The sequence below is a fragment of the Antennarius striatus genome, chromosome 4, assembly GCF_040054535.1.
Source record: "Antennarius striatus isolate MH-2024 chromosome 4, ASM4005453v1, whole genome shotgun sequence".
NCBI classification, from domain to species: domain Eukaryota; kingdom Metazoa; phylum Chordata; class Actinopteri; order Lophiiformes; family Antennariidae; genus Antennarius; species Antennarius striatus.
In genome coordinates, this window is record NC_090779.1 from 17,104,296 (window position 1) to 17,217,505 (window position 113,210).

Sequence of the window (113,210 nt, forward strand, 5' to 3'; positions counted from 1 at the left end):
TCAACCCTGTCTCTGAGGAGGAGCTCACAGGCAGAGGTAGAAATGCTACAAGGCTACAACCTTTGCCTTCAGCTGCGTGTCTGCCTCATTCTTATTGAAGTGAATGGATTCAGTCAATTATTTATTAAGTAGCACCATGCTTGCTAACGCGCCTCGTTGCTCAAAAAAAAAAAATCTCACTGGTGATTTTTTTTTTTTTGTACTGTAATGCCTTGTAGCTTTTAGTTATCTTGCTGGAGAAGCAGGATGATCTTTGATGATTTTTCTTTTTTTTTGTACTCTGAATAGCTTTGTTGATTTTATGTGGTGTACACTGGTGTTTCATCTCAGTAGAAAACTGCTGCAACCTGCAAGTAAACTATCTCTTACACTCTGGCCTGGCCCCCTTATGATTAAATTAGCCTTTACCACGGCTATCTCCCGTGCTGGCAGCCATGGCATATTTTACCATGTGATACAACATGATAAAAGGCAGGATTTGATTTGTATTCATGAGGCACTTAGGACGTTCAAAGAGACGTTACAATGTAGGATAGATAGTGCAGGGGGCTTTTCAAACAATGTCTGTTTTAGATAACACAATTCCACCTGAAGTTATAGGAGAGGTCATCAATAGGCCTCGTGGCATATTATAGTCTGGAGGCCATTCAGATGCTCATAATTTGAAAAGCCTCCCACCTCCCTCCAGTAAGACATTGTAAAAACACCAGTGATTGTGGCACGGCTCGTGTGACAGCCCGGAGCTTGTACCGCACACGTAAAGGAATATCAACCGATATGAGTTTTGTGCTCCAGCTGCAGGCTGTGTTTCACAATTGTCTGGGGGCTTTGCTGCCAGTTAGCAGAGTTATTGCCTGAAAAAGTACAGTTCACTGCTGAGGGTGAATTGGACCAAATTTACAATGATGGATTATGATTTCAAACAGATAAGGATCCTTCAGCTGTAACTCTGGTGAATTTTCCAACTGAATATGAGCAGAGCAACACCAATTACAGACCCAACGTAGCATCACCCCCCCCCCCCTCCCCCGTTCAGTGCATTTGAATATATTGATCCATGTGCATCTGAAGTAAAGGTTAACATGACATGAGAGACGAACTCAACAGGCCTCCTCAGTCCGTTATATGTTTGACAGTTCAGAGTCTTGCCATCCATGTAATTTTTTTTAGCCCTCTGCCTTGTGGCTAGGGGTGGGCGTGGTGGTGGGGGGGGGGAGTGAGGAGAATTGGAAGTGTGTGAATCTGAGAGAACTAGGAGTAGAAACATGCAGGGGTAGGCGTAGGCTGCTACTTGGAATACTAAGACAGTGAGGAGAGAAAAGAGGAGCCGTCTGGGTGACAGTGGAACAAAAGAAGTGCATGCAGACCAGGCTGAACGCACAGATGTGCGGGGCTGAACAGACCAGGCTGAACGCACAGATGTGCGGGGCTGAACAGACCAGGCTGAACGCACAGATGTGCGGGGCTGACCAGACCAGGCTGAACGCACAGATGTGCGGGGCTGACCACAGCAGCCTGTCTGAAATCATATTTGCGAATCGGAGCATTTGCATATATAATATATTGATGTACTTTTCCAACATTTTTTTTCTGGTCTAAATCAGGCGTAATCATATTGACACGTGATTGCAGAAACGCAGGGTTTTGTTTTTTGTTTTTTTTTTGGGGGGGGGGGCACTAAACGTTTACAGAAGGTGTGTGAGTTCAGTTCCCCAGGCAGGTAGGGAGATGAATAGTGCACCACATGAATCAGAAGTGCTGCTGGGCAAGGCAGCCCCCCCCCCCGTCCCCCATTGATGGGGGGAAAAAAGTGCATTCCCTCCACTTCCTCCGGCGTGGGGGGTGCGGGATTTGGTCTCCATCGCCACTTCTTTTCGCTGAGCTCGGATTTGCGGCGGACCGTGTCACACAGCTGGGGGGGAGCCTCCTGCTTGCGTCCGCACAGGCTCAGCCGGCGTGGAGAGCTGACAGGCGGACACCCCCCGGACTATCACACGGGGGTGGGGTTTCGACAAGAGAGTCTCCGTCCCCGTGCGCCGCCCCCGCCCCCGCGTTTGGCGCTCTCCGGTCCTCTGGTGCTGAACGCAGCTGACGGAATACATCCAAACTGCCTTCTGCACGCTCTGCTGCATTGGAGCCAACAGACGGATATCCCATAATGACAGTTCTTTAGGAGTGACTCGGAAGGATCACACGGATTGACCGCAAAAGGGAAAAATGTCTCCTTTGTTTGCGTCCTTTTTTTAAATGGTTTTCTCCCGACCGACCTGAGTCCCTTGGAGGTTCAGAACTTGCCACCAACATGATTTGTGGCTTTCTGTTGTGCTGCCTTCTGTCTCTGGCTGGTGGCGTTAAGACGCAGGAGCGACTGCCTTTCTTTCACGGGCATGTTTTTGAGAACTCCCCAACAGCCTCTAAAGTAAACGGACTCAGCATTCCGTTGAGGCGAGTCAACGCGCAAAAATGGTGCCCAGTCTCCGGGATGCACTTCAGACTCTATGGAAACGGCAGCGAAGATTTCCGCGCCTTCGCCCACCACAAGAGGGGGAATATATTGCTCAAAACTTCCAGGGTTTTGGACAGAGAGGCTCTCTCAGAGTACCTGCTGTCGGTGGGTTGGTGCTGCCAGACGTGCGCGTCCGAGGCTGCCGTTTTCCAGATTGCGTGCGTAAAAGTGGACGTTCTGGACACCAACGACCACGAACCGACTTTTGGCGGCGCAGACGCGGTTCACATAACTTTAGATGACACCACCGCTCTTCGGAGTGTGGTTTACAAACTGGAGGCTCTCGACGCAGACAGCGGCAATAACGCAGAGTTGACATACGTCTCCACCCCCCAAAATGGCAGTTTTTATGTCGTCCCGAAAACAGGCGAAGTTTTGTTGGTCGACTCAATTCTGGGTCTTCCTTCTCAAGTCAGATTTCATGTATTCGCTAGAGACCACGGATGGCCCCCCCTGACCAGTAAAGGTGTCGTGGTCACCGTTGCGCCGCAGCGGTGGGCGACGCGTTTTGGTGAATTATCGGGGTCAGGGAGGGCAGGACGGTCGCCCAGGGCTTTGCTCGACCCTGGCTCGGTAGTATCCCTCAATGTGTCCGAAGATGCCAGTATCGGTTCGGTCATAACGCGCCTGAGTCCCTCCAGGTTTCAATCGGCCGCCTACGAGCTGATTTCCCCGGAGCCAGCGAGCTCTGCGGTCATCGTGGGGCGCGACAGTGGAGATATCGTGATAACCAGGAGGCTGGATAGAGAAACAGAGCCTGTCGTGGAGCTCACGGTTAAGATTCAGGATAAAAGAGGTGTGTAGAATATTCCTCCATTAATCTGCACTTAAACTGAGTCACCCCCCCACCCCACCCCCGCTCAGCCTTCCCTGGGAATTATTTATATTGTGGTTGTGGTGGTGTCCTATTTTAGCAAAATGCTCTACATTAAACGCACATGGGGGAAACACCTCGCTGCCATCTGGAACCTTCACCAGTGAAACCCCCTCAGCAGGCTTGATGTACACAATTCATCCATCACACCCCCACAAGGCTGTCAGCATAGCATCATTCCACAGGTGTGCCTCATTCTCATCTATTTGTCCCCATACCTGAAATATTGTCGAACGTTACAGGTCTCATTGTAGAAGATGATTCCCTCACCCCCATGAAGTGCTGTCTAATTATGCTCATGATTGACACACCATAGTTTGTGACTATGAGGTTATTTTCACAGCTAATCCATACAGTGTCAAACCACTTTCACCCCCCCCCCCCTTCTTTTGGAATTACCTCTCAAATCCTCCTCACATTCTCTCTCTAGTCCCAGGGATTTGAGGTAGCACTGCCTCTCTCAGTCAACCATTCCAATTCCTTGGAGACAGGCAGAACTGGTGTATGTCAATTGTTATGAATTTTGTTTTGCACAAAAAAAGTTAAATTTCAGGCTTGAAAACACAACAACAAGTATTCAAAATAACATGTTGTGTAGTAGAGTCACACCATGTGTAGAACATGGTGTGCAGTGTTTTAGTTTGAGTTGCCTGCTGCTCATATTTTGCACAGCATGTTCTAGGCTGTAATTGCTTGCCTGATTGGGGCACATTCTTTTAAACGGGAGTCTGGAGGTTTTTCAGAGTGAGTAAAAATAGTACGTATTCTGACTTTTTTTTTTTTTTTTGCACAGAATTGTAATGAAAATACATTGCATTCATCTGACAGATATTCAGATATCTTTCTCCATTTTACCTCTCTCACCTGTGAAACTCTCTTCTCCTGATCAAAGACCTGTCTTGTCCTTTATCCTGAAACCACAGCTTTGCAGACAGAATCCTGACAGGAGACTGGGCAGACAGGCCTTTATTTGGCTTGTCTCCTTCCCAATCTTTGCACATATATACCTGCCTGACTCAAAGGGTCCATTTGAGCTGTTACTTAAAAAAAATGGTTTTCAGAGATTTAACCCTAATCTCCCGTGTGTATTTTCTCACTTGTTTAGTATGCAGGATTCCTTTTTTGTTGCAATATGTTAGATATCGAAGAGAAAAAAACAAACAAACAGAAACGCATTGTATTCCTGCACCTGTCTTCTGATTTGCATGTAAGAGTATGAGTGCAAAGTCACGTAAAACTGACCACAGCCACATTGAAAACAGATTTAATGAGTCCCCATGTGTTGCACTGCCTCTGAGTGGTTTAGCATGGTGAACTTTCTATAGCATAGATCTGTCTGTGGCGCTGACAGTCACCTGCTGAATGTCAAACAGGAAGCGTTTTCATGTGGAAGTCTCGCCACGGTTCAAAGAATGTTCAAGTCAGCAGCATTCAGTGGTAACCTTAAAAATATTTTTTACATTATTCACATGCAAAGATAGACTTTAATGCAATTTGGTGCCACAGCATGACAAGCCATGGCCTCAAATCCCCACACCAGAGAAGAAATAGCTGCACAGCGACTGCTTTGAATGTTTGAATATTTCCTCCTCTTTCCCCAACAAAACTAATAATACAGCTTGACATACCTTTATGACAACCATGATTCCTCTTACCACCGTTACTGAGAATCCATCTTTTTCTAGCTCACATGTAAATGTTTACCTTCACTTATTCATTTTCTTTGAACTGCCTTAGTTTCTCCATCCTGGGTAACAATAGAAACAAGAACACACACATGTTCATTATAATCTGTGTGGGAGAATTCCCTAGTTAATTAGCACTTTCACTCTACCTGTGCTTATTAACTGGTGAATGCAGATTTAATACATTTGTTGTGGATGTGTTCGTTAAGAGGTTCATTTGGGTAGAAGATGCTAATCACATTGAAGCGAGGCCTTCTTTCGTTAATAGGTTTGCAGTGGGTACAAGCTATTAGAGGAACTATTTTTTTGCTGTTGAAATGGAGATTGTAAAGTGTAATTTGTCACAAAGTACATGTCAGATGAATTATTCTTCCACACTGCAGATAAAGGGGTGGGGCTGGAGCAGCAGTGCGGGACAGCTCTCAGTATGGGGTCTATCCTTGCTGCTATACTTAACTGAAGTAAGCTGCCCCCCCCCCACTGCGACCAGATGTGACATGTTTGACCATTGAGCTGTTTTTAAAGCCAGATGCATTAATCAAAAACAGAGGTAAATAATTTCCGTTTTTAAAAAAATAGATAAATTAAATAGTGTTTTAATGTGCAAATTATTCCATCATGTGGTTTTATCAGGACATTAGGGCAGACTATGTTTTCTCAGCAATTTGCATCCACTTTAACCAAGGATTTGAAAAGTGTGTCCTCATTTATTTAATATGTACAAGGTAACATAACATGGTGGCTTAACATAGTCTTGAATACATTTGAGGTAATTAACCAAAAGGGCCACAACTGCTGATGCTATCCGTATCTAACACAATTAGTCAATGTTGTAATCGTTTAAAGCAATCGTGCATCATCTTGTCATAATGTAAGACTGTGAAAAACATTGTTTAACCATATGGAGATGTAGGGAATTAGGGATTATTCGTTGCTTAGTTCTGAAATAATATTCTTTAATTATGTATTACCATAGCAGTTCTGTGATTCTTTATACCAATCAATATTTAATTATTTCCTCTTCAGCAGAATCAAATCAAACATTTTCAATGAAATTTCTGAACTTTTAATTATATTTCACCCAACAAACATCTTTAACATAATGAGAAAATTAGACTCTATTAGTGTATGTGTTTCAGAAGTATCTCATGCTTCAGATTGGCTGGCTGTTTCGCTTCAGAAGTGTATTCCTGAAAACATCTCGTATTTCTCCTGCTAGAGCCCCTGCTGATGTTGGAGAATTATTTTCCTTCCTCAATTATGTGTAGATTTTACAGAAATTCAAAGAAGAGAGATATTTTCTGACATGGCTTGTGCGTATTAAACCTACAATCTAAGAACAAACAAGACAGAGACAGTGGAAGTAGGCCGTGACTCACAGAAACTGGTTACATGGTGTTCTGAGGAGAGGCATTTAGAGACCTCTATAGCGCTTCCTGTAAAGGATTTTGTTGCCAGCTCACAAAGGATGTCAGGTTAGATTTGTATTGGTGGGAAACCTTAGCTTTTGGATGTCCCGCTCAAAGAACACTTGTCTCTGCATCTGTCTGTTAATGATATTTGACAGGCTAGGAGGCGTATTGAACAAGTCGTACTGTCCTTTGTGAGCAGGAGTCAGGGATATTGGAGTGGTTTGTTCCCCTCCTTTGGGTAACTGTGGGCAGAGGTGGCATGCAGCTCGCGGCAATCACCTCTTAGCCTGTTTTGCCAAAGAATCTTCTTCAGCTCTCTTCTTCTTCCATTCTCCCCCCTCTTTCCGTTTCTGTCTCACAGCGAACATCTCGCTTGCCTTGTGCCGTCTTTAATCCAATTTCCCCTTTCATACTTGTTTTTCCGCTCATTATATTTGCATATTACCTTAGTGATGGGAAATGAATTGAGGATCTAGTTTGTAATTTGTCACTGTGGAGCTGTTTGTTAAAGTAAAAGAAAACAATTCCATAAAAAGCTGTCTGCATTTATTTAGTTTAAAAAAAAAAAGTGCCTTTGGTCATTTTATGCTTTTATTTCTGTGCGTTTGTGAGCACGCTTCTGGGAGGACACGAGGATTTTCTTTCATTCACATGGCTAATTGAGTAAATTAGTTTGTGTATCAGTCTGTGTCTGTCTTATGATTGCCCGTTCAGATACCCTGCAGTGGAGATTCTCAGATCTGCTGTTTCTGTTGATGTGCTGTGGAGCTGTGACATGCCTGCAGCATTTGATTTCTACTCCGTGGTCTCTTGGATATCAAATGAATGTGTCTGAGCAGCATCCCTGCAGTCCTCTCTTTTCTGTAGTCTTAGTATCTGATGCCATGTAGGACGGATGGAGAGAATGTTTGCCACAGTTTTTTTAACAGTGGGATTAAGAAGCAAGAACAAAAATGGAGAGATGAAGGAGTTTGTCTGCTGTAGATATAGATGGATTGGAAGACAGGACGGTCAGGGATCCAGAAAGGTCATTGTGAGCTGTAGTGCTGGGGTCACGGTCCAAGAGTGAGACTTTAAGGTGAAGAAGAAGGTAAACTGAGGCAAATATGAGAGACCTGAGGAGGGCTGAGACGGAAAGGATGACGGATGGATGGTGGCACAAAAAAATTGGGAGTTGAGTGTAAACCTTTTACTTTTAACCACTGTTTTTCCTGCTCTGTGTGCCTAGAGGCTACTGAATAAATAAAGGGCAGCCAGATCTGAGGCCATGTTGTGCTGCACACTGCAGATGAGGTCAGCTTGGTGAAACATAATTGTCAAATGGTTAGAGGGCAAAAGTGAGGAACTATTGGGGTTTGAGGGGATTGAGGTGTGCATGTACTCTGGACTGTAGTGTGGATCGGATAACTACAAAGCACTTGGGGTGGTGGGAAATATATAGTTTTATACAGCTGGGAAAAGGCCAATGTGTGATTGTATTTGTCTGAAGGTTGTTTGCAGGGCAATTGTAGGAAGATGAGAAGAAAAGTATGACCTGCTCAAGCAAAACAGACAGAGACAGAAGGAAAAGTGTGTGTTTTCTTTGGGTTTGAGTTTCAGATGAGGAATGAGTTCTCGGCTCATGTTCATGTCGGGTATAAACTAGAAAAAAGAAAAAAACAGTTTGTTTCTGCCCTCCAGAAAGGCTCACTGGTCTGCCCCCATCTGAAAGATGATGGTCATTTAACTCCAATCCATCCTGAATAACCACTTCTCCTTTCCAGAGTTGAGGGTGGGTAAAGAAATGCTTTATTAAAGTTAGGGACAAGTAATGATATACATGAGATGTTTTACTAAAGTTAGATTATAAAATAATAATACTGACTATTATAGGTAGGAAATGGGAGGCAAATATTACATCAGTGTCTGACACACCGGTGACGGCTCATCAGCCTGACCTCCTCACCAGCCATGGTGTGTGACTGACGAGTAGCACAATACTACTCCAGAGGTCTCACCCACTGGAATGTAAACATATGCTGTTAATGGCCATTAGGTACAATGACTGAGGCTTTCCTGTCTCTTTAGAGAACACTTTACAGAAATTGCCTTAGCACTAAAACCTGAGTTGGTGGACTGCCATGGCTTAGCAAATGTGACGGATCGCAAAAACACCGAATATGATCAGGCTGAGGAACCATCGGTCACGTCTCATCTTCTTAATGAGGTTGGTATCAACCCTGACACCAGATCAAACTGGTAGATCTCTACTTTTGGAAAGCAAATAAGGAGATCTCAGTGTCTATGCAACCACAGAAAGGATATTAAGAGAGATTAATCATATAGAAATACAATAAGTATATAAATTAGGGCAAGAATTGTATTCTGAATTCTCTGATTCAATAAGGCGGATGAAAGAATTCTGTCTCTTATGGCTGAAGGTAAAATGACGCTGCCTGGCTGTTCAGTGTAGCTTCACTGATAAGAGCGACTTGACTCTGACAGAGAAACCAAAGTTGAATATTTTTACTCTGCTGCAGATTCTACAGAATACCTGGGACGGTTCCATTTTAGAATGCACTATATGTGAGCAGAAAAGGCCTTAATGTGCTTGGGTGAGATATATTGTATATTGATATCAGGGTTCAGGTATCTAATAGAAGAAGCACAAAAGTCGGTTGCATCCCTAATGCCAGATGTACGAATCCTTTTCCGGAAGGTAGTTAAGACTGGGAGATGACAGAAGACTTTCACTTGTTAATGATTGCGCTCATGATCAATTCCCCTTCATGCATGAAGCTGCAGTAACTCTTTCTGCTTCAGACGTCATCTGTCTCCTGATGCCTCACTGTGTCGCCTCACTAGATTTGTGTCACAGATTAATGGAAGATATTAATTTTGAAACTGTTAAAATTGCATCCACATGTGGTTTTTACTAAATATTATTCTGTGTTGCCATATGGTGTTGGTATGGGTGTAGGAGCTTCCTGTGGTTATTTGGTGAAAGAAATTAGCCAGAGGACCTTTCCCCAACACACACATAAACCCACACGCACGCACGCGTGCACCCCCCCCCCACACACACACACTTCTTTACAATGTTCTCTGGGAGACAATGAACAGTGAATTAAACTAAAAGAGGGAAAAAAACTTTATTAAGCATTATCATAACTATTGATTTTATCCAAATATCCAATTACTTTCTTGTAACAAGACAATCACAATAATTTTGTCTAAAGCCACTTGTCCACCTTCTGGGTCACGGGAGAGGCGGGGTACACCCCGGATGAGGTGCCAACTCATCGCAGGGCCACATGAAGACAAACAACCACTCACGCTCACACTCACACTCACACCTTTGCGCAATTTGACGGAAACAATTCAACTGCATGTTTTTGGAGGTGGAATACTTTTTCAGGTTGGAATAAATTCTTTTTTGAAAGGTCTTAAATTTGCTGAAATTACTTGTTATGTGTGTGTGTTAGTACACACGTTTAACACACAAGTCTTTGCTGGGATTCTGAAATATTACTTTTCATTTGAGCTACACTATTCTAGGCTAAATTGTCTTTGTGTGGCTGTACTGCTACCGACTGTTTGTTTTTTGTTCTGGCTGCCGACTGCAGGAAAAAGACAGCCAGGCACAGCTAGACTAAAAACAGCTTCTATGCTTGACTCAAACTGTTACCTCATAGAGGACCTTTCCTCTGGCATTTCAGTCCTTCAGAATTAATGCTTCCCATTACCCAACACTCTGATAATCAAGGCCAGCCTGTTGAGCTGGTTCTCTGTAGATATACACTTATCACACATGCACAAATTCATCAAAATGTGGCAATGAATTAATCAAAAGCTGAGAATGGATTAATCAGAATGAGAGAAGTAATTGTGTCCTGTGAGCTTGTAATTAGATTACGAGCACTAGCTGTAGTAAAAACGTTGCTTTTGCTCTTTGACTTCTACGACCATTCAGTTGATGTCAACTCAGGAAAACAAATAACTATAGAAAATCAGGACTTGAAAATCAGGACAAATATGTACCTACCAACCTAGCTATGATTCTACCTCCCTACTTTTCTACCTACCTGCCTGCCTGCTTGCCTGCTTATCTACCTATCCACCCACCTATCTACTCACCTACCTACCTACCTACCTACCTTCCTATTCATCTACTGTATCTATTATTACGACAGAGAGTTAAAATATTGAACCCACATAAATTATGCGTATCTCATTCGACATGGAGATGTGATTGCTGCGTACGACGCAGTGCCGTGTGGACAGGGTGTTTTTATCTTGTAAAAGGTTTGCATTATTGATGCACATTACCTCAGACATTGCCAACTCCAGAGAATGCACAGAAGCAGGCGCTGCCAGGTAAATGTCTTGCTGACCTCCAATGGAACGGGTTCCCAGAATGCCTCTGTGCAACCTGGTGTCCACCTGTGTGATAAATGAACCCAACTTGCACATTAGACAAAGGAACTTATCACCAGCTGAGAAGGATTTGTTTTATTAAATCTGTCCTATGATGCACGGACACCGTCTTTGTGGGAGACAAATGTTTGAATTTCCAAATTCTGTTAATTTGATTTCATTTTGTGCTTTTGTGTTTGATGCGATTGCCAACATGAACACAGTCACAGTTTATTTCTCTGCCTGAATGCCTCCTACACACCTGTCACCCCCCCCCCCCCCGTCGATTTAATAGTTTTGTCTTAGCTTCAAATTTACATGCCGTCTAGCCTTCCCGCAGTGTTTCCCCAGAGGAATGAATTGATTTTGTGCTATTGATTAACTAGAAGCTGTTTTGCTCCCAGTCACAAAACATCACTTTAAACCACAATTTATATGTCACAGAATAGGTTTTGACAGATCGTTGCTGATAGTTTACAAACTTGCAGAGAAGCAGGTGTGTGTGAAAGACTGAAAGGGCGGATATGTGTCCTAGCCGGGAGCTCTAATGAATCTGCTTCTCAGACAAGCCTACCTATAGAATAGAATGGACAAGGGAGAATTTGAGCTAGCACTGGGATACGTCATGGGAATTCAATGCCTGTGCTTATTTATCTATTTGGTCTTGAATTTCTCAACCATTTGTACCCAAAGGTCCAATTAACTGTGCACAACAATCTTTGCAGTTCTGCTCTCGGTAGTCCAAAGAGGCACTGATAAACACACATGACACAAACAAGTTTGAAAGCTTTGCTGAATGAACTGCGAACAAGGAGATTTTTAATGTAGGGAAAATGATCACATGGTTGGCCAAGTTGCCTGGTGAGATGTTTTGACATGCTATGAACTCAGCTTTGTAGTATGGTGCAAAAATTGTAGTAATTGTGAAATTCCGATAAGCGCAGTGTGCGTTAGTTTGAATAAAGATGGCTGCTGTGCAACAAACCGCACTACAATGAAGCAAAATGCATTTTCTTTGTATTCAAGCAGACTGTGAAGGCCAGTGGAACTGGCTGTTATTTCAAAGTACGTTTGAAGATTATGTCCATCTCATGGTTGAGTTATTTAATCATTTTCAGGAAAAAGGGAGACTAAAAAAATCTACAATTCCATCACAGCCAAAGGATGGCTGATTACAATAGCAGGTGTCTTTTGATGCAGAGATGATGTAGGGCCTCTCAGAGCTGATGAGCTTCCAAGAGAGCGTGGGCTCCACTGGCTGTTTGTATATGTTGCGTGCATTTTTGAATGTGAAAGAAGAGGACACATCAAAGATAATTTTTAGTCTTGTTACAGGGTTATTGTATGCTATTGTTGTGTTGTTTCCATCTGTCTTGGCCTTTTTTGTTATTCCAGCTCCATGCACCCTGTGCATGGAACATGTGTGGAAGGGTTTTATTTCTCTGTGTTCCAGCTACCAATTTCAGCCTGTTCTCAGTGGAACCAGCGAATGTGCACGGCTTTCTTTCTATCTTTTTTCTCTGCCTCAACTGTGCAGGACTTAATTCTGTGAACTAATCAGACCATATGGTCTCTACAGTCTTATGATGTGCTGAGAAGGATGGGATGAGAATGGTGCTGTATGGTTAGTTGCGCCAGCTTTGCTGTGTGAAAATATAGACACTCCACCGCCGCACAGTACGGATGAGGACTGTAAACTTTGTGCACAAAGTTCAAGAGAAAGAATTAAAAAAAACATGGGGTTGGGGAAAGTGAGAATTGAATGTTTTCCTCTGTGAGTCTGTCATGGCACCAGCTGGATATCTGTTTTTTGGATTGCACAATTTTGGATGTCGTTTTTCCAAGTTATCTCCTAATTATCGTTGCCCTTTATGCTACAAAATTACAGTCTCTATTTAGTCATATCATTTCAATAATTAATTGTTTGAATGTGTGGTAACTTGACTTTGATGGATTTCTCTGACTGAGAAATGACTGCACGTGTCAAACACTAAATTGACAATCTGTCCCAAAATGCTCTGTCGGCCACATCAATAATCACCCAATGAAAGTTAAAAATGATCACTTAGCTTGTCTTAATTCTTGGATTGAATTCAAGATCACTATATATTTAAAGCAAATCCCACAGATGGGGCATTGCTTTCAAAAATATTAACATAGGATCATGTTCATCCAATGTTAATGTGTGAACATTATCATGGATTTGGTGCATTAGAATTGGTTAATATTGGTCTTTATTCAACATAATCTTAGCTTTCTGTTGTTATCGTAGCCTCGATAGTAAATATTGTGATAAATCATGATGAGGCGGGGGAGTTTAACGCTTGCTTTCTCTCGCTCACAGTAGGTGATAAACATTGATCTTGTTTAATCTTGCTGGCCTGCTGTTAATGACGGGGAGATGATGGTCCACACAGGACAGACTGCTCACTGGATTAGATATCTAAATGAGGACTTTATCCTCATCCTCTCTTCCTCTTCGCCTGCCACCAATAAGCCAGAACGCAGTCACATGCTGAGTTACAGTTTAATGCATGCGACTAGGGTGGGGCATATGTGTGTGTGTGTGTGAGAGAGAGAGTGTGTGTGTGTGTGTGTGGGTAGTGTGTACCATTAACAGAGAATGTTTTTATTGAGTGTGAATCCACGCAAGAGTAGAATGCTTAAATTGGAGGAACACTGTCGGCGTCTGGATCCACTCAAAAACTGTTGCTGCATAATAATCCTCTGTCCTTTCACAGGAATGCATTTGCAATGTTAAACGCATTATTATACCTCTGCACAATAACGAACAGTGATAGAGTGTTTCCAGAATGGCTCCCTCTCCAGTGTGCTAAACAAACATGGACCCGGGTTCTGGTTTCTGTTGATAGATTAATGTTGTCTCACCCGTACGCTGTGGCTTGTTTTCCTATTAAACCTGCGTGGCTTCCCCTGTAGCTTCTGCCTGGCCCCTGGTCTTGGCTGGAAGAAAGTGTTTGTGAGTCTCTGTGCCTCTGACCGTGCATAGGCGGGGCGTGTTTGTGTTTTTTTTCCCCCCACCATATATGTGTTTGGAAAGATACTGAAAGGTCTCCAAGGACAACCCCAATCAATCACTAACTCAGAAGGAAAATAAAGTGAGGGATGGAGGATGGAAAGAGAGATGGGGGTCAAAGTAGGAGGCAGCAACTGGAGAAAAGGAGAGAGAGAGAGAGACAAATGTAGAAGGGGAAAAGTGGATGGATGAATGAATGGAACAGTCCCTGATGGAGCTGACTCTGACTGGGAAGGGCTAGTGGAGTTTATATCCTTTAGAGATAAGGTTGGGGAGCAGTGCTCAGCAGCTTCCTTCTCCTGTAGCTCGAACTGAGCGTGATAAGAAGAAAGCGTGAATGGGGCAAATTGAATTAATGCCGCGGCACACCATAAAAGCCCTAACTATAATGCATTTTAAAATCCTATAATGAGCAGAGAGCTAAAATAATTTCACACTCCAGTGAAGAAGATGGCCTGCTAACAAATTTTGGGCCTAGCTGACACTGCCGGGGCTTTTGTCATTTAATGTGAATCTTGGTGCTCAGTCGAAATGATACTTACTCTTAGTTCCTGGGGTACAGTAGTGTGAGGCAAACTTAGGGAACAGCCATTCACATTCCTGCAACACATGCAGAGCTAATATCAGAGCTGGGAGAGCGGGTGCCTGTCTGCTAATGTCTCGCCTGGGCCAGTTTCACCATCTTGGGGTAAAGCAGTTTCAGAGGGAGCACATCTGCCATCAAACTACTCCCTCATTTCTCTCCATTAGCCCCCCCCCCCACACCATTCAATGGTAGGAAGTTGGACCTTGTCCCGCTTGCGTGTGGACACATGCAAGCTTATAAGCATGTGCACACACACACGCACGCACACGCACGCACGCACGCACGCACGCACACACACACACACACACACACACACACACACACACACACACACACACACACACACACACACACACTGCTCCCCACAGTAGTATTAAATGACACACAGATGTGCGTTTTTGTGTGTGTATACACAAAACATGAAAAGCATTATTTTCTGTTTGCCGCCCTCGTGTGCTCTCAGCTCTCCCTTCCTCCTCATTAGAGGCATACAGTCATATAACTGAAATTACCCCTCATCGTCAAACCAGAGGAGAAGAGTAAGATAGCTCTCTGACACACACTAACACTAACAGACAGGAGCTGATGGAGACTAATGACCAAATGTAAGCCTCTGATATGGGTGGAATGAAAGAACAACATGATATTAATCATTATTTCCTCTTGTCTTCTCTAGTCTTCTCTGGTCTTCTCTAGTCTTCTCTGGTCTTCTCTAGTCTTCTCTTCTTTTCTCTTCTCTTCTCTTGTCTTCTCAGTTTTTTAGGGGGGTAGGGGGTGGTTTCTTGGAATTTCGTGCACTTTCTACCGTATTTAACCCTGGGTGAGTGTGTTGGCTGGTCCGTCTCACCTGTCTAGTTTCTCCTGGAAAGACACATGTAAACACAAGTGAAAACAGCTATTCTTACGCATCAGTGCACAAACAACACAGGCAGAAGTACAATATGTTCCACATCCATACATACATCTACAATGCATGCTCAAGATGCTATTCAGTCAAGCCTCAGTACCTTGATATCAATAAATAGACATTTGTGTGGATTGTACTGGCGGCGTCTGGTAAAAAAAAGCTTGAAAAACATACATTTCACATGTCTCCTGCTAAAAGCAAGAAAATGAAAGCCCAAAACGAGGCTTGACTCGTTTTGGGCGCCAAACAGTAATTTATATCCGTACAGCTCAGATCTGTCTGAGAGACTGCACTGGAATATTCCATCCTGCAATATAATTTAAATGAGCTCTTCCTTACAACCTCTCCAAATGATTGATCCCCACTGTGTATTCTGTGCCAGGGTATGCATATGTGCCACTGCACATCCAAGTCATTTGTAGTGCAGTGGGTCAGTGGAAGCATGGGTGAGCACACCAGACACCGTACTGTATGCTTGACTATATATGATTTCCTCCCCATCTGTCCTTTTGGACAGCAACAGCCCTGTTCCCTCACAGCTTGGAGAAGAGCATATTTCACTGCCAGATCTAATTACGAATCACTGATACTGTGAGTAAACATCACTTGACTACTAATGTAATGCTTATGCAAATGTAACCTAATATCTGTACCTAATATCTGTACAGTTGCTTCACTCCAGTTTAATTTGAGAAGAAGCAAGGAATCCCTTGCAATCACATTAATCTAATCTCAATATATCCTCCAGAACGCTTGATTTTTCTATTTGTCTTTAACCTTTTTATTTTTCGTGCCTCACATCATCTGCTCTTCGAAGAGAGGAAACTGTGGAGCATCTATAGAGCTGAGAAAAGAGGTCATGTTGTAGAACTGTTGCTTCAGCCCCTTAATGTTGCCTTTCAATGTTTAGCCTTAAGATCTTACTTTTTACACAACAAGTGGGCAGCTTCTGTTAGAAAGCTTTTAATTCCCAATCTGCTCCAATCTTAAAGAATGCTAAGTGTCTTAACAACTCTTCTGTTTGGTTCAGTTGGGAAACAAAAGGCGATCAGGCATTTTCAATCAGGGCCATCTAAACGTTGAAGCCGCCGATCTTAAGAAGTGCAGACAGCATCACTGTATCTTCTTTTAAGACAGAATTTAAAACCTCATTATCCTGCATCAACAATCTCCCTGATACTGCTCCCATTATGCTGTAGGACTAATATTGATTTTTTTGGGGTACTGGGTCCTGTTGACTTTGATGTTGCATTTAGTGTTTGCTGAAATGGTGAATTGACTTTATCGGGGATTGTAAGCGTCTTATGCATATTGGTGGTTGCTATTCTACTTTGGTAAGTCTTGAAGGGAAACCGTGTGCTTCATTCTTAGTCCTGTTGTTGATTTATGAACAGCCGCATTGTCCATTCTGGGCGCGATTTGAAAGAACGCTGCAACAGTTGGGGACACAATGAGTTTATTACTCCCAGGAATCAGAGGCAGATAACAATATCAATTTAATTAAAGTTTTGTGCATCACAAGCACACACATTGTTGTTTACAGAAATGTTAGATTTAGTGCAGAGGCTCTGGAAAATATTGGCTGAGCTATTCTAGAAAATCTATAGAGGCTGAGTCAGACTCCCTCTATCAGAGGTGAAGCGAATCATTCCTCAAAAACAGTACAGCTGTACAAATAAGAAACTAGGCGTTCTGGTTTAAGGAGCTGTTATTTTCACAGTCCTCCTTCCTATCGAATTTGCCTGCTTTTAGGCTGTCACACAACAAACACAGCTCACGTTGAACGTATTGACTGTTTTCCCTTGTTCCCACCTAGGGCAAATTTCCGAGATCAATCAGTAGAGACGGAGGATTAAATTGTCGTCACTCTTCTCATCTAACGGTATAATGAGGTTACAAGCATCCCTCAGAAGTTCTAATGTTTGTCATGAAACTGCAGTCAATATGATTTCACCTCAAAATCCAGATTATTCTCACTATTCTCATTCCTATTTTATAGCTAAAGGATTTCTAGTCATGAATTTTAACAATTATTACTGTTTTACAAAATCTCTGACAAGGTCTGTACTATGAATTTGTTGATTGATTAAAGCAGATATATTTGGTGTTTTTGTTCAGTCTCATCTTAATTGAAGTCAAAATGTCCCCTGAGAAAGGACGCAGTGATGTTTTCAGGTGTATAGGCTCCTCCAGTAGAGACCTACTTGTTGGCTATGTTTGTAGCCGTCCCATCCGGGCAGCTTTAGAAACACACTAGTTTTTTTAGTGACCACGGATTAACATTGGAGAGATGGGACTGAACACAATAACCTTTTCTTAAGGTCAGCTCATGATTGCAGATGTTGGGGAAAGTAATTATCAAGTTAAGCATCGCTGGCAAGGTAAAGTCGATAAGAAGCTATAAATGTCAATTATCAGCCCGAAGTTAAATATTAGCCTACCTTGGGGAGCATTAAGACGTGACCTGTACATCGTCTTAACATGCAACCCGAGAGCCTGAAGCTGTTTTTTTTCCTTTACAAATTAAACATATGGACAGTTATTCTTATGTATTGTAAGAGCACAACGATGCTGTTATGTTTTTTTTGTTGTTGTTTTTTTAAAAAAATCTAGTCTGTTATAAGATAAGGTATGCAGATTCACATGGAAAAAATGGGCTTTGAAAGACTCTTGTCAACTTTAACATTTTCAGTTTGCTGTTTGTGCTGATAGTTGACAATTCAGGCTCGATTTAAGAGAAAGCTTGAATGTTTTCACAGGTGTTCAAGCTGGCGCCTGTATCAAAGTATAGATTTTCAGTGTTGAATTATATAAAGCATTTTCATATACACTGTATTAAGCTATTACAGTTGTGTCATAATACTTCAAGGACATACTTTTGTTGGCTTTTCACTCCATTACACCTACAGCCTTTTAATATTATAGGCCTCCAACCTACACAACGTGTTCATACAAAGTTATGGATTCACATCAATTCAACATTGTTTCACTATTGTAGAAGGAAGAAATAGAAGAAAGAAGAAACACACACTTATTGTCCCTCTTTAGGGAAATAATATTTTCACTCTTTTACTGATGAACATGCATTTTTACAGTATTTGTTAGTGCAGGCCCTTGAAACAAACACACAACAAACACCAGGGGCTTGTAAGCATGCGGTTAATACACAGTGGGAGGCAGAGTGATTGGGTAGCGACTGAAGGGAGCAGCTTGTAGGGGGGACGGCGCCTTGCTCAGGGGCATCTCAGCAGTGCTCGGGAGGTGAGCTGACACCTCCTACTGTCAACTCACATTCTGAAGATGGCTGGTTGGGAGCGGAAATTGAACTGCTGATGTCTGATCATTGGACGCCCGCTCTCCCGACTGAGCTACTGCCGCTGCATACAAATTATATTACACAATATTAGCAATGTTATTTGAGTGGGAAATTAATTCTCTCATGAGCCACAATGCAGTTAAAAAGGCAGTGTCCATGGCAAGAATCCCACCATCCATAAGTATCTGAGTTCCTGATTAACTGCTCATTATATGCTAAAAACCATTTATTGTCTCTAATGTAGGGAAAAGTGAGGAAGAAGTATAGACATAGCTTTGGATTATTTGCAAAACCTCGTTACCAGTTTTTCAACATTGTGTTTAGTTAATTTGACAGAACTGAAGAGGTAGAGTGATGTCATTGTTTACATTAAAGATTTAAAATTAGACAGACGAGATTAGAAAAAAAAATTACACTGTGGGATTTGTTTTCCCTCCAAGATTAAACTGGATTTCAGACACAATCACACAACCTGTTTTTTCAGCTACAAATTGATTATCTAGTCAATGGGAAGGATCAATGATGTGTACTTTGTTTATGAGGGACATTGGGAGGATTTGAAGTAGACGCTTTCCTTTATGACAGAGCAGGAATAAAGGATGTGTCCCACGTTGCACTATAAAATAACGAGCTTTTAAAACGTAGGCTGTATTTCACAGAGACTATTTTTCCTGTTAGACAGTGACCAACCTCAACACACGCAACTCTTCACACAACAATGAGTTGTTTGTTGTGTTTGCTGTGTGATGAATCTACTAAAATGACTAAGACGATCCATGCCAGCATGACTCATGTTCATTTAAGAGTGTGCCAAAAAATTTAGTAGGACAGAAATTGGAACTGGTTTCATTGAAGGCTATTAACTTGAACGTTATCTCTCCTTTACTTGTGTTTAAATGAGGTATGTGAAGATTGATCGAAAAACTGGACACATTTTGAAGAAATGTAATGACATTTTAAATTAAGTGCTACAAAATGCAAGTTCTTATTTTCTTGGAAGGGGTTTTGAAACGTGTGTTTCCCAGAACACATTTTCAGTCTGCGCTCTCTGACAACCCTGCTTGCTAACTGATCTGTTGCCTATGCTCCATTTTCCTTCATTAGGATGGAGCCCTCAACTAAAAGCAAATCACCAGTCACACAAATATCTGAGATACACAGATATAATATTAAAATATGCAATGAATACAATTCCTCACAAATTTTCAAATTAATTGAAAAGTGCAATCTTGTTATTTGGTTATTAGTTTTGAGGTTTCTTTCACAGTTGTCTGTATATTCATTTTACTCAGATTACTTGGCTGAAACACGGTGGATGAATCAGTTTAATCAGTTTAGTTATTATATATATATATATATGTATATATATACAATATATATATATATTTTGTTACTCTGATACAATGACCCAGGCCACGGTAGAATAGCATCAGTACTTACTGAGAGAACACATTCATCTTCACGTTCTACAAAAGAAATACACAGTGAAAGATTGCTGCAGGCAATATATGTAAAGTTTTATCTTCTTCTATTTTAAAGTTCACAGTTCTTAGAATGTGTAAGAATGTATCTAAAAGCCTCATTAATATCAAATTTCCTCCAAAATACCATTTACCTTTAGTGCTGTAGTATTTTACCAAATGAAGCTGCACGACGCAAAATATTTAGAGCCACCTCTCAGTCTGCATAGGTCAGTGCTTAAAAACCATATGTTTTGTGGGTATTTACTTCATGGCTACTTTTTTAATTGACTGACTCCAGAGACAGCACATTATATTACTAGTGATTGATAAACGTTGGACTGAGGGGATATTTTCTACCCTGCTCAACATGGCACACTCCAGAATTCTTTTTTCGTTGTGTCTGTAATGTATGCATGAATCTATTTATATCACATGACTATTGAAGAACAGGAATCCGTGTGTCAAGAGTGCTGTTTAGTTCGAGGTCACAGAACTCCAAACTGTGTACAGTAAGTTAAAATCATGTAGTGAATATTGATTTAAACAAACATGCTTTCTGTAGTGATGATATGTTAAAAAAAACCCTGAATTTGTATCTAAGGAGGTCCTTCATGTCCCCTTGTTTACTCTGAGATGTGATAATCTAATAGATCTTCCTGATTGAGTTTTCCACAATACAAAGGCCACTTGCTGTCTTCTCCATCGACGTTGAAGTAAATGGGACAGTGTTGTAACAAATGCAAAGCCAATCTCTTTCTGCAAAAGTGTCAACCTCCACTTTGTTTTTCCCATATGTTTTCTTTGTAACTGTGATAATTATTCCTCCTGATAAAATAAACCCTCAAAAAATGATACATTGGACCCATGTGGATGCAGAAAATGCATTATCCACATTTGTGCACACTTCTATGTTTGATATGATTTGAAACACAGCCTTTTTAATAGAACTGTAGAATATTTACATATGCAGTTAAGTCATTCATCTACACCATATTGAACACCTTCAAGTGACTTTTCTGTATAGATGCAGATTTAGACTGAAAATTGTGCAATCCTTGAAGGTGCCTACCATTTGTAATTGTTCTGGGATGAAAAAGTGCGTTTATGCAGTTTGTGTGTCAGCGCTGCTGAGCCTCAGATTCCAGGGAGCATGGTGCAGGGAAAACGGAGTTAATAGATTTCTGTCCCCAGTGCTTTTAGCTTGCTGATCTCTTCACACTCTGCTTTAAGCACAGAAACTGAGGGTGGGCAGCGCCGAGTAAAGCCTCCTTAACACTGTAAACATTTGGTCAATTCACCCTATTACTCCCTCATTGAGTTAATTTTCACTTTCCATTCACTCTCTTAGATATAAAAAACACCTTTGAAATTCCAAGTCTCGCATGGGTCATTGATATTTGTGCTTGCTGATGCAATTTTTTATAGTCCACCCAGAAATATTTGTATCATAATTTCCTCTCTCACTGGATGGAGAAGGAAAAGGGGGATCCATAAGAAGAGACCCTCTGATACTAATTATAGTGTATGCTTTATCTTAATTTCCTCTCACTGTGTGGTCTGTGCCCTGCTGCTGTATGTTTTCTTCACAAATATGGATGCTCCCAGTGTCTTTCATTAAGCTACGCTCTGCTGAGCTTCCCTTGTGCTATTGTGTCTGTAATGTTATTCCACCTTCTCTGCTAAACATCACACACATTTCTTTCAATGCTTCCTGCCTCATTCTCCTCTCTGCCTCTTTGTCCCTCTGTAGATATTTGTGTTTCTGTATCTGTGCCCCTCTCCTTTGCTCCTCTCATCCCCTTCCCACACACACTCAGCGTCCTTGTGTTGTGGGCAGTGTACTGTATATGAGCACAGAAGCACTTGAGACAACTTTTTTTTCTCCCCATAACAGCAAGCCACTTAACAGCTTTATATAGCAACTACCCAAGGAGAGGATTAACAGCAGGAAACATCAACACGATAGCTTGCAGTAATATTGAACACATCTTTGTCCACAGCGCACGCACACTCATGCAAACACACCACCCTCGCTGGAGTCTTTGAGCCTTGGCAAACCACAGCGTACCCGCTTCATCCACCTTTGTCACAAAACATTATTATGGTAGTCTCTTGGCGGATGCTCTTATCCTTATAGGATTTCAGAGTACAGTATAGCTTAAGCTACTACAGCCTTTCATCACACCGAGTGAACACAAAGCATATTTGACTTAGAAAAATCCAGTGACCCATGAGCCTCTGGCTTTCCTGGCTATTTCTTCTTCTTTTTCTCGGTCAGGTGAGGCAGAATGTGTCGGTTTGGTGCTCACAGGGGATTTTTCAGTGCCGTTCTGTGTGCTTATCTCTATAGATCCGAGAGACAACGCACACGCCTGCTGCCCCGAAAAATAGGTAGCGTTAACATTATCTCACTTCATAAACACACGTACAAACACTAGTACATCTTTCATTATCATTCCAGAGCTGATAGACTGTAATTATATGCCTTGCCTCTGATTAGTCTCTCTGTACAAGCTAATTAGAAGGAGCTGTGTAAAATCATCCCCACCATTACCACAGAGACATAGTTGGGAAAGACACCAACAACCAGGTTAGCATGGAATGTGTTTTGCACTGCTCCCTGCAAAGATTTGATAGTCAACTCAATGTTAAGTGCTGGAGCTCTGATTTTCCCTTGATTAAACGCCTTTTAAACCCTTCTGCTTTGCAAAAGAAGCTTTATCCTCTCTCATTATTCATCATGAAGGGATTGTTCCATCTCACGGGGTGGGGTGATCGGGCTTAAACTGCATAAACTGCCACTGCCGACATTTTGGAAGATAGTATCTTAACATTGATTAGTTTCTCTGCCTCGGTGATACAGTGGCTATTTATTCCAAAACCAACTATCGTCAGAACTTTTCTCTGCACAGTGCCTGAGCAGAAAGCAAGATTATTTTTTTCCTCTATCTACTTCTTCCCTCTATTATCCCTCTTTTAGGAGGTGTCACACACTTCATAGTTATAATGTTTCAGTTCCAGTTTGTATTGCAACACAATGTTTTTTTTCCATCAAAATTAATATTCGAGAGTTGTGATGTCTGAAACTATTGTCAGCTGTCCAGTGAGTTTCAGTGAACACCAGGTGTGAAGGATTTGTGATAAAAATTCTTACAGATTGAAAAGTACATAGCATTCATTTTATATTTGTATCTTTCATTGTGATTGCATAGATTTTAACTATGAATAATAATCAACTTTGGAAAGATATTATTTTCCACAATTTGACAGAAACCATCAGGGTAGAAATGTTTTTGTGCAGCAGCTGGACACCTGTTGACTCAGCCCTCAGCTAGTGGAAAGATGCATCACAAACTCCTGCTGCTTTTGTCTTGGATTAAAAAGTACATATATAGCCTGTGGTCACACTGAGGACAGCTTTCACATAATGGGATTTAAAACACAGATACTTTTAGCCTGTGGGTAACTCACCTCTATCGGTGAGTGTGCACTAGGTGTGTTTTTTTTCTGTGTGTGTATTTTGTGACAGACACAAAAATGTGTCTGGTTGTGATAGGATGACTTGCCTGTATGTCAGATCTTTGTGACGGTGCTCATGTCTGTGTTTGTCTGGCAAGGGGGTGCTGCCTTTCTAGGGTGAGCCAGATGGCCTTTGTGGGCTGCAGCCTACTGAACTGGTTGGCAGCTCTTCTGACATTCCTTCACACTATACTGAGAGATCACAGCCAGTATTAGAAGAAATAGGGCCTTAGCTCACAATTATGTTATTTATAGGAGAAGCTTTTTAAAAAATCCCCTCGATCTAGTCTGGGACAGTGTCAAATGCCTTTTTTTGTGTACATTGTCTCCATGCTGACATAATATTAAATGTAGATAACTATCTCCTACTATCTCGACGATCATTCCTGTCTCAGACACCAGTTCTACATTGTCTTTCTGTGGGTGTTGCTGTGCACTCTTGCTGTCTGCCCAGGTCCAGGGTTAGCAAGTTGGTAATTGGATTCCTGGAATCTTCTTATTCACTCCTGTGATGCAGTGTGCAGGTGACAAAATGCCTGCAGCCACGAGGCATCATCCATGGGGCCCCGGTGGGAAGATCAAGGCAACTTTACACAGACTGCAGATGAAACTGTGTCTGAGTCTTACTCCAACAAAAACCTTGGTGCCTAGAAATCTTGATATGAGACGTGATAGACAATGATTTGGATGTTATGTTGTGTAAAGAATAAACAAGTGTACATCGATGTCAAACATCACATTCAGAAGCTTCCACCATGGGCCCAAGCAGACCTTCTGACATCCGCTTACAACTTGGCAGCAATTCTGAAGCAGTCATGGAGCAAAAAGGAAGAAGAAAGATAGAGGCTAAATAGCTGTGTTAAAGACTTTAAGCAAAACTAAGCTAAAAAGTAACTGTATTAGGATCAGTTTCCCACCGCCGATGCACGAATCACTGAGGTTTAATCTAATCCTGCGGCATTATGGTTTTCCATCTGCTGAAGAATGTTCATGTCTCAAATACCTGTAGCCTCAGCTGACTTGTTGTTGCATGTCAACCCCCCCTGGCAGCTAGTCTCTCTTCTGTGCGCACAATTACATGACAGCTGTCACTTTCTGTAACCACAGTTTCATCACTGTCTCTATACCATCCCTCCCAGGCCCAGACTGGTACCTGAACAAGGTGAAGCTGAAGATCAACGATGTCAATGACAACGTTCCAGAGTGGAATATGAAGCCGTACCCCTACCTGGCTGTAGTATCTCCAGAGGCCCCCTTGGGAACATTAGTCTACCAGCTCCAGGCTCTCGATGGAGACGAGGGCAAAAGTGGAGAGGTCGAATACTTTTTGTCCGATGGTAAGCTTTTTCGATGTTCATACACACATGAGAACACACAACATATAGGAGGGGAAATAAGATTAAAATAGGCTGTGCTGTTATTAAAATGGGTTGGTAGGCTATAAAGAGGAAATAAATACCAGTGAGACACCAGCACCGTGCTCAGACAGAGCCAGAGGCATTCACACATTCATTCATGCATTCAAACACTCTTTCTCTGTCCATTAGTTTCTCTTCCTTTCTGTCACTCTGTCTCTCTCTGCCTCTGTATCTCACACACACATGCACACACAATCCCACACACCACCAGAGGCCTTTTCACGTTTGTTTATTCACTTATCATGAACTCTTGTCTATCTGTCTGTTTCTCTCTGTTTCATACACATGCAGGATCACACTACCATCCACTCACAGACACAAAAAGAGAATGTACACAGTGGGATGTTAGAGGTTTGCCAGACTGATAGACCCCTGGTGGAAGAGGGCATAGAGGTTTACTGGCATGTCGGAGATGGAGGATGTGCTAATCTTGCTAACGGGGCTTTACAAAACACTACAGACTTCCCTTTGACTCACATTTGTCTATTGCAGAGCTCCCTGATGTGAAGTAAACCACAGCTAGCACATGGTATTCATGGCTTGTATGACCATGCTAGGATCTCTTTTAGCAGTGAGGTCTACTTCTAAAATCTTGAGCAAAACATAGCATCCTTGGAAAGTAATGTCGACACAGTTCAGGATTTATTTGGTCTTTGTGTTCTGTGCCTAACCTGTATCACCTATAGAGAACGAGCAGATTTTTTATTTAAAGAAACCTTGTGAAAGTTGGGTTTTGAAAAAGAGATTCACTAGTGATGTTCAGTGTCTCGCTATGAAGCATAGTCTGAGTAGTTGGAGTGTCACTAATGAACTGAATGTTGTTATATTCTCATAAACATCAATTTCTCTGAATCTCTGCTCTGTACTTCATTGACTATGGTGTACAGATTTATCCATCTGTCTGTCTGTCTGTCTGTCTGTCTGTCTGTCTGTCTGTCTGTCTGTCTGTCTGTCTGTCTGTCTGTCTGTCTGTCTGTCTGTCTGTCTGTCTGTCTGTCTGTCTGTTCCAGCGTAGAACTTATTTATGTGACTACCTCCCTCTTTAGAGTTCATGAAGCTTCTCATTTACAAATAACACCTTGACCTAAAGTCAAATTAATCATGAAGCTGATTTCAAATTCTAGGGGGAGGTTTTCATGGCCAAGGAGTCATATTCTGAGGGTCCATCTGTTATGGCGCTATTGCTTTTAAATAAGATGACATGATGAGCAGTCTTGGTGGAGTTTTTTTCTCTCTTAGTGCTGCCTAGTTAGATAGATGGTTTATTCATGTCCACACTAATACGATTTTGAATAAATAAAGGAACTAGGTTGAAAAATTCATGATAATTTGATCTGGAGTTGGAACTGATCTGGCTCAGAATCTGATGTCATTTACTTTTCGAATATCAAACATTTGTCAAGAATGTCTCCATCTATGTTTCATGGTATGCTGTTCAATGTTCCTCCTGGAAGAAAGAGCGGACCTTCGGCTGGAGGAACTCTGTATTATGTGCCTAAATATGAGAAAATAACTGTGTGAAAATGAAATGATGAAATCATGACATCATTTGATAATTAGCTGTTAGATTATTTCAGGTGCTACTCCACAAAATGATGTCCCTGTGTTCCTTCATAGGTGGTAACGGTTGCTTTGCTGTGAATAAGAAGACAGGCCAGGTGGTGACCACAGGCCTGGTACTCCAGAGGGACAGAGAGTACTTGTTAAGCGTTGTGGCCCTGGATGGCCTGGGCGGCCGAAGTGCCCCGGCCATGCTGTCAGTGGTGGCGGGAAGCAGGGCACCACAGTTCACCAACGCCAGCTATTCCATTTCCATCCCAGAGAATACACCTGAAGGACAGCCGTGAGTAGGGCATTATGGTTATAGTCAGGCAAATGTGATCGGGACGAAGTAGGGTTGGGTGATATGGGAAAACATAATTTTCATTTATTTTCTTTTGCAGTTGCAAACAATGTATGACACAATTTTGTCTAATTGGTAAAAATGATAGCAGTTTCATATCTTCCCAAAGTCTTTCCTTGCAGTTAAACAGCTGCAGTCGTAAATAATGAACTCTATCCCTCTAATGGTCTGCCAGATTCTTCATTGTTGACCTGCTAGTCAAAAGCATATTGAAGCATAACTGCCAATGTGGGGAGAAACAATATGGAGATGCATTGTCAACATATTTTATAGCTGTAAAGTACCATGCACTTATATGTCTTACAATGACTAATATAAATATAACAAAATACACATGCTTCAATAGGTGTTGATGTCAAATGCTACCTGTTAAGATTTATACTATTGATTGTTCAACTAATCACACTAGTGCACTCAACCGTGAATGAACATATCATTCATTGCACAGTATTAAGGGAAGGCACATTCTCTTAACCATAATAGCAATCTTCATAATAGTAAGACGTTATTATACAGACGTAAGTGACAAGTACTGATTGACTGGGTTTGCAGCATGCAGCCAATGAGCCATAAGGTTATTGAATTCAATAAGCTAGTGCTGATGTAGGAAAAGAGGATTTCAATATTTAGATGTGTGCAACTAAAATCAAATGGCAAAGAATTTTTTTAATCACCGTCTCTCCCTTTGTTTTTGCTCTGTAGGTTCCTGGTGGTGTTTGCCATTTCCTTCCAGAAGCAGCCAGTCAGCTACAGCCTGCTGATCAATCCCAGCAGCCTTTTCAGCATCCAGCAGGATACGGGCCAGATCAGTCTGACCAGGACTCTGGATTATGAGAGTGACCAGCGACGCTACCTATTGATGGTGAGAGCCAGCGAGGAGCCGGGCAGTCGCAGCACTGCCACTGAGGTTAGTTTGATAAGTGAGTGATACAAGCAGCAAGTCATGTAAGAGTTAATGTGCTCAGTTCAACTAAACCCTAACCCACTGTGATGTTCTACTATTGAATCTGTTGCACAGACATTCAGATTTATACTACTGAATTAAAATGAAAAAGACAAAACTCAGAAAAGTTCTTAAATTGAACAGTTTTCGCAATCTTATGGGGCTCATATCGGCTGACTAAGCAGCATTCATGGCAATGATAAATCCTACTGCTGACCTATTGACACCACACTATAATACTTGGCACAAATCGTAGAGGAGAGTTAGCTGCTGTCTACAGAATGACATGGCTGAACGGATCAGAAATGCTAAAAGCTGACCAGCTGACCCATGTAATTTTTTTATTTCACCTTTTAAGACATTTTATTTGCATGGGATTTACAGATGAACTGCATAAATTAGAGAACATATTCACAAAAACTTAAAATCAGAAAACTTTGTTCTGAACTAAAATATGTCTAAATTAATTATCTGGTATCCTTTCGATAAAAAAAAAAAACTTCAAATGTGTTGATATGTCAGAATTACATGAGGCTGTCTTTTCCACGGATTTAGCAGGGAAAACCTGCTTTAGCTCAGCTGCGTATTGCTGACTTGGTGATGGAGACTGGAAAACCTCTCCTAGTTATTTCAGGACTCAGCTGTCACTTTACACTTTACACACAGTGGTGACATGAAGCTCACAGGGCGGAGGGCAGAAGAGCCTTTGTCGAAAGTATACACATGCTAAGAACATTTCTATTTTTGACTTAGGAAAATCAAATAGTTTAAAATAAAGGATGTGTTGAGCCGAACAACTTGGAAAAACTATAAAGTAAAATGTAATTCTATAAAATAAAATGTAATAAAACTATAAAATAAAATGTAATTCAGATTAAGTATTGGGGTCAGCTTCCTCTGCAGAGTATTTCACATGGTTGTCTTATAGAGAAGCTACTTTAACTTGTCTGTTTTCTCCACTCCAACCCTTCCTCTGTTCCCCTCTCATTCCATATCACTGATGCTAATCAGGTTCAGGTGCTGGTAACAGATGAAAATGATTGTATACCAGAGTTCCTTCAATCCATCTACAGTGTGGATGGAATCCCTGAGACTGTAACCACAGCAACATCCCTACTGCAGGGTAAGAATGGCCTAACTTCCCACTTTCAATGTATCTATTTCATTTAGATGTGGAGGGAGGAATTATTCAAAAAGGCACTGTCTAACAGAAAATCCAAAGATTTAACCAGGGAAACAGTGAAGGCTGAATTTCAGAGCCTTTGTTTCTTTGTTGGTAATTCTATTTTGCGTGTCGAAAAAAAAAACTTAAATAGATCTTTCAGATCTGTGATCATAATCTCAATTATATTAAACTAAATCAGTTGCTACGAAAAAGCTACACGTTTGCTTTGATTTATTATGTATGGTAAGAATAACGGCATACGAATTTATCTTTTACTCAGGCAGGTGTGACTTGGGAAGTAGAGCAATCATCCCCTTATTGGAGGGATGTTGACTCGATTCCAGGCCTCTGTCAAAGTTACGCAATACTGAAATGACTCCCAATGGCCGTTCCATTGCTCTGTTGATGTTTATGAGAATGGATTTCACTCCTGATAAGCATATGTTGGCGCAACACCAAAGCTTAGGAAAGGTGTTTTGAAAAAGAAATTCCTTGATCAATACCATGTTCCAGAGAAGCATTAAATTAATTGCATTTAAAGTTGCCATTGATGGTCGGAGAATGATATAATCACCTTAATAAAAAACAACAAAAAAACCCAAATAAAAATACAAATGCAGTATGCACTCACTAGTATTGAATGTTTGGCTGTTAAAATCTAATAATTTTAAAATTCTGTTTACATGAGTTTGATATTGGATTGGCTTGACTGAACTAAAGCTGACTTATGTTTAGGTGGAGGTATGTAACCGATGAATATCTTTCTGGTATTCATTCTAAAGCTACCTTGAAAAAAATTTTTTTTTTCTTACAGCTGTGCTTAAAAATATATATATTGTATTTGATTTCACTGATGAAATTGTGTTGTTTTTAGATATTATGTGTTGAAGACAATTTTATAATTATTACCTACAACCTTAAATAGCAAAGTACTACTAGACAATTATATAATTTTATGTGGTTTCTTATTTTTTATAACTGGATAGGAGTCTTTTCTTTTTAATGGGGAGTGTTTTTTTTCCCTTTCACCTTTTTCACTGTTGAGTTGTTGTCCAATGTTTCTACACCTGTGGGATTTCTGTCCCCCTGTGGGCAGCCGTAGACAATTCTCTGGAAGTTTCTGGCTGGGAGATTGATTCTACAGAATTCTATGTAAGAAAAATTGAACAATTTAATTTGAAAACACTTGTATATATGCAGCCCGGAGCAGTGGAAATTGTTGTCACAGCAGAACCAACAGGAGGAAAGAAATGGTACCCAATACAAATAAAGTCATCTAGAAAACATACAACAACCAGTACGATAGAAAGAACCCAGTGGTGGCGAGATCAAAGTTGGGGAAAGAGAAGATAGGATGTCTTCTCAAAGAGCCTCCAATAGGAAAGCTACATTTTTTCTGCTTTCACATACAGGCTGGTAAAGTTGCTAGCAAAGGTAATTAACAAATCAGAAGATAAGAAAATATTCTTGGATGGAAAGGCAGTGCATGAAACAAGTGAAGTCGACTTAACAGCACACTTTGACTTATATTATCTGTGCGGTGCAGCTGGGGATGTCAATACTAGTGGTGGCTTATTTATAGTTTCTCTGTGTCACTACCACAGAGTCAAACAATTTCTAAGTATTTATTTTCATTTCTTGGGGTCTTTTTGCTAACTTCCAACTCATATATTTGAAAAATGATGGTTGTAATAATGATGAGAGCGGAATGTAGTTCATTCACTTATAATTGGGGCTGTCAAGCACTTATGATCTATTACATGTATAGCAAGGCCATAAAGAGATAATGACCTACACAGATGTCAACATATTCATCAGTCGATGCCATCTCATCAACTCACTTTCAATTAGCTGTAAATTGATGGTCCACTGTGATTCCATTTCCCCTGCAGTATTGGCTACAGACTGTGACTCTGGGTTAAATGCTGAGCTCACCTATTATACCCTGAGCTCAGACTTCACCATTTCACCCCATGGGACCATCTTCCCTGCGGGCCGGCTGGACTATGAGAGACCCAACCATCTGTATGAATTTGTGGTGATGGCAATGGATGGTGGTGACGAACCTCACTCTGGCACAGCCACGGTTCGCGTGAGGATGTTGAATATCAATGATGAAGCCCCTGAATTCTCCCAGCCTGTGTGAGTACCACTTTCACTTATACTTTATACCTATTCAAACGTATTTTACTTTATATTCTTTAGACAACAGTAAAGTAAAAAAGATGTAAACTTTAGTAAAAAGCTGACATTAATGTTGCTTTTAGTGGAATAAAAAAAGTAGAATACATCAACTGCTATGAGTAGATAAATAAGGTATTCAGTGGATATACTGTATACCTCAGCACATCAATGTTATGACTTTACTAGAAAGGCACCTTCCACACAGAAATGCAGCTCCAGGTGGACATGCTTTACTTTGTTACTGCAGATCATATCAAAGAGATAAGGTTTTATATTTCATGACATCAAAGTCAGCTCTTTGGGCAAAGAGTTGTACGACAGATATACAGAATATTACATCACATATCACAGACCTGCCTTCCTTCAGGCTGTCCATCTCAATAATGTTGGATTCTGCGAGTTCTGCCATGAATGGTTGCCAACTTGGATCAACAATTTTGTAGTTATCCCACTAAGAGTAAGAAGAACACAATATTTTTATGTGGGCTGTTAATCTTGGAAATCTGGCATCCAACCAATTTCTTACTAACCCCTCACACAAATTCAACCACAAATTCAGAAGCATTGCGATGTTCATCGGATGTTATGCTGAAAATGTGTCTTGTTCAGAATTGTTTTAAAATTGAGCCTTGACACATTATTTAATAGGTTTATTTGCTAATTTGGAAAAGGTCTCCCAAACCTGTTGCAGTAGACTGACATATGGAAGCAAGCCAGCGTATCCTCAGTTGTCTTTTTGGCAAAGCTGTGGGTGGTAGCAAAGAGTGGGTGGGTAGCTACTGTTACTGTGGTTCTGATGCATTTATTTCCCCAAGCGAGTAAGCTGGTTGTCCTGTCAGTCATGCTCCAGTGACCTTCACAGAAGACTGTTCCATACCTCTGTTACTCACTCTTGTTCCATTGTCAGGTGTCAGTCTCAGTGGGTGGCAAGTCATAGAGACCAACAAATATGCAGGCAGGCAGTTGGAGATGTTGGCAGACAAACATAAATCAGAGAAGAAAAATACTCAGGGAATTCATAGGAGGAGAAGATTAGAATGCCAAGACACACAGGAAGGAGACAGGTAGGCAGATAAACAAAGAAGACTGTCAGCAATTAGACAAATATTCCTACAAGACCTGCAGACAGACACTAGGGAAGATGCGATGGGTGCTTCATCATACTGTTGCTTATGTAGCCGCAAGAAGGCACAAGCCAGTATCTTATTGTGCCGGTCCCAAGCCTGGATAAATACAGAGGGTTGCGTCAGGAAGGGCATCCAATGTAAAACTTTTGCCAAATCAAACATGCGAATCAAATCTATGACTTCCATACCAGATCGGTCGAGGCCCAGGTTAACAATGGCCGCCATTCCACCTACAGGGTGCCGGGGGAAACTGGACAGTGTTGATCAAAAAAGGAGAGCAGGAAAGTGTAATCGTAGGAAGAGAGAGAAGAGGAACGCCAAGAATATGGGACTGAAAGTACGGACGTTGAATGTTGGAGAACAGATGGTGGTTGACTTTTCAAAAAGGATGGAAACAGCTATAGTGAATACTTTCTTCCAGAAGAGGCAGAAACATAGGGTGACCTATAACAGTGGAGGTAGGAGCACACAGGTAGACTACATCTTGTGTAGACAGTGTAATCTGAGGGAGGTCAGTATGTTAGAGTGGTGCAGGACATGTATGAGGACTGTAAGACAGTGGTGAGGTGTGCTGTAGGTGTGACAGAGGAGTTCAAGGTGGAGGTGGGACTGCATCAGGGATCAGCTCTGAGCCCCTTCTTGTTCGCTATGGTGATGGACAGGCTGACAGACGAGGTTAGACAGGAATCTCCATGGACTATGATGTTTGCAGATGACATTGTGATCTGTAGTGAGAGCAGGGAACAGGTGGAGGAGAAGCTAGAGAGGTGGAGGTTTGTCCTGGAAAGGAGAGGAATGAAGGTTAGCCGCAGTAAGACAGAGTACGTGTGTGTGAATGAGAGGGACCCAAGTGGAAGAGTGAGGTTACAGGGAGAAGAGATCAAGAAGGTGGAGGATTTTAAGTACTTAGGGTCAACAGTCCAGAGCAATGGAGAGTGTGGAAGAGTTTCAGCTAAAATGAAAGGAAAGGTGTACAAAACTGTGGTGAGACCGCGATGTTGTTTGGTCTAGAGACAGTGTCCCTGAGGAAAAGACAGGAAACATAGCTTGAGGTAGCAGAGATGAAGATGCTGAGGTTCTCTCTGGGAGTGACCAGGATGGATAGGATCAGGAATGAATGCATCAGAGGGACAACACATGTTAAAGGTTTTAGAAATAAATTGAGACGTCAGACTGAGATGGCTTGAACATGTCCAGAGGAGAGATAGTGAATATATTGGTAGAAGGATGCTGAGTTTTGAACTGCCAGGCAGGAGGCCTAGAGGAAGACCAAAGAGGAGGTTTATGGATGTAGTGAAAGAGGACATGAAGGTAGTTGGTGTGAGAGAAGGGGATGCAGAAGACAAGGTTAGATGGAGGCAACTGATTCGCTGTGGCGACCCCTAAAGGGAAAAGCTGAAAGGAATAGAAGATGCTTAATGTAGATAATTGCCTTGTCATGTTACAGTAGATGCAGGAATGTGGAGGCAGACTGATGATCTTGTGATGTTTATGAAATAATTGTTTAAGTCAGACTGAATTAGATACAGAGATACACTGCCCGGCCAAAAAAAAAAAAGTCACCGTATGGGTTTCAATAAGCAAATTGCAGTGTTATGATCAGGGGTTGCTTCGGTTGGTCAAGTCTAGGCTCAGCAATATTATTCAGCAAAAAAATTAAGTTAGCCGAAAATCTGAATGTACTGAATGAACAGGCAATCCCGTAAATGGATTTTTTCTCCCGGATGGCACGATCATATTCCAGGACAACAATGCCAAAATTTATCGGACTCTAATTGTGAAAGAGTGGTCCAGGGAGCTGAGGAATCATTTTGACACATCAATTGGCCCCCACAGTCCTGAGCTTAACCCCATTCAAAGTCTATGGGATGTGCTGGAGAAGACCTTGCAGAGTGGTTTGACTCCTATCGTCAACACAAGAACTCGGCCAAAAATTAATGCAATTCTGGACAGAAATAAATGCTGTGACGTTGTACGAGGTTGCCTAAACAATGCCGCGGCAAATGTGCACCACAATCAAAGCTACAGGCAGTCCCACGAAATGTTAGAGTGTGTAACTTTTTTTTTGGCCAGGCAGTGTATGTGATGGATGGCTGAACGTGTCCCCACCGTGTCCTCTCAGTTCACAAATGACTCCTAGATGTCTAACTGTGGCATTCTTTGTGGGAGAGATGGGAAGACAGTGTCGGAAAATGCAAATAGCCATACGTGAAGCCGGGCAGGCAGGTGGGCTTATTCTCTGAAAGTAGCTTCAAGTGAGAGAGTGACATGTTGGCAAGATGCTTGAGAAAGAAATCCAGTGCACGAGTATAGACGTCTCTTCTCACGGAGCTTTGTAGAGGTGGCCTCCAAGATAGGTGACAGATTACAGGTCACTGGTGTTGCCACGGAGTTTGCTGTGGCTTCTGGAGATTAATCACCCATCAGTGTTCTTCTGTAAACCATCGATCACCTCTGACTTTTCACTACAGACACTGACACCGCCCTCCCCCACAGACACATAGTTACACATTCACATAAACACACACACACACAGACACACATATAAGAAGAGGATACAACAGAAAAAAAATCTCACAGGGGATGAGTTCTGCTGACAAATGAACTCAAAATCTGTGAGGCCACCCCCTCTAACATTCTGCTCCAGTCTCTGTCCATCAGCCCTCCTTTAGCTTCCTGCTCTCCTCTCTCCTTCCTCATCCTCACCGATCACTCTACCTGTCACTTCAGTGCCAACCTTCTATTTTGTCCCTCTCGCCTCTTTCTCACCTTTGCTCTGTTTTCCATTTCTCTTCATCTCCAAATCACGCAGTTCATCTCCACCCCATTGTGCTCTGTGCCACAGTGGTATATCCGTCTCCTGTGTCTTGCTTGGGCATCTTGCTGGCCAGCACCACAGAGCAAGCAAATCACTGTTGACATTTTAAAAGCCACTGGATCAAATCGTCCACAGTGGGCTGGGTATGTGAGAGCACCATTTGTTCAATGACTTCAACATCCCAGTACACATTATCATTTGTCTTTGGTCTGGCCAACTAAGACGACAGGTTAAATCATCGCGACAAGCAAAAGCCACAGCCATCAGTCTAATCAGCCCAGTGATGTTTAGGGTATCTGAATGTTTTCTTTCTCTTATCTGAATCCTTCTTGAGCTTGTTAAATATGTGTTGTTTTTATGCAGATATCGAACATTTGTTTCCGAGGATGCCGGCCCCAACACCCTCGTCGCCACAGTTTTGGCCAAAGACCCAGATGGTGATGGCATAACTTACTCCATAGTGGCAGGAAATGAAGAAGGAAACTTTGTCATTGACAACCTGAAAGGTGATACTTTTGAATTTACAGGCAAAATGAAACTCACATGAGTCTAAGTGACAGGTTTGCTGTCCAGTCACACATTTAATTTATTTTGTGCTACAATAAACCCCATGCCTTCAAAGTTAATGTGGAAGGATGATGAACATTTATATTCACAGCAGGGATTTTTGGTATGAGTATCACTTTCTCTTTTACTGTAAATATAAACATTGACATTTAGGAAATTTCCACTTGTGGTTTTTCTTTTTTTTGCAGGTACAGAGAAAAAACAAGACCTCTGTTTCTGAGCTTTCTAGTACTGGTGACTGCACAGTTTATCTTTTTTATTTACCCTTTGATCCAAAACCAGTGGCAGTCGCTGTGACATTTGTCACCAAACCCTTTCAATTCAATTTCACAACAACTGCTCTATCACAGCTCTCAATCTTCAGGCTGTGCTCTGCCAGGTCCTGTTTCTTTTGTGAGATCTTTTTATATTTCTTTCCTTCCTTACTGTGTATTGTTGGAGCAAAAAAAATGCCACTTTTTGGTGCAGGAGAGCCACAGTATGGCTTTCCACTTACTATGTAAACAAATAGTGCTGGCTCATGGAATAGCTGCTAGAGCTTGGGTCACATTTGTAAACACTGTTGACATTTAAGCCTGGAGAATTACCGTGCACATTCCACAGCTCGCTTCTTTTAATGCAGTGCTGCAGTGCTGTCATCGTCACACATTGTCATTAGGAGCCAGGGTGCTTCTGTGCTATGTGGGCAGCAAGGATCACATGTAAATTGCGAGAAAGGGAAGTCAGGCAGTTGTACGTGTATGTGTGTCAGCACGCCATGTTGTCTTTAATCAAAGGCATTGATACAGATGAATAGAAATGAACAACAAGAGAATAAACCCAACCTCCTGTTGTTCACATTTCATTGTGTCTTCCTCATGTAACAGACTGTTTGATTGTCCTGCAACCTCTGAAGTTTTTGTATCATTGCTGATGTGGAGTCAGATGACACATCTTTTTATCTTATTTTTGATCTCAACTGTTACATGAGCGCCGACAAAGGAGAGAAAGAGGAATTGCTAATAGGCTTCTGCTGAGCCTAGTTAACTTCTAACCTAAGATACTTACTTTATGTTTTTGCTCTGGTGCTGGAGCTGGATATGTGTCTTTAGAGGAGAGCATGGAAATGTGGTAAAATCACCACTGTGAAACAGTTTTTTGAATTTCCTCTGCATATCAAAATTTTCATTTCAAATGGAATTAATGGAGTTTAATGGAATTTTGAGTTGAGTTTCTACCGCGTGCAATCCCAGCCTTGAGTTCTACAAACAACAGCATCCAGCATGTACTTCCTGCTGAGCTTAGACATAGCTCATCCTTCAAGGCCTCAGTGGCAATAACATCATCCTTAATGACTAATGGAATTGTAGCACCAACTGCATTAGGAGGAACCATGTTTTATGATGGGTAATGAAATGGATTTGTGGTCTTCGTAGGGTTGATTCGTCTTCGGTCCACTCCACTGCCCAGGCTCCAAGGCCTGGAGTATGTCTTGAATGTAACAGCAACAGATGACAACGCATCAGGTGGGCCCCACCCTCTCTTCTCTACTGCACGTGTCATTGTCGGAGTCGATGATGTCAACAACAACAAACCTGTGTTTGAAATGGTGAGGATTTTTTTTTAAGGGAAACTTGTCTCAAATAAGAGGATGGGACCAGTGCTGAAAAAAAATCTCTTTGTAGTTGGTTCTGAGAAGATTGATGTAACTCAATAGCTAAATGATAAATATGGAAATTCTGCTTAGCTTAGGTTGTCATTTATTATACCGCTATCATTCTAACTTCATTTTATTTTATTTTATTTTATTTGTATATGTAATGTGGGCTAAAAGAGCTAAATATTTGTTCACCTCTCATTCATCTATAACAAGTCTTTGTTTAAGATGCAACTCAAAAACTTTATTATTTTATATGCACCCATTCAAACTGCATCTTTTGTGTTTCCATGGCAACTTGTTTCTTTAGCACATTATTGACCTGTGTACTCTTTTCTTGGCTAATTGTAGATGTATATCAGTGATCTGTGAGATCTGTCTTTTGCTAGTTACCAAAGAAATTTACATTTGCTACTGGTCACATGACAAGCTTGTGTGGTTTGTTGGGAAAGTAATGGCCCATGAAATGATTGTGAATGGTATCGGTTTTCCATTTGAAACTTTTTCTTTTTGATGATTTTTGCAGCTTTCATTAGCACCAATTTTATAATTTATTTGGATCTGACTACTAATCTGAGTGCTTGCTTTCATGCAAATACACAGTTTGATTTTGCGGGGGCTGGGGGAATATGCCATCTCCTGATGGCTCTTCTTTATTATTGTTGTCCTGTCAACCTGAACCCTTTTCAAAAGAGGTCAATGGGTTGTTTTGTTTTCAAATCCAATATTGTTACATATTCCTCTTATCTGCCCACCCCCCCTTTTCTCTGCATACTTCAGTTATTCCTCTGTCAATCAGTCCTTCTTCTTTCTTCATCCCACTCTCCACCCTCTTTTTTGCCCTGATACTCTCCTTCCTCCAGCCTCTATCGCTGTGCCTCTATCGCTTATTTTCCCATGAGTTCTGATTAGCCTGCACACTCAATCTATCTTTAGGCTCTCCATTGGGATTTAGATATAGAAAAACTGCAGAATCATCACAATATCCTTTACCTGTTTTACTTTATTTTTAATTAGGAGTGACTTCAGAAAGCATACTCATATAGAGTTGGAGCTCCAGCCATCCATAGGATGTCTGGAGGTCCTAGCAACTTGAGCCTTAAAATACCAAGTGATGCCTCAGAACCTCTTGGACTATCGTGACCTTTTGTTTTATATTTGGATATTTTTGTGAACAATACCTACAGGCTGTAGTGTGTGTGGCATCACGCCCATTAACTCTTGCATTACATTCTTCTACTACTTGCTCACGGTCTTTGATCCATTTCTACTTTGCATTTGCGGTTCTATTTCTATTTATTTTTTTTATTTCATGGCCATTTTAATGAAAGGGCAGAAGATTACTTCAGAGAACAGATATTTATCTGGGGCACTGCTGTGTTGCTCTTGAATAAGGCACCGAAACCCCAAACGTTGCTCCCAGGGCACCGCCAGTGTGGTTTAAACCATTTTATTACTCTCTCCATTGCATGTGTAAAGACTGTTGTGTGTGTATTTATGTCTAAATGTATGTGACATAATTGTGTGTTTGCCAACACACAATTATGTCTAAAAAGAATTTTGCATTGAGGATAAATAAAAGATTGTTATTCTTCCTCTTCATTAGAGGGAATGGTTTAAATTCTTTGCAAAGACAGCAGTGTTCACTGCTGACCCTAGAGAGGAAATTAATTCAAACGTTCATTTCCATGGATGTAACCTTTTGTGTTTATTACTCCTCCATTACTTTTAATGTAAAATCTTCAGTGTGGATGCTTGATGACATTCGACTTAATGAATTTATTCTCTTTGATCCCTGTATTCTTGTTAATGTAACATATTCTGACAGTATAATTCAGTACATAAGAATTATTTCTTGTATTTGTGTTTGTTTTTCTTTCTTTTACCCTCCTCCTCCTCTCAATCACAGTGCCAGCAATATCGCGAGCAAGCTTCAGTGCTGGAGAACCAGCCAGCGGGGACTTTTGTGTTGCAAGTGCATGCTGTGGATGCAGATGAGGGAGCAAATGGAAAAGTCAAATATGGCTTAATGCACAGAGACAGCGCCATGCCCGCTTTCAGAATTCATTCAGACACAGGTAGAGTGGTCACGGACCGTCTGCGCTGAAATAGTCCTCATTTAACAGGGAGCACACCGTTTACTGTAGATACATAGTGCTGCATTTAGTGGTAATTCATATCCTTAATGACGGTTCAAGTTGAACTGTGGAAGAGATGTCATGCTATGAGATATAATGAAAAAGGTATATAAAATGACTAATTCTATTGCTGTTCTAAAAAAGTTAAATGTCAAAACCTTTTAATTGGCTATCATTTAGTTCAATCTGTCACAGATCGACTTAAAGCGTCGATTCCAGTTCTGCATAATGAATAAAAAGGCAACAGACAATCCACTCTTAAGACCTTACACAACATGTCAGCATGTTTTTTTTTTCATTCAGACCTTCTCTTAGTAAATTCACAGAATGGAACTTTTTTGTTTTCATGGCTAGATGGTTAGATAAATAAATTGGTGGATGGATTGATGGATGGATAGATGAATGCATGCTGAATGGGTTTTGTTCTGTATTTGCAGGAGTGATTATGACAGCCCAGCAGTTCGATAGGGAACGTCAAAGGGAGTACTCAATTACAGTAACGGCCACTGACTGGGCGGAGGAGCCTCTCATTGGTATCTGTCAGCTCACTGTCCAAATACTGGACCAAAATGATAATAGCCCCAAGTTTGAGAATCTGCGCTACGAGTGTAAGTGTTGGCATCCAAAAAATATTATCATTAAAGCATAACTGTCATCTAAAAAATTCTGCGGTAAAGCAAGGCTTTGTCCTCTTTCCTCCAACATTATTAGTAATTTGATTTAACCGAGGATGTGTTTTCAGAGTGTGAATTCAGTAAATATGCCTCCAGGTTTCATTTGGGTTAAACTTGACACAACACTGATTTTGCCTCTTGTGGAATAAAATGTCTGCAAGAAAATTGGCAGGAAACATGAGCATTTCTCGGTTATATCTCCAGTACAAACACAGCCTTAGTCAAAAACCAGTAATGTCCTCTTGACGTCAGGTAACTGCTGTCGACCATGTGGTTCTTGACCTGAGCACAGCTTTTAGTAAGATTCTCTTAAGACAAAATAACATCCACTGGTGTCCTGAATGACCTTTTTACCTAGTTGAGGTCTTATCTCTCTGGCCACAGCAGTATCCCCCAATGATTCTGCCTTCCATCAAACTCTCACTATAGGACTGTCAGGTCGATTTCACTCCAATTTGAACCCTGGGAGAAAAATGTTAAGTTTGGCACAAGTACAGTAATCCATTATCTTGATATATTTTCAAACCAGTTTCACGTCTTTCTTAACAATAACTTTCAGGAGCGTAAAAATGGATGATAGTGTCAGTACTTCCTGGAACAACTGATGGTGCTGCTAATCAACAGTAAACAGGCTTTAAGGATCACAATAGCTAGAGTGTCACTGATGCCTTGTTTTTGCCTTGTTCCTTATGGCCATATGCTCAATATACTATATGTCATATAGTTCAACTGCTATGCAGATGATACCTTGCCTAATTCCATCCTGCCAGCCTTTTATTTTTTGCTAGAAATTAAATCTTAGTTGTCTTCTCACTATCTCAAACTTTATGATGATAAATTACCAAAAAGTCAGTTTTTACCACTGTCCTCCCATTCCTAAAAGAGTCTGGTTGTCATCCGTGACTAGGTAACTAAACTAAACAGGTATAGTATTCATACCACCACTCAGCCAGCATTATTTCACCCAGACACTATCAATCACTCATTCCCATCCCTTATATCTTACATCACGTCTAGTTCATACTCTGATCATGTCTCGCATTGATTACTGGATCCCTATCATCTCTGGTTTTATACACAAACTGCGGATAGTTTGTCAGCTCCTCGTATCATTATGAAGATCCCCTCCATGGAACTTATTTCTCACATTGATTTTAAGACTCTTCGGATTCCATCTATCCCCTCCGTATCTCCCTGATTGCCTTCATATCTTCACATCAGTCTCATCAGTCCTTCAGCCTGCATGAAAACCACATTTTTCTCAAATCTCAGACCTGCTCCCCCTCAAAACTGGAATTTCCTGCCGTAAGAGATCTGTAATGTTTCCTCTCTTCCCATGTCTAAATATTGCCACCTCTTCAAGATGGTCCATTCATCCCAACCATAACCCTGTTGTATATTTAGACTTATTGTTTATGTATTTTAGTTTATCAGTGTTTTTACTGTTACTGATTATTTTTATTGTGTGTTGGTTCTATTGTGTCCTCTAAAAGCATCCTTAGAAGGTGTCTGTAAATAAAATTAATTATCTTTAAGACCTTATATTATTATTATTATTATTATTATTATTATTATTATTATTATTATTTGACCAGCAAATTGGGAAAATGTGCATCATTTCTATCTTCTGCAGACTTTTTGAGAGAGGACACTTTGGTCGGTACTAGTTTCCTTCGTGTGGCAGCTCATGATGATGACTTTGGCAGTAATGCAGCTATCACTTACTCCATGTCCCTGGAGCAGCCAGAGCACCTGCGGGTCAACCCTGTCACTGGATGGGTCTTCGTTAACCAGCCCATATCACAGGTAAGACAGCAGTTATTACACGCACACGCACTCATGCGCACACGCACGCGCGCGCGCACACACACACACACACACACACTATATCACATCTCAGCCTCTGGCTCTGTGTCAACAAAGTTAATGAATAAGTCACCTCAAATTGCCTGTGTCTTCTACTTTCAATCTGGGGTACATGTACTCCCAGAGGTGATTCATTTGGAAAGACCATTAAGAAATGAAAGATTGGAAGACAAAGTCAGGATAAACAAATGATTAAAAATGGATTTTAACAGCCTGGGTTTCCCTTCATGTTCAAAGTTCTGTTTAATACACAGTTACTGAAGGCTAACCTTCAAATATGCATAAAAGTCCTCTTATAACCAGTAGCAGCTAAAAAAAAGGGTTTATGCGTGGATGGCTCCATTTTTAAAGAGATAATTATCACAACCCAGGACATCCTGCTCATCCCAAATATTTTGCCTTTGATATCATAGATTCACGTCTTCTAAATTTTGATTTATCGTCTGAGAGGTTGATACGGAGGCTGGCAACAAGCTGCTGCAGCACATGAATCATGAGATTTGAGGCTATTAATTGCTACAATTTAGAGGCTGGAGGATAACGCCTGTGATTTAAGGCAACCTCACAGGTAATAGATTCTCAACAAGGAAAGCTAAGCCCACAGGCCTGGGAGAAAAAAAAAACTTTGTTCCTTGAGTTCACTTAAATGTAAGTCAAGCCATTCTTTTCAAAGGTAAATGTTTTAGCTGTCATTTAGTAATTATGAATTTATCTAATGAAGTGGATTGCTTTTGTTTTCTGCTCCAAGAAGGTGAAGTTATCAGTGTGGTTTGGACCACTTGACACATTTTCATGAAGCATAATAAATTGGAGTGAATCCAGATAAGATTTCAGATCCTTTATTTTGAACCTTGCAAGCTTTTTGTCACTATTTCCATCTATTTATACATAAACTACCGATGGATGTTGGTGATAATTGGTAGATGGGTTTGGCATGTACCAAGAAAGAACCTGTTTGAGCTTTATAGTTAGGATTAGTTCATGAATGGAAAAGTTGTGATTGAAAAATTAGAAAAATTAGGTGCTTTATGAAAAATTTGTGTGGAAGTGAAAGACAACAAAGCAACAAAGAGTAACCACAGTTACATTTTGAAAGCATAAAAATACTAGTCTAATGGAGAGCATGTAGTCACAGGATGAAAAAGAAGAATTATTAAGTTTAAAAACAATTGTGATATACACTCAAAAAAATTATACTGCATGTTACTTAATTCAATCAGCGAAACATTTTACACTTACAAATATAGATATGAAAGCTCTCAAATCTTTTAAAACTAAACCTGAGCCATGAGTAAAATCTAAGTAATATTTTCTAGTACGTCCGAACGAATTGATTTGGTTCAATTACCTACGCAAATTGAGTAAATTTAACTGAATTTTGGGGGGGGTCATACCCCAAAACGTGGGGGGATGGCGCCCTGCTCAAGGCAGTGGCTTGGAGGTGAGCTGACACCTCCCACCGTCAGCACACACTGTGAGGGATGTCCTGATGGGGGCAGGATTCAAACCACCGATGGCTGGGGGATCTGTCTTCAAGACATCTGCTCTACCGCTGAGCCACTGCCAGAGTGAGTGACCAGCGCCCCAAAATCCTAAAAAAGCGGAATCGGTTCCCTTCTGTTTACTTGACGTTTTTAAGTTGTTAATTACGTCTCCAATAAAATTGAGTTGACTTGTTTAATAATTGCACTTATTAAAACTAACTGATATTTGTTAATATATTCTCAAAAATGTTGGTGAAACATAAACTTATTATTACAAATATTTAAACCATGTAATCTGTGAGTCAAATAATACTTTATTTTAAGTAAGTAAACTTAATTTACATGTGTCTATTTCACACAAATATTCCTGTTGGAGTTTTACTATTTAATTTTGATGTAGTCAAATCAAATACTCAGTCAGTCAGTCATTTTCATATTACCACCGCTACATCCACCGCAGCGGGTCACGGCATAGGGCGCGAGGCGGGGGACACTCCGGGCACGACGCCAGTGCACCGCGGAGCCACACACAGAGACATACAACCACTCACACACACACTCAGTCCTACAGGCAATTTGGGACCGGTCAATCAACCTGAAGTGCATGCTTTTGGAGATGGGAGGAAGCCGGAGAACCCGGAGAGAACCCACGCAGACACGGGGAGAGCATGCGAACTCCACCCTCAAATACTATACTGTTGTATATTTAAGACTGGTTTCATAAACTATTTGAATCAGTCCTTATTCTCTGTATTGTAAAACCACTTCATTAAATGTTAAATAGCCGTGCCGGTTTGAAATATTGTTCGGTTTTGATTTTCACAGACGGTGTCTGATTACATTGAACAAGTATTAATGTTAAAATTGGACATTTTCACACCACAGTTTGTGGAAGAGTATGCAATAGAGTTTCCAGTTGCTGCCTCTTAGGGGGATATGAATGAGATTGGCTATTGAACAGCAGAGCTTATTCTGATCCCCTAATGCAGCAGCCTTGTGCAGCATCATCACACTGTACAGGGCTGCTGCACAGAGAATTAAATGGAGAATATGCAAAACGTTTTACTAAATCCAGAACATTTATGGGTTTTTTTGGTTCAGCTCTCACACTATTGCTACCGATTTAATTTTAAACTTTGTTTGGATGTTACCACAAAATCAGGCAGCCGTTCATTACTTGTAAAAATAGCTAAAGGTGAGACCACAGTTGTTCAGTTGAACATTAAAGTATGTTTGCATTGGAAAATTTTACATCTCCAAAAAAAAAAATTCAGGAACACATACTTTAATTCTAAGGGAGATTTTTATTCACCTCGGAACAGGAGCACAATGTTAGACCTGCAAAACCATGATTTTTATCAATTGAATAATGTGGCTAATGGTTGAATTGTTAAACTGAAACAATTCAATTCTTATTTGAGCAATTTTTCATGAACAAACAGAACTATAATGTGCCTTAAGTTTTGCTAGTCTGGTGTGGGCAGCTAGAATTCCCGCAGTGGGTTTCTTCTTCTTCACTCTGGTGTGAGAGGAAGGTTGGCGTAACACATTGTTTAATTTAGATAAACAGAATTAAATAATCCAATGACCTCTAAAGGACGTTTTAACTTTCCCTGTAGTGGCCACTTTGCTGAAATAACATTTCTTAGTCAAATTTACACCCTTATATCCTAGTGGTTCAATTACAACATAATCAGTAATGGAGTTGTGTGTGTGTGTGTGTGTGTGTGTGTGGGGGGGGGGGGTGTTACGACATGAATCATAGTTTAATACATTTTTGTAAAACATTACTGCCTCTAACATTGTCATCCTCATTAAATGATTGTCTCAATGTTCATACAGGTAAGTTTTTAAGATAATTTCTATCAGCTACTCTCCTCTTTACATGATAGATAGGCATACCATATTTAAACCTGTGGCTGCACACACCATAGCTGGTATCTGCTGTGCCAATTTCACTGGCACACTGCCACAGAGCAAGCTGGAGGTATGCTACAGTGAGAGCAGAATGACATACTGTTATCTTAACATTGCCTTTATGATACCTCAGGATTATAATACACATTTTACATATTTAGTATGCTGTAATTGGACATGACTTTTTCTGGCATCCTGACAGTTATTGAAACAATGATTGGGTATGGAATTTTTTTACTTTTACCAACCTGGGTTTTCAGCACTTCAGTTTGAGAAAAATAAGATCAATTTATTTTTTCATTAAGCATGCTTGATGAGAAGTAGGAACTACCAATTTATTTAAATGATGAATCTGTTGTCAAGCAGTTACTCATTAATTGTTATCCCCTGGCGCACATGCTTTTGCATAACCAATATATAAACATCTCCTGTGTGCTGAAAAGAAGCTTTTGATATTTTGTGAATTTTAAAAGTAATGATTTTCTCAAATAAAAAAATTAAAGGCTGAGGCATCTTTACCTTTCCTTATGACATGCACGGAAGATCTGCTGTTTGACATTTTTGGATTGTATTTGTTAATTCCCATTTGGTAAAAAATATTTGTTCAAAGTTTGAAATGAGGGTGCCATCATCAGACTTGTGTGGATTTTGAGATATTGTTGAAAAATATGTATTTTCAGGATATCAGAAAATGACTTCACACTAAAGTGATGCCATTGCTAGTTTGTTATGTTTGTTGTGCTATATTTTCATGTACTGAGAATAACATTGAATTGGTTGAGAATTTTATGACAAATGTGTGTTTATTCTAATTAACAATATCATCCGTGTGCTGCTGCAGTTTGTTACCAACAATTGTCACATATACCATCTTTTTATGAATGTTTTCTATTTTTCTGCTATGAAGTAACTAGCCAATCATTTAACCCTCACTGGTGATGCTCATTTCAGTGACAGTAACTGTAATTGTTGGCCACAGCGAACCTACATAACGCGGGACATCATTGCGACTGATGGCGGAAACAAAAGCACTTCTGTGGAATTGACGGTCACCATCACCAACGTGAAGAATCAGCCTCCACAGTGGGAGAAAGAAAGCTACAGTGTCACTATCCCCGAAAACACCGTCAGGGACACACCGATAGTGGTGCGTTCCCATGTCACTGATTACAAGATATGTTGTTTGGTTTCTCATTAGCTGTAATAGCTGTAATACAGACAGTTGTATTTTGCTTACTTACCCTAAATATAACTTACTGGTGTTTTAGTTGATGCTACAAGAAAAAGCTGACTTTGGATTGCATGCGTGAACCAAGTTTCATAACTGCAGCCCATTTAAACCCATACAAAAACTCTCTTCTTTGATGTGAAAAATATAGAGCTGACAATCTAGAGAGCATACAGAGGGAGATTCACTTAGAGATAAGAGACTATTTCAAGGCTCACACAACGGTTTAACTGTCAACCAATGCTCTGTCTTACACTTAATCAACCGTCATAATTATAATTTGAAATTGTATTCTTTGACCACAATTATGATCCTTGAGTTCACATGTAAACACTTTTTTTGAGCACATTTGCTAAATGGCTAGAAATCTGAGAACATTAGCCTTTTTTCTGATACAAACCTTTGAATAACATTCAGGGGAAAAGAATGAAGAAGATTATTGCCCAAAGAGTTCAATCAATCCATTACAGCAGAGAGTTATCTCTAGGTGAATGTCGAACTATGACATCATGCAGGGTGAGTCAGATACATGCAGGAGTTTAATCTGGAAAAAGATTTCTTAATTTTCTTCAACGACTACAAGCTGTATTTTCATGTGTACAACTACAGTTTATGTCCTACTTTTTTTTGGCTTCAATTCTCCAAAATTAGCAAATAACCCGAGATTCATTCAGCCAAACAATTTTTACAAAGTAACCTCTGCTATTCTCCTTCAGACCATTAAGGCAACTTCTCAGCTCGGTGACCCAAGGGTGACCTATAACTTGGAGGATGGGATGGTCCCTGAAACCAACATGCCAGTTCGTTTTTACCTCTCTCCTAATCGTGAAGACGGCTCAGCGTCCATCCTGGTGTCTGAGCCGCTGGACTACGAGACGACGGCCTTTTTCTCCCTCCGGGTTCGAGCTCAAAACGTGGCTGCAGTGCCTCTTGCAGCTTTCACTACAGTATACATTAATATTACAGGTTCGAGCTCTACTCAGTTTCACTGTGCTCGACATTCATTATAACCAGTATTCTTTAAGTGTTATTTTTTTCTCTCCTAAATCTCTTCCCTCCAAAAGATGTCAATGACAACGTGCCATTTTTCACGTCCTCCATCTACGAGGCTTCGGTAACAGAAGGAGCCCAGACACGGACTTCAGTACTCCAAGTGTCAGCCCATGACAAGGATCTGGGTCTTAATGGGGAGGTCTGCGACTACTTATTTTTGCTCATGCTGTGGAGGAATATAAAAGGGATTTTCAACTGCATCAATAGCCTAGATTTTCACACTAGAAGGAGTTCTTCCTACCATCACATTTCAATCCCGCTAGTGCTTTTATACCAGATTTATCATGGAGGTTTGGGGAGCTGTGCTACTGCGGCTGCTCACTTGACTAACAATGTTGGTAGACTAGAGTATCGATCTGATTTTACCTAGAATGAGAAGACAGACTGGCAATATAATTGAAACATCCTGATATTTGCAGCTACAAACCTTTAATTTCTTTCCACATTATATTGTTGACAAAGAAACTGTTGCTTGGTTTTCTGTCTTTCACAGATCACTTACTCCCTGCTGAGCGACAACAGTGGCGATCACCATCTTTTCCGTATTGATCCAAAACTTGGAATCATCCACACAGAAGCTGTGTTCGATCGTGAGGCCCGTAGCTCCTACTTGCTAGAAGTTCAGTCAGAGGACGGCCAGGAGTCGGCGCGACCCGGCAAGAACAGGCTGCCCAACACAGGTTAGAAATGATCATTTAATCCTGACAAAGAAAGAAACACAGTTACTAATCAACAAATCATGTTTATGAACCGCATCAGACAAAAAAGTTGCCCTCCCCTGTGCTGATTCTTTACACTAATGTTTGATTGCTAGCAGTTTGTTGATGGTAGCTTAATGCAAGTATCTCCCAAAGCACTGAGAAATTCTAGGTCATCACTACTGTACAAAATGCTGGATCAAATTTAGTGTATATGGTATTTATCAAGAGCAGCTAGAAGACTGTATATGATTTTATATGATTGTTTAAAACTTTTTTTTTTAAATTGACAGTCTTTGCAGGAGAGAGCATGGGGAAGTCATTTTTTCATTCATCATGACAATGATAGATCAATGGAAATAAGATTTTTCAGGTGTGGAACACTCCTAGTGTTACGCCACAGTAAGACTTATCTGTAATCCAGAACTGGTAAATAAAAATAATTGTTTGTTGAAGGGCATGTTATATTGGGTTGCAGTAACAGAAAGTGGAATTTTTTTGTGTGTATATATTGTATATATATATATATATATATATATATATATATATATATATATATATATATATATATATATATATCTCAAAGGAGAGATGTTGTATCCATAAAAAAATTAATCTATATATTTACCACTGTGGAAAAGCTGTTTTTGTTAGTAACTCATAAACTATTGACAAAGAATTCTAAATTTTTGGCAGGAGGTTTCCAGGGTCCAGGAATTAGGTGGTATTACTTAGTTTGGCATGTGCCGATCATGGCATCAATGTGGTGTATGCTGTTCCCAGAAAATGATTGATCTCCATTAGCACAGGATTATATTTTGTTTCAGTGTAGCTGTTTCTTGTTTGTGTTTTAATGACACTGGCATCGGTGATGGTATGGGCACACTGAGTGCTCTCTAGTTGTTTGTTTTGAGGGGAGTTTGAATACAGCCTGCTGGCAGTGTCTCATTCATGAAATACAGCGTTGGTATTTCCCCATGTGCCTACAGGGCAAAACCAAAAACTCAACCATGAGGAAATTCTTCCCCTTGGCACTGTGTTTTTAACAGATTGCGTTGGCATTACATTCATTTACACCCTGGGACTGACTTAATGAATCACAATTTGATTTATGCAACTACCATGACCAGACTGTCTCACTTTCTTTCATGTGAAAACAGTTCAAAAATTTCACGGTAATCTCTTTATTATTAAAATAAAACCCCCAACTTTCTCCGTTTTATTCAGTGTTCAAACAATATGGCCTGTAAGTGTTAAACATGTTCTCCTTGTGACATTCTGGTATTTGTAATACCATAGTCTCTGTCTGGAATGATGAAATGTGACTTTGGTATTCAGGAGTGAGTCTTTTGCAAATGTTTGTGAAGGAGGTATTAGGGGTAAAGGGTGATGTTTGGGAGCAGTAAAGCCTTTTCTCCAGAGTTGCCAGGGGTGCTTAGCATTTCCAATGAGCCTTAGCTGTGTTTTGCGCTACGAATCTCCCACATCCAGAGGGGCTCATCTCTTCTGCAAACATTACGTGTCTCGCTTCATCACCACTGGGACACAGGAGGAGGAGGAGGGAAATGTAGAAACGAGCGGAGAAAATAGAGCAGCCTTCCACTTCCAATATCTCTTACTGTAGCAGCTCTAAATTAACATGTCACCCGTGTATTATGTGAGCAGATGTCTAACCAAAGAAATGAACATTGTAATGAGGATGGCACAGATAATGTACAAACACTTCTAAATATTTAACCTTCCCACTAGAGGGGTTCCTTATCGACTCTCAGCAAAAAGGCAGCTTGTTGAAGACATTTAGCCCTTTACTTATGTCTCCTTTCTCTGTAAACAGTTAGCACTGTTAAAACATTAAAAGCTTGACAAAGTGAAAAATGTTTGTAATTTACAGCGCATATTTGTGAGGACTGTTTTTCCTGCTTCTCGTGTCAATGAGGCACATTTCATTGGCTTATGTACCTCTTCCCAACTTAACAGCGACAATGAATTGTGCAATCAATAAACAGATGGAGAGGGAATACAGACATACTGTTTTTGGTATGTGTTTGTGTGTTTGTCATTTCAACTTGAGCTTCTGTCACTCTTGCAGACACAGCATATGTGAGAATTTTCATCAGCGATGTCAATGACAATAAACCGGTCTTCGCTCAACGACTGTATGAAGTTGGTGTGGACGAGAATGCAGATGTGGGGCTAACTGTCGTCACTGTCAGGGCAGATGACGAGGATGAAGGTATGTTTAGTGTAGCAGCAGGATGAGAAAGTCCAAAGGACAGTTTACCTAAGCCAATTCCTAGAAATAAATCTGATCATTCATTCATCTTTTGCCACTTTATCCGCCGTGGCGGGTCACGGGGAGCCGGAGCCTATCTCAGCTGGCATAGGGCGTGAGGCAGGGGACACTCCGGGCACGACGCCAGTGCACCGCGGAGCCACACACAAAAACAGACAACCATGCACACACACACACTCACTCCTACAGACAATTTGGGACTGGCCAATCAACCTGAAGCGCATGCTTTTGGAGGTGGGAGGAAGAAGTGATCAAATTCCAAATCATGTAGATCTCCAGATATGCTATGAAGTTTTCCGAGATTCAGTTCTCAAAGAACTCTTACTTCAAATAGCAGATATAATATGGTAGTCAGGCAGTTTTCCCAGAAGTGATTTTGTGTGTCAAGTAGACACAAGATGGGCCGCATTGGTATCACTCTGCAAAAAGAGACCCTGTGGGCAGTCTGTCCCTGTCTGGCCTGAGTTCTGCTTAAATCATGCAGTGTGCTAGATTTAGATGTAGTCATTTGAGTGCCTGCACATATGTTCCAAAAAGAGTGACATGCTCCCACACAGTAGGTGGGCAGGATTTAACCAATGAAGCAGTTGCTCATCCTCTGTTCAGCAGCAGTCTAAGATCCCTTTATCAGGCATGTTTAGGTCCGTTAATCAAGTATTTATGGAGAGCGGGGGTGCAGCTTAGGCCAGGCTGCGGCACTAATGATGAATGGCTATGGAATAACACCAGCCCCCAACTTTTAAGTTGCAGTAATATTGCACATGTATCTGAAAGGCTATGCTCCATCTGTCTTGTTTAAAAGCTCCAACCCGTGGAGCCGAATCCCGACAGATCCCGGCAGGAGGCATTGAGCACTTTGTCAGCTGGGGTTTTGTTAATAGCACAGATTAGTGTATTTTGTTGGGATTGGAGCTACTTTACTTCAACAAGAAGATTGAAAGTGAGGACTGTTTATTCCAGGAGATTATTTTATCAGTTCCAGTGTTCAACCTTTAGACTGGATGGTCTCCAAGGAGACACAGTTGATAGGTTCAGATATTGACTTTCTCTTTACCAAACTACATCCCTTCACCCTGTCTTATGCTTCAAATCATTCCCTAGAGGACACTATCATAGAAGCATTACTGTATCCTGCCTTTTACTATTGTGCTCCTTGTTACTTTATTGGGCACTCTTTACTTAATTAGTTTCTGATTAAAGCTGCACAATATATAATGTTTCCATTTAATTAAGTAATCAAACCAAGAAAGGAGTTCTTGAAAACCTACTCACACACAGGTCCTGAAGGAAATGAGGTGTAATACCCTCGTGGTTACACCATTCTGTTGTTGTTGGAACGATGATGTTTTAGCTTAAAGAAAAACAAGGGACAACTAAAGTCAGCAGCGTGAAGTGGTTGAAGAAATAATCACACCAACAGCACATGCTGTGAAGATATGTCCTACTTAAAATTCCAATACATGTCTTACCTATACATTTGCATTTCTGTCTTATGAAACCAGGGTATTTGTTGTCAGTCCATTTGCAATCACAATTATACATTTTGTTTTTCCTGCTGCAGGTGCCAATGCAAAATTGCGCTACCAGATTACATCTGGAAACAAAGGTGGAGTTTTTGACATTGAACCAGAGGTGGGAACCATCTTTATTGCCCAGCCATTGGACTATGAGCAACAGAAGAGGTATAAGCTACTTGTCCTTGCATCGGATGGAAAATGGGAAGATTATGCAGCCGTGGTGGTTAGTGTGGTAAATAAGAACGATGAAGCACCTGTGTTCTCTATGAACGAGTACTATGGATCTGTCACAGAGGAGCTTGATGGGTCGCCTGTGTTTGTGCTACAGGTAAGATACTGAGCTGGCTGCTGCAGTTTTTTTTTAATAAATCCTGGAATCCATAAACCTGCAATTATCTCTGCAACACTTCATACGTCAGCAACATTTCAATGTATGCTACTTGTGGAGTGTTGTTTACGGTTTCACAATTACCGTATGCTAATAGCATAACATTAGCATTATTATTCCAATGGTGGATCTTGAAGTGATGGATCACATGCTGGGAAATTTGGCAGTAACGCTGAATTTTTTTATGTCTGATCAGAATTCATTTAGGTGTAATTTACGTGGTCAGGAGAAAGTGCACACACTTCAGTGAGCTATTGTAGTATTTCAAAAGGAGATACATCTCAGGTCATGGCTGATTAGAGAAAAGAGACAGCAGCAAACTGGGTTTGATCGGATGAATGAATATCAATTCTCTCAAGAAGTTGTCTTTATCTCTGCAGGTAACGGCTACTGACCCTGACAAAGATGCCGACCAGGGTGCCATACGTTACTCTATTCACGGCCAGGGAGCAGAGTCGCACTTTGTAATCAATGACATCACGGGAGAGATGTATGCCCAGCGCACGATGGATAGAGAAGAGCGAGCTGTGTGGCGCTTTGTTGTCATGGCAACAGATGAAGAGGGCGAGGGACTTACTGGCTTTACAGATGTTATTATCAACGTGTGGGACATCAATGACAACGCACCCGCTTTCACTTGTGCACCAGATAATTGCCAGAGTAGCGTGGGGGAGAACTCCCTTCCTGGAACGGTTGTTATGGAGATGACAGCAGTAGACCTTGACGATGCAGCGGTAGGTCAGAATGCAATCCTCACCTACCGAATTACTGAGACTTCACATCAAAGGGACAGTATCGATCTTTTCACTATCGATTCCAGTACAGGCACAATATCCGTGGCAGCTGCGGGATTGGACCGGGAATTTTCTGACAGCCACCTTGTTGTAGTAGAGGCCCGGGATGGCGGAGGAATGATTGGTACAGCAACTGCCACCATAGTGGTGACAGACGTCAATGATCATGTACCAAAGTTTAAAGAGGATTGGTGTGGAGCTCATGTACCTGAGAGCACTAATGAAGACGCTCGTATACTGGAGTTGAAAGCTCTGGACCTTGACTCTGGCACATTTGGACAGCTGGCCTTCAGTATAGTAGCTGGAGACCCAGAGCAGCGATTCTACATGCTGAGCCACAGACAGGAGCAGACTGGCACCCTGAGGCTGAAGAGAAAGCTGGACTTTGAGAAGCCAGCGGAGCAGCGGTTTAACCTCACCGTAAAGGTGGAGGACTCCGACTTCTCCAGCCTGATCTACTGTCTGATTCAAGTGGAGGATGAGAATGACAATGCTCCCATGTTTGCCGAGAGCTACCAGGTGCTCTCTCCTTTGCCTGAGGATGCAGCTGTAGGAACGAGCATCATTCAGGTTCTGGCCACTGACTCTGACTCAGGCTTGAATGGGGACATTTTGTACAGCATTCTCACTGGGACTGACCCATATGGACATTTTACAGTCAGCCAGGGTGGCGTGGTCACAGTTGCCATGCCACTGGACAGGGAGACAGTCGCAGGTTATGAGCTTGTTGTCATAGCGACAGACCGGGGCACCCCAGTGCTGACTGGCAGTGTCACAGTTCATTTCCCACTGCTGGATAGGAATGACAATGGGCCAGAGATGGAGACAGCCTATGCTCCTATCTTATGGGAGAACAGTCCAGTACCTCAAGTGGTCTGGCTTAACAAGAGCTCAACTCTACTTCATGTTGTTGACCGAGACTCTCCAGATCACGGGCCTCCGTTTTCTCTCTCGCTGCCCTCGCCCTACACTGTTGACTTCCACCTACAGGATCATAGTAATGGCTCAGCCACAATCACTGCCCTGCGGAGATTTGACAGGGAAAGACAGAGTGAGTTTCACTTGCCAGTGATTATGACAGACAGTGGTGACCCACCAATGACAGCCACAAATACGCTCACCATCACCATCGGCGATGAGAATGATAACGCCCATCAGGCAGGAGAGAAAGATGTCTATGTGCATAGCCGCAAGGGTGAGTAGCTTGTATCCCCTCATTTAATTCTCTTTACCTTCATGCTTTTGCTACACAGCTTTTCACTGCAAGCAAGGCTTGAGTGAAGAGCGGAAGCTGAGGCTACAGCTGACAGGAATGTTTCCAGTCCCATACCTGGTTGGTGTAGTCTGGAATTCATAATCGCTTTCTTCCTTTTGAATTCCGAAAGCATTTTGTTGTCCTAATACCATTGTCTTTCCTTTCTCAAGCCCCCAATAAATTCCTCCCTTACTAGCCTATGCCAAAAGTTTGCTGAACATCACGTTATGATAGAGATCATGATTATTGTAATTTTTTTTTTCTTCCAGGTAACTAGTTAGAAATGTTGATTTGTTGGTCTTTGATCACACACTCATCTAAATTGCAATTTCAGTAATTGTGAAAAAAAAAAAGGAGCACCGTGACTCATCTTGGCTTCCATTGTTTACCCAGCTGCAATACCCTGGCACTGTTGGTTGATAACATAATCCATACTGAGATAGCCCTGCTTCCTTAAGCTCCACACTCTCTGAAGTGGAGCATAGAGAGTCAATTCATTCCAGCAGTTGGGCTTCACAGTTATGAGCATAATAAGTAGCACAGAACACAAGAACGCAAGATAAGGAGAAGAGAGGGATGAAAAGATATGTGTTGGCATCAGCAGATTCTGTCCAGATGGAATCAATGTGTGTGTGTGTGTGCGTGTGTGTGTATGCGCGTGTGTTTACTTTGAACAGGGGTGGTAAATGCAGCACTGGGGAAGGTGTATGCCCTAGATCCTGATGACTGGGACAACAAGACCTACACTCTGGAGACAAGTGCAGCCAAGTAAGAGCTCTTATAGAATTCAGCCCTAAAAATACGCTGATTTTTGAAATATGCAACACAAATACAAGTGTTAATGCATATAACCGGCCTTTGATATAAGCTACGCTTTCCAAAAAGACTTAAAGCACTGCTTTCAAAAGACGGAGTGATTGTCTTTCAAGAAATAAACTACTTGATTCAGTCTAACTAAGCAACCAGAGTCTACACATATGACATTCTTTTAATAAGAAAACACATGCAGTCTGTCTCTATCCAGGACCTTGTGCAGCTATTCATTATTCATACCCTCAAAATCTGATTAGAAATACCAGTTGCATATTTCCTTTGTTCACGCGACAAATTTTGACAGTTGCCATGACAACTATCAAGCTCTGTTGGAGCTCAAGAATTCTCTGTTTTTCTTCTCCTCGGCAGATTTTCTTATTGTGTTTCTTAATTTTTTTTCTTTTCTTCAAAATGATTTGCATTCACTTCTTGTCAGATCAAACCCAGGTACAGCTGACCGACGCAGTACTTATCTGTCTGCCATCTGGCTTATTTTTCTTCTGGAAAAAGAGCTCAAAATCAAAAAGAGCTCCTTGTCTTTTTTCCCTCTCTCTCTCTTCTGTCATTGAAGCAGTCCTCTTCATCTGAACAGCTCCTCTGCTTCTCTCAGATACTTCAGTGTGAACCAGAGCACAGGAGTGATGACCATTCGACAGAACATTCCCGCTGGCAGCTACTGGCTGAGGGTCGGGGTGTCTGATGGGGTGTGGCCCGATGTGATCTCAGGAGTCAGAGTTCATGTTAGGGAGCTGGTGGAAAAGGCCATCATGTCGTCTGCCTCTCTGCGTTTGACAGGTCAGTAGAAAAAGTGACTCACGTAAAATCATACAGGTAAACACTGTTTAAACCCTGAGTCACTGGATGCCTGTAGCTTCGTAGGTGAACGAGTGTGGATGTGATTCAATTCTAATTTCATCTGTGTCTCCAAGTCAAGACAATATTTAATATAATTTTTTTTTAAAATCATTCTCCGACTCAGTCATCAATCATGGAAAGCTTTGATGTTACTGTTGTTGGTAAATTAGTTTGTAGAGACAGTGTTCAAAGAAACAACAGCTACCATGAGCATGAATAAAGTATGTGTCTTAACTGAGTGATTATCACCTTGTCAATCCAGTTAATGCTGAAATAATAAGCTGTCAGGAGATATGTTCAGACTCGCGTTATTTCTCTAAGCATTGCAAAGCAGCCATAGCTATTTCTTATCCTTTAACACACTGAAGCTTATGCCATTTGTTTCTGTCAGTCTCTCAGAGCAAAGCTGAGTTATAAAGGTCAGTTTTAAAGTGTCAGGTAAAGTCCTTGACATTTAAAGAGCCATTTGCCGAACAGGGTTGATGTCTCTGACTCCGAGTCGTTATCATTTTTGGAGATTAAAGATGACTGCTCACATTCTCCAGATAATATTGGTGGGTGTCGCTGCAAATGTGATTGATTTTCCAGTCATTAATTCTTTTTGTACAAGGAAGTTCTTTCAAGAGCCTTTAACTTTATTTCAATGAAGAAAATTATTTTTACTTGACTGCATCACAGCTCATTTACCTTATGGATGATTCATTAAGAAAATTGATCAATAAAGCCAGATGTTTAGCTGCATCTCACACTAATGGAGTCAGAAATTCAGTAGCCTTTCATCTACTCTGTAGTTGTCATTGATGAGTCACTAGTTCTTATTGCATGAGCCCTGACTCTCTTTGTGTCCCTGAAGGCATTACAGCAAGAGATTTTATCGACTCGCACATTGAGGGGAAGAGCCGGCTGGAGATGTTCTGGGACTTCCTGTCTGAAACCCTGTCCGTCAGAACGGGGAGTATCAATATTTTCAGCATAGCAGACAGAGATGAGAAAACAGTGGACATCCATTTCTATGTGCTAACTGATAGTGGCTACCTGCACCCGGTGACACTGCATGCTGTCCTCACTGCACATAAAGAGAAGGTATGTATAACATTGTGTTTGGTAGATAGAAATCGATGCACATATATCAAGCGATACACTTGGGAACTAGAGGGGAAGAGATAACAGCTTTTTAACTGCCTTTTTATTTTCACACCATTTTTCTGTCTGTTTACTGCTTGGACCTGTCATGTCCCTCTGTCTCTGCCATTTATTCGCTCTTTGCACTGCCTTTCTTGTTCAAGTCACTGTCTTTCTTATGTGTTGGTATTATTTAGGTTCCTCCATCATTTCCTACTATGTCTTGCCCATTTATTGTTGAAGAACATTAAAACAATCTATGTAGGTTTGGGTTCTTCTTCCTCTATGATTCCTCCAAATGTGTCTCACTATGCACCCCTCACCGCCAACACTCGAGTTACAAAGCTCCTCTGAAAATACTATAATGCCATTTTTCCCCTCCCTCATTGCCACCCTCCTTTCTCTTTCTAAACCTGCAGCTGCAGGCTCTACTTCGCGTTCATGTAAACCAGGTGCAGGTGGACGAGTGTGTGCGCACTGACTGCAAGACATCCAGTGGTTGCTCTACAAAGCTAAGCATCAGTGACTCCCCCACCCTGGTGGACTCAGGTGCTTTCTCCCTGGTCTCAGTAAAAGTGACATCTTCAGCTGTGTGTGGGTGCGCTGCCAGGGATATGATGCACCTAACCTGCTCCTCCTACACCAGCAACCCCTGCCTTAATGGTGGGACCTGTGTCAACACACAGAATGGATACAGGTGAGAGGTAGACATTGACGAGAGGAGAAAGGAAACAGTAATAGGAGTTTCCTGATGTGCTGCTGTCTATGCTTCATTCGACTGAGAGTGACATCTCGGAGAATTTAGCAAATCATTTCCCAGAGAAAAATCCCCCCATATGTGCAATTTAACTCATGTCTTTATGTGCATGTACATATATCTCAGTGTGTCTTGCCAGAATGATTTAACTAGACTCTTACATGTATCCACATGAATTTAACACCCTGTGTTGCAGAAATTAAAAGTAGTAATGAGTAAAAGCATGCACAAAGTTCATGTTGGAGCTCTATGGATTAGCCTTAAATATTTATAAACACACAGAGTCCATATAAAAGCATTCCAAGTGCACATGTAGGTCTCCGTGGAAGTCTATCACAGGGGAAACAGAACATATTTCATTTCATGTACACACTAATGCGCAGATTAAATAAATATAGGGCAAGGGGATTAGCGCAGCTCTGCCCCCCTCTATCCTCGCAATTTCTCCAAATCTCATTCCATGACATATACATGAATGTACAAGACATTCAAAGGCATGGTACTCTGAGAGGATATACAAAACTGGGTTTTTTCTTTTGCTTTTATCTTTAAAAAATGGCTCAGCTGCAGTTTATATCCACAGGGCTGGAAAAAAAACTGTTGTTCAAAATAGAAGATCTCCTCATGTGCCTTATACATACCATCATGTGTGATAGGAACATCCGTAAAGAATCCAATTTTTGGCTATTTCCTTTGTCAAAGGACGCTACCCCAGTCGGCGGTTGATCAGATATTGTCAGTCCGAAGTGAGAAATACATGTTCTGTCTTTCTTGATCTGAGTTGGGATGGCTCTCAGGAGTAATATAAAAGAGCAGTGAAAGAGTGAGTTGCTTGGTATATGATTATGTATGCATAAGACTAGACTCTGCAGAATAAACAGTCATGGTAAGAAACAGCCCCTAACAGCCTCAGTACACACAGATTTCCTCAGACACTGCATGAAAATAGATGGCTTTGACATTATCAGCAATGCCAGCTTGTCTCACTTGCCTGCAATGGAGGGAACAGGATGAGATCAACCAGTCCCCTCAATCCTTACCATCCCAGTGATGGAGTGGGCTTTGTTTCATCACTGCACACATCTGTTCTTGTACACAGCTTTTGTATGATTATTATTATTTATCATTGCAGTCACAAAAATGGTTTTGGTAAGAGCAGTGATCCTTAACACTCATGCTCTAATCAAAGTAGACAACTCACTACAAGGAGAATGTATAATTACACAGATATCATCAGAAGAGTGTATTACCTTAAGAATACGAAAGGGGTGGAAGTGAGAATGAAATCAAGGAATTCTGTGGTGGTATATAGCAAAGTGAGAGGAATATAATTAATTATCTCCTAACAAAGGGGATGTGATTTGCGGACCAAGAGCAGTCTCCAGAGGGTTCAGCGCTGAGAGCTTTGATAGATAAAGAATAGACCAGAGTAATGTTGTGTTCATAGCTAATTGATTTTAAGTAGAATTGAACATTCAGGGACTGCTGGCTAATGCGAGGAATTGATTGATATGAGTAAAAGCGCTTTCTTTTGCTGTCTGTGAACTGTCAGGGTGTTAACGTCAAAGCCTCTGCCAGAGTGAATCAACAAGTTTGTCACGTTTGTCGCTGTGCTCAGGATCCAGAGATTGGACCGTGAGAAGATACATGAATGACACTGATTGTTTCTCTCCCTGTGTTTTACCTTGATTTTCTTCACTTTTTCTTTCTCCACGGTACTCCAGGTGTCACTGCCCCCCGCAGTTTGATGGGCCTGACTGTCAGCAGACCGGAATTAGTTTCCTTGGCAACGGCTATGCCTGGTTTCCCCCCATAAGGCCCTGCTTTGATAGCCATCTATCACTGGAGTTTATGACAGAGGAGGAGGACGTACTGCTGCTGTATGCCGGCCCGTTGGCTACACTGCTGCCTGGGGATGCTGAGGACTACATGGCCATAGGTAAAGAATGAGTCTGGATAATTAGATGTGTGCCAAAAATGCCTGTGGGCCTTAACTGCTCTTAATTTTGTGTGTTGAATTGCTGGGTGGTAACTAATCAGATATAGGAGGCACAATTTGTTCATTATTGTACTGCTGAGGGAGATCAGCTTTCCCTCTGCTGAGTTATAGAGTTTTTACATAGTTACACAGGCAAACTTGTTCCACTGTTTTAATGTGTTAATAGCGCGTTGTTGTATGCCACATAGAATGTTTTTTTTTGTCCCCTGCTTCATTATTGTACCAGTGGTTCATCTTCTGAACAGACTCCTTGGCGGGTAGACATTCAGTGCCTCTCTCAAGGACACATGAGCCAGGTTTATTGTTGCTCACACAAAACATGACCTTCAGTACACCAGTGAAGGACTATAATAAAAATGTTATCCAACTCAAAAAGGATTTGGTGTATAGTGCAGATTGTGTAAGACAGATTTTTGTGCAAACCAAATTCACAAAGTCTAAAAGCAAACACAACCACATCAATGATTGTACCAGTAATACTGTCTGGTCTTTGTGGTTCCATTTGTTAACCTGGTTGGATGATTAAATGCAGAAATTGTGTCGTACACAGTGACGTCAAACAATCCAGGTTATTGTGGAAATTATTAGTAATGGTAATGATGGTGATTAGTGGTAAAGGCATTAGTGATGTACTTAGAGGAAGGTAGCATTTAGCAATAATAGTAACAGTGTTACCCATAAGTACTTGTGTGTTATTAGCATTAGTTTATTATAATTTATTACACTTTATGAATCATATTGTACTGTTAAGAACATTCATCTTTTAAAGATGCATGTAACAATATCCATTTATGGTTTGTAGGAAGAAAGTTACTGCAAAATCCTTGAAATGGAATCCAGTACTTCTCTCATTTAAATTCCGTAGTCAATCTTAGTAGGTGTATTTTAATTAATTGAATAACTACCACAGCTGGACATGAGATGTCAATGTAAAGTCTGCTCTGAGTGTACTGTACTTTGTTTAAACGCTCTGACTTTCCACATCACACCTGTGTTTGAGAGAGGGATTCTAAGTTTATGTCATATAATGATTACTAATAATTTATTAATGCTTTTTTTATGCATCCAGTAGAGTGCTTGTGTTGTAGCTGTGGGTATTCATATGATATGTTCTCATAGACACCTCCCAACTGCATTACATGAGTTCCATTCAGATACCTGCAACGAAAAACTCACTCTCAATACACAAGTGATAAGAGGTGAATGTGAATAGATGAAAAGCAAACAATCAGTGAATTCTCTGAGTTAGAATTCTCAACACGCGCCTCTCAATATAAAGAAACACAGAATGGAAACAGAAGAAAAGGAACATACACAACCTCATTGACCTCATTGTAAAGTTGAAAATATGTGTTCCTTAAATAAGATTTCATAAATGTAATAGTGCTGAAAAAGTAGAATTAACTATTCATTGATACTCTTTGCGGCCCTTATAAAGACTCGCATAGTTAAACAATAGTGAAGAATTTTTAACTGGAAATCCGTATATTCTTTACAACCATCTCAATCTGAACTCTTTTCATTATTAGCCTTGTTATGCTTAGGGTTAGGGTGATGCTTCATAAATATTTTATCACGTATTAATCATTGTTTCTGTTTACTTTTATTTCATTAACAGTCATAAGTTACTCTGTTGTGATGTTCACATGTGCTGCTGCCACAAGGCCGTGACACTGAGTTACTCTGGATCCCCTGCTGTTTCTCTTTTGCTTTGTTTTTGTTGTTATTTGCGATATACAGTATATTCCACTGTATAATTCATTGACTTTTTTTCATGACATTTCCAGTACTTTGTAGGATGTCCTTGTAAGTTTACATGTAAAATGCCTTTATTGTTATTTCAATGTCAAAAGAATATCTAAAACCTTCACTTCTATCTGAATCCATTACCAAATGAAATGTGTCCCCGTTATGAAAATCCATTAAGCAGTTTTATTGTAATCCTGTTAACAAACCAATAGATGTGTTTGAAAACATGATCATCTTGATTTTTATTGGGATATTAATTTACATGGAAACCCTTAGTAAACAATAGCAAAAGAACATTTTATGGAGCCAAGTAGAAATGTTGGTACTTTTACTCATATTTTAAGACGTTTGTCTCTCAAATTTATACCCTCTACCCAGCAGGGCTCGAAATTGCGACCATTGTGGTTGCATATGCGCCCAAATTTTTATCAGTGCGACTATCAAATATATTTGGGAGCACCGGTGCGACTAGGGAAAAAAATCTGGTGCGCCTTTTTTTTTTTTTCCTCTTCTCGCTCTTTCTCTCTCTCCGTAGAGCAGGGGTCTCTAAATGGCACACCCCCGGTCCAGATCCGGACCGGTTGATGGTTCTGTCCGGAACCGTGACCACTCCATGACAAATTCACGAGAGTGGATTTTCTTGGCGCATTTTCACTTGTAGTTCTCGGCTACAGACAGCGGGCGCTGCTCCTCCAGTTAATACGGTAATAGCTACAATCAGTTCAGCCAATCAGATCGTTTGTCTACCCTGCGCTGTCAGTGCACCAGGAAGTGAGACAGCTCGCTGCCGCTACCGCTGTGAGTTTACCGCCACAGTGGAGCACAGATGAAGGGAGACAGCATGACTCCAAACGAAGGGAGGTTAGCGAGGAAAACCGCTGGTTAACAATGAGTGGACGAAATTCATGTTTATTCTTGTCAGGCAGTTCAAAACCATTTTCCCTCATATGGTCTGAACACGTAGCATGAATTAAAAGTGGTAACATGACATGAAGGTAGTTGGTGTGAGAGAAGAGGATGCAAAGGACAGGGTTAGATGGAGGCAATTGATTCGCTGTGGCGACCCCTGAAGGGAAAAGCCGAAAGGAAAAGAAGAAGTGCTACCAAGAAAAAAAGTTCATTTCGAGCCCTGCTCAGTATAATAAAGGTGAATGCATTTTCTTTTGTAGGGCTCATCATTTAAAAATGATGAGATGTGTTATTAAAAACACACATCTCATTTCCGAAACTGTGTCTTCATTCCTGAGAGAATTTACACAGCTAACTGTGAGCAATCATTTAAGTGAACCGACATTGTCATTGATTTTTATATCCAATTTCGCCAGCATATGTAAATGTTTTCAGTCATTGTTTTCATTCATTCAATAATGATCTTCTTGTTTGCTCACACTTCTTCTTACAGAGTTGATCAGCGGGACACCCAGTCTGAAAATTAATCATGGTTCCGGTACCCTGGTCCTCCAGTTGACAAATAATATTGGGGTCGCTGATAGACGCTGGCATCGCCTTGACGTGAAGAGCAACAGCAAAGTAAGAGAAGTGTATTAACATGGACTTTATGAAAGAGTCTGACTAAAATTAGTTAGGTTCTATATAGACGTTGGTATTTACAGTGTCTGGCTGCAGTATGTTCGCGCAGCCACATTATTTGCAGCAGCAATGACCTTTCTGCTGTCCTCCCACTTTAAAGGAAGTGCGCTTCACTCTTGATCGATGCTCCAGTGCGATCATCATGGAAACAGAAGGTGTTGACTCATGGGCAATGACAGAGGACCGATCATCTTGTGAAATCCGGGGGGTAACGCCCAACAGGGACAAGTAAGATCAATAATTAAATGAGGCAGTCTGACAGCCAAGGCACTATATATAAGCTAGTGGCTTTTGTGTATTTATCACATTCGTATGTGATGTGGATTGTGCAAACACTTCTTTAAGGAGATGTATTTATATGTATTTAAGGAGAAAAATTTGAAGCACTTTGCAGTGTGGTGAAAGAGAAAACGGATGCATATGGCATGCTGATGCATCAATGATATATTTTATGTACCTATCATCGATAGTATTGCATTCAAAAATGAGAGATTTTCTGAGATATCCCGGTTCAATATGCTGTAAAATCCAGAACACAGCAAAGTCTCAAACATCAGGAGCCCAAAGTTGCTACTTTCTATTCTGCTTGGTAATTACTATGAATTATTAATTAATCACCACAAATGTTACAGGCTCATTTTATATTGACTGACTAGTCAAACGCTTATTTGTTGAAACTAAGTTTATCCTAACAATTAACAACCCCTGCCTGGAGCAGTATCAGTGTCCTTTGGATTGTAAGTAACTTTAAAAATGCTTCTGCATCTGCCCTATTAAACAATATGCCAATGTCTGACTCTTAATTTTTAATTTTTTTTAATTTTATATACTGATTCAATCCTTGACGGGAATTTAAGAGCACACTCAAGTAGGTACTTCATGCATACATGCATACATGTTAGTTTGTATAGGGCCCTGTAGTACACGCACACACACACACACACACACACACACACACACACACACACACACACACACACACACACACGTACACACACACACATGCACACAAGGGGGCCTGTAGGTATGCAGGGGGAGGTAGAGTGGCGGGGAGCCCCTTTGTGGAGCGCCCATATGAGCAACTTGTAAAGGGGTACGGTGCCTTGCTCAAGGACGCCTCGGCAGTGCTCTGGAGGTGAGCTGGCACCTCCAACTGTCAGCTCACACTCCGGGAGGAAGTGTCCGGGAAGCGCCCCTTAGGCTAAGTTTGTTCAATTTCTAGATATAGTGAACTGTCCTTTCTACAGGGACATTATTATATCCTTAATCATTATATGTAATATTATAATTTTAGGTTTTATTCTTAAAATGGTCAAAATATTTATGAGTGTATTTCTATGCCAATCCATTTTTGCTTTGCCACATCCGAGTCTTTTTTCCCCACTGTGGGCTTGGCTTACTGCCACGCTTATTGTTTTTGTGTAATTATGCTATGAGTTTATGAAGTGTAACAATGTACCTAAGGGCTTTGCAGCTGTAATTCATTTTAATAACTTCAGCATTTTAAGAGGCTTTCAGAACAGATGACTGCGATCGCTGCATTTGAGTTTTGACTTATTAGGCATTTATATCATTATAAACATAATGTGATAGTTAACAGGCTAAAACCAGACAATCTTTCCTTTAAGACTGCAGCTCATGGAAATAACAAGCTTATGCTGAATCAGTGTGTTTTGGATTGTTTTAGGCAAAATCAATTCACTCATTATTCATTGTTTTTCACCGTTTAAGAAAAAACAGCATGGATAAGATGTCCAGTATCATAAAGCCTCAAACATTTAGACTACCTTAGAGAAGAAAGAATTTAACCTCGACAGATTATACGGTGTGTATGTTCCTTTTCTTCTGTTTCCATTCTGTGTTTCTTTATATTGAGAGGCGCGTGTTGAGAATTCTAACTCAGAGAATTCACTGATTGTTTTCTTTTCATCTATTCACATTCACCTCTTATCACTTGTGTATTGAGAGTGAGTTTTTGTTTGCAGGTATCTGAATGGAACTCATGTAATGCAGTTGGGAGGTGTCTATGAGAACATATCATATGAATACCCACAGCTACAACACAAGCACTTTACTGGATGCATAAGGAACCTACTTGTGGATACTAAGGTACTGTGTGAAGCAAGCAGAATCGACCATATTCACATTGCCATAAGGCCAACATATCAAGTGCAATGTAGGATCCCCTGATTCTTTATCTGTTCAGATGACACTTACTATATTGCAGGTAAAGAAGGACTTCACTTCAATAGGAATGTATATTTGTCTCAAGGCTACAACAGGAAGGGATGAAAGTATTGCCTCTAATGCGAGTCTCTGTAGTCAATGTGTATCTTTTCTAGTTTAGCTTCCGAAACAATCCATGTTGCTTCTCCTTCTAGTATTGATGAACAGAATATGAGGGTGCGTGGAATGTGTGTGTGTGTGCGTGTGTGTGTGTGTGTGTGTGTGTGTGTGTGCGTGTGCGTGTGCGTGTGCGTGTGCGTGTGCGTGTGTGCGAAATCAGTGAATTGGTGACAACAACTTATGTAGATGTGAATTTGTGACTAGTTGTCGATGTGTATATACTGTACCTGCCATGTGATGGACTGGTGACCTGTCCTGAGCCATATCAGCGGTGATAGGCTCCCTCAGTAACACACAAAGGACAAGCAGTTATGCAACAAGGATTGATGCACAGAATTTTTACAGATAAGAGTGGAAAAGTATTTTCATTTTCTATAGATAAAGGAAACAGATTAATGAATAATCATATGTGCATTTAAAATATATTCTAAGTGATACTGCTGCTTCTTAAATTGAATCTAAAGTGCCATTTAAAGCATCCAGAGGCATTTATCCATAAAGACTTTTGACATCACACAAAAGATATTCCTACATCTCTTTGCATACCCTGTGAAGGGTTGTGGAAGACAAACATTATTCACAGTCACTTTAATGCCTGCAATCTGTTCAGTGTAACCACTTTAAATATTTTACAGTGTATTGCATGCTTTTAATTGTTGGGAGGACATCCACACAGAAAAGTCCCAGGTCCTTGAGTGGTTTTGACCCCAGGACCCCAGGATACCCTTCACCGTGATGCCCACATAGTACATAAATCCATTTTATATTGAATTAATCAAAGGGATGACAAAAAGAGAAAAACTCAGCATAACTGTCTAGATGTAATGATTTGGGGGTTCCTCTGCTGTTGGACTGCCATCGCAGGCTGCTAACATAGACTGCTGGTGAACCGCTATCTCTTTCCGACTTGATACATAGTTTTGTTTCCACTCAGCCACTGTGTCTTCTAGTGTGGTGTCTGAAAAATGTCTAGATGGAAAAAAAGACCTGAACTGAGAAAAAAATAAATCCCCTTCAGCCACAACAACCACAGAAGAGTAAGTATTAGCACAGGAAACAACCACAGCTTGATGCAGCTTTGCAAGTACACCTTCCGGAATTCAGTCAACCAGCTAATATTTGAAACAACAATGGACAATGTCGGCCATGCGTCAGATCTTAGCAAGATGTCTCTGAGGATATCCTGGATGTCGCAGCTCAGTACACACCAGAGGGGCAGACATACACCTGGTCTTAAAAGAAATGTTATCACAGAAGAATGAACCTAAAATACATTGTGCTCATCCAATATTGGTGCTCCCCCATACATGAAAAAGAAAAATAAGCAGTGACTTGAATAGAAAAGGAAAAACCAGACTTCCCCTCATAATGCTGTTATGCATCAGACTCCTACCTTAACTCTATCAGCGTTTCTCATCAGCATTACCTCGTAATTTCAGAAGGAGACACAATGTGAACAAACATCTCTGTGAATGTGAGTTGAAATATTTGATTACATCCCGCTTCAAAGCGGTGATGTATTGTAATTGTCAGTATTCGTGTGTTCGTGTGTTCGTTTGTCCGTCTGTCCGTTAATATGACCAAAAAATATTTTGGCAACTGTTGCAGATAGAAAGATGGAACAAAAAGCACCTTACTCGGGCGGCATAGGGGATGAAAATGAGATGATGACCTTGACCTTGAGAAAACTAGGTCAAGGTCAAATTTCAACTTTTGTACACTCAAGAACCGGATAAGATAGAGAGACAAGGGAGAAGTCCAGTGTGAGTACGACCGTAGATCAAAACTTGTACTTTGATCTACTTATGCACTATTTTTGATCTATGGTCAAAGCAAGTGCATAGCTTTGACCTACCCTGAAAGGTCAAAGCTATGTACTTGTCAAGTTCTACTTTCAGGGTACCCTGACCTACCTTGGAAGTAGTTTTTTTTTAATATTACTCAGCCTGAAAAAGCAGGTTTTCCTTCAAGTATATCACATTGTTATGAACAAATTATTCACAATGCAAATTTGCAGATGAAGAGGTTGTTGGACTTTTCCATTTTTGTCCCATCTGTCACTGTGGTTTTTTTGCCTGTTTGACTTTAATAATAATTTTGTATCTTCTTAAAGGCTAGAGGAAGAATACTAAAGCAGGAACATATCCATTTTGAGAAATATTAATTGTACTATAACATATTACTGCAAAACTGTTAATATTTTATACTTTGTTCCATAAAAATGGGAAGTAAACTGATTCCTTCAGTCTAGTAGAAGTTTACACTTCTGGTTTCCAGGGGAACAGGGCAGACATACAGGATCTCTTGCAATTTTAATGTTATGCTGTAGAATGTTTTTTTTTTTTTTACTCATAGGTTATGTTTACGTTCAGTTGTTCTCTCCAAAATTCACTGCTGTCATGAGGTCAGACACAAACGTCTTGGGGTTATTGCCTTACTTAATGTATATTTACAAAATCAGGTTTTGAGCATTAAATTTAACATTGTTGAGACCCATGTTGTTTTCCATGTATTCTTCAGAAGTGTGTTTCTTCGCATACTTATGCATGTTTACCTCATTGATGTACTATAATGTTTCTGAAGACTACTTTAAAGATATATAATGTAGGATTAGTGTTTATTCTAAGGGGCAGTTGGTGTGAAAGATGGAGGATTGTTAAGTTTTATTCCCAGACTCTCAAATATTGACACTCTGGGTTGGCAAGCCCTCAAACCATCAAAGATCTATCAAAATCAATCTTTCTGCAGAACTACTGACAACTGTAAACACCACAAAGATGGCAAAGTCACACAAACATATGGGTAGAGGGCAGGATATCCGCAGACAACAAAACAACTGAAACCAAGACAAAGCCACGGTCAAGACATGTATTGACATTGTAAAAATTTGAATATAGACGGAGCCATCATCATATACTGTATAAATATACTGTATATATATATATGAATGAAACCAGGAATAAAATATCTCCTTTAAATGATTACATCACAGAGGTGTTTGTCGTTGAATATTAGCTCATTGATGAACTGGCAACCTGTTCAGGCTGCACCTGTCCTCCAGTACTTGTACTCCAGCTCAGAAAATGGATGAAATTAATGGACTTCACTGATTAAATCTTGCATAAACAGTTGAAATTAATTATTGCAGGTATTGACAAACAAAGTTTATTCCCTTATCTAAGTATCAGTGCAGACAAATTCAACAACTATGAACATTTAGATAAGCCCTACATTGTTTTGATAGAACAATATTTTTGTGGGATCATTTGTGCAGAAAACAAAAAAAAAGTAAAATGTGAACTCTACATAAGAGAGGGGGATTAGCCCTCATGTCTGGGAAGGATTATTATAAAGCATAATCACGAAGGCTGGTGAAGACCCAACCATTGATCAAGATGATCATTTGGAGCTTCCAGGACCTTAAGTACAACTTTAATCAGCAGAATTACATTCACTTTAGGTATTAACAAATCAATCATTTTGTAGATGGGGAATTTCCAAAATGAAACACCACAATAGAGAGAGAAAGAAATCCACAAATTGTACAAGGGTATTCCTTGTCAAGATGTAAATTATATCTAGTTATTTGAAAATGAACAGAGACCATACTGAATATTAAAGCAAAATGGAAAATACAAGATATTTTCACATAACACTGGGAAGAAGGGGAAAGGATCTGCTGACAGCAATGGCTAATGGAAAGCTCTTCGTCTAGGAGAGGATCCAGGTGGAAGAATGTAACCCGTTTTCCTCTATATGCTGGCTTAAAAGATGAAATGCTGTAATCATCCAGCCTGCTGGAGGTCTTGTGGAGGCATAATGGCAAACTGCTTTCATATTTTCTGAAAGTGTCCCTCTGTGGCTGCATTTTGGGAAAGTATCTACAATGGTGTGGAAGCAGGTTTTATGACAAAGATCTGTTTTCATTTTTAAGTCGCCTTGGTCAACCGAAAGAGCTCCATCCAACAAAATAAGATAAATAATGGTTTAGTGGTTTTTTGTGCAATGTAACAAGACATTGAAAAGGAAATGGCTCAAAAAAAGACAAAACTACCACTGATAAAGGGATCAACCTCATTTATAGTAGACTGAGATGGAGCATATCACCTGCTCACTCTACCCACCTGATCCAACTGATTGTGTATAGTAGTAACAGTAACATATTTACAATAAATCTTTTTTATATGACATGAATGTGATTATGTTCAGGTGTATATTTTGGGGTTTTTTGTAATCTACACTGTATGGCATAAGTGTATCCACTTTATAGACAGCTTATATAATATTTTATGAACTTATAATTAATTTATGATGCTAATCGGCACAGTGGAATTAATATCTTGCTATAAGTATTGACTATAGCGAACCAAAAGGTAGAGGGTTTTTTTTTTTTACATATGACAGAAATATAAAACAAACAAAAAAAACCTGCATGAGGTGAAAATACAGATGTGAATAATAAATTGAGTAAATTGTGTACCAAGATGAACAAATATATGAAGTTCATATGACAAAAATTAATCCGTTATGCATTGAATGGCCTTCTAACACAAGACAAGACACCTAATCAACCGGCAGACTGGTATGAGATGCATTTTACTTTAATTTACTGGAATTTAATCAATTTATTACACTTGTCACGTTATTTGTATTTAAACAAAGTAGTTTGGTATTCACGTCTGCTTTTTTATTTGTCTAATTGTATAGTAGATGACCATAATGAGCATGGAATTGTATTTTTTCTTGTTGATAGTACTTTTTAGAAACGATCAGTCACCACTGGATATGCAATCAGACACTGATTTTTCTTCCCCTCTTCATATATTCCTTCTTTTCTTCTTCTTCCATTCAGCTATATGACCTGGGTTCCCCTGCTGAATCGTCCAATGCTGTGCCAGGCTGCTCTCTTATTGATGACTACTGCACCAATTCAGAGCAGTTTCCCTCCTGTGGTAAGAAGGGACGCTGTCATGGCGAGTGGAGCTCCTTCAGCTGCCTGTGTGAACCGGGGTTTACAGGGCCTCGATGTGATCAAGGTAAGCATTTTAAATGACTAAATTTCTGGACCACAAAGTTATGAGGTTAAGTACAATGAGCTCTCTGTGGGATTCTAAGCCTCATAAAGTGTATTCCTGATGGGAAATGTGGAACATTCTGCAATCCAAAACCTCACTATGCTGCCGTAGGAAGATAACCTTGCCTTCCATAAAGTGCTTTTGCAGTACTGTGTTTCCCAGCTTTGATTTCCATGTGAATTTCCCATATGACAGCTGAATTAATTGAACAAGCCTTGTATGTTTCTGATTGACAAGTGTCTCCAGAGTTCTCCTTTGATGGCCGTAGCCACGTTCAGTTCCAGCTCCTGTGGTCCTTGCCTGCGCGACAGACGAGGGTCCAGGTTGGAGTTCGGACTCGTGCTGCAGCAGGTGTCATCCTCAACCTGCTTTCCCAGGAACAAAATGAGTACCTGCGCTTGGAGGTGAGTCACGACTGGAGGTCACTTCCGTCCACCCTGATGTCTCTGATTGTTGTGTTTTGTGTGGCTGAGAAATGGTTAAGGCCCAATAATGAACGCTGTGAATGCTTGTCAGGCTGAGAGTAATATCAGGGTTGGCGATGTATGGGTGGATACCGAGGGGGCTGGTGATTGACAAGTATGTTCTCAGCATGGTCTTCAGAATGCTGCTATTGAGAGGCTGCTGTTTTAAAAAAAATGGCTTCCTTTCTTGAGGTTATTTCTATCTATGCTTAGGATTCAACCAGCAGTTACAGTTCTGTATCTGAAGAAACCAACTTTGTGTTCAGTAATTCAAGGGCAGAGGGTTGTCAAGTAAAGGTCAGCTCTCCCATACTTTCAACAGAGCGAGCTTCAAGTGGTGAGCACAATGTCTACATGTGTAGCTCACTTTGCCATGGCGAAAGTGAAGTGGTGCTCCTGGAGAGCATTTTTCTCGTGGAGACAACTCTCCTTCACTTTGTCTAGCCTTCAAAACACCGCACCTCTCCTTCCTGATGTATTCCTGAATGCAAGTCAAAACCTTTTGTCTTCCTGACTGGCAGGTCAAGTGTGAACGACCCCTGGATGTAAATGGCTATGTTAGGATTGTTACTTTTAGATAAAATACAGGTCGGTTGTTTGCAGTGTACTTGTGTCTTTTGTGGTATATTCCACTTCACTGGATGAGGACATATTGCTATTTGCTGGACAGCATTGCTTAAAATATAGGTCTTCTCTCCCGTTACGCAATGGATCTTTAGGCAACATGAGGAATAACTGTGTTGTCCTTCTCTTCCTTGTTTCAATCCCAAGTTGACAGGAATCATAAAACGCTGTAGCTTTTACATTGTGTGAGCTGTGAGGCTTCTTTATGAAAGTCTCTGACTTGTCGAGCTGTGTAAAACACCTGATTTCTGTCTGTGACAGCGTGCTGAAGCTTTTTCAGCCCAGTAGGCTCAAAGCTCTGAGAAACTCCTGAACACAAGCCGAGTTTGTTCACCGACAACAAGTACATCACTCCTCCTCCCATCTTAAGGGTAGATATGGGATGGAGTGAACACTGAACAAATAACCGCACGTTCACAGGAGGTTCCAGGTTACCGGAGGCCAGGTAGATATAAATAGCATCCATCTCTCCAAGAGTGTGGTGCTATTAAGGAATCAGTTTGATATCACTTAATACATTTTCTTTTGTGCTTGTGATAGTTGTGATTTGAGTGGAAAACGTTTTGTGGAAATTCACTTGACAATTTTATATTTAATGGTGACTGTGATTAATGGCCAAATCCTTTGTCCTTTGCCCATTCATGTTGTGGACTTGAGGGTAGGTTGAAGTGTGTGTGTGTGTGTGTGTGTGTGTGTGCGTGCGTGCGTGTGTGCGTGCGTGTGTATATGTGTGTGTATATGTGTGTGTATATGTGTGTGTATATGTGTGTGTGTGTCTGAGGTGCCCATGCTGAGGGAGCAAGAGCTGACGCAGTTTAGTCTGAATGTGAATTATCCTGCCCCACTGTTTTCAATTAAGCCTCGGACATGTACAAGCTGTAGTTACGGAAGCCCCTCATTGGTTCAATCCATTGTGTTCACTCATCCATGACTCCTGAAGATAATTGTTGTTTCTCAAATTTCTTCCCTTTGGGTTGACTATATTGATGTTGTACAGCGCAGCTGCAATTTTGCAAAATTAAATTTTACCTTTGAAATTTTCATATGAAATTCTTGTAGAAGATTCACCATGGTTTTTAGTTCGGATAATTAAATATCACATTTCAAAAAGCCTGACCTAAGCCTCTCCGTCCTTTTTCTTGAGGGCTGCCCTACCTCATTTGATCAGATATTTCTTTATATTGTCTTTAAACAAAACCATTTTTAGCTGAAAAATCTAGATTAGGCGGCTGTGGGTTAGATGGTAGAGTGGGTCAAATCCCACCCCATCCCAGTCGTTCTCAGTCAACCACCGTGCCTCCAGTGCCACACACTGGTGTATGATTGTGAATGTATGAAAGTCAGGTCATCATTGTAAATGAGAAATAGTTCTTTACTGATCTACCTGGGTCAAGTCAATCAGCATTTTTGTGGCAGTGACAAATCAGACCAACATGTTTTAATTTAGCAGTAAAAAAGTCTGCAGAGTTCTCGTTAGGTGTTCTCTATCTGACTGCTGTTAATAATATGACTAAAGATGAAAGGTGCAGTGCAGCACTTTATTAGGGTTAATGTAGTTAAAATATATTATACATATGGGTAGAAGGTTCATTTTGAAAATTTAAAATGCAGAAATTATTAAATAAAACCAAAACATCTTTGGCTAATAGTTATGAATTTACAGAGAAGAAAACATGTGTTTTCTTTTTTTTTGCCCCATTGTTTCGCAGTGAAAAATGTGATAAAGACTGAGATCACATCTCAAACTTTCTGTGTATTATCCCTGAAGGAGAAAAAATCAACTCAGGTCATAATCAGGAAGAAAATTTTACAGTTACAGTGGTACCTCTACTTACAAATTTAATTGGTTCTAAAAGAAATTACGTAAGTAGAAAATTACGTAAGTAGAGATGCGTTCTCCATACAAATGCCCTAATCCACAAAAATTCCGACATAAATGTGTTATAAAGCATAAAAATGCATCAAAACATGTAACAAATACATGTTACGATTAGATTATTACACAATAAATGAGAGTTGTGCATAACGTAAAAAACAAAGAATACAGTAAAGAATAATAATGAAAAAGCATGAACCACCCGTGCAATGCCTTAAACTCCTTAAACTTCCTTTTGTTTTAATAACGTGGCGATTGTAGATGCATTTCGTCCATATTCTTTGGCGAGATCAACCAAACGCATCCCTTATTCATGCTTTTCTATGATCTCTTGCTTTGTTTGTATGGACAAAAAAACTCTTTTCTTCCTCTTTTCTTCCTCTTTTCTCCGTCACTTTCTTGGGGTCGATAGCGAATACGTACTCAAAAACGTATTATATTTGCGCAAAACTATCAGAACACCTCATGGGTCAAGTGCCGAATGCTGAAGACACTGCATAAGCTGCATAAGCACTGATCTACCTCCACACAGAGGTGGAGTGGCGTCCCTCTTAGCCAATGGGATGCCAGAAAGATACGTAATAGGTAATAACCAATAGCAGAGCAGCTATGAGAATGTTGCGTTCAGGAACCAGTGGGAGTTTCGAGTATCAGCTGATCCTGTGTTTTTACATTACGTAAGACGAAATTTCTTTCGTAAGTAGAGGCAATATTTTCCTGCTGAGAGATTTCGTAAGTAAAAGATTTCGTAAGTATAGACATTCGTATGTAGAAGTACCACTGTATTAGTATATGAAAATAATTTATGGGCTAAAACCCAGAAGTTAAAATCTGCTCTTTAAAGCACTTTGGATTAAATTAGATGTCGATAACATGAAAATGAGTTTATCCCAATGGTAAGTAGCTATGACAGCATGTCTTCATGGAAATCGGTTGAGTGGTTTTTGCATAATTTCAACAGATTTCTTGCAATAATGAAAAAAGTGGAACACAATTTTTGTCTTTATGTATTCTGGTGCACCATTTTATAAAAATTAAACAGATTTCCAAATGAATCATTTAGCATACTGGATGGCACTATTGGGGTCCTGTTGATAGTCAACCAGCAGGGGAGGAACTTTGCCTCTCTATCAGGAAGTTCAAAGACTTTTTTTCTGAATATATTGCTTGAAATTATTTAAATCCAAAATCATCCAAAATATTCTGACATTTTTGTTATTTGTTGCTTCTAAGGCTCTTCTGTCTTGATTTCCCAATCAGCAAACCTCTATCGTTAATGTCAGGTTATACAGGGTCTGCTGGCTGTTTTCTACAACCTTGGAGATGACGACTACAACATGACACTACCCCACCATTACCTTAACGATGGAGAGTGGCATGAGGTGGAGCTGGATCGGTACGGCAGAGAGTTCACACTGCGGCTAGACGGAGGTGGAGGGAGACGAGAGATCACGGCGTCACCCGGGCGGAGTCAGGAGATCATTATTGACCCCAGCGTGGTGATGCTAGGAAACTCTTTTCCCTCAGGACACAACCGGAGCTTTCTGGGTAGGTGAACGTTTTCCTGTATTAATGGAATCACTTTGGATGAATTGATGGATGCTTATGTGAATAAATTAACAGGATCCTTTGTAAAGACATGTAAAGCACACAAATTCATGCTTTTTCAACTTTCACAGTCTGGCCCAAAGGTGTTTTGATCCCTTAGTTTGGAGCAATGAGAGACAGTAAGTCCATGGGACTAATCTGTATTTAAATGATGTGTTAGACATCATGCTGCTCACAGACTTAGCAAACCAACCAGCAGGGAAAATATCCTGCAAATAAAGAAGCCCATGCCGACAGCTTTGCCTCAGGCTGTTTTGGTGTTTGCATGCTTAGGAGTATGGGTGTGTCATTGATTTTGTGTATGTGAGTCAACACCTGTTTTGTCCTGAAGTTTACAGACCTACCACGGTGTAAATGTGCATCAGTAAATGAAGTTGCTGGAGGACTGGCTCCTTAGTGTGTCTGCCGGCATCCTAACTAATTTTCTTGTCTTTGTCTCTCTCTGTGTGTGTTAACACCAGGCTGTTTGCGAGATTTGAGATTTAACGGCCGCTCCATCCCTCTGGATAGGGACGGGTCTTCAGAGGACCACCAGGTGGTCACTTTGCAAGGCGTCTCTTTTGGCTGCTCTTCAGATGCCTGCAGGAAGCACCACTGCACCCCTCCCTTAGTCTGCGTGGACCTCTGGAGACATCTTGAATGCAGGTGCTCTAAACATGTAGAATAGACAACCCAGCCCTTTAATGAAACCTTATTATATACACTAGGGGTGTCAAACTCATTTTCACATCAGCATAATGGCTGTTCTCAAAGGGCCAGATGTAACTTATAGATGTAACTAAATGTAACTAAGTGTAATGTAAAATACATGTAACTACTCCTTAAATGTAAATAACTCTAAATTTATTACTTATTCAAGATATAAACATTACAAGCATGTTTGTAACATCAAACATAAGTTAGAACATTAACTTTGTTAAATTTTTTTTGTGAAAGATAAAATGGGCTTAATTACTGCATTGTGGGAAATTTAGTTTTTGGTCAAAGCACACATTTCTAGACGCTCTGACCATTTATGCTCTTGTGAGCCACATAAAATGATGTGGAGAGCCACATTTGGCCCGCAGGCCTTGGGTTACACATGTGATATACACGCTCGTTCTGTACATATTTAACACGCATATGTTCAGAGACGACTGCCTAAACAAATTCATAATAAAACTAGCACACAACTCAATTGTTATGTATGTATAATTTTGTGACTGATACACATAGAAAACATGGATGGTTTGAGTTAAGACACCAGTGTCAGTGAAGTATAAAAATGACATAAATCAACATTACTTTTTGAAGATTTTATTTATGATTGTTTTACAATGAGAAGTAAATAAGTAGAAAATTTAAAACTTCACATTCACAGCACAACCTTGTACCTTGTACATTTGTTTCACAAAGTATAAAAAAAAGAAGTGATTGTGTAAAAAAATGAAATGACGATGATTTAAAAGAGAAAATAAAGTACAACTGGTGCCTTTTTCTAGGCAGTATTTCAACATCTTGACAGTTAACTTTGAGATTGGTACCAAAGTCTGTGATTCAGAGAGGATTGATCTATTTGTTCTTAATATATTGTGGCACCAGGTTCCATGTGCTAACAACTTTCAGTTGTTATCTCAGCCTTTCTGTTTGTACCACAGCCATCAAATCCTTACCCACATCTCATGTAGCCGCAAGAGGGCACAAGCCAGTGTTTTATTGTGCCGGTCCCAAGCCCAAATACATACAGAGGGTTGTGTCAGGAACAGCATTCGACGTAAAACTTTTGCCAAATCAAACATGCAAATCGAATCTATGACTTGTATACCGGATCGGTCGAGACCCGGGTTAACAACGACCGCGATCGGTGCTGTTCACCTTCAGGGTGGACTGAGAGTAGGGACGTTGAATGTTCGAACTATGAGAGGAAAAGGTAGAGAATAGGTTGACATGATGCAGAGGACTGCATCAGGGATCAGCTCTGAGTCCCTTCTTGTTCGCAACGGTGATAGACAGCCTGACAGACGAGGTTAGACAGCAATCTCCACGGACTATGATGTTTGTTGATGACATTGTGATCTGTAGTGAGAGCGGGAACAGGTGGAGAAGAGAAGCTAGAGAGGTGGAGGTTTGTCCTGGAAAGGAGAGGAATGAAGGTTAGCTGCAGTAAGACAGAGTACATGTGTGTGAATGAGAGGGACCCAAGTGGAAGAGTGAGATTAGAGGGAGAAGAGATCAAGAAGGTGGAGGATTTTAAGTACTTAGGGTCATCAGTCCAGAGCAATGGAGAGTGTGGAAAAGAGGTGAAGAAGCGTGTACAGGCAGGATGGAACGGGTGGAGGTAAGGGTCAGGTGTGATGTGTGATAGAAGAGTTCAGGCTAAAATGAAAGGAAAGGTGTACAAAACTGTGGTGAGACCAGCGATGTTGTTTGGTCTAGAGACAGTGTCACTGAGGAAAAGACAGGAGACAGAGCTGGAGGTAGCAGAGATGAAGATGCTGAGGTTCTCTCTGGGAGTGACCAGGAAGGATAGGATCAGGAATGAGTTGGTGTGACAGAAGATGATGCAGAAGACAGGGTTAGATGGAGGCAACTGATTCGCTGTGGCGACCCCTGAAGGGAAAAGCTGAAAGGAGAAGAGGATCTCACACTGAGGTATTGATTCCACAGGTTCACCCCTTACCAGTAACCATGTCATAAAGCAGGACTATGTGGGCGTTGCAGTCAAGCTTTTCCTCCTTTTTGGAACACAACAGATTTTGGGTTCGGTGTTCAATTGACCGTTAAAACATCAAAATACCATTGAATCAAAGACAGAAATAATTTTGGAAGAAAAAAAAACAAAAGTAGTGATGAGTGTCTCTTCCATGCTTTTACACTTATTGCGCTAAGGGGAGGATTGATCAGGGAAGATTTTGTGTAGTTTAACATTAGTGTAATTGTCTGTGAGTAGCCTCAAATTGGATTTGATGGAGCCTGGCATTACTAAGCAGAATCTTATTATTTTTCCTATTCTTTTTAGTGATATTTTCCAGACATAAGCACCAATTCTAATCCTGGTCTTTCAAGGATTGTTTCATCCAACTAATTTGCTTTAAAAAATTACTCACTAAAGTGAGTGAGATTAGGTGTGTAGCACCAGGGGGACCTGGTAAGAGTTTGAACAATTGGTGATCTTCAGACAGAGATACAAAGCATGAAATATTTTGTAATTTATAATTTCTCAGCTACAATACCTGGAGAATTGAGTTTTGGGAACTGAGAGCTTTGATTATAATTGATCAAATGAGGTAAAGTGTCTGTTAAGGAGAAACTGTTTTATAGTAATGGTTCCCTTCTGGCTCCCCTCTCTAAATGAAGTGTCTAGAAGAGACGATGAGAAGTAGTGGTTATAAACGGATTTTTCTTGGGTGTTACCCAGCCTAAAATTTCCAATAAATCTGTTAGTGCTGTACCAGGTTGGATTGGCATATATGGCTTTTGTGAGTTCCTTAACCTGCATTTTGAAATTTGACAAGATGTAACAAGATGGTGAGGACAGCCAGGGAGATCATTGATATCTCTCTCCCACTCCTGCTGGAGATTTACCATCTGTACTGTATGCAGAGTCTCATCCCCGACACCCACCACCCATCCCACAAACTATTTTCAGACAAGATAAAAGGTATTGGAGCACTTCTGCAAAATCCTGCGGAATGCAAAAGAGCTTCCACCGTAGGCAATCAGGGCTTTAAACAAACTGTGCCCCCTTTCTGTGTCAAGACTGAACTGGATACTCCATCAAATGGACTTGGGTTGCACATTAAGTGAACTTGTGTTACCATCATATGAACTTAAACTTTTTGTGGACCTCCTTGCACTTTTAAATATTGTATGTTGAGTTGGATAAATTGTGCTGGTAAATGTGTAGTTACTTCTGTGCTACTTGTTGATCTTTCTATGTTAAATAGTGTTGTTTTACAGCACTTTTGAAATGTGTTGTAGTTATGTTGTTTCACAGGTACACAGTTATATTCTTCTTCCTGCTGTGGCCTTGGGAGCATTCTTTCTTTATCTATACAGCAGTATTAGGAAACTAAACTAAATAATTCCCCCTTGAGATGTGCTTTAACAGTTACTGTAAGGTATCACTGGAAACAAGATACCAGTTTGATTAAATAGATGTTATATTTTTATTCAATGTAAATGTAATATATTTATTTGTGCTACTTTTATGACTTTTTAGAGTAAAATATAACAACAACTAAGATGTCTCACATATGGAAAATTTTGAGTACACAAAATAATAGCATTTTATAGTTGGTTTGTAGGTACTAATTAACTTTCACATGATTCTGTACCCCAAAATTCTGGTGTTTCGAATGAACCACCAGAATTGCCTTTAAAAACATGTGTCTATTATTAAAAATCTTCTAGGGTTTACTTGCTGTTTATTATACCTTCATTCATTTATTTTAGTCTTTACTCTTTAGATATATAAGATCGTCATGATCTTTGAAGGGGCCATGCAGATTATCTAAATCTACATATATTTACATGCACAACTGTATACTCTATAAATTGTATGAACTCCATTCCATATAATTTATACATTAATTTTTTTAACAACTCATGCTGATGGACGACTAGGAAATACGAAACGTATTATATTTATATATATTATGTCTAATGACAGTTTACTAAAACTGTCATCTCTGACATTGTTCACATTAAGCACTATTAGGACTATAAATGATATAGAAAAGATTTGTCAAGCATTTATTATTAATTCATTTGTTGTGATTTGTAATTCCACAAGCACAAACCGTAAAGAAGAAAATTGAGTAACCAGTAATTAATACAAATGGTATATGACTTGATTAGCAAACATAGTTTGCATATTTGTGGTTGATCAGGAGTCCCTACAATACACTTTAAATGAAAGCATTAACCAGATGGCAGCTAGTCTGACTTCAGCCCACTCCCACCATCTAATTGAGTGTCAACGTGAGAGAATAGTGTGTAGTAGAGCAGCAGGCACCGTGTGTGCCTCAGCTACCGTTTAAACTCTGCAGGATTACTAACTATCCTGACTGTGCTTTCAATACCAGAACCAGTGTGAGAGTGTTTCCGTGGTTGGATATCCCTATTTTCTGATTGCAGCAGGAGAAGGGGAGGGAGTTGAATGAATTGAAGCAATGTTTTGATCTTGAAATAGATACATAGAGACTACTACTAGAAAAGCGATCATACCTCAGTTGGCTTCTTTGACAGTCTTTCTTATCAATTTTGAGTAAAGTCAGCACGACGGTCTTTAAGAAGCATATCTTTGAATCGGAAATAAGTGGTGTAACTCCTGAGAGATTTAGATTTACACTGTCGGCTTTGGTTTCATGGCGCAGTGCAAGTCCCTCTTTCTTTAATTTGACAGCTTCCCAAGTGTCTCTTGTCTTTGCTTTATATTATTGTCTCCTCTCTGCACAGATGTCCTCCAGGTCACATGACCAAAGAGAACTCCTTGGGTAAAGTGTGCATCTACACACTGTGTGCCAGCCGGCCGTGCCACCATGGCACCTGTGTGGCTCACTCTCCCTCCCGCTACTCGTGTCACTGCAGCGAGGGCTACCGGGGACGCCACTGTGAAGTGACTCTGGCCATGTTCCACAATGAGGACAGCAACAGCCTCAGCCTCAGCTCCATGTTTGCCATCAGCATTTGTGTCATGGCCTTTCTAGGTAGCTATGTCGACTATGTCCTTTTCTATCTGTGGTAAACCGCCGTCATTTCTTCTCATGCACATTTAATGTTCTGCATGTCTTTGTTTTTTCTTTCCTTTTCATGTGCACATCCTGTTGTATTGTAGTCTTTGTTTATTGCAACCTTAACGGTAAACTGTAATTATTGTTTTTTTTATTTTTGTTTCATCCACAACACTCACTGTGTTATTTGTTTTTCACACCAGTTTACCTCCATAAAATCATATTCACGTATATCATAGCTGTATTGATCTCGGATATGATTTCTTCATGGGAGGTTGGCTGAAATATGAAACAAATATCTTCACTTAGAGAGAAGCAGGGGAAGAACAACTATATGTCTTAATTTGTTATTCACAGGCAGATATCCCTGAAGAATACGGGAGTTTCTCTTATGTGTTTTTCTATATTTTTCATCACTTCTGTGTCCCCTGTCACTTCCAATGTTACGCTCTGACTTCAGAAGTCAATTTCATTCTCAGCCTTATTTTTTACTGTCCGCCCTGTTTTATATCCCATCATCCAGTTGTTTTACTCTCCTGTTGTTTTTTTATCTTTCCTTCCAAACTCCACACCTAAATGTAACCCTATTGTGCACTTTTGTTTTATGTACATTGTTTGGATCTGTAACCAGGGATCACTTTCTTCAAGATGAAACTAGTAAGGACAAGATAACAGTGAAGACAGGTTTTATTGCGTCTTGAAACCAGGCTCATTCTAGATTTAAGATTAGTTTTGTTTTTGGGGATTAAACTCAGATTTAATCGTGGTTGAATGGATGGGATACAGTGTTCAGATTACAGTGATATTATGGTGACATGGGACAGGATTCCTGTGGTCACATCTGCCAGTAAGCAAAAAAAAAAAGCAGAACAGTAGCAAAAAGCAAAATCGAACAAAACAGTTTGTGCCAAAGTACAAATTGCAAAGTACATTTGAACCATTCAAAACAGCAATTTCGAATCTCTTTGTTGGCTTTCATCGCTGTCAGTTTAGAGAAACTGTTATTTTTCATTGTTTGTTTTAAATGAGAAACCCTGCTGGCCAGCCACATTTCAAAATAGAAGAGTATGACGGTGGCAGCATCTGCATAGACCCCATGCTCTGCCCGTGTTGTATTTGTTACAGCGGGAGGCTGAAACTTAGGGCTATAAAACATAGCTACCAGGTTACGTGCTGTGTCTGCCTCTCTACCCTCGGTCTGTCATGAAGACAGGAGGGTCCGCGGGTCTGTTTTGAGGTCGGCTACTCATGCAGTCAGACTGAGCAGAGAGGATACCTTGAAAAGATGAGGAGTGCTGCTGCAGTCACAAAAAATCCAGAGGGTTATGTGTATGTGTCTACTTTTTTTTGTTTTAGTTTTAGAGCTTAGATCAGAAAATAACTTTTTTCTTTCTCTGATTCTGGTGTATGCCACTACTTCCTCTGTTCATTGATTGTTCCCTCACGTCTCAAGTTGTCTATTCTGTGTCACTCTAGTTGGCACTGCAGGTATTTAGTTGTTAAAATATAGTTGAGAGGGGTTTTTTTTGTTTTGTTACAGAAATCATGTTCAAACCCCTGTTTTTCTCTGCATCAAAGTTTGATTTAATTAATGTAAATTAAATTCCTGGAAATTAAAGTAGATAAAAATATTTTCTGCAAAATTCAAAGATAAGGCCATCAGGTTTGCTTTATTTTATTTCATTGACAGGTGTAATTAAGTATCTTTAAAAATGTACTGTTCTTAGATTTACATATTTCGTGACTAAGACATACAAGCTAATAAACATTCATAACCTAAAACTGAACCCTGAGGAGTGCCACATATTAATATTCTGATTAAAAAAACTATTGTTGGTTGCGCTAAATAAAAAAAAAAGCTGTTTAAAACGGACCTAAAAAGATATTCACCTGTTATTTTTCAAAACTGAAAAATCGTCCGTGTATTTACCCAATGAATCAGTTAATTCAGTACTAACACATTTAAAATTTGGTTGAGGCGTATATAGAAACCAGGAAATGAAAATGGACCAAACAGCTTTCAGCTTTTCAGCAGCTTATAGGAAACTTGTATTTGGTATTTGCACATTTTAAATAAATGTAGTTGATGAAAGCAATGTTCATGTACAGTTATTTAATGTGCAGCACATTTACAAGCATATGTATAGTACCTAAAACATACATGGACTACTACACTATAGATTTAACATATGCTGTCGTATGTCAAAAATATGATGGGCCACTGGTTGTTACTGAGCCAACAGGACAGGTCTTTCACATGTCAGGAACAAGGCAAATTATAAAGTGCCTGAATCTGCATCTGTGAGGCTACATGACTGAAATGGTTAATCAGACAACAATAAATTAATTGTCTGTTGATGATCAGATCAAGACTCCAACTGATTAATCACTGCTCTACCTCTATACACAGTCAATAAATCTGCGTGGTTGATGGTGTTACGTTCTAATAGGATGAAGACTCAATGTCTAACCACGCTGGCTGCCAGGCGGGACTTTTTAAATGTATATACAGTACATTGATATCGGTTCTCAAAAAGCCATGCTTGTGTCAAAGAAGATAAACTATCCCTTTAGTTAATTATTAAGGCTCGGCATGGAAAGGCGTGAAGTAATTCTGTTACTTGTAGATATTGTGCAAATAGAACTGAGGAAATGTGTTTGTTTGTTTTTTTGAAGGGGGTTGTCCTCACAGTGATGCAATATGTGCGTACGTGCATGATTGGCTCACATGTTGTTGCACTCACTCCCCTCTGTAGGATCACATCCCTATTGATGAGTCTTCTTGTCAGAGACAGGCTTATAAAACTCTCGGGCAATTCAATACACTGTCCCTGCCTCTATAACTGACTCAACACTCCCTCCAGGGCATGTGGCTAGTATTGGGACATCAGTTATTCTGACACTTGAGAGTGAAACATATAAAGTGGTCTTCAATATTTGAAATGAATTCAAAGATGATAAGGCGTTGCCATGGTACCATTTGTGAAAATGCATGTTGTTTGCATACTAAATAAAGTATGTTCTGTCCTTTGGAACTGACATGCCCACTGATGAGGCATTTATATTCAAAGCTTACACTTGTCACCTTAACAAGAGTGACCTGCTGGTTGCTCAGTATAATTCATATGTGTATGAGCTGTCTTTACTGATTACATTTTCACACCTTGAAAAAAATTAGAGAAAACAGTTGTTGTTTTTTTTCTGTTTTTTCAAATAGAAAAAAAGGAAACAGTTTCATGGTGTGCTTCTGAAAATGAAAATCCAGTTCCCAGTTTTAATTAAGAGCTGGCTGTACAGTATGTAGCTGTTTAATCATGACCCTCATTAACTCAGCACTAACAATCATAAACACAAGCTGCAATATGTAAGAGTGCTAGCTGGGTACTAAATTAAAGTGGGACTTCTTCTCTGCCTCAACATGCATTAAAAGTTAAAATTATCATCCCTTAAGTTTGACATAATCCAACGCATCCCAAGCAGAATGCGAAGGCAGCTTGTACTGTTGACAGAGTCAGATGAACCGATGCCTGTTCAAGCCTCACTAATCCAGCATCAAATCTAACTTTGTATTTTTCAAGAATTGAAGAAATTAGCTTCTCATGCAGTATGTGCTCTGGATACCAAATTCATGATGTTAAATGCTTGTTCTTTTTCATTCCGGCCTTATAAATAAATTATTTTTCAACTGTTCCTCATCTCTCATCTGTCTCATTTCCTTCTGCTCATTGATGGGTTTTCATTTCCTAAAATCTTCCATTGATCTATCACACATTGTTTTCCTCATTATCCTCTTCTCAGAGCTACAGCGAAAGGGTTAAGGTATTTGGTATAGGTCTGTAAGTGGCTGTTTACTCCCTCAAGCTTATTCATAATGCACGGTCTGGTCCAGGCCGACATCATAATACCTTGTTCATAGTAACGGTTAAAGGGCAAAGAGGCAACGGCATTACAGATTGATGAATGGCTGCAATGTTTGTTCTCCATCTTGAGTGATATTGATCCCACTGGATTGTGCTATACACACAAAAATAACAACTCTGGGCAGCAGAGGCTGCAGGTCTGGAGGCGAAGACTTTTCAACAGGCAACAAGTGTATATGTCTGCCTGTGTTTACCGGTGTCTAATTGTGTGCGTATCGAGCTTGTACCCAATTGAGATGTGTTGAATATCTGCTCAGGTGATGTTGAGGTAAGCAGAGCCCTGCAGGCTGCACCTCAGAGCAGGTAATGTTGAAAACGAGAGGGAGGGCCGGCGTCTGATTGGGGCTTCATTGAGATTCTGGTGTTCTCTGTAAGGTCTCTCTGGTGTTCAGTGGTAAGGTAGGCGGGTCAGGTGATCAATACCTCTGTACTAAGGACATCCAGCTGAGGTGGGTGAGACGGGGCTTGCAATGTCTTTATTTTTTATATATATCTGATATGAGAGCAGAACAGAAATATAAAAGTGCAGCAGCTTAAACCATAAAGATGTTCCAGTCACAGAATAAAGAGGGGACGATTTCTAGTTGAGACGAGCAGAAATTTGCTCTCGGGGAGTTGTTTTGTTTATGAACACCTGACTGTTAGTGTGACCATAAAGAGCCATCGGTGCATCAGGCTCTTTCCAAGTAATTACTTTAAAAATACAGACTAATATGATTAATTTGCATTGCTCAGATTTCAAATTAAACTGATAATTAGCAGACACAATATAAACTCTTATATAAACTGAAATGGATCAAATGAAGTGTGAGAGATAAAACCTGAGGCCAAAGAGGACCTGAAAAATAGAAGCTGTTAGAGAGTGAATGACAGGAGAGGAAAGACAGAAGAAAGTTCCACCAAAAGACAAAAAAAGAGTTACAAAGATTATAAATAGAAGAAGGGCGAACTAGTAATAAGAGATAGTGAGGAAAGGAATCAGAAAGAGGGATGGCAGATGGTAGAAAAATATTGGTTGAGATTAATGGACTTTAAAGGTCAGTCCAGCATGTTGTGTAATTCAACACACAATAGCTGTGATTGATGAGTATGCTTAAGGACCTTTCCTGTTCGGCTGTCACAATGTTCCTTTCTAGCGTTTGGCTGAGCCGACGAAGCTCTGGGTTGGGTAGGAGTAAAAATTCAGTTAATAGGTTTCCAAGGAACTCTGGTTCACAATGATAATAGTGTTAATAATAATTTTATTCATGTGCCACCTTTCAAAATAAAGTTACAACCCCAATTCCAGACGGTTAGAGCATGATGTACTGTTAATAATAGTGGACCAATGATTTTCTTTTTAACCTAACATGGAATGAAGTAGAAAGACAAAATATTAACTCATTGTCATTGTTTCGATGTAGATGTATAATACTTATTATAGATGTAGATGTATAATACTTATTATAGATGTAGATGTATAATACTTATTAGCGCTGCATTACTTCATCTTTTCTTATGGTTGAAAGAACATTATTGGTGAATTTTGTCATTTTCTTGCTTAATATTTTACTTCTGTTGTTCATTCTGAGATCGTAATACACTACACTGTTTTGAATGGGAGATGGGTGCAAACTGCAGACACGCCAGTCCAACACCCAGACTGTTAACTCCAAAGCCACACTGTAAGTCAGCAAAATGTGACTTCATTTTTCATACTGGTTCACACAGGGATGTGCCTGGTAAATGCTTCATCTGAATAGCAGCATATGCTGTTTCAAACATGTGTGTACCTTCTAGCATAAATGGTACAATACAAGTTACCTGCTCATGGGTTCTAACACCTCCCCAAAGTGTCACGGGTGCTGGCTTTTCCACTTTGCTCTGGGAAGAATCTGGACAGGCCATTTCCTCTTTATCACTAAGGATGGTCTCGGACATAGCTCGTTGATGGTTTCTTAAAACCATTTGAAAAATGTGCTGGTGCAAAGCAAAACACTCTTGTAATCACTGTGTCAGTCCATTTAAGATGAAATGCCCAGGCCCAGGAAAGGCAGTGGCATTTCAGATTTGAATGCAGAAGCATTTATGGATTGAAGGTTGCAGCCATTCATTATTGGTTTTTGTCCTTGTCCCTTACATAGATTTGTCCAGACTTTCTACATATTTTGATGGTATAATGGACTGGAGATGGTGAAATTGTGTTTTGACAAATGTTCTTAAACCTTTGGACTATTTACCCAAGCAGGTTTCCACTGAGTGCGATTTTATTGTCCTTGCTTTTCAATTACTGAGCCCTTCCAGAACATCCCAATAATACTCAATTATAATCAAAACCATGACCATTAAACGTTTGTATCCATTAAAGTCTCCATTTGGGTTTTTGAGCATTGCACAACTTTCCTCATCTTTTGTTTCCCCCTTTATTTTTGGAAGGGGAAACAAAAGTAATGTTTTATACCAGTAATGTGGTATAAAACACAGAATTACCATTTATTTACAACAATCAATGAAATTAATTTGGTAAATCTATATTTATCTTTTTTTGGCAATGGATTCAATGGAATTTTTTTTCATTAATGGCCCAGGTTTTGGAAATGGGGTTGTCTTTTATAGTAAAATCAACAATAAAAGTCAAAGAAGTACAGAACTACTACTTCTGTAGCTCAAAAAGCTATCCATAAAGAAAAATCCATAAACTAAAACCACACTTGAAGAAAACATTTAAAGGGGGTATTGAATTTGCCTGTCTGAGCTCTCCAGGAAAGGTGTTTCACAAATCAGGACCAAGACAGGAAGGACCTATTTATTGAGTAGAGTACAATAGAGAGTAGAGTAGAACTTTAATGATCCCTTAAGGAGGTTCTGTCAGGGAAATTAACTTGTCTGTCACACTACATACAGCACAGTGAGCACACAAAATCTCTCAGAGGGAGAGAGGCAGGGGCAGGAAGGGTGGAGAGGGGCCACTTTGCTACTGTGGAGGGGGTAGGGAGGCCATGGGACAGAGAGATGGGGAGGTAGTGCAGGTGACTAGTGCAGGTTAAGTATTTCATCCATTAGCTGAGCCATTCCAGAGGATTTCAAGCAGCGATCAGCCTCAATGGGAGTTGTCAGATACAGGCCAAAACCTTTTTTTAATTCAGTAAAATCTAAAATCAATGCTACACAGCCAGGCACGACTGGAGTGTAATGTGGTTGATTTGTACAAATATTAAACATATAGTAGTGGTTTGTGTATGTTGAAATCCTTTCCTTTATTACCCATGCACTGATGCTGAATTGAATGTTGCATTTGTCTGCAGGTACATATGGAATATGCTTTCTAAACCTGCAGAGGAAAGGAATGATGTGATCTTGGTTAAATTGTCTCAATTAAGGAAATTAGAACAATCAAGAGAACTGAAAAATAACTACTACACACTTGGCCTTTTTTTTTTTTTTTTCCAGAAAAGCCATCCATATTTGAAAGAAGATGAACTTGTTCATCCTGAGGTCAGAGGAAGTAATTAAAATTATATTAAATTTAGAGTCATTCAACTGTAGAAAAAGTTTTGACATCCATAACTTAACTTTGGCAACGTAGGACATTATACAGGAAACATCAGTAGCTCCACACTTTAATGGGTCATATAATTGAGTGTCATGCACATTGTATTGAAAATCGATAATATATTCTCACTTGATTTACCCATGGGTCAGTCTGTGTGGTAGATCGGAGTGGAGCAGGCATGTAGTAAATACGAGAAAAGACCACTGAGCAGGAGAAGTGGAGCTGTCCTGAAGCGTAGCAGAAAATAACTTCTCTGAGGGATATGAGATGAATTAATCCATCAGTTTTCCAGAGAAATGCTTGTGGTCCATTTCTTCATAAACTGAGATGAGGTCAAGGAGTAAAACGGGAAACAAGGAGACAGAATTAACAAGGAGTGGTGGAAAGATGGTGTCTGCATTTTCCATGAACGTTTTATTAGAATGTCCAACCAGTCAGTGCAAGTCATGTGTCTTACATGACAAATCCATATGATTGAAACTCCAAGTACAGTTAAAAGTTATTAATCTGTGTTGTTTATTTGTTTACATGAACATTACATTACATTTCATTGCATTTTTGGAGACAGTGTTCTGTTTCTGAAGATCTCTTTGAGTCTTGTGTCACTTTCTGTCACGTTTTGGGGTTTTTTGCCCACCAAAGGTAACTTTTCTGCATATTTCTGGTTTTAATTATGTGAGTGTGCCCCTGCTGTGTTAACCTGCTCTCTGAAACTCCTCAGTGTTGATGCTGGGCCTATTTCTCTATTCCTGCTGGAGGAGGCACAAAGGCCTGAAGGAGGGTGTGTACCACGTGTCTGCTCACCACGGGGAGTGGGAAGACATCCGCGAAAATGTGCTCAACTATGACGAGGAAGGTGGAGGAGAGCAAGACCAGGTAAACACAAACACACTGGGAAACAACACGAAACAAAATGATCACCCTTTACTTTGTGTTTCAAGTTCTCACACACAAGGGATTTAAAAACATACCGCTGTGTTGATGTGCAAATTTTCTGCGGTAGTTTGTGTTCCTTACTAATATTTAATGATTATATTAGTTTAATCTGTATAACATAGCAAAAACAAAAACAAGATATTAGTACCGTAAATTTCTCAGGTGAAGTAACAGCTTAAATTCATTAGGTTCAATGTCCATCTTCCATCTTTGCCATTGCTACAGCATCTACACTCCAATGAGTTGTCTGATGGAATAGCCCCCACCACCACATCCAAGACGCCTGTGGCGCAATCTTGGTCAAGTTGCCTCAATTGAGATGTTCGTGTAAATGTTATTTTCTGCCCAGTCTTTGTGAATTTTTAAAGAGGAGCATAATATGGAAGCAGTCATTTGGAATTAGTCGGATAAAGGCTTTGTGGCCATGTGCGTATTTTCAAACTCGGACAACTCATGAAAAATCACTCAAGCATAACTAAACTTCACACGGTGAGAATTAATAATCAGAAAACCTCCCCTACATGTAAATGTACAGCCAATTTTAAACTAGCGGAAGGGTTTTCTCAAATTGGGACAAAAAATGAATCTGAAATGCCATCACATTATATTTCTTTTCTTTTTTTTTAGAGGGTAAAGGATTTGAATACAAATAAGACGAAGCAGAACCTGATAACACTCCCTACAGTCCAGTGCTTTTATTTTCTTGAAATGAAAACAAAATATCACTTCCCTGGAGATTTGGGGATGTTAGTTAATGAGGTGAAAATAAACCTAGTAGACACCAAAAGCTGTTCATTTGTTTTAATACTGCTGGTAATACAAGTTCTCTCCGCTATGCAATCCGATAATTAATTACTCGGCTAATCAATGTTGCTGTTATTTCCAACATGTCTTCCTTCACAGTGGATCTGCCTTAGTCTGAGGAACAAGTTCATTTGTGAGCAGAATTAGCTGAGCTATACTGTTCTGTGAACATTTTACAAGGGGAAAAACACATTCTCTTTTCTTCTGTTCTTCTTTCACTCCCTCTCTGCTGGTCTCTCAGAATGCCTTTAATATGGTGGAGCTGCAGCGCTCCCTCCAGCCCAGTCCTGCCCACTCTCTCCGGTACAGCTACCCACAGAGCATAATCTCCTACCCACAGACGAAGCTTCCCCAAGACAACACCAGGAAGGGGTTGTCTAATGGGAATGGAAACGCAGCTATTGCCCTGCGTCTGGCCATCCCCCCATCTGAGACCGAAACCCTGCCTTCCCCGCTGGCGTTCCGTCGCTCCCAGAAGACTCTCTCTTTCTCCAGTCAGGACTTGGCTTGCTACCTGTGTGAGGTTATCAGGGACATTGACCAGCCAGGGAGGTTCAGCACCATGACCACACCGCGTTGTACTTCTGGAAAGGAGCACAGCCTGGCAGCAGTGCGCTCTCTCAGCTCCCTCAGTGCATCTCAGGGTTCAGAAATCAGGCTTCACGAAGCCCCGAGCACCCGGATGGACAGGTTCAAAACCCTCCGAGCCATGGTTAGTGATTTGAGAGGAGACTCCAAGACTCCTGAGGCCCAGAGAGAAAAACTGAAGGAGAGTAGAGGCCAGCTGAACTCTGAGAAGAGTGGGTGAGGCTTCATTCTAAGAAAGAGAGGTAGCAGTAAAGCAACGCTAATCAGAAGGCGGTAGAATTCCAAAGGGAGATTATAAATGTGAAATACTCAGACTGGTAGGCTGCCCAGGGTCCATGTGAAGTCTGCTAAATGTACTGTATTGATGAAACTTTTCGCATTTATGTTCTTTGCTATAAAATGTGTCTACCAATGAATGATCAGATGTGACGTATTGTTTACTCGGCATTGCACTGTACAGTATTTACTCCACAGGAAACACTTTTTGAACGTTTTCTGTGCCAGAATCATTCATTTCACAAGATCCGAAGAGTTATGACTCTAAGTAAGATGGCAAATGAGTTTCCTATGGGAGAATTGGATTCTTTCAGCTGTTAATGACTCATGAAATCATTTATGTGACAAAATGAATTTGTTTCATTTGTACTATCTATTTCCTTTTAAATAAATGATTGTATTTGATAATATTTCATACTTGCTCTTGCTCAAGCAAATGTTTACACTACTGATCTTGAAAAGTCTTGTTGATCTTTAGTTTTGAAGTCAAACTAACTTGCATAATCAAAAATGTTTTTTTTCTGAGATGCTCAGCAAACACAATGTAGATGGTTTGTCGTTCTGATGAACTACTCATGAAGAGAATTTCAGAACAGCATTTCTGTCTGTGTTCCTTCATTCCTGGTTATCAGTATGATTATTGTCATGACTGAGAAATAAATTGAGCAACTATTTCAATCAGCTATTACCTGCCATAAGACCCTCAGACGGTAAAGACAAAGTCAATATCAACATGAATCATTTATTTTCATCGTTACAACCTGAGCTTCTGTGAATTTCCAGTATGAACTCAAAATTGTGGGGGTCCCAGCAGGTTGGCCTACATCATACTTCATTAACGGGTGTTTTTGGTGTTTAACAGCTGTGACACATGATAAAAGCCTCTCAAAAGCACACAGAGCTTCTGCATGCAGCTGATGGTCTTGATATCTGTATGCAGCCCATCCACACGTCTACATAATGTATCACGCTGAGATATAGCAGGCAAGAAGAGGGCTTTCTTCCCCTGCAGGTTTTCAGGTAAGTTCATATTTATCCATAATGAATCCAACATCTTGGTGTAGAATAGACATGAAGTACTGGATTTCTCTGTGTGACCTCAGTGATTTTCCACACATATATTCATGCCACTACATGTTATCTGTTTCAATATACACTCACCGGCCACTTTATTAGGTACACCATGCTAGTAACGGGTTGGACCCCCTTTTGCCTTCAGAACTGCCTCAATTCTTCGAGGCATAGATTCAACAAGGTACTGGAAGCATTCCTCAGAGAGTTTGGTCCATATTGAAACGTTGGCATCACACAGTTGGCGCAGATTTGTCGGCTGCACATACATGATGCGAATCTCCTGTTCCACCACATCCCAAACATGATCTATTGGATTGAGATCTGGTGACTGTGGAGGCCATTTGAGTACAGTGAACTCATTGTCATGTTCAAGAAACCAGTCTGAGATGATTCCAGCTTTATCACATGGCACATTATCCTGCTGAAAGTAGCCATCAGAAGTTGGGTACATTGTGGTCATAAAGGGATGGACATGGTCAGCAACAATACTCAGGTAGGCTGTGGCGTTGCAACAATGCTCAATTGGTACCAAGGGGCCCAAAGAGTGCCAAGAGAATATTCCCCACACCATTACACCACCATCACCAGCCTGAACCGTTGATACAAGGCAGGATGGATCCATGCTTTCATGTTGTTGACGCCAAATTCTGACCCTACCATCCGAATGTCGCAGCAGAAATCGAGACTCATCAGACCAGGCAATGTTTTTCCAATCTGCTATTGTCCAATTTCGATGAGCTTGTGCAAATTGTAGCCTCAGTTTCCTGTTCTTAGCTGAAAGGAGTGGCACCCGGCGTGGTCTTCTGCTGCTGTAGCCCATCTGCCTCAAAGTTCGACGTACTGTGTGTTCAGGGATGCTCTTCTGCCTACCTTGGTTGTAACGGGTGGTTATTTGAGTCACTGTTGCCTTTCTATCAGCTCAAACCAGTCTGGCCATTCTCCTCTGACCTCTGGCATCAACAAGGCATTTCTGCCCACAGAACTGTCGCTCACCGGATATTTTTTCTTTTTCGGAGCATTCTCTGTAAACCCTAGAGATGGTTGTGCGTGAAAATCCCAGTAGATCAGCAGTTTCTGAAATACTCAGACCAGCCCTTCTGGCACCAACAACCACGCCACGTTCAAAGTCACTCAAATCACCTTTCTTCCCCATACTGATGCTCGGTTTGAGCTGCAGGAGATTGTCTTGACCATGTCTACATGCCTAAATGCACTGAGTTGCCGCCATGTGATTGGCTGATTATAAATTAAGTGTTAAGGAGCAGTTGGACAGGTGTACCTAATAAAGTGGCCGGTGAGTGTATAGAAAGTCAAACAGCTAGTAAGTAATCTGAAGATAGGTTTACTCTTTTTCCATCGCTCTTAGATGGAAATACAGTATTGTATTGCATGAATGCACACTGCCACCTCCTGGCGGTCTGACACATTGCAACAAACAAGCAAAAAATTATTTCACATTTTTCTTTCTATAGAAAACATGAGGCATTATCCACAGAGTGATACAGCTGTGAAATTAATTGTATATCCAGAATTTCACTCAGGCTCCATCGGGATGGATGATTCACCATGTCTGTGTCCTGTTGCAGTCCAGGATGCATTTCTGATGAGATTAATTAAAAATGCACTTAATGCAGTATTTTCATTGTTCTGGTATATATTAATATGTACTGAGTGATCTGATTAATGCAAAATTAGGTAGACGTTTACTAAATTGTACGTTATATATTTTAGCTTTGTATTACCCAACCAGGGCTGTTTGTACTGAGGATGCAGGACTTTTGGTAACCCATCAAGTCTACATTGTAGAACAGAATGCAGAAGTGTTAGCTTTCTGGACTATCTATCTAGACTGTTTAAAGTTTAAAGTCTAGACTGTTTAAAGTTTAAAGGGAGTTACCTTAATTTCTTTTCGAGTCTCTGTTATTTCTCTTTCTTTCTTAATCTATATTTCTTACTCTTATAACATTGAATCTTCCAGTGCTTGCAAGATACTGCTATGTGCTTCTCCATGACAGGTGGGGAGCAAGTCTAGAAGACACCAACCTAGAGTTCAGTGAACTTTGATTGATTGATTGATTGATTGATTGATTGATTGATTGATTGATTGATTGATTGATTGATTGATTGATATTTACCACAGATACTTTTACCTTTAAATGAAATAATGTGACAGTTGTAGAGGGGATATGACCTGGAAATACAAACTACTTTTCATTGATGACTGCTTCCCCCTGAAACTTAGTGAAGTTTCAAGTACAGTGCCTTGCTCCTTCCACCCCCCCAAGCCTTTTTGACATTTTGCCACATTTCAGGCTTCAAACATAAAGATAACAAACTGATGTGCACATGTGAGACCAAATGACACACAGATGCACTCTGTTTGTCATTGTTAGTCATTTAGGTCAACATGGGATCATTCAGAAGTCATCAGGGAACCTCTGGAGTCGGTTAGCTGAGCTGAGACAACAGGGGGCCAATACTTTTACACATCCTACTTTTCAGTTTTTGATTTGTAAACACAATATAAAATGTTGAATAAATTTGGTTCCACTTCCCGATTGTGTCTCACATGTTGTTGATTCTTGAAAAATATTTTCAGTTTGTTATCTTTCAGTTTGAAGCCTGAAATGTGGCAACATGTCAAAAAGTTCTTGGGGGGGGGGGCAATACTTTTGCAAGGCACTGTATCTTAAAGGGGAACTACACAAAGTAAAAGCAGTGCTCCAGGGAATACTGAAGGGATATACTGTTTATTCATACACAAGAATTCAGAGACTGAAGTTTAAGTTTGGTGACATGAGACCAAAGTCATCGTGTAATCACATTTTATAGCATTTACAGCTGCTACCCTGGAACATCTTTACATCAAGATAACCATTTTAATCCTCACATTTTAAAGAGAATGGCAACAGAATTTCACTCAGGCTCCATCGGGATGGATGATTCACCATGTCTGTGTCCTGTTGCAGTCCAGGATGCATTTCTAATGAGATCCCAGTACAGATGGCGGGGGGATTGGAGGAGGAGCAAGGCAGGAGCAGTGTTTGATGTGACAGTTGGAGATTGTAAGAATGAGGGGTGACACACAACTCCAGCATCCTCAGCCACGGCCGGTCAACTAGCTATGTGTGTGTGTGTGTGTGTGTGTGTGTGTGTGTGTGTGTGTGTGTGTGTGTGTGTGTGTGTGTGTGTGTGTGTGTGTGTGTGTAAGTCTGTGTTTATCCTCAGGCAATGGATCTGGGAGAAGTGTCAGCGTGGCGTGGCCCTCTGTCAGTCGCCCGTTTAAGTGGCATGCGTGTCAGCTCTCCTGAGAGACGCTCTCGTCCTGTTGGCCAGCGATGGCTGCTGCAAATGTGGGACATGTCTCGTGACAGAGCGACACAGTTCACGCGACAACCTGACGTGCAGACAGGACACGAGCAGTCACGTTTGATGTGAGGGGGTCACCGCCGAGGGCCCGGGCTCTCTTAGGGAGAGTGAAAGCTGCAGCCATCTCCTCACAGCTGGAGATGCAGCGACTCTGTTACGTCTCGTTTGTGATTCTTTGTTCCTGAAAGGGTCTAAGAGCAATTGGTTTGGGTCAAGATTAGTGGTAAAACAATTCTTTGGGGAGCTACCACGCTATCCTGTATACTATTGACTGCCCCAAGGCTGCAAAGAACTGGTTTAATCTTCAACAAACGTGTTACATTTGAAAAGCTTGTTAAGGCACCTGTAAAATATTCCTCTTAAATGTGATACAGCTGTGAAATAAATGTAGAATATTGGAAGTAGACCGAATACTTCAAAAAGTGCACTGCATTCATATAAAATACTTTAGAAAATTTATTGAATTACCTCCCACCACTGTTGACATTTATTAGTTTTATTATATAAACTTCAATGTTTTTATGCAGTATTTTCTAGTATTGGAATATATATGACATAAATAATTGCAAAGTAGTGTCTATATGTAGATATATAGATTTACGTATTACTATGGAAGCAGCATCTTCATTTTTTTCTGATTTAGCTTTTTAATCATATTTGTTGTAGCTGAACCAACCCAAAATCATATTTAATATTTCATATTTTCCAAAATCATGGGAATATGTCTCTGTTTTTCTAGGATGAAGTCCAAAGAATTTTTTTTCATTAGTGTTTTGTACAAATATTAATAGTGAAGACATTAACCCCTCTTTCCATCACAACCATTTTTGTGGGTTCTAAACTAACCAGCCTCCATCAGTTTCTAACTCTATTATGATTTATTCATGACATATGTAAAAAGAATAAAATGAATGAAGATAAATTTAATCATGAACTCCAAGATCATCTGTGAGCTTCAGCGATAGATGTTGTTTCTGTTTGTCCAAACCTTCAGGAGTGACTGTTTCTCTGTCCCACCATGTAGTTCCTGTCCTCGGCCTACAGATGGCGCTCTTTGCCGCACATGAGCTTTAACTTCCACCACTGACCCGTGCTTGCATTAAAATCCTCTGGTTTTCACACATCCGGATATCTCATCACTCCGTGTGTGCTTCAGTGAAACACTCATCAAATCACCTCCTCAAATAGCACCGATCACATTTTTATCATTCCTGACATCGGGATCATTCAGAATAATCACAGAATACATTGTGATTAGTCATCACGTCCAGAACTCATACTCAAGCTTTCTTTTCAAAAGTTGTAAATGGTTAGTGTTCTATGCCTCAGGTGACTATGACACAATAATTGATTGAATATATGAAAGGGGATTACATATAAACAACCGAGCCTCGGAGGCGATCTTGTATCGAATGTGGCCATTTGAGGCCATGGAGGACTTTCTGCATCCATCATTGAGGAAGAGGAGGCTGAGAACAACAGTGGCGGAGAGGTAGAGGGGAGAAGGAGAGGGCGCTTGACAGATGGGCTTAGTGAGTGAATCATTGACAGGGACCTGCTAACCGATGCTGCTTCCATCAATAGCTCAAAGCCTGTGTGATAAATTACTGGAGACAAAGAATGCTGGATAAGCAAATGTGATTTTAACAAAGCCAGGTGAAAATATTATACGGCTCCTCAGCAGAGCTTCAGACATTAAAGAACACACTACCACACCTACCGTGTATCACATGTTATATATTGGTAATGGGGGTTTTTTAATCCTCTGTTTTCTGACTTATTAAATGTCTTCTTTTTGTGGTTATCTTTTTGGATCTTCTTCATCTCCTTTCGGCTTTTCCCTTCAGGGGTCACCACAGCGAATCAATTGTCTCCATCTAACCCTGTCTTCTGCATCATCTTCTCTCACACCAACTACCTTCATGTCCTCTTTCACTACATCCATAAACCTGCTCTTTGGTTGTCATCTAGGCCACCTGTCTAACTGTTCAAACCAATATATTCACTATCTCTCCTCTGGACATGTCCAAACCATCTCAGTCTGGCCTCTCTGACTCTGATCTCCAAAACCTCTAACATGTGCTGTCCCTCTGATGTACTCATTCCTGATCCTATCATTCCTGGTCACTCCCAGAGAGAACCTCAGCATCTTCATCTCTGCTACCTCCAGCTCTGCCTCCTGTCTTTTTCTCAGTGACACTGTCTCTAGACCAAACAACATCGCTGGTCTCAACACAGTTTTGTACACCTTTCCTTTCATTCTAGCTGAAACTCTTCTATCACACATCACACCTGACCCTTACCTCCACCCGTACCATCCTACGTGTACACGCTTCTTCACCTCTTTTCCACACTCTCCATTGCTGTTGACTCTGGACTGTTGATCCTAAGTACTTAAAATCCTCCACCTTCTTGATCTCTTCTCCTGTAACCTCACTCTTCCACTTGGGTCCCTCTCATTCACACACATGTACTCTGTCTTACTGCGGCTAACCTTCATTCCTCTCCTTTCCAGGACAAACCTCCACCTCTCTAGCTTCTCCTCCACCTGTTCCCTGCTCTCACTACAGATCACAATGTCATCTGCAAACATCAAAATCCATGGAGATTCCTGTCTAACCTGGTCTGTCAGCCTGTCCATCACCATAGCGAACAAGAAGGAGCTCAGAGCTGATCCCTGATGCAGTCCCACCTCCACCTTGAACTCCTCTGTCACACCTACAGCACACCTCACCACTGTCTTACAGTCCTCATACATGTCCTGCACCGTTCTAACATACTTCTCTGCCACTCCAGACTTCTTCATACAATACCACAGTTCCTCTCTGGGCACCCTGTCATAAGCTTTCTCCAGATCTACAAAAACACAATGGAGCTCTGTTTGGCCCTCTCTGTACTTCTCTATCAACATCCTCAAAGCAAATACTGCATCTGTAGTACTCTTTTCTGGCATGAAACCATACTGCTGCTCACAAATGCTTACTTCTACCTTTAGTCAAGCTTCCACTACTCTTTCCCATAACTTCATTGTATGGCTCATCAGCTCTATTCCTCTGTAGCCACAACTCTGCACATCTCCCAGCAGTATGGTTTTCCTGTCATAGTTCCAACATTCAACGTCCCTACTCTCAGTCCTATACTCTTGGCGTTCCTCTTCTCTCTCTTCCTGCAAACACACTTTCCTCCCCTCCTTCTTCAACCAACAGTAGTCCAATTTCCACCGGCAACTTGTAGATGAACAGCACAGATGGCGGTTGTTTTTAACCCAGGCCTTGACCGATTCAGTATGGAAGTCATAGATTTGATTTGCGTGTTTGATTTGGCAAAAGTTTTACGTCGGATGTCCTTCCTGACACAACTCTCTGTGTTTATCCGGGCTTTGGACCGGCACAATAAGACACTGGCTTGTGCCCTCTTGCGGCTACATTGGTTATTCTTTTTGGATATTGAACTATCCCACTGTGTATTTCTCTGCACATAAATTCTGAAAGTTTGAGGCATAAAAACATTGAACTAAAAAAAAACAGGTTTCATTTTATCTTGATTTTCTCGATTCTACACATCTTCTTCCTTTGGATGCTCCTAAATATAGGAATGTCATAATAACTGGCAGGATAATTATTAGTTATTAGAAAGGTAGGTTAACAAATATAATCACAAAAGCAAATCTGTATTTTTTTTCCATAAAAATGTATAACTCCCATGAATAAGAACAGTGGTGCTGCTACTTTTAATTTCACTTTCAATCCAAATCCAACCTGGTTTTTGACATCTGTCATTTCTTGATATTTAAAAAAAAATAAATTTAGTGGGTTAATATTAGTCAGTCAGTCATTTTCCAACCCGCTTAATCCGCTAACGCAGGTCGCGGAGTAGCCAGTGCCTATCCTGGCAGTCTCAGGGCGTGAGGCGGGGGACACTCCGGGCACGACGCCAGTGCACCGCGGTGGGTTAATATTATGTAATTTATTTTCTACTTCATATTTAACCAGTTTATCAGTTTTTTCTTTCAATAAACTATCAATATATTTATTAGTTTTCTCTTTATAAATGTCAACATTTTCTCTTCTGTCTGGTTCAAATCCTCTCAGAATTGTGGGAAATGTAGTGTTTCACTCCACTTGTACTTCCGACCACTAACCAAAGGTGGTGCCCAGCCGGGACTTCATTCATACATTCGTTCGTTCATTCATTCATTCATTTTCTCTTAGAGGGTGAGGCGGGGAAACTCCAGGCGGGACGCCAGTGCACTGCGGAGCTACACACACACGCACACACACACACACACACACACACACACACACACACACACACACACACACACACACACACACACACACACATTCCTATGGTCAATTTGATGCGCATGTCTTTGGATGTGGGAGGAAGCCGGAGCACCCGGAGAGAACCCACAGACACGGGGAGAACATGCAAACTCTGCATAGAGCTGGACTCGAACCCGGACCGCCTGGCTGTGTGGCGACAGCGCTACCGACTGCGCCCCCGTGCCGCGCCAAGACGGGACTTAATAATGAGAAAAAAGTAAATGAAAACCTGAAATACAAAAAATGACAAAGTAATTAAAAATAACTACAAATAAAAAGAGACACTTCAAAGATCCCCTCTCTGCACTAATCCTCCCTCCAGCGTGTGTCCTCCTCCCCTTTACTGCAGACAGAACTCCACCAGGTGCTGCTGGAAACAATGGCTGGCCCAAACAGGGATCAATGCCAGGCCACTGATGGGTTTTCATTCCTTCACCAGCAGAAGTGATAAATGACATGGCCCATATGTAGCAACAGTCTAGCCGGCAGCCATCTTTGTCTCCACATCTAAAGGGAGTTATGCTGTAAAAAATGCAATGCGCGCGCGCACACACACACACACACACACACACACACACACACACACACACACACACACACACACACACAGAAACAATGCATACTTTAGGTTCACACATACACATTTTTTCTCCTTTAAAATCCAGGTTTGCCACTATTACCTGGACTGTGTGTCAGTGTTTAGACAAGTGAAGACAAATATTAAATCCCAATCCTTTGTAACAAAAAAGTTTAGCACTCGAAGTATGTGGTCGTTTTGAAGCCCTGTGCATTCTCTCTCTCTCTCTCTCTCTCTCTCTCTCTCTCTCTCTCTCTCTCTCTCTCTCTCTCTCTCTCTCTCTCTTCTCTTCCTCCACATTTCTTTCCCCCTCCTTGGCAGCAGTAAATCTTGATGTCTATACAGGTAGCAGTTCTCTGGCCCCTGCCTGCCATGTCCCAGGTGTCTTGTCAGCTGTCAGAGACGTCCGACAGCAGACAGGGATGGCATGACCGGCGGGCCCAGCCGTGTTGGACGGGTCAGCCGTCAGCGTTGTGGACAGACAGGCATGTGGCAGTGATCTCCCTATGACAGGCAGTCAGAGCCACTGGAGAGCCACCAAGCAGCACTAGCCTCTTGTCATCTTACCTGAATGCAGACAGTGGGAGAAGCTCTGAATTCTGAACCTGGAATAAGGACTCCTCTGCTCCCTCCCCCCACCGATGTTTAGCGCATACTCCATGGATTCTAAATTCAGCTGACTTCTTCACCTGTGAAATACACTGGCGTGGTGGCTGGCTTCGTAGGAGTCTTTTAGCTATTCTAGTTGAATGACGTGAAAGAGATTCAGTTCAAGTGGTGTTACCCGCCTCACCTCTTCAGAATGTATACCTACAGGGCAGACATAGTGAAGCAGACAAGGCCCACAACAGGAGGAGACGCTAGCCTGTCAGATGACATAATTGCCATTTTATAACAAGAGACATCTTTACAGCTCACGATCCTTTACCCTGATAGGAGTGTATGCTTGAGAGTGTGTGTTTACCCCACACCACCCACCGCTCCACACATCCTGGGTGTCCCTGTCTGACATGTGACATTTGGAGTGGTTCAGGAGATGTATGTGCCATTTGTATCCACGGCAGGGTCAGAGCATGTTACATGACCTGCAGGAGGGAGAGCCGGAGAAAAGATACTAATCTCACCCATGGATCAATATGGCACAGAGAGGCACTGATAATTGGCTGCTGCCAATCAATCAGCACTGTGTTTGTGCAGCCATTGCATGTCTCAGAGGAGGCACCAATAGACAAAGAAAGAGGAAATGCTTAAATGATTTTTAGAGTGGCATAGCAAATATTCGGATCCTTCACCTCAACGAAAATGATGACACAGCGATAAGTGATTGAAAACTTTTGCAGTGAGGATGAAACATCTAAACACTGTAATTACATTACAATGACTACTTGAAAATAAATTTGAAAAGATTTAAACTACTTGTGCTTTACAGAGTTTTTAATATGTAATGGACAAACCTGTTCTGGATCAGGGTTCATAGGTTCAGGTTTGTCTTTTCCCACTTTAAATTAGCATTGGTCTAACCTTTACCTAACCTTTGCAACATTAAAATGATGTGTATATTGATTTATCTTAATTATTTTTATCATTGTATAAATTGTACTTATCAGTTAAATGCCTTTGTACTTTAATTCACATAAAATATGGATTCATGATAATTATTTGTATGAGACAGCAGTTTTTTTACTGTATTTGTAATATATTTATCATTTTCTTCACCATTCAAAAAATGTAAAATTACTGTTTTAAATATTTTTATTATTTTGAAATACTGTATCCTTTCTTTGTCTTAAAGATAAAAAAGAACCAAATAACACTAAAATGAAGTCTATTAAGAGAATTTCCAAATCTATTAATGAAAATTCTGTCATTCACCTATAAGGCAAAGATTGTTATCTATCATATTATTATAATATATATTATATATTATAGATACATGTTACATTACTGTCTTTTTTAAATTAAGGTATTTGTTTAAGTTTGAAAGCAGCTTTAAATGTATTTTTCTGAAGATGTTTTTTGCCAGTGGACAGTGTTTTATTCTTTCATGAACAATGAGGAATTAAGTTATATTTTTACAGTCCAATTTTTTAAACAATTTACCCAAAGTGCAAAGTGAGTAGAAGAACAATAGAGAATAAAATGTATAAAACAAAATTTTGAAAAACACTAATCTCAACATTGGATCCAGCTCTTCATCCTCTGTTAGTTCAGGTTCAGGGTTGTAGAGGTGGCAGAAGCTCCACCCACTGATCCCAGATATATTTTAGGGCCATCAGTTTGTCTGTCATACATCTTGTGCTTCTTGACTCACTGTAATTGTGTCATTTTTTTTGTGTCCATTTAACCAAAAACCTCTGAATTTGTTTTATGTGTGATGTGAAGAGTAGGTTGGATGTTGAATAATGTCCTCGTCATAGGAAACTGGATACCTAGTGGTTATTTTATGACTAAACTCTGAGTGTAGTTATTCTTAAACAATGCTTTCCTAAGATTGATCTGGGGATTACATAGTCTCAAATTGTTATGTGTTTGTGTCTGTGGTTTTTATAGTTTGTAACTAACTTTGCTTGTCAAACATAACCTGAAGTCCATCTCTGTACTCTGATACTGTACAACATAGATGGGAACATGACCCAAAGTGATATACTTTTTCAAATGTTGGGGTCACTCCAGGAAAACTCATCAATTATCAGATTGAATAAAGATCATTTAGACATTTATCTACTGTTAGGGTTAGGGTGAGAATACAAAGATTCAAACATGTACTGGTAAAAGTAGAAACACTCACATAAAACATGTTAAATGTAAACATAAGTAGCGTTTGCATTATATCAGTATGCATCGTTCCAAATGTCATAATGACCAGTTTTTTTCTGTTGTAGGAGGTCAACATAAAGCTGCAAGAATGTTCTAATCATGTTACACAGAGCATAATATTTTATAAGATAGCATATTTAATGTGCAAAATAACCTGTGGGACAAATGAAGTGAAGTAATAATATTCTTCACTAACATTAAGTACAAGTATCTCAAAAGTACATAGTTTTCAAATAAATGTACCTGATCACTTTAAACTGCTTAAAACTTAACACAGCTGTAATGAGAAATTAGGAAGAAAACGTTGTTTCAGAGATAAAAACATGTTCAACACTTCAACCACGAGCGCCTTGCACTGAGAATCTCACAATACAGTTACACATTGTTTTCTTCTTCACAATTTAATCACAGGGTTTGTCACTGTTGAGTTTGGTGAAATAGTTTGGGATGGGACCTCAACAAAGGGTATAATTACTGACTATCTGGGTAAGGCCAATTTATACACACACTGCATTCACGAAGGAATTACTTACATATACAATCGTGTTCCATAAACATGTCTGTGACAAGACTGATGGAGTACCAGTCTGTTTGAGCTAGCATGTCTGGCTGCGTTAATGGGCGGTTGAGTTAGCTATGTCTGCTCTGTTGGTTCACCACTGAGGACACACACGTAGATTTCTAAAAGCAAAAATGCACACACACACACACACACACACACACACACACACACGCACACAGATATGGTCCCACCGCACCAGAGGCCAGGACTACAAATGCATGTGATGTTTGGAGAGGAGGTGACATCAGAATATGCAAAAAAGACTTTGCCGCAGGCCAGAGAATTTTAATGATAAATCCATTCATTATAGAATAAGGTCATTATGCTTTTGTTTTCATGAAATGTACACATTCATCATCAGTCCACCCAAGGCCGAGTCCATTGTCCCTCTTCTCAGGATGACCTTGAGTGGAAAAATTATAAAGAGAAAACATAACAAGCACACACAAATACAAACACAGACACATGCAAACATGCATACTGCCACACTCATCATCATCCCTTAGGATGGCAAACATGCACCCTGAAATATTTTACCAACTCACTTTCTTTCTTTATAGAGAGAGAAAGCGCAACAGAATAATGCTTTATTCATCTGTGTTGCTTTTATATCCGTACTAGAGACTAAACCAGATATATGAGTCTGTAATGAAACCTTTTATGCTAATTGTATTTGTTTATGAGCAAATTAATGGCAGCCATGCAAAACGGGTGATGATGTGAGTGCACACACAACATGATACGAATCCTGAGAAATTCATTAGCTGTTTTGCAGGTAATTAGAAGAAATGATTAAGGAGCTTAGAGTGTGTCACATGTTCATACATGCACACATTCAAAAGCCGGTACAGTATATATCAAAAGATCTCTGTTGCCCGCCCTGCTTTTCTCTAACTCTTTGTGGAAAGTGCTGACAGAGCTGTGCAGAGCGATTTTGATCCTTCATTTTCTCTTCCTTCATAGGTCTCTGGTTTGAAAGACCCCTCCAGTCACAAATCATCCATATTGGGCCTAGCCACAATCTGACATATGCAGAGGTGTCATATTGGATGCATATTGGAGCACCAACTGAGTGAAGAGGTCTGGCAGCACAATGCAGCGCAGATAAATAAAATGAAAGGGCTCCATATCATAAACGGCACAGCACAGCACCAGGCTAACTGTCTGTTTGAACCACAACATAAACTCATGCACACCTGGAAAACACATACCTACAGTACCAGCTTCTTCCTGTGTATCTCATTAATACCCCTCCCAATCTTTTCAATCATAGCTTCCGACCTTCCTCTCCAAAGGGGGCATTTCTTCATGTTGCGTTCTCGATCTTAAACCCGACAGTCTTCACTGTTACTGTTGCAGTGGCGTGAGTGAGTTCATTGTTTTCCGTGATGGTGCTGGTGGGGATGCTGCTGCTGCTGTTATTGTTGTTGGTGGGGTGTCACCTAGTTCTTTTGACACTGCTTTCATCAGGAGTCACTTCTGTCATCTCTCTATGATTGATGGTTTCGTTTCCACTCTGTTGATTGATCTCAGTCTTTGCCTTGATAGTAGCTTCATTCTGTTGATGTTCCAGCGGAGGACTACCAGCTTCTTCTTTGTCAGTAGGGATGTCGGTTTTCTCTTCATCATTCCCACAATGACAACTCTCATTGGTGCTGTATCTATATTTATATTATTATCTAATGTATATCTATATCTAAATCGCTATATCTGTTTATTTATATAGGTATGTGAGTATGTGCGTATATACATATATATTCATATATGTATGTATGTACTTATATATTCATGTGTAATAGGAGCTGTAACATGGGTGTAAAACCCTGATTATTTGAGAATAATAAGCAAGCAGCCTCCTCTCCAATGTAATTGGTCTGCAGTGGATCTGCAGCCAAAGCTCGTTAGTGTCACAGCAGAAATAATCACGCAGTAAAAACCCCTCCTGTGACTGATCACCATATATCATACACATACGCACTTACAGATGCATGAATGATTCCCTCACACACACACACACACACACACACACACACACACACACACACACACACACACACACACACACACACACACACACACACACACACACACACGCAAGCCCTTGATAGGTGGAGCTTTACTGTTATAATGCAGATTTGTGCATTAATGCAGGATCTAGAGATCGAACATAATAGGTTTCCATGTTAGCTGAAGGCAGTTTGATTTATTTGGATAAATGTTTGTTGCTCATTCGTGTTATAAAATTGTTTAAAGTGTCTGCCGTGGTTCATCATGGTTTTAAGCAGTAACACAGCAGAGGTGTGTGTCGGAACTGCAAGTCTTTCTTTCATCTTTTTACCACTGAACTACAGGCGTCTCACAGATTTATACTGTATGACTAAGTGTCCCGACTCTTTTACAGTCAAATATTCTGTGTCAGTAAAATCCTACACATTCAAGATTTTGTTATGTATGACATGATCGCAAAAATGTGATTCTAATTCTTCTTATTTCAAAAGCTTGTTTCTATATTTTTATATTGGCTAATAATTATAACTTATAATATCACTCTCCTGACTGTTATTAGAGAAATTAATTCCTATAAAATGCTGTAAAATTATTATTATTATTTTTGTAATGTGCCCTCCTACACATATGGAAAACTATGTCTGGTTTGAATCAAAAACACTTCTTTATGTTGCACCTGCATGGTGCTTTACATATAGGAAGTATGAGAAAGAATCTGCTGATTCCAGTCTTAAATTGCAGAAAATATCATTGATGCGGTTCCGTGTGAGTGCTCCCATTACTAGAAATGGTGAGTGGATGGCTTTGGAGCTATTACATTTAAGAGTGTAGACTCTTTCATTGTTTAAGATGAAGGTGAAAGGCAGTATGAGACTGTGTGGGTGGTGACTGATGATCCTGATTCAGAAAGGGGACCTACTCACTGTGTGTAACAGACTCAAACTCCCAACACGAAGGTATACACCACCTGCACCAGAAGCCATTTAAATGTCCTCCTGGGCCATCATAACATCAGAAAAATTCAATCACCCTGTCTGCAGTTGGAGGGGGACAACGTTCTCTGAGATTACTTGAAAAGAAACTTAATAGCTAAGAGCATTAAATGTGGGTTGCTGCTAGCAGTGCTGCCAATACTGAATAAATGATTTTGGCAGTATTCACAGATGGGGAAATCAATACTAGAGTGTTTTTTTCTGTGGTGTTGGGCTTCTGTATTTATGTAAACATGGGAAGTGGTAGTCTTCACACCTCAGAGCGAGATTACCCCTCACCACTGGAGACTAGCCGGAAAGCAGAGGAAGATGCAGCTCTCAGCTGGAGTCCTCTGCCGATAGGAAAATGGTTTATGAACATCATGTATTCCAATGTGACACATGCAAATAGGAGGCAAGAGGAAGGGAAATATACTTTGATTATTTTAAAGATCTAAGTAGAATGTCTGTTGCATACATAGCATTAATTGCCCAGAAACCTGGAAACTACAGTATGTGATCAGCAATAAACTAAAGCAATATTTAATGAAATTTAGGTTTTTTATTTAGTAAACACTGCTGGTTTTTGCTGTTTTGCTTTTCCACCTCCTGCCTTGACCCCTCTCTCCATATCTCCATCCAGGCTTCAGTTAAGAGGCAAATGGAGGGATAGAGAAGGGAGGTTAGAGGAGGATGAGGACAAGGAGGAGGAGGCGGTGGTGTGATGGGGGCCACCGCTCAGCCATAGTGACCGGGTGAAAAGGCAGTGCAGATGTAATTTGTCCTCAATGGCTGTTTGGGAAGAGTAATTGTGGTGACATTGGCGGGTCGATAGTATGGATTTTTTGTTTGGAGTGCCCTGTGTGTGTGGTGCTAAGGGGAGGCCAGGAAATATAACACTGCTGCTCAAATACAATAAAAATGGATCGAGGGTGTGGTGGTTGTTTGCAGAGCTGGTAGCCTTCGTTTGGCTGTGGATGTCATACTGTAGTTGCTGTGGTTATCAAATACACCCCGTCGTTCTGCCCTATTAACACCAAATGTTTGAGGTTTCAAATAGATCCCTCAAAGAGTTTTAAACTAGGAACAAAAACCATCAGTTAAGACTTGATTTATTGGAGAGAATAATGTCAGAATAAAGTGCACCAAAGAAAGGTTGTCTGCTGAAACAAACCCTGATTTGTTAAGTCTCTTTTAATAATGGTACATGAGACTCAAATTCATCTGTACCAGAAGTGTTGCTAACTGAACCAAAGCAGCTGGAGGGATGACCTGTGATTGTACAATAGCAGTGAGGGGGGTGAGGAAAAAGTCTTGGCGTTGATCACCAGATGACAGCTCTGGTGTCCCGGTAAACTCTAACATGATCAGTCAATGGTGTGTGAGCCAAATGTGTTTTGTCCATATGAAAGTTAATGAGGGAGAAGAAAAGGGGTTATGACAGAGTCGAAGGACTAACTCCTTCTATCTGGCGCAATTGTGCTTTTATAAACGGTTCCACAATAAAACCAATGCAGTTTTAAAGAAAAATTTGGTGCTTCTTTAATCAAGTATGAGTCTAATTTTTCAAATTTGAACATGTGCAGGCTAAAGCTCACAACGACCACTGACGGTGACCGTCCCCCTGCAGGGCCTCTATGTGTGTAATCTGTCTGGTGTATCAAAGATAAAAACACTTCCCATGGTGCCTCCTCAGCACCGTCGGATAGTCTTGAAGTGTCAAAGAAACCCACACACACTTACAAATAAATACATGACTCCACCGCTTTCACCACTTTGACAATGGACACAAACATGTGTCTAAATGGGGCGGTTCCAACCTCATCGTGCAGAGCCAGACAAGCCCTGTCTGCGTCACCTCTGTCATCATACATCAGATCATATTTCACTCCAAATCAGTGCTCTTTGGTTAAAACCATTAAGAGAGTCAACAGACACAAACGAGGCTACGTTCTGACACTCGTCTGCCGCCCTGACGTAACCGAGCGCGACACCTGACGTGGGGAAAAGGTCACATGATTGTCAGAGACGGGGTTTGCTTCAGATTCAGGATGCAGAGACTCAAAAATGGACGCCTCCCGACAGCGATGATGGACACATGGCTGAAGCATGGCCTTCTGGGAGCGGTGGGAATAGTGGACGTCCTGCCAGGAACTGTCCCTTCTGTCTCCTCTCGGCCCCTGACAAGTAGTGTCCTTGCTGATTTCACATGATAAGGTTCTACTTAGGGTTGACATATCAAATGTGGTTAACTGTGGACAGATTCACATTTAATTAGAGTAGACATCACTGCTGTCTGTGCTTGCAAAAATTAGTTGATGTGTGCTACTTAGCCTTAACCTACTTAACTAAAAAATGTATGTGCTTTGTCTAACATTTTAATGTCTTAAATACATTTAGACTATTATTTATGATAATAGTGTCTACATTGTAGCAGCTGGCATAAATATTCTACAGACATTCAGAATGAACTGTACTGTGTTATTATTTCTGTCTAGAAATATGTTTCTACAAGCAAAAATGTTTTTTTGTAATTTTCTTGGTTTGTTTGTTGTGATATTTAAAATCCACAGTTTTGTTCACTGTTGCCATATTTGTCAGGTTGCTCTGAATGAGATTTAAATCTTATTGAGACTAGATGGTTAATTATTGTAGAGTTAGTCACAGATGACCAGGCCTGTAAAAGTCTATGAAATATGTGTCAGCAGCTGGTTAGCTAACAAAATCTGCTCACGGAGTAACACATTTATAAAATCCATATAAAACAGAAAGGAAAAAGAAGGAGATTTGTGAGTCCTTTGAAAAGTACCATGTGATGACTCAGGGAATTCTGTGAACTTCTGGCATTGCTGCAGTGTTTCCTGTTTTCCCATATTTGTGTTAAGACAAGCTATGAGTATCATCAATCATAAAATTTATGTCTCCATGTGAAAATAAATAAGAACATTATCCAAAATATCGAAACGAACCTTCAAGTAGCTACCATCTTCCTGTGATCTTCTGTAATCATATGCAGAACGATGAAATGTTCATGAATCTAGCTTTTGAAGTGAATGATGGAAAAATCACATCTTGATCAAATGACAGTGACTTTGCTTTGCATACTTTATCTGAATCGTAATGTAGGTAACAGTGTATTTACTTGTAGGAGCAGAAGGCCAGGGGCAGACAGATAGAGTGACTGGTGGTAGAGAGCTTGTAAGGAAGGGAGAGAAAGTGGAAGAGGGTGAGGGATAGAGTCCCCGGGGCCCCATTAGAGGCAGTTCTGAGGGCCTGTGACATCTGACTGGATCAGTGTTCTTCAGTCAGAGGCTCTCCTCTTATCCACTCCTCTACTGGAGTCAATAAACACATCACCCACACACAAACACACACAGTAACTGAGCCTCTAGGGTGAACAGCAGATTAGTTCATTTATAAGGGGGTTTGATTCTCTCTCCTTGAAGGTACACAGCTTACCATGGGTCTAATGAGAATATCAGAGCTACTGCATACATGCAATGTACCTACAACTGGACTTTGAGGCAAAGTCATTTTGAAGATTGTCACAAAGTTTTGCTTGAACTACAAATCTATGCTGCGTAGGACGGAAATGTTTGGAGGTATCTCAAACTTTTTGGCATGTAAAAGAGTCGTAGTTAGAAAAGACGCCCTACCGACATAAACACTTTTCTCTCAGTGACAACGGCGCGGTGGCAACGAGCAGGGCGAAACTTTGAAAGTCAAGCGGTCCTTTATCTATCCCTGCTCTGACCTTTCTGCTAGGCTGCCCCGTATTCACTGGCTGTCAGTGCGAGTTTGTCAGCAGCCATCCGTCTCCGTCCACCTCCACCCCCCTTTCCAAATCCCTCCCGACCCATTAGCCGATAGGATCCGGGGGAGCGGCAGCAGGGCCAGCCTATAGGGGCCTCTCTTCCCACCCTCCTTCCCCAGCCTTGTGTGTTTGTGTGTGTGTGTGTGTGTGTGTGTGTGTGTGTGTGTGTGTGTGTGTGTGTGTGTGTGTGTGTGTGTGTGTGTGTGTGTGTGTGTGTGTAGTGTGGATACACTTCATGAAATCTTTGCTAAACAAAAGGCAATGCAAAAAAAATTAATATATTTTTTGAAATTCCAGTCCATGAATCTCCATGCCGCATGTTTTCCATAAACAGAGTTTCTTGAGTTTGTTCCTGTGAGCATCAGTGCATGGACTTCTCTCACAGGCCTTACTTAGACTGCACCTGATACAAAACAAAGTGACCAATCAATCGGAGGTAATATCATCAGTCTACCCCCAACTCCAAAGAGTCAACTTCACCACGCACAGGGAGAGTTGAGCGAGCAGCGGCCTGTGTTAGCGCTATTTTCCACTTGTGGTTCCTGATTTGAACATTTGAGATCCAGCTGCAACTTCTTGTTATATATAGTGCACTTGCATACTGTACTGCAAGTGCACTATATATAACATGAAGTTCTTTATAGACATTTTAACACAGAGCTGTATGTAATTTTAAGTGTAATATACAGTATATTGCTAATACAAATTGTTGACACATGTTCAACAGCTTGCAATCTACAGTGACTTACATTACTGGTTCCTTACATTACTGAAATCTATATTTGTCATTTCTCAACCTTTAATGATGCAGCTCATTTGGATAAAAAACTCATTTGAAGTAGCTTAAAGCAACAAAGACAGACTGACAGATGGAAAGAATTTACTAAAAGCTGGTGAAACCCAATCCGGCATGAGAGAATCCTCTCCTTCATTCTGATGGATGTCCTAATCAAGCTTTTCCTCCTTTAATGCCAGTTTAATGCTAAGGTTTGTGTTGGCCTCAAGATTAGGAAAGGAGTGTCAAACCAGAGACAGATTTAACTGGATGGACATGTAAGGAGGAGAAAGTAAAGTGATGCAATTGTGAGTGATGGAAGGATAGCTGTAGTGATGAAGGAGGAGTAGAAAGGTGGAGGGTGGAGACACAGACAGTGAGAGAGGGGGGGAGAGGCAGTAACATGTGATTAATGGATGGGTGGTAGTGAGGAGGTTGAGGCAGACTGGGGGAGAGCAGAGTGACAGTAATAAAGTGAACCTACCTCCCATTCATCTCCCTCAACCCATCTCCCGTCTGACTGGTAGGGCTTTACACGCTCTGACTAATGCCACGCTCCGCATGTGGGCACAGACGGGAGTGCCACACACCACTTTTTGCTTCTATTCGCCGCCACATAAATGAAAACACTCATAGCCTCCCATCGTCAGCTTGAAGTCCATCCCGGGCTCAATCATTCATCAGCAGTGATAGCTGTCTGAAAGATCAACACTACCTCATCGCTTTTTATGGCTTCTAAATCATATTGTGCATCAGACTCATCTGGCGTGAAACAATTGCTATTGTCGCTTTAACAACAGGTCAAACATGGTGGCCGTGCTTGCAGTGGGACATACGCACATGACCTTTTCCAAATGGAATGTAAGCCTTGGTGCTTTCTGTGTCTGAGTCATACCATAACAACATGATGATTTGCTGGAGTTTTTTTTTTTGCCCCATGTTTTTCAGGGTAAGTCTGTTAAGTGGCGGGCTAAGGTAAACAGTGGTGTTTGGTGACCTTCCCTCTGGCTGCTATAATGAGATGCGTACCCCAAATGTAGCCTCATTAACCTGTCCTGAGCCGTTTCAGGTCACATGTTTTACATTGATTCTACACCGGGGAAATGTAACCCTTCAGTAATAAGATGATGTTACGGCTGTTACCGCTGCTCATAACACGCTACCTTCATTCAGACTTTCTGTAATTAGAATAAATTAAACACGGCTCACGGTGGAGGAGATGAACCTAAATATTCATGCTTTGGGGATTATGCGTTACATGTAAAGCGAACCTTTGGTGACCTTGCCATTATGAATCTACCCCCCACCTCACCCTTCATCCCATCCTCTCAAATGAATATATTATCAGAGCCATGTGTGTGTGAGTGTGTGTGTATGGGGGGGCTGTAATGTAGATAAAATGTGCAGATAAGTCATCATGCATCTTTCCATCAAGTTCCGCTGCGCATCAGTAAATCACAATGTTTGATAACCTAAAGCGAAAATAAAATATGTGACTAAATTGG

General features: G+C 40.6%; 1 protein-coding gene across 1 annotated transcript; it reads left to right on the plus strand.

Annotated features, from left to right (window-relative positions):
- Positions 1-2,302: 2,302 nt before the first annotated feature.
- LOC137594269 (neural-cadherin-like) lies at positions 2,303-91,686 on the plus strand. Its single transcript, XM_068313641.1, has 33 exons — positions 2,303-3,302; positions 24,840-25,037; positions 26,736-26,961; positions 27,724-27,928; positions 28,976-29,087; positions 31,022-31,271; positions 35,622-35,764; positions 37,241-37,413; positions 39,371-39,539; positions 40,037-40,207; positions 41,907-42,079; positions 46,520-46,687; positions 47,485-47,734; positions 47,833-47,960; positions 48,315-48,501; positions 50,609-50,752; positions 52,374-52,657; positions 53,098-54,706; positions 55,444-55,534; positions 56,190-56,374; positions 57,288-57,517; positions 57,976-58,253; positions 60,038-60,252; positions 63,464-63,591; positions 63,752-63,879; positions 65,637-65,760; positions 70,850-71,033; positions 71,310-71,476; positions 75,320-75,584; positions 76,106-76,289; positions 81,084-81,334; positions 89,532-89,686; positions 90,792-91,686. Exons 1-33 carry the CDS (start codon positions 2,303-2,305, stop codon positions 91,356-91,358), a joined length of 8,742 nt encoding a protein of 2,913 aa, XP_068169742.1. The 3' UTR covers positions 91,359-91,686.
- Positions 91,687-113,210: the final 21,524 nt, after the last annotated feature.

Excerpts from the sequence above, each read along its gene's own strand:
- LOC137594269 (XM_068313641.1), top strand. The coding sequence starts at position 2,303 with ATGATTTGTGGCTTTCTGTTGTGCTGCCTTCTGTCTCTGGCTGGTGGC. Across the intron at positions 26,962-27,723 it reads AATACACCTGAAGGACAGCC|GTTCCTGGTGGTGTTTGCCA; the intron begins GTGAGTAGGGCA and ends TTTGCTCTGTAG. Across the intron at positions 50,753-52,373 it reads GGCAGATGACGAGGATGAAG|GTGCCAATGCAAAATTGCGC; the intron begins GTATGTTTAGTG and ends TTCCTGCTGCAG.